Source organism: Peromyscus leucopus, chromosome 6 (genome assembly GCF_004664715.2).
Source record: "Peromyscus leucopus breed LL Stock chromosome 6, UCI_PerLeu_2.1, whole genome shotgun sequence".
NCBI classification, from domain to species: domain Eukaryota; kingdom Metazoa; phylum Chordata; class Mammalia; order Rodentia; family Cricetidae; genus Peromyscus; species Peromyscus leucopus.
In genome coordinates, this window is record NC_051068.1 from 379,930 (window position 1) to 519,896 (window position 139,967).

The following is a 139,967-nucleotide window of genomic DNA, read 5'->3' on the forward strand; positions in this document are numbered from 1 at the left end:
CTTTGTTGTCCAGTGGCTAACTTTTCCACAATGAAAGTTGACTCCATATGCAGTTTCTTCAATGCCCATAGTTTCTCTGAAGTAGATTGGTACTGCCAGGAGCTGACATGTCTCAAAAAAGAAAAATTTTCTAAGTTATTAAAACATTTTAAATGCCATATTCTGTAGATCTCTGAAGGGTTTGAAGATGACCTGTCTAAAACATCTCTGCTCAATTTTTAAAACATATCTAATATGACTACAAGTTCTATTGTAATGTCTAACTATTAACTTTCATTTCTTTATATCATAATAGTTGGTAATAATAACATTCAAGGATCAGAAAATTGCATTACATTGTTAAATGAATGGTATGAATACAATTAGAAATATACATATAGCATTTTCTAACAATATCAGTTTCAAATTTGTATACAATATAAAACAATCCAATCCAATGTAAAGTATTTAAAATTAGTAATTGTCTTTTTCTTTTCTTTCTTTCTTCTTGGGCCACGGTGTCATCAGAGACCTTTCAGGTGGTCTTGGCTGGCCAAACCTGATGTATCTTTTTTTTTTTTTTTTTTTTTTTTGAGACAGGGTTTCTATGTGTAGCTTTGTGCCTTTCCTGGGACTCACTTGGTAGTCCAGGCTGGCCTTGAACTCACAGAGATCCGCCTGGCTCTGCCTCCTGAGTGCTTGGATTAAAGGCGTGTGCCACCACCGCCCAGCAAACCTGATGTATCTTAATCTGGAACAAATCCATAGCCTCTGGCTTTCTGTGGAAACAAAAGCAGAGCCTCTTTTCCAATGCAACATATCCTTATATCCAAATTTTGAAGTCAAGGTACCTTTAAAATACACATTTTGGCATAACTCAACAGCTTTTGCAATCAAATGTTTTACTTCAGTTATGAATATGAAAGAGAACATAATCCAGATTCTCTGTGTGGTAGCCATCTTTACATGGCTTATTTTTTATATTACCTTGAGCCTATTGCTTTAAACTGCAGCCTTCTAAGCCTGAAAAGACACTGTAGCTGCTGGCTCCGCCTACTTCATCTTCCCAACATGGCGGTGGTACTTTTTCCACCAGCTCTGGGAGCTCTTGTGGGTCTATGCTTTTATCCAAGCAGCGTGTAGCCCAGAAACCTCTTTTTTTTTTTTTTTTGTTTTGTACTAGCAAAGGCTAAATCCACCACGCAGCTTAATGTGCCACTTGCAGAGGCCTCATTCCCGCCATATTGTAGGTCAAGCACACATGCCAGAAACCCACCATAGTAGCTCAAACTCACAGGCTGCCACTAACTTGAAAGTTTTTAGCTCCATTTTAGAATCTTTTTACTCAGGTTTTAGGTGGAAACTCTTGCCAACACGTTAGGCACCATTTGTAGCTAGAGTTTTCCTGCCTTGCCCACAGTCAGGACAAATCTTTGTCACCCACCAGTCCCACAGCCACTCAGACCCAACCAAGTAAACACAGAGACTTATATTGCTTACAAACTGTATGGCTGTGGCAGGCTTCTTGCTAACTGTTCTTACAGCTTAAATTAATCCATTTCCATAAATCTATACCTTGCCACGTGGCTCGTGGCTTACCAGTGTCTTCACATGCTTCTTGTCATGGTGGTGGCTGGCAGTGACTCCTTCTGCCTTCCTGTTCTTTCTTTTCTCCTCTCTGTTAGTCCCACCTGTACTTCCTGCCTAGCCACTGGCCAATCAGTGTTTTATTTATTGACTAATCAGAGCAACAGATTTGACATACAGACCATCCCACAGCATCCCACCATAGGCAGTGGGCTCCAGAAAGCCAGTTCATTCACCAGGGATGGATCCTGATCCTATTGCCAGGGGGCCCCTTAAGCAGATCAAGCTATACAAGTGTCTCACTTATGCAGAGGGCCTAGTTCTGTCCCATGGAGGCTCCACAGCTGTTGGTCTAAAGTTCATGAGTTCCCACTAGTTTGGTTTGGTTGTCTCTGAAGATATCCTCATCATGAATTTGATTCCCCTTGCTCATAGAATCCCTCTTTTCTCTCTTTGACCGGACTCTTGGAGCTCAGTCTGGTGCTTGGCTGTGGATCTCTTTATCTGCTTCCATCAAGTAATGGATGAAGGCTCTATGATGACAGTTAGGGTACTCACCGATCTGATTGCTGGGGTAAGCCAGTTCAGGCACCCTCTCCACTATTGCTAGTAGTCTAAGCTGGGGTCATTGTTGTGGATTCCTGGGAACTTCCCTAGCACCCAGTTTCTTCCTATCCCCATGATGTCTCCCTCTATCATGGTATTCCTTTCATTGCTCTCCCACTCTGTCCCTGTTCCAGCTTGACCATCTTATTCCCTTATGTTCTCATCCCCCATCCTCTACTCTCCATTGCCCCCCACCTCATCCCTAGTTTACCCATGGAGATCTCATCTATTACCCTTTCCCAGGATAATCCCTCTTAGGGTCCTCCTTGTTAGCTAGCTTCTCTGGAGCTGTCCTCATATGTTTTTAATGACTTTTTTTTTTTTTTTTTTTTTAAGATAGGGTCTTGTTATATTTCCCAGGCTAGTTTTGAATTGATAGGAAAGTTATCCTCTTAGGTTGGCATCCCCACTGTTTAGACTACAGGATATGTCATTATGTTTGAGTCCAGAATATGTTCAAATATTCTATGGTCTACCAAATAGATGCTAGACAGGACAAAAGGAAATGGTGGTTAAAAAATGAAACAGCAAGAGACATCTTCTGCCAGCATCCAAATATATCCTGAGATCACAGTTCCTATGAATATCTGTGATTCTTCAGATCAGAGGTGACAGTGCCCAGATCTCATACATCCCAAGCAAAGCATCAGAACTCAGTCAAAGAGACTACCTCAGGGACCAGCATGCCTCAGGGATTTTCATTTACATTTGCATCTTAAGACTATCACAATCCAGAAGGAAAAGGAGACAAATTTCTAGGACCACTGGCTTTAAATTGATAATAGGAGTATGAGAGGAACAGAAATCAGCACAGACAGAAGATGCTAACATGTTTGGACTTGAGGGAAGGAGGGCTTGATCTTAAGGGACCAGCCCATGGGAGGACAAGATTGTTCTGGTGGAAGCTCCACTCAGCCCCTATCACCCATATACCCAAGGAGTTTGGAATGTTCTGGTAGACGCCCCACCTCTCTGCCCAGACCCTGCCCCTTAGAAAGTCCCACCAAACACGGCTTTTCCCCTAGAGATGCTTGAGACCACTCCCATGGGGTATTTAAACTGTACCCCAGAAAACAGACACATGGTTTTTCAGTTTCTCTTTCCCAACTCCTCTGGTGTGTGTGTGTGTGTGTGTGTGTGTGTGTGTGTGTGTGTGTGTGTGTTGGAAAATCACTTAGGAACACTTTATCCATTAACCCAGAGCTTTTTCTAATTTAGTCTGATTTGGTCTGATTTAGATTGCTGCATCAGTGGGGAGGCTTATCGGGGTGCAGAAACTTTTCAAATATAAAGAGGGATATTTCCCAGACTATCATGAATTCATTTTCAAAACATAGTAACTCAGTTAATTTCTGGGCTGGATTCACTACAACATTTGATGTTGCTAATATCTCTCTCCAAAATAAATCTGGTGAGTCTTGAGGAACATGGTTGAGAAGGTTATTATTCTTTTAGTATAATAATGCTTCTCATTGTCAAAAACTCAATCTGTGTTTAAAAGCTGTTTAGGAGTTGAGTAGAAGCTCTACCTTGTGGATGGGACTGCCATTGTTAGAAGCTATTCACATCCAAGAGTGACTTGAGGGAATTGCTGAGTTTGGAGATAAAGTCTTTAAAGATACAATCAAGGTTCAATGAGTCCATGGGAGTGGGACCCTAATCTGATAGAACTAGTATTCTCTAAGAGAGTCTCCTTCCCCTCCTCTTATTTTCCTTTCTGTCATTTCCCTCTCTTCCCTTCTCTCCCGTTCTTCTCCTCTATTGTCATCCCACCCCCACCTCCAACTATATAATTCCTCACAGAGGCAACATCTAAGCAACAGCAATTGATTGATCATAAGCCAGGAGCAGTAGCGTTACCAGACACTAACTAGATCAGTGAGAAAATATTTTTTTGTTGCCTATAGCATTTTTTTTCAGCCCAACCATAGGATACTCTGTCTCACTTTGTGTATGCAACTTCTGTGGAGTCTGTTCTGTGAACTTGGAATTGCTAAGAACAGTGAAGATTTTTTTTTCCTACTGGCAGAAACAGATGTTTAAAATAAAGGTCCTGGCATGAGAGATGTACAGTCTGATGTAAAAGGACAGAACTGGCAATGGCTAAGATATAAGGGAGATTACAGCAGTCTTGTTTGTGGGGGAGAGAACTGTTTTTACTTAATATTTTGATCTTATGTATGCAAGTATGAATGAGTGTTTTACCTGCATGCATATGCACCATGTTTGTGCAGTGCTACAGAGGTAAAACTTTCCCTATCTGGCTCTCCAGGAGATTTCTCACAGTGGCTAATGGCTAAATCATAATTACCCTGTCCCCCTTCTCTAGGACAAGACTCCAGTCCCAGGACAATGACTCAGTGGGACAAAGCTAGCTCCCAGATCTGTTTTTGCCATTGAAAACAATTAAAACTGCCTTTCTCCAACCCTCATGCTTCCACTTCAGCCATCATTTCTGGTCTACATGATTCAGCATAGTTATTTTATGGTGAAGACCAAAAGGTAAATCAGACTTTCAGGGCAATGCTTCTCTCTAAGGGTTGGTTCCAAGTCCCCTTCCCTCTCCACCTCAGGAGCTGTGTAGGGCTCTGGCTGGCCCATACTGCACCTATAGCACAACTCCCAGTCATGAGCAACTTCCTCACAAAGTGTAAAACAGCACATAGAAGGACAGGCCCATAGGGTTGAGAAAATTGGCTCAAACCAGTTGCCAAGGCATGCACAATGTACTTCCTTATGAGCCAACCTGGAGTCTGCCTGAGGGCCTACCAACAGGCACTGTCAGAGTTCTTGGTCACTGTCAGAGTTCCCAATTGTGCCCAGCTAATGGGGGATGACTGGGTTGGAGAGATGGCTCAGGGGTTGAGAGCACTGGCTATTCTTCCAGAGATCCTGAGTTCAATTCCCATCAACCACATGGTGGCTCACAACCATATATAGTGGGATCAAATGCCCTCTTCAGGCCTAAGGTCATACATGCAGATAAAGCACTCATATATACAATGAGTGATGACCACACAATGCCACCAGATTGGGACATAGCTTGAAGGCTGGGAGGAGGGTATATAAGGCCATCCTCATTATTGAATAAATGAGCCTGCTGTTTGCCTTTAACTGACTCCTGGTGTCTGTGTCATTGACACTACACCTTCTCACCCCTTCCCCTGAGGGAGCCATTAGGATCCAGCAAGATGGCCATACATCATCTCTGCAATGGAACTCTTATCCCAAATTCCTACTGTTTGCCCAAAGTACAAGCCTTTACTCTAACTTTTGCACCTCACATGATCACATATAATTACTTCACATATTACTTCAGTGTGTTAAAGATGAGAGATATTTGATGATTGAAAATTGTTTTGGTTTTCTCATGTTAACTGATTGAAAGGATTATGCTTGAACAAAATGACTACTTGGGGAAGCTGACAGATTGGAATTTATTTAAAACTGTGTTTTAGTCTGAGCCTTATCTGAATGTCACATGAAGTTATTTATTCTTATAAAATCGATCTGCTTTTCATAATATTTGTAACTACTGTATTCATGTTTCTTCCTGTGAATAAGCACTGTCTTAATTTATGGTTATTTGGGGTGGAAGACTCAGTTTCTTCAGAAATGTAGCCTCTGATAGGCTGGCTGCCCATGCTGCAGTTGGTGGTCCTATACCCATATATATACTCACAGCATGAAGTGGGCTTACTTAGTTTTAAAGTAACACATGAATTTGGGAAGGAAAAGAGGTGGTATGGGGGGTATCTTAGTTAGGGCTTTCTATTGCTATGAAGAGACAACATGACCATGGTAACTCTTATAAGGAAATCATTTAGTTGAATGGCTTCCTTACAGTTTCACAGGTTCAGTCCATTATCATCATGGTGGGGAGCATATCAGCATGCAGGCAGACAAATTGCTAGAGAAGTAGCTGAGAGTCCTATAACCTGCAGGCAACCGGAGGTTGACTGAGACACTAGGTGATATCCTGAGCATAGGAAACCTCAAAGCCTGCCCCCACAGTGACATACTTCCTCTAACAAGGTCATACCTACTCCAACAAAGCCACACTTCCTAATAGTGCCACTACCTGTGAGATTATGGGGGCCAATTTCATCCAAACTACCACATTCCACCTCTTGGCCCCCATAAGCTTACAACAATATCATAATGCAAAATGCATTTATTTAGTCCAACTTCAAAAGTCTCCATAGTCTATCACAGTCTCAACAATGTTTTCAAGTCCAAAGTTCAAAGTCTCTTCTGAGATTCATGCAATCTCTTTACTGTAATCAACTGTGAAAATCAAAATAAAAAAGCTGTTAACATTTAGACATTACCTTGCTGACCCCTTGGGGACCTAGCCAGTAAGCAAGCGGTACCTTGGCCCACTCAGGAACCTGACAACATCATCCTATGTAGCCCATTTATGCATGCATTAAGCCCTATAAGAGGTGGGTCCTGCCCACCCTTTTCTCTTTCTCCCTCTCTCTCCCCATGAGGCTGCATCTGTACCTCCTCTCTTCACCTTTTCCATCTCTCCCCTTTCTCTCTCATTCCTCCTTTCTTCTCAGCCTTTATATCCAGAGGCACATTCTGCAACCCTTCTCTTCCCCAATAAATTCTCCACATGAATTCTGTCCTGTAGTCTGGCTTTCTAGGGTCCCTTGGCTCCAATCCATCAAGGCTGCCTTTCTGCGTTTTTGTAACATTTGGTGTCCTAAAACTTGGCAAGCTCTCCTGGTGGTCCTTATGCTGGGACCCTAAAAGAAGTCTACCTGCAATAGGCTCACCCAATTGCTCAGCACCGCATCCACCAACGACAATTGTGTAAGCTTCTCCTCAGTCGTTCTAAACATTTCCCTGATTTCGAATGACACCCTCAGCTCGGTGCTCTGGGTGAAGGCCGGCTGTGCTCTCAGGCTGCCTGGTGCAGCATTGCCTCAGCCATATGGAGTCACTGAGGGGCAGGCAGCAGGAAGGTCTGCTCACCTGTGCCCCCAGGAACAGTGGTGCATTCCCCACAGGGTCTGCCAGCTTGGAGCAGTGTCGTCCCCTGTCCCATCACCTGAGGGTGAGGAAGTGAAGACTGATTATTTGTCACCCCTCTGGTACTCTTAGAGGCAAAGGTACCTTCAGCCACAGCCCTAAAGGCTATGGCTGGCTCTCTTCATCTGACCCCATCCCACTGCCTTCGGAGCTGCAATCCTGCAGTTTCATTAGGCCCAAATGGGCTTTTGCTACCCCATTCCTGACCTTTTCCTATGGATGAGACCCCTCTTAGAGCTCTGTTTTGTCCTCACCCTATGGCCTCTATGAAAGCCCTGGTACCAGGTGCAGAGTCTCCTCTAGCTTAGCCAGGGTAAGTCTGATCCCTGTGGAGTTGGGTGACTATTGAGAGCCGCTGGTAGTGAAAGTCCATGAGAGTATACAGCAGTGACAACTAGAGTTCAGGTCAACTTATCAGAACTAAGGGTTCTATCAGAGGAAACCATCACACAAGGTGTTATGGAATTACTGTCTTTTGAATGAACTGGCTATCTCTTGTTGTAAACTTCTTGTGTAATAACAGATATGAGTCTCCCCACTTACCATGCATCTCCATGTTATGTGTACATGTAATCTCACGATTGCATCTCAATCTTGGGCACAACTTTCCCTATACATCTGGGGTAATTGGACAACTGTCCCCAGCTGTCTTTATTTTTCTTAACATACATCTGGCGAGGGTCATTCTCCAGACAAAAGAATTTCAGCAAAGATACATTTTTCCAAGGACAAATGCAAAGAAATAAACATTAGCTCATCTCACCCACAGATAGAGAAAAGAACCACTAACAATTAAATCCTCAACCCCTTACTTTCATCCTGGGTTATTTACACAAGACCCTAATTTAGGAGATTTACTGCTCCCATTCCTGGGATGAAGTTTTAGCCATTTGCTAAATACTGAGTTAAGGCAGTTACTTCCCACTGAACCAAGGAGATTGCCTATAAGGCCAGACAGGTGATAGGTGCCAAGCTTCTTTCTTGTGCAAATTAAGTTTTTACTCCTCTTCAGCTAGGTGCTATTCCTAGATTTTCTCCTCAGCAATTACTCTGAGTGAAAGTGCTTTTACTAACCAAATACTACATGCTCTGACATAGGTTGCTTAGCCACCTAACATATGTCCCCCTCCCTATCAGAAAGCAGCTGCAGCTGGGATGAGCGGGAAAAGCAGCACCAAAGACAGTTTACTTTCTTGTGACTTATTGACCCCTAACATTTTATCTAGCCATTTCTAGATTATAGTTTGAGCACATAAATTCCCTAATTGGTCTTAGGCTTTAGTTGACCCTACCAGAGAACTCCCCTTTAGTCACTCCCCTTTTGGGTTGTAATTGGAAGCTGACAATTAATTGCTTTATGTGTGGGTCCTTATCACCTCTCTCTGAGACCCTGAAAACTTCAAGCCTCACATTGCTTTACAAAAGAATTACTATGTGGGTATATATGTTGCTTCTCGGAGAGCACTGGTAGAATAGGATTGATGGAAAAGAACAAAGATGAGGACGGAGATGGAAAGAACTAGGTAGAATGATGAGAGAACAGCAGAAGGGACTGAGAGCAGGAGGGACCAAGAGGAGCTAAGAGAGCAGAAAAGAAACTGTGTAGATGGAATCGCCATAGAAGAATAAAGAGAATGGACTAAAGAACTCAGTGTGCTTAGATTCATTGAATATCCTTCAGATTAGAATCCTCAGCTGGTTGTAGACTCTTCCACGGACCCTGGGAGCAAGCAATATAGGCTGGACCTAATATTGTTTGTGTTAGGTGACCACCCTCTGAAAGCTTAGTCCTTGTTCAGTCTTCCCTTTGTCTTAGGGACACCCATGTCTACAAGCTGCAGTGACTCTTTCATTTTCTCTCTCTCATCTGTGGGAATCATACCTTCTACACCCTCTCATTCTCCCTTGGAATGTCTTTTACAAAACCTCCAGCCTCTACACCTAGTACCCAACCTGAAAGGCCCTTAACTTATTCTCCTTGCAATCAAATTTGGCTTCAGTACTCCTTAGATATCAATCTAAAAGGTCATGTAACAGCCCTCTAGATTCCAATATTTTTCAGGACATTTATGACTACTGTGAGCAACTGGGACCTGCCTGTCCCAAGTCCCTACACTGCCATGTTCTTTTACTCTTCCATTCTTTTGCTTTCCCCCTCCCTCAAACCTCTTGTTTGTTTGCTGGCATGTCTTGACAGGGCCTGTCTGAAGGCAACCCTTCATGCTATAGCCTCACCCACCTGGTCCACTCACAGCAGACCTGCTGTCTTCCTCTTGTAACAAATCTGCTTTCTCTTTCACAGATGGCTTTACCTTCCATTTAGCCAGTCCTTTCAAATCAAGTCTGGCCTCAGTATTCTTCGGACCAGACAGCTGGGGACCTGACAAAGAATTCTGTACTTTATTTATTTTTCTTTACTCCAAAACCCTGCTTATGTCCCTGTCTACTCTCTTTCTCTCTCTTTAAATGTCCTCTCTGTTTGCTACAATGTGCAGGTCAGAGATGGAGAAGTCAGCTTCATCTCACTCAGCACACACTGGTTCTCCCTTTCTTCTTATTTATTCAACTCCTTTTTAATACACATGTGTATGTATATGCATGTGACTTGGATTTAACCCTATATGTATGAATGTAAGCTAGCTCTAATTCTGTGTGTATGTGTATGTAACTTGGATTCAACTCTGTGTATATGGGTATGTAACTGTAGTTTAAAAAAACATGTTTTAAACATCAACCACATGGCTCTCTTCCATCTTGACTGGTAAGCTCATCATGATGCAGGCAGCCACATGGCTGGTGGCTATCCTTTACTAAAGTTAAAGAGTACACTTAGTCCTAGTGGTCTCTCTGTTCATTTTATCTTCTAGACTAAGAAAGCAACAAGCCTCAAATATTTTGGATTGGTATGCTCTGTATAATAATTATTGTCCTAAAAATAAGGTTTATAAAAGATAAAATTTAAAATCTTGCTGGTTTACTGAGATATTAAAGCTGCACCTCTGCATTCATGTACAGGGATGAATCTTGCTGGCAGCCAGATTTTGTAATCTAAGAATAAGCTTATTGATATTGAAACTAAATTGTTTGCAATGTTAAAACTTGATTTAGCCTTATATATCTTAGGACCACAGCTAAACACCAGAGACTGAGATATTCCTATTTAATGATATCTAAACAGTCTGAAAAGGTTCTCTCCTTATCTAAGGTCTATTTAGGCTAACAGAGACCAATTTAGGAATATATGCTTAACCTTCTTGCTTTTACTAACATTGATAAGCTGTAACTAATTGGGAAAACTGTATATCCAGATTTAACTTATATATACTCTCAAAATTAAGCCTAAATAACATTAATATAATTTAGATATACCTAACAGATTTTGTTCCTCCAATCCTCAAACACCTTTAGAGATCTGAGAATATGACATTTAATATATAAGCTTTTTATGATAGAGAGACATACAGTATTCTGTATCTCTTGCAAGAAGATGAATGGCCACAGATGAGTTCCACCTGGAGGCTTGCTTTGGATGTGGCAATGCCAGCCACTGAGCAAAAAAACTGCCTTTCACCCCAGCTGCTCCCTAGTCTTTGCCCAGACTGGAAAACAGGACATTGGGGGATTGATTGCCCATACTGAGAATTTTAGGTGGATCAGTCTTCCCAAATTCCTACTCCACAAAAAAAAAAAAAAAAAAAAAAAAAAAAAAAAAAAAAAAATGTCAGATTTTCTGGGATTAGCAGCTAAAGACAAGTACTGCTTCTCAGACTTGTGGCTCCCCCCCCCCTCTGCATGACCAATGAGAGACTTGGGATTGCCTCAGTAGCTGGAAAACTGTCTCACTACTGCTCATTTACTTATCCTTCTCAGATCTGATGGTGTTTGATGACCACGGTATCAATAGACTTGCCCATTTTACAGCTCTACCCCCAACTCCAAGTCTACACCTTGGAGGCTCATTAGTAAGTTTCCTGTTCAAAGTAAAGACAGGTATACCTCATTTGCAGACTTCATGGTATAGGACAAACTGGTTTTAGGTGTAACTTTGGAAGTTCAAAGTTTTAGCACTGATAAATGCAGTTTTGATAAACTTGTAGAGCACTGACTATAAACAGTTTTTAGGAGTCCTTAAATTTCTAAACTTTTGCTATGACACCAAGATATAAATCTGGTTTAGTTGTTTTATAGATACCTGTAAGTTCCTGCACAGGTCCACCCCTCCCGTCAGACTCATGCCAAGGCTAAACCCACAGGGGTTCTCCAGATACACCAGCTTTAAGGATGCCAACTGGGTGAATACTGGAAGGTTAACTTCACCCACATATGTACTCATAAAATCCCCATTATCTCCTAACTTGTTGATACTTTCACAGGATGGAGAGAGGCATTTCCCACCTCCAGAGAAACAGCAGATGTGATGGCTCAGGTACTCATGGAACACATCATCCCTTGATTTGACATGCCATTCCTCCAAGATCTTGGGACTTCACTGCTCATACCACCTCTCCAAGCTCAAGTGGGCACCTACCTAGCAACTAGAATCTTGTTTTCCAAGATGCCCCAATGAAGGGCATATCTGCTCTTGTGTCTCACCCTTGCCTCTGCTGCACAACCAGGGCACTTTTCTGTTCCATTCTTTCTGGCAGCTATCCCTCTTCCCATGGCTAACCCATTCATGGGGCAGATGACAACAATTTATTTTTCCTCCTAGTAACCTGCCTTCTCAGCTCTCTCAAGGAACAGATACCTGAAGTCTCCAGGATGACAGCTAACTGAATGCTTCTTCATTTACACCTCCCACTGTGCATGACCCTGATTCCCAACTTCCCCCTCCCCACTTTGTCCCAAGTCAGCAGGAAGCTGTCTTGAGAATTTGGCACCCATCATTCCCACCTCACATGCTATTCTGTTGCGGTAATGCCCATGTTACCAATACCAGTTCACCATGTCCGAGTGAGGGGCTGTGGATTAGAAAATAAGAGACAAGAGACAGCAAGTCATTTGCCACAACTGAATGCCAAATGCCAAATGCCGTTTATTGAAAGAGGGAGGAAACCTTAAATACAGGCTTACAGCACAGTGGGAGAATCCCAGAGGGCAGAAGTTCACTGCAGAACGTTCTACATTCTTGCATCTAAGCTGTTAATGCCCAATATGAAGGATACACAAACAAGGAACTTCCCTTAAGCATTCAGAAGGGTGGATACTGGCAGGGAATTATCATAGGGAGGACATCTCTATTCCTTTCTAACACCTCACTTTTTAAAAATAAACAAAAAGGGAGGACTGTTACCATTTAGACCTTACTTTGCCGGCCCCTTAGTGACCTAGCCAGTAAGCAGGCAGTACCTTGGCCCACTCAGGGTCCTGACAATGTCATCCTATGTAGCCCATTTGTGCATGTGCTAAGCCTGCTTTAAGAGCTGGGCTCCATCTACCTTTCTCTCTATCTCTCTCCCCTTTTCTCCCCATGAGGCTTCATCTGCACCTCCTCTCTTCCACCTTTCCATCTCTTCTCTTCCCCTCTCATTCCTCCTCTTTCTTCAGCCTTTATCTCCAGAGGTACACTCTGAATTCCCCCTCCCCCAATAAATGTGAGTTTGGTCATGTAGCCTGGCTTTCTAGAGCCCCTTGGCTCCAACCCGCCAAGGCTGCTTTTCTTCCATTTTATAACAAAAGCAGATCACATACTTCCAACATATAATGGCACAGGATATACATTACCATTCCAAAATGTAGGGGAGGAAAAATAGTGAGGAAATAATGCGCCAAAGCAAGACCAAAATCTAGCTGGGCAAACTCCAAATTCTGCCTCTCCATGTGTGATGTGAAAATACTCTTCAGATTTTCAACTCTATTCAGCTCTGTTGACTGAAACACACTTTCTCTTGGACTGGTTTCACTCCCTGTTAGCAACTTTCCTAGGCTGTTATCTCATGACTCTGTAACATCTCCAAGACAATCTATGCTTCAACTTCACAGCTTCACACAATGACCTCTCTAGGCCTCCACTCAGAGACACCTCTGAGGCATATGCCTGGCCTCAGCAGCTTTATTCTATAAATCCTTTCTTCTGTCCTCAACTCTAAATACTGAACCACATGACTGAAGCTGCCAAGTTCTGCTGCTTGCTTGGGCTGGAATATGTTTAATTACATATTCACCAGCTTTTTGTTTTCCTTCACTGGCTAAGCTTGGCTGTCCTTGAACTTGCTCTGTAGACCAGGCTGGGCTCAAATTTAAATTGGCCTGCCTCTGTCTTCCTAGTGCTGCATTAAAGGTATGCACCACCACAACCAGCTCTAAGCATTTTTTTTTTAGTTCCTTTTTACAAGATGGAAATTTAGCTAGGTGGGATCTTGCCCTGAGGTCACCAGTTCCTTTATTCTATTTCATAATCTGTTTATCTTCTTGAACACAGAATTTAGCTCCATTCCACTTTCTGGTGTTCTTTTTCTCCTCAAATATTTTTTTTTTTTTCATGTTCAGATTGCTCCTTTTCAATATAAATCTTTATCAGAGTTAACACTAATAACTACACAATAGAGTCAATACTAGACTGCTTTGAGATTTCCTCTGCCAATGTAATTAATACAAAATCTTCACTTTAGCCTCAGGCAGACTCTTTCGACAAGGACAGAAAACAGCTACTTTCTTCACCAAAATATTCCAAGAACTATCTCTAGGCTGTTGGTTTTAATGCAGTGGCACAATGTTATTCATTAAGCGACACTGTTACCATTCGAGAAAAGTCATGAGGCACAAAACCCACTATCAGAGTTTTATTAGGAGAAGGGAGGGACAGAAGAGAATGTGATCAGGCCTGTGGAAGACATGTGCATGGAGAGAGGGGAGGAGGAGAAGGAGGGGAGGAGTCTGTGATCTGCTTCTTATGCATTCCCTTGCAAATGCACATATGAGCTTATGGAGCTGCACCACACATACACATAGATTGCATGATCACACTGCGTGCAGATTTTGCAATCACACAGCACACAGATTATATAGAATGTAAGGCCCCTTGCTTGGCTACTGAACTGTGCATGTGCAGTCATGTAGCTGGGGGCATGGTCAGGAATTCCAACATTCTAGACTCTTTGTTTATTATTTAAAAATTGGGTGAACAGGAGTAGGGGTACCCTATCTCCCAAGAACTACTTCCAACTGACTTGGTGGGTGTCAGTTAACTCTTGGGGGGTAGGGAAGGGGGCTTCTGAGGTAGCCAGGCATCCTGGGGTGGTGGATTATCATCTGCTGCTTTGATAGCCATCTATCATCTTTCTCAGCTTGGGACTCTGGCTGCTTGTGTCTGAGAGGGTGCTGGTGAGACAGAGAAAAGCTTAGAAAAAAATTGTATATATTTTTTCTGAAAAGCTTAGAAAAAAAAGAATTATATATATTTTTCCTTTTGGGGGTCCCAGGGTAAGAGAGGGGTCCCAGAACCAGGAAAGTTTGGGTTATACTTATCTGAAGTAGGTCCAACCTGTCCAGATGGATTCAAGCTGGTTTCTGGAGCTTGGAAGAATTTTTAAACATATTAAGAAGCAGCCATGGGAAATTTATTAATTTATTAAAATCTTGAGCTGGTGACCATGACATTGTCATTTACAGTACTTTACTGTATTGGTTAGTGTTAGAGAGAGAGAGAGAGAGAGAGAGAGAGAGAGAGAGAGAGAGAGAGAGATTTGGAACATGTTTTTAATTTTTACCTGAGATAAGCCTTATCTGAGACAGATTATTTTAAGGCATCTGTTTATTAGTTTAGCATCCAGGAGACACAGGTAATCGATTGCTGAGTCCAGACCCTTTTGGTCTGAGGGTGCAAATACTTCTGGACTATTACTGTACCTTACTGCATGGATATATTTATTTGATGACTCTCAGCCTCCAGTCTATGGTGGTCCTGTAACAATTAACTGAGTAGTTAATTAGAAGAGGGTTCTAGGAAGAAAGAGCTTAAGGGGTGAGACATCGTTCTTCTGGAATTGGTGACAAGGCAGTGGATCCCAGTGTCCTCTGGAACTTGAGAGAGAGCAGGGCCCTGTCTGTGTCACTGTGCATGAGGAGGAGAAGAGGCACTGCTGATGGGTCTGGAGTGAGGCATGGGGGCGGGGGATGAAACGAAAGCTCCTACCTTAGTTAGAAAATCTCTTCCCATTAGGTATCCCTTAAATTACAATTAAGTAATCAGGTCTCTTGAGATGGGTAAGGCTGTCCCCCTACCCTGACAATAGGGAAATGAGATGGAGAGGTGGGACCCCCAAACTCCCTCAGGACTGAGTAAGTGGCTTGGTGTCCAAAAGGAAGAAAATGGATCACCCCAATATTACAATGGCTATCCTGGTTCCCTGTGAGCCCATGGACAAGCCTGGGAAATAGTTGGAGGGTGGTCTTGGTTTGATGACCCCATGTCGTGAGGTGTACGGGGGTGGGGGGCAGCCAGCTGAGCAGTGTCCCTCTTGGTGGCACTTCAGACAAGGCTTAATTGATGTCCTATGTGGGACACGACACTTATAAGCACAGTAGCCTTTTCTAGCACACTTAAAACAAGGACCTGGAAGCCTTCAGGCATCCACTCAGATAGCACGTGTCAGCATACTAAACTATACTAAACATACTAAAATTAAAATAATTTGTCTCTTTGCACTCTGATACCATCCTCCCAACCTCCCCATATCTATTCTAGATATTAAAAAAAAAAAAACCACCAAATCCTTCATAATACCTATTTTTGTCATTAACTCTTTACTCTTGATTTCTTTTTCTGTGGATTGTCCAGAGTCCAGGGAAGACTCTATGTCCAGGGTGGGATATCTGAGGGAAAAAAAAATCTGTGTACACTCTGCTCTTATGTCTGTTAATTTTATTCTGCCTAGACAAAATTCTATCTTTACAACTACAGTTCCATCAGCCATTCAGGGCAGCAATAAATCTAGAAACACCAAGCTCTTTATCCATCTACTTTATTTCTCTGTGATGAAATCCTGTCTACATAGCTTCAGTTCCGTCCTGACACTCAGTTCCTCTTTGTCCCCTTTTACTGCCATCTCATAGTTCTGCTCACAACTAAGATTTTATGCTTCCAGCCTCATCTTTGTCCTGTTTCTTCACCCTCCATCTCTACTTGCTCTCTACTCCTGGCTCTGATGAACTCTACAAGAGTTCTGCCTTACCATCTACAAAACCTCTGTGTTCTTCCTTTCTCCCTGGTCATGCCATCCTGTCTGTTTCTATAGAAAACACCTGTTCCTTCTTCCCCTGGCCATGCAGTTCTCTGCCTCTTCAGGAATATTGCTCCACCCTACTGTCTACCTTGATATGGAAAAACCTCTTTTGTTCTCAGTCAGTTGCTTTGGAGAGTCACTAGGCCTCAAGGCAAGGGGATGATCTGAACTTCATTGCACAAGAATGAAACCTATGTATCTCCAGCCAGCATGTCTTTGCCTATGTGAATTTATCCAAGTACTGGCCCCAGCAGGGAAGTTCACACACACACACACACACACACACACACACACACACACACACACACACATTCTATGGGAATTGTGAGCACAAGAAATTCATAATAAGGCACAGCTGAATATTAATCTGTGTAACACCAAATAGTTCATTCTAGATGGCTTCCCACTTGACTGACCCTTGGTCTGGTCAAGGTATAGATTTAATACAGAGCTGGACTCCTTATATTCTTGTGGCTCACCACATTTTTCTCAACAAATTCAATTAAAAATTAATTTTGAAATTCTTCACTGATTTCTTAGGCTATATATGTGGTTATTCCTCAAATTGTTTTGATTCTTGTGTCCATTTGTCCTTCTCTAGTCTACCTCATAAGTCAGTTTATTCAGACTTCTGTCCCAGATGATACAGATATTCCACATGTTCCAGACACACGTAGACAATGTCCTATTAACACATTAATCCAGATACCATTTTCTGATCCAGAGATCAACATCTGACCAACTGCTTGGGGGAAAGAGACCCATCCTAATCTTACTACTTCCTGTCTACTTTGGAGAACCCAGAGACTCAAATCTAGTACCCATTTTCCTTGTCTCTTCTTTTCCTGTGATCATACCTCTGTTTCTTTTTTTTAATAAAAAAAAAACAGCAACAAAGCTGGAATGTTAGCTCATAGTTCTATTTTCTCTCTTAGAAACCAGCCCACATTCCCTGCAGCTCTCTCACTCTTTCAACACAAAGTTTAGAAGTTCTGTTTTATGACCTTGCAGCCCCACAGCTTTTACCACATCCCACAGCTGCAGCAAGAAAAGTTTTTGGTCTTATATACTACCTGACTCTGTATGTGCCAGAAGTCATATATTTTAAATCACATGGTGTGGCATTTCCCACAAGCACCTAAAAACCTTATAAAAGTCAGATATCCCCTTAATTCCTGATATTTTTCTGGTCTCTTTTCTCTTTCTGGTTGATCATTCCATCTTCAAACTGCCTCCCTTAATGAAGACCCTTTCATTGTTCCTCCTAATGCCCTCCCACCTCCAGGCTAGATCATGGTCTCCCATGATTGTTAGGTTCTCTCTCTTAAGAAAGATCATTTTCAAGGATAATTTTGTATCGGTTCCTTTCTGGAATCTGTCACTCTATTTCTTTGTTATAATTGAATGGGAATACTTGATGGGAGAACTTTTATGATTCTGGAGTTTTAAAAGAATCATTGTTAGGTAACTGGAATGAAAGCCTGGAGTGGGAATACTCTGATATAGAAAGCTGGACCACTATGGAGTGAAGAAGTGATTGATAATTAAGAGATGTGTGTGTTAGGGTTCTCTAAAGGAACAGAATCAGTGGAATGAAGACACACACACACACACACACACACACACACACACATTCACACTCACACATAATTTATTAGAGTGGCTTACAGGTTGTCATCTGGTAGTCTAACAATGGCTGACTCCTGACAGAATGTCTAAGGATCTGATAGTTGTTCAGCAAAGAGGACTGGATGTCTCAGCAATCTTAATCTGCCATTGGAGTCCATGTTGAAATCCCAAAGAACCAGTTCTAACACAATCAAAGGCGTTATGAATTATTGCTTAAAGGGACCCCCCCCCAATGGTATCCCACATGTTCAGGGAAACATGCTGGGCAGATGCAGTGGTGGGCTGGGCAGATGTATGCCATGTGGGCATGGTGGCAGTGACAGTGGCAGTGGATAGTAATTTGCGACCCAGATGCTGCATACCCATAGAGAGCTTATTATAATAAAGAGATGAAGAAAAAGATAGGAAAGAGAGAGACAGAGTACAACACAAATCTTAAAAGCATACCCATAGAGAGCTTATTATAATAAAGAGATGAAGAGAAAGATAGGAAAGAGAGAGACAGAGTACAACACAAATCTTAAAAGGTCTTATAATAAAAAACCCAGAGCCAGATATTGGAATGAAAGCTGAAAGATCAGAACAGCCAGCTACTAGCTTACCTCTATGAAATCCTCAGCCTCAAGAGAATGAGTTCCTGTTTCCTCATAGTTTATATACCCTTCTCTGTCCAGACATCGCTTCCTGGGATTGAAGGCATGTATGCTTCCCAGTAGTGGATTTAAAGGTGTGTGCCCCCACTGCCTGGCTCTGTGTCCAGTGTGGCCTTGAACTCACAGAGATCCAGACAGATCTCTGCCTCCCAAATGATAGGTTTAAGGATGTGTGCCACCACTGCCTGACCTCTATGTCTAATCTAGTTGATGGCTCTGTCCTGTGATCCTCAGGTAAGTTTATTAGGGTACACAATATATCACCACATTTCCCCTTTTTTGCCTAAAATAATAAAAGAAGATTATAACTAATATAAGAAAAACTGTATACAACAAACACAATAAATATATACAACATATATAGTCAAGAATTACATTAACAATGTCCAGTCCATTAACATTTGACAAATTCAGAGAAAATACACCATTATTTATTCTATTTTGGTGAGTCCAAAATGTACCTAATTCACTTTCTATCCTAACTTGTATCACCAATCAAAAACTATCTTTTGATGTCTTTCAAACTGATACACTTTACACATCTGTAGTGAGTTTCTTTTCAGAATTAATTAACAAGGAAAACTATAACTATCTAGTCTTCAAGTCCCCCAAAGACCCCAGAAGGAAATAACATTACCCAAGTAAGCAGGAAGTACAAGCAAGTGACTTCCAAAAAAAAAAAAAAAAAAAAAAAAAAAAAAAGTGAGAATTGACAGAAATAGCTGGCTGCCTAGATAGTCATGTAAGGTTTCTCTGCAATGTTGGGTCATTCCTCTTCAGCCTACAGGCCTAGCATATCTTACAGACTTATCTGTGAAGCAGGATTTTTTGAAGGGCCTTCCTATCTTATCTTGGCAAGGTTTGCCAGTACTTTCTTTTGTGTCCTGCTTGTCCATTTTGGACAGCATACTGTCAGCAGTAGAAGCAAGGGCAATTTCTTACCCAGTGGGTAACTTTTTTCCAGAAAGAGAGAAAGTAAACTCCATATGGAGTTTTCATCAATGCTCATCATCTTCTCTGAAGTAGATTGGTGCTGCCAGGAGCAGATATGTCTCATTGTCATAAAAAAAGAATCTATGTTATTGAGACATCTTAAATGCCATATTCTGTAGCTCTCTGAAGTATTCAAAGATGACCTGTATATCTAAAAATATATCTGTCTTTGACCTTAGAAGCATACCTAATATGACTACAAGTTCTATTGTAATAGGTGACTAAATACTAACTTGCATTTCTTTATATCCTAATTAGTTGGTAATAGCAACTTTCAAGGACTAGTAATTTGTATTATATTATTAAATGAACTGTATAGGTATAATACTTTGAACAAGATTAGAAATATATGTACAGTATTTTCTAACAAAATCAATCTCAAATTTATATCTAAATCTATATATATAATTTGTATGCAATATACAAAATTCCAATCTAATGTATTTAAAACTAGTAGTTGCTTTCTAAAAATAGATCCAATAATCTACCTTTTTATTTTATCATATTCATATTCTCTCTTTTTTTGTTTTCAGAGTAGATTCAATAATCTACCTTTTATCTTATATACTCTCTTTTTTTTACCATTCAATTAACAATTACTAACCAAGTATTCCTAAACAATGACAATTATCCACAACCCACTGAATGACCAACCCCCCCCACATCTTGTGAATGTAGACATTGTGTTCTTAAAATTATTTCCTGTTGTCTGGGGGTGAAGGCATCTTTAGGGGATCCTGAAAAGAAAAATTTTGGGTTAATTGTCAAGTCACAGGAGAGGTAGCTGTATCATTTGTTGTCCAGTTTCTGCATAATGGGAAAGTGAAGGACTTGTCTCAAGTCCTTGCTTGAGTAGTTTGTGAGGCTAGATCATCTCAGCTAGGCACCTCAAAATTGTTCTGAACAGTTTGTAGTCCAAAGGTAATCTTTGGGTAGTGTTTGTCAGCTTAGTGGTATCATCATCATCCTGATGGAATTGTTGTTGTGGGGCCCATCATCTTTTTGGAGACTTCAAAATCACTGTTTGGCATGGTCAGGGTTCACTGCAGAAAGTTTTTTCATGAGACATTTTTTTCTGGATGATTTGTATTTTTTGTCCAGTGTTCTTCAAATTCCTTAGCCTTCATTCTCCTGAAAGACAAAAACAATGCCCTTACCCAGCCCTAACTTTGGGGAGTTTCCAAATCTAATCTTCATCAATTTTGATTTATGTTTTTTCCTTAATTTTTTGTTCTCTCTTCTATAGTTGTTCTATCATCCAGAGCAGTATGTTTTTTTTACATTAGGCATTAGATTCTTTAATTGCTCTGAGAAGGAGTTTCTTCTGTAGTGACAGGAAAAGACTGAATGGAATTTGACATGGGGGCCTGCAAGAGGTCCCTCAGGGAGTTTCCCAATGACAAAGGCAAAGGATTACCTTGTCTGTCCCTTGTTGATCTACATTTGTTAGTCCAATGTTTGCCTTTGCCATACCTTCTGCATAATCCAGAGGAGAGGGGCATTCTGTTGCCATTGTTACTTGAAAAAACATTGTTTGTAGGAATGCCCTGTTTACAGTCCCTTTTTAGGTGATCTTGTTTGCCACAATTAAAACACCCGACATTACTATTTTTCTTCAAGCCTCTGGAAATCACCTCTCTTACCAAAGCATTTTTCCAAGGGTGCTGATCTTGTCTTTAACAGCCTTTTGCATAGTGCACTAGAATTTTCGAAAGCCAGGGATTCAATTATTATCTGTCTAACTTCTGAATTTGGTATCATTCTATTTACTGCTGAAGTCAGTCTTTGTAGGAAATCAATGAAGGTTTCTTTTGGGCCCTGTATAACTTTTGTAAATGACCCATTTTTCTTTTCTATTTCTTCAATTCTGTTTCAAGCATTCAAGGCTGCCATTTGGCATAAAATTATGGTGTGGTCATCATATAAAGATTGTCCTTATATGTCAGTATAATTGCCATCTCCAAGAAGTTGATCTTGGCAAATTTCCATATCTCTAGCCCTACATCATTGTTCAATGGTCTTAGCCTCATCTTTCCACCAGGGCCTCCATTGTAACTGGGGACCAGCCTCTAAGACTGCTGTAACTAAATCTTTCCAGTCTTGAGGGATTATTCTATTACAATTTGACCACAAGTTTAACATTTGCTTCACTGACAGAGAATGCATACCATATGACACTATAGCTTCTTTGAATCACCTCCAATCTAACATTTGCACAGTCTACAATCAGCTCATACACAGCCTTGAACATGTTTGGTTACTGGATAGATTAAGGTTGGCTGTTTGAAAGCCTTATGTAGATGTAACTGTCTTATTAAATAAGAAACACAGAGATGAAAGCCAAGAGGTCAGAGCAACAGCTAAGAGCTAAAAACCTTACCCTTCACTGTTGCTGTTGTCTTACCTCTCTGAAAGAGAACTGTTTGTCTGTCTTTTTTATAGAGTTTCTGTTTTGCCTTCTCATTGGTTGTAAACCCAACCACATGACCTCCTAGTCACTGCCTGTCTGTACAGACTTCCAGGTCTTCTAGAGTTGGTATTGAGATTAAAGGCATGTGTCTCCAATGCTGGCTATATCCTTGAACACACAGAGATCTACCTAGATCTGCCTACCAAGTGCTGGGATTAAAGGCATGCACCACCACCGCCCAGCTTTTGCTATGGCTCTAATAGCTCTGACCCCCAGGCAACTTTATTTATTAACATACAAATAAAATCACATTTCAGTACAATTAAAATATCACCATAGCCTTAGGCTGTTTCTCTGTAACCATATAATGCAATGCTGAGATAGGTTCATCTTTAAATTCTTCTCTGTGTGTCTGAAATTCTCTATGATTTGTTTTAACAGGTTTTTTTCTAAAATTTTTATCTTGACACTCATATTAGCCAACTTTTTAAATGATTAAAACAGAAATGGACAAACAAATAGTATTTATAATTGACATTACATTTATCCCATCAGTGTTAATTATTCTCTCATTTAGTTATTCATTTTTCAGACTGCCTAATGTCTTATCAAACAGAGATCAAACACCCTCCATTGTAAAAATGTTTTCCCCATTTTTTTTAATGTGGGAAAAAATTCTCTTTCAACTAATTTCTCCCTTTAAGAAATCTTAATTGACTCACCAACTCTGCTGATTGTGTAGAACAGTAGAAGCCCCAGCAGGTTTCAAGGCAGCTATCTAGTGTGGTAGGAGCCGGAGATGGTGATCCAGGGAGAGCCCACAAGGGAGAAGAAGTGAAAGATCCAGCTGCTTAGAGACTTCAGCCCATGTTGGGTAGAGGCTCTAGCTGCATGCAGCTCAGGACTGAGCTTGGGCCTACAAGGCCACAGGCCAGTAGTTTTTTTAATAAATTTGTGCCACAAACATTGGGGCCAGATACAACATGAATCTTAAAAGGTCTTATAATAAAAGCCCAGAGCCAGATATTGGGATGAAAGCTGAATGATCAGAACAGCCAGCCACTAACCTACCTCTAAGAAATACTCAGCCTCAAGAGAATGAATTCTTGTTTCCTCACACTTTATATAATTTTCTCTGCACAGATATCACTTTTTAGGATTAAAGGTGTGTGTGCTTCCCAGTACTGGGATTAATGATTTGTGCCACCACTGCCTGGCTCTGTGTCCAGTGTGGCCTTGAACTCACAAGAGATCCACACAGATCTCTGCCTCCCAAGTGATAGGATTGAGGGTGTGTGTCACCACTGCCTGACCTCTATGTCTAATCTAGTTGCTGGCTCTGTCCTGTGAGTCTCAGGTAAGTTTATTAGGGTATACAATGTATCACAACAACAGAGAGAGAAGAAGAAGAAGAAGAAGAAGAAGAAGAAGAAGAAGAAGAAGAAGAAGAAGAAGAAGAAGAAGAAAGAGAGAGAGAAAGAGAGAGAGAGAGAGGGAGGGAGGGAGAGAGAGAGAGAGGGAGGGAGGGAGAGAGAGAGAGAGGTTGAAGGTGTACATCTCATGGGAGGAAAAGCAGAAGAGAGAGAAAGGAAGGGAGGAGTTTTTCCTTAGAATGAGGCTTTTATATCAGGATGCAGGGTGATGCCAAGAGGTAGGATTTCAAGGGGTAGATCAGAATACTAATATTTCTCCATTTTGATTATTATAAAAAGACCCAAGTTATGGGAGCAAGTGAGAGAACAAGGGTGCTGAATTATTGAGGCTGCTTCAATATGACAAGGGGTGAAGTGGGGAGGGAGGAACTGGGAATCATGCACGGCAGATCTCAGGAACCTTCCTTGAGGGAGCTGAAGATATATATATAATCTTGGTATTGGGGCTGTTAAACTGATACCCTAATCATCAAATATCATCAGATCTGAGAAGGATAAATTTATGAAGTGAGACAGCTTTCCAGCTACCTAGGCAGCAATTCCAAGTCTCTCCATGGTTGTTGAGGAAACAGAAGCCCCAAAGGCAGCACTTATTCAGCAGATAGGTCCAGAAAATCTGACAGACCTTTTCTGTGGAGTAGAAATTCGGAGACTGACCCACCCTGACTTTGTAGTATGGGGCAATTGGTTCTCTGTTGTTCCACTTATTCACAGTCTGGACAGGATGTCAGATTTTCACTAAGTGGCCAGCCTTGCCATGAGCTTCTGGATGGAAGTCCTTTTGCAGCCATCCGTCTTCTTGGAGGAGATACAGGATGCTGCCAGGAGCTGACATGTCTCTTTATCATAAAAAGGCTTTTATGTTAAATTCTATAATCTCAGATCTCTACAGGTGTTTGAGGACTGGAGGTACAAAATTTTTTAGATGTACTTATAACTTTGAGAGCATATATATGACTTAAATCTGATTATACAGGTTTCCCAGTTAGTTACAGCTTAATGAAATTAGCAAGGACAGAGAAGCTCACATTCTTAAGTCTGACTATACCTTGAGTAAGGAGAGACATTTTTTAAGCTGTTGAGTAAGGAGAGACATTCTTTAAGCTGAATCCATTACCATTTTAAATTCCCTGTGTCTGTAGTTCTGATCTTTGAGCACAGCCAGATTATAATGTCCTGAATGACATAGAAATAATTGTTTCTTAAGATGTCTCCAGAGAAGGCAAAAGAGAGTGACAGGGGAAAGATCCCAAGGTGGAATGAGAACAGGAGAAAGGGGCATGAGCTGCTGGAGCGGAACAAATGGCAGGCTGTGACTGGAACTCCGCCCTGCCCAGATGGCTTGAGCCTGAGAAAGGCAGCTGGGGAATGCCAGGCCAACGCCAGATGACTTTTCCTCGCCCCTATCAAATATGAAGCCTGACCACAGGTTCATGTGGGTTTTGTTTGTTTGTTTGTTTCCCAAAATAAACCAAGCAGATAAGGAACAGATAAACTGAAGCATTTTAAAGTCAGTCAGAAAGAAATATAGATGGCCATATCAATCATAATTTCCATTCGCACAAATAAAATAGACTTTGTGGAGGAAAGATGGAGAGGTAACAGTACAGCCGGGCAGGAGAGAAGGACCACCTCTCTCCTGAACTGCAGGGGAATGAACCCAAGCCATGGGTCAGTGGCAGTGGTAGGGGCAGGGAGCCACAGGCACATTTTCCCACAATGAGGTATAAGACCCATCAGACTGAACTCCATCATCCCAGAGGGTCAGCAAGGGCCAATGATAACAGCACAAGACAGCCAATGGACCATTGTCACAAGGTTATGGGCCATGGAATTGAGAGGGCACAGGCTATTTCCATACGCTGTCACACAGGGACAGGGGCCAAAGTACTATGATCCTGAAAGACACGTGGTACCAGCAAGCAAAATGAAATGAATATGACCTCCAGTGTCCCAGAGAGTCAGCAAGGACTAATGAATGGTACAAGATAGGGACAGGGGCCAAGGGGCTTAGAGCCCAAAAGACATGTGGTACCAATGAGCTAAAGATGAATCCTCACTTGTGGAAAAATGGCTAGAAGGTAAGGGAGGAATTTTACCAATCCAGTAGGGTGAAGAATCCCCAAAGGTACCAGTGCTGGTGGTGCTGAAGCCTGAAAAATGGTGGGTGGTACAGGATCCCAGAGCTCCTCAAATTGCTGGTGGGCAGGAGAAAGCAGTGGGATTTCCTGTAGATGTTGGATGCCAATGTTATGAATTATTGTGTGGGTATCCCACACATGCAGGGAAACATGATGGGCAGATGCAGTAGTGGACTTCGCAGATGCATGCTATGCAGGCATGGCAGTGGCAGTGGCAGCCAGTAATTCACAACCCAGATGCTGCATCCATGTGGAGGGTTTATTATATAATACAGAGATAAAGAGAAAGATAGGAGAGAGAGAGAGAGAGAGAGAGAGAGAGAGAGAGAGAGAGAGAGAGAGAGAGAGAGGTGTACCTCATGGGAGGAAAAGCAGAAGCGAGAGAGAAGGGGAGGACTTTTTCCTTAGAATGAGGCTCTTACATTAGGATTCAGGGCAGCACCAAGGGGTAGGATTTCAAAGGGGAGATCAGAATATTAACAAAATGGATGTCTCAAAAACAGAATAGAGTAACTTGCCAGCAAGAGATAGGGTAAGCAGGCAGAAAGTAAACGATTTCTTCTTCCATGTCTTTATGTGGGCTGTCAGCAGAAGGTAGACAAGATTCAGGGTGGGACTTTTGACCCAACAAAGAAAACTCTTTTCAAAGTGTGTCCAGCTGCTTGGGTTTTAGTTAATTCCAGATGCAATCAAGTTGACAACCATAGTTAGCTATTACAAAAAAGAGTATATAGATAAAGAATGAAGAACCAGAAAACTGCCTTCAGACCAGGCAGGGACAATGATTAATAGATAACTGCTAGCTCCAAATAGCCTCAATGATGTCACTGGTCACATTCTGTTCTGACCTGCAGCAAATGATTGTCCTTAGGGAAAAAAGAAAAACCAAAGCATAATAACATCCTTCCCCAATATCATCTAATCCAACATTCAGGAAGAAAGACGAATTCATCATGAAATTTAAACAGGGCATGTGCACTTCTATGCCAACCAAGCAAGTGAAAATTTTAATTTCTGGGGTAGTTTAATGGCTTAGTATATGATCTTATTAGGTGTAAAGTTACATACTTCAATTCTTGCATCAGAAATAATGATGATAGTATATTAGATAAGAAGCCCATGGTGGCATCCAGATGGGCCTGCTGGACATAAAGTGTGATTTCTAAGTTGAAGAATGTAAGTGCATTTCTAGACTCTACTAGGCAGTGGGTCCAGTTGCCTCAGGGATAATGACTCAGAAGGACTTCCTGTGTCATTAGCCACTATTTCTCAATAGTTCTGTTTGTAACCCAAGGGATTTTAAGTCGAAAAAGCTTTGCCCACAGATTTCCAGCGCATCCACATTGTCCTATTCTCCTCTGATGGAAAATTCCTGTGATACCAAAGGAGCTGGAGGGAAAACATTATCCTATGTCTTGTACCTTCTCCTTACTAATTTCTCCACACATTTACATGTCTTCTGGTTTATCGTCACTCATTCAGCTTTGTTAATGTTTTTGCTGTTATTCTTCCAGAGACTGATGACCTAGGATTTTGAGGGTAATTCTTAAGAATGTATGTTTTAGGATACTTTGCTGGTTAGATTTTTCTTTGTTGGGTCAAAAGTCCCACCCTGAATCTTTTCAACCTTCTGCTGGCAGCCCACATAAAGACATGGAAGAAGAAAACTTTTATTTTCTGCCTGCTTACCCTCTCTCTTGATGGCAAGTTAGTCTTTTCTGTTTTTGAGACAACAGAATAGACTGCTTGTTTTGATACAAACTTGAATTACCTAGGGAGAGGGAATCTTTGCTGAGGAATTGCCTTCAGCAGATTGGTCTCTGGGCATGCCTGTGGGGTGTTTTCTTAATTAATTCTTGATATGAATGGTATCATCCCTGGATAGGTGGTTATGAGTTTATATAAAAAAAGAAAACTGAGGAAGCAAATAAATAACAATTCTCCATGGTATTTGCTTCAGTTCCTGCTTGATTTCCTGCCATGGTATCTCTCAATGATGGACTGAGACATGGCATTGTAAGCCAAATAAACCCTTTCCTCCCCAAGTTGGTTTTGGTCAGTGTTTTATCACAGCAATGAAAGCAAACCAGGTCAGACATTTTGATATAATATGGAATAATTTTATAGACTAAGGTAATTTCAAGGTTTTCCATTTCTTTTTCATAGTTGTTTTATTCACTGTTATATTGCTGTGAATAGATATCATGACCAAGGTAACTCATAAAAAGAAAGCATTTAATTGGGGACTTCCATAAGTTTCAGAGGCTTAGTCCATTATCCTGGTGAAAAGCATGGTGCTGGAGCAGTAGCTGAGATCTACTTCCTGATATGCAGACACACACACACACACACACACACACACACACACACAGACAGAGAGAGAGAGAGAGAGAGAGAGAGAGAGAGAGAGAGAGAGAGAGAGAGAGAGAGAGATGCTGAGTTTGGTATGCGTTTTTTGAAATCTCAAATCCTACCCCCACTACCAGTGATACACTTCCTCCAATAAGGCCATATCTCCTAATCCTTCTAATCCTTCCAAAGAGTTCCACTCCTTCTTGACTAAACATTCAAATATATGACCCTATGGGACCTGTTCTTATTCAAACCATCAAAACTGTTTATCAAAGTTGCTCCACTAGGAGTCACTGTAGTCCCAATGAAACCAGTCTAATTATGTACATAAGTAAAGGGACATCTCTAAACTATTTGGCTACAGAAATATGACTATCAAACACCCCTACCTGCATGTTCCTTAGTTATTTCTGGTGATCCTTATCAGAAATAATAGCCATAAATCAGTTTCTGAAGATCAGTTTCCATCAGAAAGACAATTGTTATGAGACAACTTCAAAGATGTTGGACCTTCTCCTCAGGGTAGGATTCTCATCAGCTCATTGTTGCTCTTTATGACACAAGGAAGGGCTCTGCCTCTTTGAAGAATATATTGAATTGTTTTGTGATTAGCTGTTTACAGCTTCTCACAATGAGGTCTTTTGCTTATTCCAGCTACTACACGCCCACTCTCCCTATGAGTTCCTCTCAGTCAGAGGTAGGTGGAAGATCTATGAATAACTCCCCAACAGGGACTGAAAGAAGGAGGCACTCAGGAATATCCTCAGCCCAGGGATGCTATAGGATACAAGTTTTCATGTACTTGTATCCCAGAACAATAACTCATACACATAGTTAGAAACAGAAAGAGATACAGTTTATTAAGAAGAAGAAAGCTCCTGAGGATGGGAGCTTGATGGTGAGCTGGGTAAAGGTTGGAAAAGGATCCATATGCTCAAGAAGATGCAGGAATTATGGTCCTTTATAGGGCATTTACATACCACCTGGCTCTGCCACATTTATATATCAGATCTTGTTCTTTTCTTTTCCCCTTTGACTTTTTGACACAGGGTTTCTTTGTGTATCCCTGGCTGTCCTGGAACTGGCTTTGTAGACCAGGTTCACCTTTAACTCAGCAACCCTCCTGCCTCTGCTTCCCAAGTGCTGGGATTAAGGTATGTGCCACCTGTCTTGCTTCATGTTTTGTTCTTGATCATACTCCACTTGTCATGTGTAGCTCAGGTGGGAGAAGAGTTCCTTTAGTCTTTCCTCTATCAGTTGTATTACTTGCTGGGATGAGTCATGGCCTTGTTGAATATGTGGCTTCCTTGGGAATCATTAAGGACATTTTTTGTGTTGACTCCCTGGTTTGTAGAATGTATACTAGTTATGTTTCAACATGTGGGTCCTCACAGCTTCTCTGAGCAGGATAATAGGTGACCTACTATAGAATAGTCTTCTATTATCCCCTGAGCTCACTTAACTGGGAGAAAGAGTCTGCAAACTGACCATCCTTTTAACTTTTATATTTTCACTGTATTTTGGCTCCAAGTTTGATTTTGAGCACCATGAAGGTCATTTACACTAACTAGTCTGAAAGAAAAGCTTAGGCAAAAAGCACATCTGATTTCTTTTGCCTTTGATAGAATAGACCCAATTGGAGAATTATATTGAAGCACAAATTGTCAACTATTGGTCATTTATTTTAAAACAATTGACTTCAATTTCTTGGTGGTATTGTACAAGGTCAAGATAACATCATTTTTTAAAAGGTTTTGGCAATTAATTTGTCCCAATTATGGAGAATACATCAGAGAAGAAATCAATATGTATTATTTAAGGTTTATATTGCAACAACTAAACACCATGACCAAAATGCAAGTTGGGGAGGAAAGGGTTTATTCAGCATAAGCATCCACATTGCTTTTCATCACCAAAGGAAGTCAGGACAGGAATCTGGAGCCAGGAACTGATGCAGAAGCCATGGAGAGATGCTGTTTACTGGCTTGCTCCCCATAGCTTGCTCAGCCTGCTTTCTTTTCTTTCTTTTTTAATATATATATATATATTTTTTATTTATTATGTATACAGTATTCTGTCTACAGATATCCCTGTAGGCCAGAAGAGGGCACCAGATCTCATTACAGATAGTTCTCAGCCACCATGTGGTTGCTGGGAATTGAATTCAGGACCTCTGGAAGAATAAGTGTTCTTAACCTCTGAATATCTCTCCAGCCTTCAGCCTGTTTTCTAATAGGACCTAGGACTACCAGCCCAGGATTGATACCACCTAGCATGGGTTGAACCTGACCCCATTTGTCACTAATTAAGAAGACGCCTTACACCTGGATCTCATGGAAGTATTTCCTCAAATAAGGCTTCTCCCTCTCTGATGACTGTAGCTTGTGTCAAGTTGACATAAAACCAACTAGTACACAATAGGATTTAAAGTGAAGAAACAATCCAATCTAGTTGAAATGGTCTACTTTTCCTGATTCTTACAAGCCAGTGTCCTTAAGTTGCCTGGGAATCAACAGTAACACATACTACTAAATCCCACACTTACTATGTTGTTGAAAAGCAAGATTTAAAAGTTTACTGCGAATTGGCTTACCACATTCTCATCAATTCTGTAGATACCTTAGTTAGTGGGAACTAAGTTTCTGAACTAACAAATCTCAGGACCCACAAATTACCTGGATCAAGCTTTACTTAAAAACAAACAAACAAAAAACATTTAACAGATAGGATTCCCTTTCCCAGATATTGCACTGTTTTTCCTCCTGTTAGGATCTGGAGTAATTTTGAGAAATCCCAAGAGTCACTTTTCATGATACCACTGGGGATCATGTTGATGTGAGTGGCCTGTGCAGCCACCTAAGACTATGTTGATGTCTGTGGTCTGGCCCAGGACCAGGTTAGGATCTGTGGTTCTGCTGCAGCTGGGGACTGTGTTGATGTCTGTGGCCTGTGTTACCACTGAAGGTCAGGCATATGTGGTTTGTTATGGATTACCCAGAGTCCAGAGAAGATGTTACATCTGGCATGTGATATCTGAGGGGGAAAAAATCTTTGTACACTGTGCTCTTATGTTTGTTAACTTTATTTCTCTAAGACAAAATTCTATCTTTATAGCTACAGCTCTGTCAAGCATTCAGGGCAGGAATAAATCTAGATTCACCAAGCTCTTTGTCCATCTACTATATCTTCTCAAGGATGAAATCCTGTCTACATAGCTTCAGTTCCATCCTGACACTCAGTTCCTCTTTGTCCCCTCATTTACTGTCCTCTCCTAGTTCTGCTAACAACTAAGCTCTTATGCTTCCAGCCTCATCTTCGTCTTCTGTTTCTTCACCCTCCATCTCTACTTGCTTTCTACTCCTGGCTCTGATGAACTCTACAAGAGTTCTGCCTTACCATCTACAAAAACCTCTGTGTTCTTCTCTTCTCCCTGGACACATTCAGTCTGTCTCTACAGAAGATGCCTGTTCCTTCTTCCCTTGGCCATGCAGTTCTCTGCCTCCTCAGGAATATTGCTCCACCTTGATATGTAAAAACCTCTTTTGTTCTCAGTCAGTTGCTCTGGAGAGCTACTAAGACATAAGGCAAGGTGATGGTCTGAACTTCATTAGCACAAGAAACAAAGCTATGTGCCTCCATTCAGCTTGTCTCCTAGGCTGTGTAGAGTTCAGCTGGTCTGAGGTTCAGGAGGTCTGTTTGTCAAACGGTCTGGGACTATTTGGGCATGCAAGAATTTCCTAGCAGAAGACAGCTGAAATATTAAAAGCTGGATAACACCAAATATTCATAATAAATGGCTTGCCTTTTGACAGACGTTTGGCCGGTCAAAGTATAGCTTTAATACACAGCTGGACTCCTTATCACATATTGTTGTGGCTTGCCACAGTCTGTTCTGCTGCCAAGGGCCATGAGAGTATCCATGGTTCATGCTGTTAGTTATTTAGCGGCACTCTTACTCTGTGAGGAAATGTCATGAAACAGGACAGAATCCACTAACAAGAGTTTTATTAAGATGAGAGAGACAGACGAGTGCTCAGGCAGGCCTGTGGAAGAGACACGTACGTGTGTGGAGAAGAAGAAGAAGGAGAAGAAGAAGAAGAAGAAGAAGAAGAAGAAGAAGAAGAAGAAGAAGAAGAAGAAGAAGAAGAAGAAGAAGAGGAAGAAAGAAGCCGGGAATATGGTGCCAGCTAATAAAGGCTGGGTGGTGCAAGCATACACAGGTTGATGTGGCTACTCTATGCATGTGCAGATCACATAGTCACGTTGTGTGCTCTTAGAGCAACCATGAAAACCCATGGGGTCCTGGTCACGAGAGACACCTTGGCCCGGAAATGGCTATTTTGACCTGGAACTGGCTAGGCGGAAGTGTCTAGGTCCACCGGACATGCACAACTGTGGGGGCGTGTTGTGGGTCTATCACATGCTGCTGCTGAGGGCCATATTGTTGGGCTTGGTCTGACCTGCCATCAGAGAACAAGTTGAGGTCCAAGGTCTGTGCTGTCAAGGGAGACCTGGTGGATGTCTGTGGTCTATAATGTCACCTGAAGCCACATTGATGTCAATGGGCTGGACTGCTGCTGGGGACCATATTGTTGTCTGTGGCTAATGCCATGGATGCCATGTTGATGTCATGAACCTGTGATGCCACTAATAGTAGTGATGATGTCCATGGCCTGTGCTGCAGCAGATGGCTGTATTGATGTCCATGGTCTGTACTGCCAAAGAGACTATGCTGAGATCTGTGGCATCTACTGATGATGGAGGTCTCATGTGGATGTCCATGGTCTGTACTGTCACCAGAAACCATGGGGAAATCCATGATCCATGCTTCACCTGACTGTAAAGGGAAAAGAAGCTACTTTTGCAATGGTATCAATGACTGCAGACTCACAGTTGAGAAAGAGAGTCATAGAAGACTTCTGTGACAACTCTTACCCTCCCCTTGAAAGACCCTAACCCTTCAGGCTTACACCCCCCAACCCCAAGCCCCAGGAAATGAGAAACTAAAAATCTAGTTCCAAGGGCAAGCTGACTCAGTCATTGTTCAACTACCCCTGCCACAATGTAACAATGTAAAAAGATTTCTGTTAAGAGATGTACTCAACTGTGACTGGGATAGTTGCAGGTGTTCCAGGAAGGACCACTGTGACCTTTGTGTAAACTCCACTCCTGCCCTCATTACCCCCCTTGAGATTTCAGGAAGAATATGCATGCAGACGTGACTGTATCCAATCTGTGATCAGACCATGATTTTGTGAAATGAAATTGTATGGGAATTGTAACCTTATGGCTTTTGTGGGTTTTTCCTTTAAAAACCCCCATGTGGCTGCAGTAAGATGCGACTTGCTCTTAGGAGCAGAGTTTGCCCATCTGTACAGATGCTTTAATAAAAAACCTCATGCTGTTATATCAACTGGACTGGAATCTGGGTTCTTGGGGCACCCACTTGAGACCCTAGATTTTGGGGTCCAACACTCTCAACGTAACAGCCCAGACAAAAAGTCATCTAAGAGAACTCTTAAAAATTGTGATAAGATTTTTCTTATCACAGATAAAATTCTTATCGCAGAAAAAAATTCTGCTTGGTGCCAAGTGGCATGAGTGGGTGGGAGGGCACCACCATGATGAATAGGCTATGTGGTAGAGAAATGGGAGAGAAGGAGAAGCAGAGCAGTTCATGTGCTGTAGAGAAAAGTAGAACTGAAGACATGATGGTGGTGAGGAACAGGCTGATATGGGTGGCTTATGGTGCCACCTAGGGCGATTTGATGGCTGGGAATGAGCTGCTGCTGAGGGCCATGTCTGGATCTGTGGCCCTGTAACAGTTGGGATCTGTGTAGATGTTCATGCCATATTACTACCACAGACCATCTGTGGTCTGTGTCCTCACCTGAGGCCATGTTGGTGTCTGGCCACCATCTTGCCACTGGGACCATATAATCTGAGTGTGTGCCATAGTGACATCTGGACCTGAGTTGCAGCCAAGGGTCATGTCCTGGTCAATGGGAGTTTGTGTTTATGTCCATGGCCCATGTTGCCACTGAGGGCCATGGAGAGCTATCCCTGGTGGCCTGGGCACTAGAGGGCTGGTCTTGACCCTCATGAGCCATCTCAGTGGGAGATCTGAACCCTTCTCCTGGGATAACAGTTCCCAGTGTCATGGTCATGGGAGAGCCAGCCCCCAAACCCTTGACATCTCTGGGAAAACTGGCCTCTCCCTTGCCAGCCACTAGAATGGGAGAGTTGTCCTGCACTTGAGACAGCTGGCCTCACCCCTCACCATCCATGCAGGAAAGCTGGCCTCAATGGCATAGGTAAGGATCTGGTCCTGACCCTCACTTGAGTGGAGGCCCGACTGACCAATTCAGTTACCACCCAGGTCCACACCCAGGGCTTTGAGTTGGCTCATTCCAACATCTACTCCATTTATGACTTGCTGGAGCATATAAAGGGGCTGGGTTTCACAGGATCACCATGGCTCAGGACAACAGCAGGATGTCCAAGAGAGATTTCAGTGAGGGTTCAGAATTGATGGTGTACCAGAAGCCAAAGGCCTTGAACCAGACCAATAACTCATTGCAATGAACATTTGTAAGTAAAGCTATTTGGCAAAGGGGTAGAATGGATGATACACCAAATCTCCCAAGGCTACTATTTTTAGGATTCTGTACATGCACAGCTCAGGGTCTTGGCTGGTGCCTTATGTCATCAGCAGGCGACTACATACCACCTTAAAAAGCTGACACAGACCCCCACGCTCTCTCTCTGCACTTTCCTTCTCTTTCTGCTTCCTCTCTGCTTTGCTCCCGCCATCTTTCTGTCTCTCCAGGCCTGGTTTCTTTGTAATAAAGCTCTTTCTAACTCTGGTAGTAATAGCCATGGCTCATAACTTTTCTGCAAGCCCACCTACCCACCAGCGCTGTTCATTCTTTTAACTATGACAAATGAGTATGCAATGGAGAGGTGGGAAAGATGGGAGAATTGAAGTCTCCCTCTTTCTTTCTTTCTTTCTTTCTTTCTTTCTTTCTTTCTTTCTTTCTCTCTCTCTCTCTCTCTCTCTCTCTCTCTCTCTCTCTTCTCTTCCTTCCTTCCTTCCTTCCTTCCTTCCTTTCTCTTTCTTTCTTTCTTTTCATTCTAAAATCATTTTTTTTAAAATTTTCTTTTGTGGGGGCTATAAGGGTAGAAGGTGGACATGGAAGGAATGGGAAAGGAGTGAGATTGGGATACACGATATAAAATTCCCAAAGAATCAATAAAAATTATGTTAATATAAAAACATGTGTTAAAGATGCTGAAGTATAGCTTTCCACAACTGATGACTTCTGGTGGGGGGTGCAGGTAGGGAAAGACTCAATTTTTTTTAAGGGTTGTCCACTGGGACTTTGACCATGCTCTAGGCAGTATATGGGCAACACAAATTGGACTTATGGTTTCTTTTTGTTTTTTTTTTTCATGGGGTAGGTGACAAGGAGAGGGATCTGACCTGGGAGGACTGAGAAGTGAGTGTAATCAGGGTGCATTGTGTGAAATTCCCAAATAATCAATAAAAATATTATGATGGGAAAAATGAACAAACAGGAACATATGAAAGATAGGATTTCCTCTCTCAGATGTTGCCTTATTTTTCCTCCTGTTAGAATTTGGAGTGATTTGGAGAAATCCCAGGAGTCACTTATTGTAGTCACTGATGGCTACAGGAGAATCTGCGGGACCCAGTTGATACATCATATAAAATAACTGGCACAAAACTAGAGGAGCCCACCATGAAAATTTACTACATTCTTATTCTGAAATAGAAAATGCATTGACCTAATTACATGAAAATTCTCTCTCTCACCTATCTTGATAAAGAATTATGAGGGCAGCAGGTGTTCAAATGAGACTCAGCTACAGGATGTTGTTATAGTTTAAGTATCCATCCTTTCTTAAATTTCCCCCTTTCCCCAGCTTGCCCCAAAACTGGGCTTTAAAACATTAGCTTCTTTGTTTTTTCTTTTTTATTGTATTTTTGGTTATTTAAAACATTTTTAAATTTAAGTATGTTTTGACTATATTCCTACCCTCCTCTAAGTCCTTTGATATCCTCTCCCCTTCCTTACCCCCACCAAGTTTAAGTTCTTCTTCAAAAAGCAAACAAAACCTCAATACAACAATAACAACCAAGAAAACAAAAAACACCTCCCAAATAACCCACCAATGTGAACAAATAAGAGTACACACACACATATAACAAACAAAAACTGTAGAGTTCATTACCTGTTGGTCAGCTACTCCTGAACATTAGACCTGTTTTAGAGTGTTTGATATACACAGTGTCACTCTATTGGATAAAATGATTTTTCTTCTCCCAGCAGGTATAAGCTACAGTTCAGTTGTTAACCTTTGCCCTTGTGGCTAGGTATTCATTCATTCATTAATTCATTCACCCATTCACTCATTCATTCATTTTAAAAGAATATGACAAAATAAAATATAATAACACAAAACAAAAAATCATCACATTAAAGTTGGACAAGAAAAACAAACATAAGGAAAAGAGTCCCAGAGAAGGTACAAGAGTCAGAACCTACTGGCTCACAAACTCAGAAATCTTATAAAATATTAAGCTGGAAGCTGTAATATTACATAAGAACTTGATGTAGACTCATGCAGGCCTGTGCATGTTGCTTCAGGCTCTATGAGTTCATATGAACTTTGCTTATGTTGGTTTAGAAGATCTTGTTTTCTTGATGTCTTCTATGCCTTCTGGCTCTTCCATTTTATTTGCCTTTTCTTTTCACGGGGTTCCCTGATCTGTGAGTGGAGGGATTTGACAGTGACATTCCATTTCGGGTTGAGTGTTCTAAGGCCTCTCTCACTCTCTGCATACTGTCTGGCTGTGGGTTTACATGTGTTGCCATCTGCTGCAGGAAGGAGCTTCTCTGATGATAGCTAAGCAAGACATTTATATATGAATATAGCAAAATATTACTAGGTGTTATTTTATCATTACATCCTCTCCACCTTGTTTTAGATCAGTATTAGTTGACTTTGTCCTAGGTTCCTGGCTATCTAGACTCAGAATATTGATCACGCACACTCTGTAGGGTATGGTGTCATCTCATGGTGTGGGCCTTGTTGGTTGGTTACTCTCACAAGCTTTGTACTATCATTGCCCTAATACTGCAGCACTGTAGATAAAGGGTTTGAGGCTGAATTAGTATTTATGGTTCTCCTTTGACAGCATGCAGAGTACTTTCCTGTACAAAAGGAACTAGAACACAAGGGTGACGGCTCTATGTAGGCACCAGATTCAATAAGGTGTGTAGGTGTTGTCTTCACTATCAGAGCCTTGCTGTCAGTTTGTGGCAAGTAAGCTATAGCCTTGGCAATATTCTGCATTGTTTTTGGATTCCCAGGTGGCCCCTTTGGCCAACAACTCAATAATCAGTAACCCAATCTTAGTATTGGAAATTTTGTTTGGTGACAAGAGATGGCCAGTTCAGACTCTGTCTCCCCCATTTTTTGGCAATTTCATTTAGAAAACCTTCATATATGTATGTATTTTAGGAAGTTTCTACCGTATTAGGTTTCAATATTACCCCTCTGTGTGGCAAATGTGTTGCTCTGATTGGTCAGTAAATAAAACACTAATTGGCCAGTGGCTAGGCAGGAAGTATAGGCAGAACTAACAGAGAGGAGAAAAGAAAGAACAGGAAGGCAGAAGGAGTCACTGCTAGCCGCCGCCAGGATAAGCAGCATGTGAAGATGCTGGTAAGCTACAAGCCACGTGACAAGGTATATATTTATGGAAATGGATTAATTTAAGCTATAAGAACAGTTAGTAAGAAGCCTGCCACGGCCATACAGTTTGTAAGCAATATAAGTCTCTGTGTTTACTTGGTTGGGTCTGAGCGGCTGTGGACTGGCGGGTGACAAAGATTTGTCCTGACTGTGGGCAAGGCAGGAAAACTCTAGCTACAAATGTCCTTAATTTTAGATGTGTCTCTCTGTATTCCCTCCCCTAACAGCTCTTCCTTCCCTTCCCCACTTGATGTTCCTATCTCAGGCCCCCATCCATAACTATATATTTTATTTCCGTTCTTAACAAGATATATTTGTTTTCTCTAATCCTTTTCTCTATACCTATTTTGTGGTTCTATGGATTGTAGCTTGACTATCATTGACTTCCAAGCTAATATCCACATATAAGAAAATACATACCATATTTATCTTTCTGAGTCAGGGATACTTCACTCAGGATGTTTTCTTTCTAGTTCCATCCATTTGACTTCAAATTCCTATCACTTTTTAAAATGGCTAAGTAGTATTCCATTATATAAATGTCGCACATTTTTACTTATCCCTTCTCCTAGGGACATCTAGGTTGTTTCCAATTTCTAACTATGATACATAGAGCAGAAAAGAACATGGTTGAGGAAGTGTCTCAGTAGTAGGATGAAGCATCCCTTGGGTATATGTCCAAGAGTGATATAGTTGGATCTTGAGGTAGATTGATTCCCAACTTCCTGAGGCACATACACACTGTTTTCCATAGTGGTTCTATGTGTTTGCACTCTTACCAGAAACTGATGAGTGTTCTCACATTCTTGCCAGCATGAGCTGTCACTTGTTCTATTGATTTCAGCCATTTTGATGGGCATAAGATGAAATCTCAAAGTAGTTTTGATTTGCATTTTCTTGGTGGATCAGGATGTCAAACATATCTTGTGTGTATGTGTATGGGTGTTGAAGAAATAAATTTTATTCACAATATGTACAAACCACACCTGACTAAATGATATTCTTTTCTGTGTTACTTAATATTTAATTGTAACCAAACTACATTGTAGTTTGCAGAGCTCAGTTTCTGATTAGAACTTTATGAAATAGTATATCTTAGGGAGACTATTTCAAAATGTAAAAAATCTCCCTTTGGTCAAACATTTCTTAAAGTATTTGTTGGTCATTGGTGTTTCCTTTATTGAGAATTCTCTGTTTAGATAGGTGTACTGTTTTTTAAATTAGTTTTCTTGATATCTAGTTTCTCAAGTTCTTTATATATTGTGAATATTATTAGTCCTCCATCAGATATGGAGTTTGTAAAAATCTTTTACCATTCTGTAGGTTGCTGCTTTATTCTAACAGTATAGTCCTTTGCCATGCAGAAGCTTCTCAGTTCATGAGCTCCCATTTATTAATTATTGATATGAGTCCCTGTGCTAACTGTATTCTGATCAGAAAGTCCTTTCCTGTGCCAATGAGTTCAAGACTATTTCTCACTGTCTCTTCTATCAAGTTCACCATATCTGGTTTTATGTTGAGATCTTTGATCCATTTGGAGTTGAGTTTTGTACAGGGTGATAAGAACAGATCTATTTGGATTCTTCTACATGTATTTGACTAGTATCATTTGCTGAAAATGCTGAAGATCTCCCCCCTCCAAGTTTGTGTTTCTGGTTTCATTATAAAAAATAAGGTGTATGTAGGTGTGTAGATTTATATCTGGGGCTTCAACTGGATCCCATTGATGAATGTGTCTGTTTTTGTGCCAATACCATGTTTTTTTGTTTTGTTTTTGTTACTATAGCTTTGTAGTACAACTTCAAATTGGGGATGGTGGCACTTTCAGCAGTTCTTTTATTATTCAGTATTGTTTTAAGTGTCTTTGGTTCTGTTTCCATATGAAGCTGAAAATTATTCTTTCAAGATCTGTGAAGAATTGTGTTGGGATTTTGATGGGAATTGCATTGAATTTCTACATTGCTTTTGGTAGCATAGCCATTTTTACTATGTTAATCCTATGGAAGCATGAGCATAGGAGATCTTTCATTTTCTGATATCCTCTTCAATTTCTTTCTTCAAAGATTTGAAGATTTTACCATACAAGTCTTTCACTTGCTTGGTTAGAGTTACCCCAAGATATATTATTTGAGGCTATTGTGAAATGTGTTGTTTCCCTGATTTCTTTCTCAGTCATTTGTATATAGGGGGACTATTAATTTTTTTGAACTAATCTTATATCCTGTCACTTCAATGAAAGTGTTTATCAGCTGTAGGAGTTTCCTTGTGGAATTTTTAGGGTCATTTATATATAATACCATATTATCTGCAGATAAAGATACTTTGATTTCTTCCTTTCTAATTCGTATCCCTTTGATCTTCTTCAGGTGTCTTATTTGCTCTAAGACTTCAAGTACTATATTGAATAGATATGAAGAGAGTGAATGGCTTTGTCTTATTCTTGATTTTAGTGGAATTGCTCTGAGTTTATCTCCATTTAAGTAGATGTTGGCTGTTGGTTTGCTGTAAACTGCCTTTATTGTATTATGGTATATCCTTTGCATCCCTAATTTCTCCAGGACTTTTATCATGAAAGGTTGTTACATTTTGTCAAAGGGTAGGTTATGTTTATTGATTTATGTATGTTGAACCATCTCTGCCTCTCTTGGATAAAACCTACTTGATCATGGTGGATAACCTTTTTGATGTGTTCTTGGGTTCGGTTTGTAAGTATTTTTCAATCTATGGTCATAAGAGAAATCAATATGTAATTCTCTTTCTTTGTGGGGTATTTATGTGTTTCAGGTATCATGGTAACTCTGGCCTTGCAAAATGAATTGTGCAATGTCACTTCTCTTTCTATTTTGTAGAATAATTGAGGAATATTGGGATTAAGTCTTCTTTGAGAGTCAGGTAGAGTTCTGTGCTTAAACCATCTGGCCCTGGCTTTTCTCAGTTTGGAAACTTTTAATGACTGCTCTATTTCACTGGGGGGTTGTAAGTGTTTTTATATTTCTTATTTGTTCTTAATTTAACTTTGTAAGTTGTACATATCAAGAAAATTATCCATTTTCTGTGGCAGGGTACAGATTTTTAAAGCACGTCCTTACGATCCCCTGGATTTCTTTGGTGTCTGTTTTTATATCCACCTTTTTATGTAATTTTGTTGATTTGTATAATTTCTCCCTACCTTTTAGTTTATTTGAAGAAGGGTTTGCCAGTCTTATTAATTTTCTCAAGGAACCAACTCTATTTCATTGCTTCTTTGAATTTTTTTTTTGTCTATTTGTTTCTATTTTATTGATTTCAGACCTGAATTTGATTTTTTTTGTTATCTATTCATTTTGGGTGTGATTTCTTCATTTTTGTTCTAGAACTTTCAGGTTGCTATTAAGTTACTAGTATGGGATCTCTGCACCTTTTTCATGTAGGCACTTAGTGCTGTGAACTCTCGTCCTAGAACCTTTTCATTATGTCTTATAAGTTTGGATACACTGTGTACCCATTTTCATTAAATTCTTAAAAGTGTTTTCTTTCCTTCCTTCCTTTCTTCCTTCCTTCCTTTCTTTCTTTTTTGATCAATTTTTCATTCAGTAGATAGTTGTTCATTTTCTATGAACTTGTAAGCTTTCTGTTATTTATGTTGTTGAAATCCAGCTTTAATCTGTAGTACTCTTATAGGATACAGGGTATTATTTTAATTTTCTTTTATCTGTTGAGACTTACTTTGTATTTGAGCATATGGTCAGTTTTGGAGAATGTTCCATGAGTTACAGAAAAATGTATATTTTTTTGTATACTTGGGTGAAATGTTCTGCAAATATCTGTTAGGACCATTTGGCGTATAGCTCCAGCATTTCTCTGTTTAATTGTTGTCTGGATGATCTGTGTGTGGAAGAGAGTGGAGTATTGAAGTCTCCCACTATCAGTGTGTAAATGTCAATATGTAATTTCAGCTGCAGCAGTGTTTCTTTTCCAAACTTGGGTGCCCTTGTTTTTAGGAAATGGGTGTTCAAATTTTCAATGTCTATTTTTCCTTTGATGAGTTTATAATATCCTTTCCTGATTAGTTTGCAATGAAGTCTATTTTGTTAGATACTAAAATCTCTACACCAGCTTGCTTCTTAAGATCATTTTCTTGGAATACCGTTTTCTGACCCTTTATCCTGAGGTAATATATATTCTTTTTTTTTTTTTTTTTTTTTTTTTTTTTTTGGTTTTTCGAGACAGGGTTTCTCTGTGTAGCTTTGCGCCTTTCCTGGAACTCACTTGGTAGCCCAGGCTGACCTCGAACTCACAGAGATCCGCCTGCCTCTGCCTCCCAAGTGCTGGGATTAAAGGCATGCGCCACCACCGCCCGGCTAATATATATTATTGATGCTAAGTTGTGTTTCTAGGATGTAGCCAATAAAGGTTTTTACACCCATCTTTAATTGGTGAATTGAGACCATTGATGTTAAGAGATATCAATGATCAATGATTATTGATTACTGTTATTTTATTGTGTTAGGGTTGGAGAGAAGCTCCCAAGAAAGAGCATATGCAATTTAGCAAGAGCATTTATTGTTTCTGACAGTTGGGGTGCCAAATAGTGATCCCCAAAGAAGGTCATAAGTTCCTTTTAAGCCAGAGTTAGGGGAATTCCAGGGAGGAGGGATTAATCTGGTGCTGGTTAGTAGAGGAAATTAGTCTGGGGGCTTAGTGGTTAGGGACTGATTGGTAGAGATACGATTAGTCTGGAAGCTGATTGGTGGGAAGCTGCAGTAGTTAGGTGTGATATGGATTCACAACACACCCCTATGGTTGGGCATGGACCTAGTCACTTCCGCCTAGCCATTTCCAGGTCAAAACATCTCTTGTGACCCTGTGGCTTTGCGTGGTTGTGTAAAGCATGCGGCACAACCATGTGATCTACATGCATGCGTGGAATAGCCACATGGGCCTGTGTGCGCAGGTACGGCCCAGCCTTTATAAGCCGGTGCCATGATTCCTGGCTCCATCTGTATTCACATGTCTTTCCACAGGCCTGTGAACCTCTGTCTTCGTACCTTATCTTAATAAAACTCTTGTTAGTGGATTTTGTCATGTTTTGTGACGTTTCCTGACAGGGTAAGAGCGCCGCAAATAACCAACAAGGGGCCTATTGGTGGTGGTGGGGTCTAGTGTCTAGGGGCTTGATGAGAGGGTAGGAAAAGCTATCTTTAGCTATCAGAAGTCTGGGGGCACCTGCTAAGCCAGCAGAAGGGGCTTCGGGGTGCTTGTTGTTTAGTTGCCCCTAAGTGGTGGTTTTCCTGAGAACTGCTTGCTCATCTCCAACACATTCTAGTGAACCAAAACTAAGGCCTGGTCCATGTCAGGGCTGCTAGGGGAGCATGGCCCTGGTTTGGCCACTAGGTCCTCTCAGTTGTTGTTTTTGTTGGTGGTGGTCATGGTTGTAGGGAAATGGGTTCAGCTAAAGAAACCCACCCTGGCCATGAAACCAGAACTAGTGAAAGAAATATACCCCAGATCTGAGACCTGAGCCAGTGAAAGAAACACTTTATCCCTGAACCCAGAACCTAAGAAACATGCCTTGACTCTGAAATCAGTGCCAAAGCAACATACTATAGTCAGAAGATTTCCTGTGACCTGGCCTGCCAGCGATCGGGACAAATCTGTTCCACTTGCTTCCCCCAAGTAAACACACAGAGGCTTATATTATTTACAAACAGTATGGTCATGGCTCAAGCCTTTTGCTAGCTAGCTCTTATATCTTAAATTAGCCCATAACTATTAATCTATGTATTGCCACATGGCTTTACCTGCATCCTATTTTATGTTGCTCCTTGGGCAGCTTGCTGGTGTCTCCTCTCTCCTTCTTCCTGTCTCTCTCTTTGAATTTCCCACTTGCCTCTAAGTTGCCTTTCCATAGGCCAAACAGCTTTATTTATCAACCAGTCAGAGCAACACATATTCACAGCACACAGAAAAACATCCACAGTCATGTTGGGAACCAAATGTAGACGGATTTCTAAGTGGTCTTATTAAATAAAAAACATGGAGCCAAATATAGGGGTGAAAGCCTTAGATCAGGGAAATAGGGAAAACCACCAGCCAACCTTACCTCACCAACTCTACAGCTTCCAAATGTGAGTTACTTCCTATCTACCCATGTCTTTATTGCCTTGCTGTTTTGCTCTCTCATTGGCTATCTTAGCCCAGCTACCTCATTTCCTCTTCCTACACAGTTCTGTCACTTTCTGTCTGTCTGTACAGACCTCTAGGCCTCTATGGTTGGTACTGGGATTAAAGGCATGAGTCATCACGCTTGGCTTTGTTCCCTAGTGTGGCCTTGAACACAGAGACCTGACCTGCTAAGTGATAGGATTAAGGGTGTGTGCTGCCTGATTTCTTGTTTACTTAAAATGGCTGGCCTTTTCACTCTTATCTCCAATCAAGCTTTATTAAAGCACAAATAAAATATCACCACATTTCAACACAAATAAAATATCACTACATTTTCCCATTTTTTTGTTTTATAAAAATAAAAAAATTTAAAGTTATAACTAATATAAGAAAAACTATATATAATAAGTACAATAACTATATACAATATATATAAGCAATAAATACAACAAGAATGTCTAGTCCATTTGCATTGACAAATTCAGAGAAAATATTCCATTATCTATCCTATTTTGGTGAGTCCAAAATGTACCTAATTCACTTTCTATCCTATCTTGTATTACCAACAGAAAACTAGCTTATGATGTCTTTCAAACTTATACACTTCACACATCTTTAGTGAGTTTCTTTTCTGAATTTGTTAACAAGGAACTAAACAATTTCTGAGCAGAACTAACCAATCTCTGAGCAGAAAATCTCCCTGGAGAAGCTCTGCCTCTAAGAAGCCCTATGTAAACCCTGTTCAGTTGTTGGCTGTCTTTTCCCACCCTTGCAGAGGCAGCCATTTTCCTGGACTACTCCTTCCCAAGTAAATCTCTTTCTCAAAAAGAGTCGGGTGAAAATCTTCATTCACAGGCATAGAGCAGAAGAGCTTTGCTGAGACATCCCTTAGGGAACTGAGCAGAAAAAAAGTGACCACTTTTTTGAGATTGCTCTATTTCTGCAGGAGTTTCCCATTTAGCAGAGTGAAACTAAAAAAGCAATATCTTGGGCTGGAGAGAAGAAATGGAGCTCTGCCAGGGAGCCCCCTTAATGGGACATGGAGCAAAGCTCAGTTGTAATGGCTCTCTCCTAGGAGAGGAACAGGATTGCTATATCCTGCTGGGAGACCATTCCACACTGCATCTCAGCTTCAGGTATCACCTGACTTCCCAATAAGTCAAGATACCTTTCCCTCCAGAGCTGAGCTGTAACACTTTCTTACAATGGTCATGGTGTGTGTGTGTGTGTGTGTGTGTGTGTGTGTGTGTGTGTGTGTGTGTATGTGTGCATGTTTCTCTTCTTTTGACTATGCTGGTCTGGGATTAATTTATTTCCTGTGCCTTCTTGTTTGTTGCTAACCTCTTTAGGTTGGAATTTTCCTTCTAGCACATTCTGTAGGACTGGATTTATAGAGAGATATTGCTTAAATGTGGTTTTGTCATGAAAGTTTTAGTATAAGTTTTGCTGGATATGGTAGTCTGGGCTGGCATCTGTTGTCTCTCAGAATCTGAAGCACATCTGTCCAGGCTTTTCTGTCTTTTTGAGTCTCTGGTATAATTCTAATAAGCTTGCCTTTATATGTTTCTTCATATTTTACCCTTTCAGCTTTTAATGTTCTTTCTTTGTTCTCTATATTTAGTGTTTTGATTACTTTGTGCTGAGGGGACTTTCTTTTTTGGTCTGGTCTAATTGTTGCTTTGTATGCTTCTTGTACTGTTTCTGTGCCTTCTTTAGTTTATGGAGAATTTCTTCTATGACTTTATTAATATATATATATTAATATGTAAATACACATATATTTGTATATATAAATATATATACATTGTGTTTATTCTCCTTCCTCTGTTCCTATTATTTTTAGATTTGGTTTTATCACCTGTCCCAGATATCCTGGATATTTTATGCCAGGAATTTTAGACATACTATTTTATATGACCAATGTATACACTTCTTCTAGTATGTCTTCAAAGCCTCAGATTCTCTCTTCCATTTTTTATATTCTGGTGGTGAAGCTTGCCTGTGTGGTTACTGTTTGAATTTCTATATTTTTCACTTCCAGATTTCCCTCAGTTTGAGTTTTTTATTGAGTTTATTTCTACTTTCAATTCTTGAATGGTTTTATTCTTTTATTCATTTCCTTACACTGTTTGTTTGTGTCATCATAGATTTCTTTAAGGGATTTATTCTTTTCTTTTTTAAGGACTTCTATCGTATGTATAAAGGTCATAAGTTTTAATTTTTTTTTACTTGCACTTCAAAAAATGTAATATTCAGCCAGTGTCCTGGCTGTTATCAATCATGGTTTTACTATGGTGTTTAGGCACCTGGGATTGGGAGGATTACAATTCTAGGTGCTTGTCTTTGCTGGGTGGGTGTTTTGTTTTTTGGTTTCTGTTTGCTCTCTGGTTCTTAGGAGAGTGTGGTGACTTTGGTCCCCACAGGAAAATCTGGGATACTGTTAGATATGGGCATTGTGAGGTTCTAGTAAAATATGTTTTGGGGTATTGGTACCTGAGACTTAGGAATGGGAATGGACTAGGGATGGTAGCATTGCTTCACAATGGGAAGGAAAGCAGGGTATTCCACTTCTGTTTAGTTAGTCCCCTTGGAATGGAGGCTGAAAGTGAGAAGAGGCCACAGCAGATACTTTGCAAAAGGAGCTGGGGGTGAGACTGGGTGATTAGATTTAGAAGAATTTAGGGAGAGATGAAAAATCTGCCATTAGCCTACTTGCTTCCAGGCCCAGGTTGGCCTGTGGGTTCCCAGGGAACGCCTGCTGGAGTGGACATGTGTGACAAAGCAACGAGTGAGGAAGTGAGGAGGGAGACCTGTGGAATCTACCTGAGATGAGGTCTGAGGGAGGGTGCTGAAGGTGTTCTGCTACAGAACTGGGGATGAGACTAGGGGATTAACATTGAGGGCTGGAGGAAGAAGTGAATATCTGCAGTTAGCCTACCTGATTCCCTGTTAGAGTGGCCTATGTGCTATCAGGCAGTGTTTAGGTATTAGGAAGTAGGATAAAGCAAGTAGGGAGAGGGAAATTAGTGTTAGATCTGTGGAATCCACTGGAGATGTGGGCAGGGTGAAGCAAGGCCTCAGCAAATAGTCTGCTGAAGAGTTAGGAACAAGACTAAGAAGTTGGGTTTGGAGGAATGCAGGGAGAGATGAAGATCTGGTGTTAGCCTGCCTTTTCCTCTGACAGAGTGGCCTGTGGGTTCCCCAAGAGTGCCTACTGGAGTTTGGGCCTGGGATAAAGCAATGAATAGGGGTAGGGGGTTAGGAAGGAGAGATCTGTGGGATCCACTAAAGTTGAAGTGGATGAGTGTCTTAGTTTGGTTTCCACTTGCTGTGATAAAACACCATGATCAGGCCGGGCGTTGGTGGCGCACGCCTTTAATCCCAGCACTTGGGAGGCAGAGGCAGGCGGATCTCTGTGAGTTCGAGGCCAGCCTGGGCTACCAAGTGAGCTCCAGGAAAGGCGCAAAGCTACACAGAGAAACCCTGTCTCGAAAAAACAAAACAAAACAAAAAAAACCACCATGACCAATTAAGAAATTGATGTGCAAAGGGTTTATTTGGCTTACACTTCCACATCACTGTTCATCATTGAAAGACATCAGGACAGGAACTCAAACAGGGCAGGAACCTAGTGGTAGGAGCTGATGCCGAGGCAATGGAGGGGTGCTGCTTACTGGCTTGTTCCCCATAGCTTGCTCATTCTGTTTTACCACCCACAGTGGGCTGGGCCCTCCAGCATCAATCACTAATTAAGAAAATGTCCTACAGCCTGATCTTATGGAAGCATTTTCTCTGTTAAGTTACCTTTCAGATAACTCTAGCTTATGTCAAGTTGACATAAGGCTGTCCAGCATGGTGACTCTTCTGTAGGTGTTCTGCTGCAGAGCTGGGCATGAACCTGGGGAATGGATGGAGGAATGGAAGGAGAGGTGAAGATCTACAGTTAGCTCAGCTGTTACCCTGGCCTGAGTCAGCTTTTCTTTATGTTCTCAAGATCAGCTTGTTCTGATTCTTGAGGCTGCAGTAGTAGTGTGGAGTAAAGAGACATCCTCAGTGGAGTGACAAGTTTTATGAGAGTAGATATGTATCCCACTGGTCCATTCTTAGACTTCTCAAGAAGATCTGGTGGGTCTATTTCCCATTACTACAACCCAAGCATCCTTAGGAAAATCTTTGAGTATACACAGAAGAATCAGAGACTCTGGTTTCAATCTCCAACTGTCATATTCATTCTTACCCTGGCTGGAGTTTTGACTAATTGCTTACACTTACATTGCCTTTGTTCCAGAGCTAAGAAGGTAGCCCATATTCTGAGCATATTTGGGGTTTTGTCTTTTACTTTAGCATTCTTCTTCACTCTTCTGTAGAAGCTCTTTAAAAATTCTTTTTTTAAAGATTTATTTATTTATTATGTATACAGTGTTCTGTCTGTGTGCCAGATTTCATTACAGATGGTTGTGAGCCACCACAAAAAAATCTGACTTATTTGCATAAACAGCTTTGGTTTTTATTTTATTTAATTTTCTTCGAGTTACCATTTGGGTTAGCAGTGCAAGTGGGTGGAAATTTTTCTTTGGATCTAAAGTTCAAGGCAATGGGTTTTTTATTTGGGATATTATTTCCATAACCTTGAGAATAGGACTGTCTACAGTAAATGTACAAGGAGGAGTTAGAGCAGTTAGAACAGTGATTCTCAAACACCTTAATGTGGTGATCCTGCAATCATAAAATTATTTTTGTTGCTTCATAACTGTAATTTTGCTACTATTATGAATCTTAATGTAAATATCTGATATGTGACCCCTGTGGGGATCTCACCCACAGGTTTAGAATCACTGAGTTAGAGTATAAATGAAGCTGAAGTAAACAATGCACAATGTAAGCCTGTGGGGTGAAGTTAACTAGAAGAAGGTGGATGGCAACATCTGCAACAACAGTGGCACCAGAGCCATGTCTGAGACTTCCTGTTCCCTTCATCCCAGCAGACATCTTGTCCCACTTTTCCCCCAGGATACTCTTGAGGAGAAAGAGCTGATTTACATAGAAATATAGAGGGGAGAGAGACAGAAACACAGGATAGCCTCTGGAGGGCCTGGATCCTTATCCACCAGCCCCCCTCTGTCTCTTCTAAAGGGCTTTTTATGGGAATACCAAGGGGTGGAGCAAAGACTTCCCCTAGCACAGCCAAGTGCAAACCCTTCCAATCACCTAGTAACCACACATGCAGTCAAGCAATCCTTTAATGCAGCCCTGCTGGGTAAAGCAAGCTCCGATCTCACTAGGAAACCTTTGTGGGTCTCCACAATCTTGGAGAATGGAAGAAAAACTGGGGTTGTAAAAATGAATACAGTTGTATGGGAAATTCTAGGGGCGTGGTGGTTTTTCTGGGACCCAGTGGGTTTAGTACCACATGAGCTTCATGATCTAGACTTAGTTGGTGGCCATTGAAGCATAGAACTTTTCACACCAGGGCATATGTTCTCAGAGGTATTTGTGCCTTTCTTAGATACTCTACTGGGTCCCTGTGGATCCATGTAATACTACCAATGCAGGCTTCCTTTGCTCTGGAAGAAATTCACCCAGAGCTCCTAACTGTACAGAGACTGTGCAGGGAGGGAAACAGCCTTTGCAACATGAACTTTGCAACATGAAAGAGAAGACAAGCCAGAAACATAGAAGGGAAGAGGTTTCCTTATTAAAAAGGAAAGTGTCCTATAGCTGTTTCCTCAAAATCAAAGCATTCTCTTCAGGAGGGTGGGGAAGGCTGATGGTCAATAAAAGGTCACATGTCTGGGAAATTTGAAACCTGGAATATTCTGAAAGTCTCATTCTCAGATTTATAGCAAGAAGCAGCTGGGAGAAGAGACTAACCAGCCAAGGAGAGAGTTCTTGGATTTGTTGAGCTATCTCCAGGTTGTGCAGAGAGCTCCCAGGATGTAGCTTTTTGTCAGCTGTTGCCTGTGTTGGCTCACCTGCTTTTGAGACATTCCTGCTCCTATAAGTAATTCTTCACTAATACTCCAGCTAATAATGCTGATAAAAACTCATTGGCTCACTAACATGGACTTCAGTTCAGTTGTTAACTTTAGTCTGTCACTGGTTCCTTATCTAGGGTGAGTAAATTGTGTGTGTGTGTGTGTGTGTGTGTGTGTGTGTGTGTGTGTGTGTGTGTGTGTGATCTCCCTAGGAAAAGTCTGTCACACAATAGGGATAAGTATAAAAGTTTGTGTCTACTTCCTGGCCAGCTTACTGACCTGTATAGATGCAGATCTGAGTTTGGAGGGCACTCACTAAAGTTTCCAGGTTCTGTGTCCCAGGACAGTGAATTTCACTGGGCTAGTTTTTCCTGTAAACTTTGCACAGTTGAGAAAAGAAACCTCAATTGAAAAAATGTCTTCATCAGATTAGACTATAGGGGTCTGTAGGGGTATTTTCTTCATTAATGATTGATGTGTGTGGTCCGATTTTTCTCTTTCTGTCTCTGTCTCTCTCAGTCTCCCCTCTTTCCCCCATCCTCTCCTTCTCTCCATATCATTATTCTGCCACAAAAGAGGCTACATTTAAGACACAGGGCAGACAGGGCATTGGCAATAGCAGTGGTACAATGCAAGTAGAATAGCTGTGAGCACGTCCATGGTTTCAGAATGGGGGATTATCTAGATTGCTTGTAAGTATTGGCCAACTTGGTTTTCTCTTACAGTACTTTTTGGACTAAAGATGAAAGTGCAGTTTGAGTTTATAGATAGCAACAGATATGAGCAATTTGATTAAAAAAGATTAAGATTCTGATTAAACATTAAATTTATTCAAATTTTAGTTTTATTTTTTCCTCCAAATATAGAATATTTATTTTCTGTTTAAAAAAATGGAGCACTGGTGAATATTTGAATAACTTTCCTGTTTTAGAGGCAGCCTCAACTCCATCTCTTCCTATTTTCTTCAGTGCAATTCGAGGAATGTGTTAGTATTATGTTATTCCCTGACCCTCAAGCTCTACCTTCCCAAATCCATTACTTTTGAATTTTAATTAAAATCTTAGGACTTTAGAAGCTGTCACATTCATCAAACTCAAGCTTCATAAACAGACCATGTATCAGAATATCATGGTAGCTTTTTTTTTTTTTTTTTTTTTTTTTTTTTTTGCACTGTACAGTCTTGGGTGTACCCACAGGCAAAATGTCTGGAGAAATACTGAGCTTGTTGATAAAGAAGCCCACATTAAGTATATAATGACAGGTTAGATCATGATACATATTCTGAAGAAATGTAGCAGATTGAAGGGGATAAACTGACAGAAGGAAACATTAGTTTAAGAGTCATTTGAGAAACCCAGCCTGTGAAAGAAAGGCACATTAAGTCTCAAGCACTCATGAAAAGTTACATCAAGTTTTGAAAAGGAAGGCGGGAATGATGTTTCATCTGTGGGAACATCAGGCACAAAGACGCTGAGAAAAGTGTGTGGAGGAGCTACAAATCTTGGATCTTCCTTGGGAATCACATGACCATGGAGCTGGTATGGACATACACTCTGATTTATCTACTTTTTCTTTTTTTTGCCTACACCCCACCAAACAATGAAAAGAGGTAACAGGTAAAGTATAACCCAATGGACTGACTTTATTCCAGTCACTCTGAAGACATATTCAGTGCTACAAGGAGACTGAGAGGGACTGAAGTGCTTAGTAGTGAAGGAGTAGCAGCTGATTTTATTGGTTAATCCAAATTAAACAAATTTGTTTGCCTCACTGTCTATAATTTGTTTCAATTTATGACTTAGCTGAAATTTTTATTTAAAATCATTATAGGGAAACACTATGTTTTTACTATGCTTACTTAAATACTATCCTGAAATTTTCAGATTTTTCCTCACATTGAACCACCATGTTATCTTTCCTTCCTACCATCAGGGCTATACCTCAAGTGGTTGCTAGTCTTTTTCATGAAAACAATATGTATTAAATCCAAAATAGAATGGCATATCCTTAAAGTTTAACCTATCATGGCAATGAGTCTTAAACTCATGAGTTAGTTCATCATACTGAATATGGTTGTATTAGATAGTATTAGCCTTAATTTGTTTTCCATATTCTCAACTTGATTATTTTAACAGTAATATGGAAAGTAAAATAATGTGCCATAATTGGCCCTTGCATATGGAGGATGAGAAATTCTTGCATATGGTGGATGAGAAATCCTACCCCAGCTCAGAGAGATGTAATTAAGTTTATTTGTCACAGCAGGCATGTTCAAAGGGTCCTCACTCTGGTTGAAGCACACAGGCAAGGTGTGATGGCTATTCTTAGTTGTAACTTGACTGCCTCTGGAATTAACTAACACCAAAAAATGGAGGGCGTACCTGTGGGGATTTTTGCTTAATTTGAAGTAGGAAGATCTACTTCTAATGCAAATCTATGATTGTGGGGTGCTGGTGTGTTGCAGGTCTGGAGTCCAATTATCCTGTGCTGTCTTTAATCATCAAATGGCTGCTTATTGCCCACCTCTGTGTTTGACCTCATTTCTAAGTGATCATTAGATAAAACCCTTTTTGGATTTGAGCTTTCATCAACCTAGAGGCTAAGAACATCCTAAGTTATTATATGAAGCCTACAACATGCTCTGCTCTGGCCTGCCAGCTTGAGTCCTACACACACTTTAAAAAAAACCACCAGAATTCGTGACTTTCTTTCTTCTGTTTCTAGAAAAATCTTATTAAATTTTTACCATATTGGAACATTGTATTTGGAGAAAAAGCCAGAATTTGTGTTCTTTGTCCATGGTCACTAACATTTGACTCCTGAATAAACTTTGTCTTATTCTTTTCGAATTCAGCATTGTGGTTTTATATCAACACAACCTAAGGGTGCCTTCTGTCTCTGTCTCTATCTCTCTGTGTATGTGTCTATTTGTCTGTCTCTCTCCCTCTAGTCCTTCCCTTGGGCAACACGACTTTTGGTCACCAACTTTTACTGTATTGACTGGTCTCTTTGTATGCACTGAGAGGGCAAACTCTATCAGTTGTATTGTATAATTGCTGAGTGGTATTGTGGAAGAATGTTTCCTATGAATGCTGTGGATTCGAGTAAGCTATTTTAAATTTAATGGGAACTAGATTGCTTTTAAATCTCTGAGAGTCATCTCTCCATGAATTATTTAATTCCTTCCATTGTCCTTTGCTATTTTGAAGATATAAACAATGTTCACTTCTATCAGAAAAATACGTTTGAAAGGCAAATTACATATTTGAAAATTGAAGATACAGTTTCCTGTCATCAGATTGAAGAACCATTAATATCTGTATTTGTTAGACTATTAAGGCTAACGAATAACAATACTATTGTCAGACTATTAAGGCTAATTGAGAAATGCTGAGAACATGGTATATTAAAAACAGAGGATATTTTATAAAGCATCAGAATACAATCCATTTATTTTTTATTTTGGGCATTACAACACAACATTTTCATTTCTTTCAGAAATATCACTTCATAGTATTCAAATTCTGCTTTCTATGAGGCTAAAATTTTACTTACAAGGAAGAACTGTAGTTAAATGGATTTACTCAAAGTTATATCGTTATGGTGCTATTGGGAGTAAATAAAAACAAGAAGAAAGCAACGCAGGACTTCATGAGCAAGAAAAGGAAGGATTCAGGTGATGCAGAAGGTTGACTTTCCAGGGAAAGGCTCCCCCAAAGGATTAATTGGTATATTCCAAACCAAGGGCAATTCATTAGGAAGTATGCTTGAGGATATACTTAGCAATAAATTTGACAGAAAGCATGGTTTCTTTACAAGTTGGTTTTATCCGCGATTCTGGAAGAAGGAAACCAAATTTGCCTTTATCACGGAGCTCAAAGGCAAATGTGTGTTTGATGCCCAGGTCATAAGCCCAGTCTAAAGAAGAACCTGATGTCAGGTCTGCAAAACAGAATCAGTAAATATTTCATTAGATGTGGTATTGTGTTCCCCAAAATATTGTGCATGCTAATAAACTTATCTGGGGTCAGAGACAGAACAGCCACAATATTAAACATAGAGGATAGGCAGTGGTAGCCCATGCCTTTAATCCTAGCATTCCAGAGGCAGAAATCCATGTGTTCAAGGATACAGCCAAGCATGGTGACTCATGCCTTTAAACCCAGGGAGTGGTGGTAGAAAGTAGAAAGATATATAAGGCATGGAGACCAGAAACTAGCAGCATTTGGCCTAGTTAAGCATTCAGGCTTTTGAGCAGCAATTCAGCTGAAACCCATTCTGGATGAAGACTCAGAGGCCTCCAGTCTGAGGAAGCAAGACCAGCTGAGGATCCGGCAAGGTGAGGTAGCTGTGGCTTGTTCTGTCTCTCTGATCTTCCAGTGTTCACCCCAATAACTGGTCTCAGGTTTGATCTTATTAATAAGAACTTTTAAGATTCATGGTACAATTAGAGGCAAGTACTGAGGCTTTTTTCTTTTTAAGACATGGGAATTGCTGGGGCAGAGAAGATGGCTCAGTGGGTAAAGCATTTGAAAGGCAAAGATGAAATCCTGAGCTTGGATTTTCAGTACTCATCAAAAAGCCAGACATGGTGGCTCTTGCCTATAATGCCAGTTTTGATAGGATCCCTAGGGTTTGTTGGCCATCCAGTTTAGACACTGGTGAGTTTCAGTTTTCATGGATGACCTTGTCTCAAAAAAATGGAGTATAAAACAATAGAGAAAGAACGCAATGTTGGCCTCTGGCCTCTAAACTCAACACACACACACTCAAAATTGCGTGTGTAAAATTAACAATAACAGTAATTATTTGTATAGTTGATTGCTGTAGTGATAAAGTAGTATAAATGGTACAGAAAGCATTTGTAATCTACCATATATTTTAAATATGTACTGCATTAAAATTTTTTAATTTTTTCTTTCTTTTTATTATTTTTTAAAATTAATATACAAAGTAATTTCATTATATTTTAATATGTATCTATTGTTATACTTTTTTTACACTTTTGATCTCCTGTCATTTATGCTGTCAGAGAAAATTGTTTATAGTTATAAGACCAAGAAAGTTCAAATTAACTATTTTAAGGATATATTTAATACTCAAATCCAAACTTTATATCAATTTCTGTGAAACTTTACTAAAGATGCCATTATTTAGTAAAAAAATGTTTAAAAATATAAACATCTATAGAGAGGCTTCTCTTTTTGTGTATGTATTCTATGTATTTACACTGTGTGTGAAAATACATGCTAAATATATGATTTCATATACCTACTATACAATATACTTATACAACATACAATAAATACATGTATATGTTTTCCTTTATGTAATGGAATAGCACTTTTGTGTGTAAAATCATCGATATTTTAGGATATGCTTAATTGATACCAATATCTTAAGTTTAAAAAATAAGAATTTAAAGCTTTTATGAAGAAAGAAGGGATATTTGGGTGGGAAGAGACAGACCAATTATTCAACAGCTACTTATGAAATCTCTAACATGTCCAATAGACTTTACATGGGCTGAGCACAGTAATGGATCCATGTAGTCCCAATAATATATGAGGCTAGTGTGGGCTATGTTGTGAGACCTTATCTCAAACAAAAATAAACAAACCCCAAAATAAACATAAACCAACACAATATCTACCCAAAACAAGCCCCAGAACAATGTATTTATTTGGTCCCAGAAAGAGCAGGCAATACAAAGTTACAAAGATGAGTTGTGCTTTCAGGATCTTGCAGTTTAGAGGAGAGGCAAAGGTGAAGAAATTTTTAGTGCCATACACAGCTGTAAAGACCACAGGGACCACTTGATAAAGTTTTTTAAAGAGAAGCAATATTGTGCTTGCTGAGCAGGGCTCATACTCAAACTTGTCAAATTCACTTTCATGATGCAGAGCATATTAGAGGGCTAAGAAGGAGAAATATACATTTTTTTTTTTCCAGGTGGAGGTAGAGAAAGGCATTCTGGCAAGCGAATTCTAACCGTGAAAAAACCAGGGGGGACCTGTGAGGTCTGTTAAATAAGCAGTGGTTTGTAAACCTTGTAAATCAGACGCATTCAGACTTTTTTGAGAAGCAATAGGCAGTTTCATACTTTATAGAGTATGGGAGGCAGGGGTGGGAGGAAGCTTAGATTATAAAGCCTAGGTTAGAAAGTCTAGACACTAAATGTTAGGCACTGTGAAGTGAATGGCAGAGCTAAGATAGAGACAACATATAAGGTATGATAATGGGGTGGTAGATGACATAATTTGATAAAAAATGACTAAAATTTCAGTCTGAGTAGTGGGAAAAATCTGCATTGTTAACAAATTTGGGTGAAGTAGGGAAATGAGAGGTTCAAAGAGGAGAAAGGGGGTGATATTTGGCCTTACTAAGAAGACATTCAGGAAGGAAGCTGGGGAAATCAAGCTGTTACTGACAAGGCATTATGAGTGGAGGTGATGCACATATGCTTGGGATTATTTCCTTGTTGGTGGATGGATATACTTCATATTACTAATGTTTCTTATGTTATGCTCTGAAATTTTTTTATCTGATATTTAACATAACTTCTTTCTTCTTTTTTCTTAGTTTGTACTGTTTTTTATTTCAACCTATCTGTGTAGTTAGAGTAGAAATAAGTTTCTTATAGATGGCACACTGATGAATAACAATGAGTTATCTTGAGTCTATACACATTGAATGTCAGATAAAATAGTATTTTTTATTCAATCATGAGGACAGGTTATTATTATTATATTACGTATGAAGGTATGCATATATCTCTATCATCTACAAACCCATCTTTTTCTCTCTATTCCTAGTCCACTATTCTTCCTTTCTGCACTTCTCAGCCTTCTTTTGTTATTATTTCCTTTGTATTTGGAAAGATTCCTTTAGCAATTATTTAAAGGAAGAACTGAAGGTAATAAGTTCTCTTTGTCTTGTGTCTATTCCCCCTTTGCTTATGTTTAGAACTTAAGTTGCTAGTTCTTTCTTTTCAGCATCTGAAATTATAGTGTTCTTTTTGATCTCCATGGTTCCAAAAGGATTACAATCAAATGTTTTGGATAAGTCAGGACATACATTTCATTGAAGAAGTTTATAGGAATCAATTCTACTCTTGTTTCATGTTCTGCATTGTGGTAAGTATTAGGGATTCTGAGAGGCTGACTAACTTATATTAACATAACTATAACTGTTTTTATTTTTTTCCTTTTATTGAAGACAGATTTTTTTCACATAATATATCTTGATTACATTTTCCCCTTCTCTCTGTTCTTCCCTGTTCCTCCCCAACTCCCCTCCCATTTGGATCCACTCCCTTTCTGTCTCTCATTAGAAAAAAAAAACAGGCCTTGGGGGGAGATTGATTCCCAATTTTCTAAGAAAGCGCCATATTGATTTCCAAAGTGGCTGTACAAGCTTGCATTCCCATCAACAGTGGAGGAGAGTTCCCCTTGCTCCACATCCTCTCCAGCATAAGCTGTCTTCAGTGTTTTTGATCTTAGCCATTCTGACATGTGTAAGGTGGTATCTCAGAGTTGTTTTGATTTACATTTCCCTGATGATTAGGGATGTTGAGCAATTCCTTAAATGTCTTTCAGCCATTTGAGCTTCCTCTGTTGAGAATTCTCTGTTTAGCTCTATAGTCCATTACTTAATTGGACTGTTGGGCATTTTGATGTCTAATTTCTTGAGTTCTTTATGTATTCTGGATATCAGCCCTTTGTTAGATGTGGGGTTGGTGAAGATCTTTTAGAATTCTGGGGCTGTCGCTTTGTCTTGTTGACTGTGTCCTTTGCTCTACAAAAGCTTCTCAGTTTCAAGAGGTCCCATTGATTGATTGTTTCTCTCAGTGTCTGTGCTACTGGTGTTATATTTAGGAAGTGATCTCCTGTGCCAATGCATTCAAGACTACTTCCTACTTTCTCTTCTACCAGATTCAGAGTAACTGGATTTATGTTTAGGTCTTTGATCCACTTGGACTTAAGTTTTGTGCACGGTGACAGATATGGATCTATTTGCAGCCTTCTATACGTTGACATCCAGTTATGCCAGCACCATTTGTTGAAGATGATTTCTTTTTTTTCATTGTACAGTTTTGGCTTCTTTGTCAAAAATTATATGTTCATAGGTGTGCAGATTAATGTCATGGTCTTCAATTCGATTCCATTGGTCCACATGTCAGGTTTTTATGCCAGTACCAAGCTCTTTGTATTACTGTAGCTCTATAGTAGAGCTTGAGGTCAGGGACTGTGATGCCTCCAGAGGCTGTTTTTATTGTACAGGATTCTTTTGACTATCCTGGGTTTTTTTCCACATGAAGTTGAGTATTGTTCTTTCCAGGTCAATGAAGAATTGTGGTTGGTATTTTGATGGGGATTGCATTGAATCTGTAGATTGCTTTTGGTGAGATTGCCATTTTTACTATGTTAATCCTTCCTATCCATGAGCATGGGAGATCTTTCCATTTTCTGACATCTTTTTCAATTTCTTTTTTCAGGGACTTAAAGTTCTTGTCATATAGGTCCTTCACTTGCTTAGTTAGAGTTACCCCAAGGTATTTTATATCATTTGTGGCTATACCACTCTTGGGCATATTCCCAAGGAATGCTCAATCATACCACAAGGGCACATGCTCAGCTATGTTCATAGCAGCATTAATTGTAATAGCCAGAACCTGGAAACAACCTAGATGCCCTTCAACTGAAGAATGGATAAATAAAATGTGGTACATATACACAATGGAGTACTATTCAGCAGAGAAAAACAATGACATCATGAGGTTTGCAGGCAAATGGATGGATCTAGAAAAAAATCATCCTGAGTGAGGTAACCCAGACTCAGAAAGACAAAAATGGTATGTACTCACTCGTAGGTAGATACTAGATGTAAAACCAAGGATGACTAGACTGCTACTCACAACTCCAGAGAGGCTACCTAGTAAAGAGGACCCTAAGAAAGACACAGGGATGGCCCAATGACAGAGAAATGGATGAGATCTACATAAGCAAACTGGATGTGTGTGTGTGTGTGTGGGGGGGGGTAATGAAGGGCAAGGGTCGAGGGAAAGAGCTTAGGGGAGCGGGGGATCCTAGCAGAGAGGGAGAACAAGGAAAAAGAGACCATGATAAATGAAGACCCCATGGGAATAGGAAGAAGCAAAGTGCTAAAGAGCTCCCCAGAAATCCACAAAGATACCTCCACAATAGACTACTGGCAATGGTCGAGAGAAAGCCCGAACTGACCTACTCTGGTGATCAGATGGCCAAACACCCTAACTGTCATGATAGAACTTTCATCCAATGACTAATGGAAGCAGATGCAGAGATCCATGGCCAGGCCCCAGGTGGAGCTCCAGGAGTCCAATCAGCAAAAGAGAGAGAGAGGAGGGATTATATGAGCAAGAGGTATTGAGACCAAGATTGGAAAAAGCACAGTGACAAATATCCAAACTAGTGGAAACACATGAACTGTGAACCAATGGCTGAGGAGCCCCCATGGAACTGGATCAGGCCCTCATGATAAGTGAGACAGTTGGTTAGCAGATCTATTTAGGAAGCCCCCAGGAAGTAGGACTGGGACCTGTTATTAGTACATGAGCTGGCTGTTTGGAGCCTAGGGCCTATACAGGGATACTCTGCTCAGCCTGGGTGAAAGAAGGAGGGAACTGGACCTGCCTGGACTGAATCTACCAGGCTGAGCAGAATCCCCAGGGGATTCCTTGCCCTGGAGGAGATGGGAATGGAGGGTGGGCTGGGGGGAGGGGGAGAGCAGGGAAGACAGGGGAATCTGTGGCTGATGTGTAAAATTAAATTAAATTATAAAATAAAAAAGTTAAAAAAGCCACAAATTATGTCTCATTAAATCTGTATAAATAATGCCAGAGTGTTCTGTTCCATACTTGTTAACTAATTCTGTAATAATAAAATCAATTTCTGTTGTAAAAAAACAAAACAAAGCAAACAAACAAACAAACAAACAAAAGAAAACAAACAGCCTTCTAAGGGATAATAAGAAATGAAACAAGATAAAGCAAAAATTAACATATTGGAGTTGGGCCAGACAAACGGAGTGGGAAAAGCCCAAGAGAAGGCACAAGACTCAGAGTTCACACACTCAGTAATTCTATAAAATCACTAAGCTGGAAACCATAACATATGCACAAAAACCTGGTGAAGACCCATGCAGGTCCTGGTCATGCTGCCTTGGTCTCCGTGAGTTCATATAAGCTATGCTTATGTTGTTTTAGAGGGTCTTGCTTTGTTTATGTCCTCCATCCCTTCTGGCTCTTAAATTCTTTCTGCCCTCTCTTCCAGAGGGTTCCCTGAGTCCTGAGGGGAGAAGTTTGATGGAGACATCCTGATAACTATAACTCTTGCCAGAAGAGAAGAAGTTATCTTAATCCACAGAGTCTGGTCTTCGGGAAAAATCAAAGCATGTTTTTATTATTGTTGATTTTATTTCTTGAAAATAAAAAACACTGATAAATCACAAAAACCAAACAACAAAAGTCATATGCCTAGAAGTGAGGACTTTGGTTTTGTTTATAACTTTATTTTGTAATTCGTTTGCCAGTCCTTGTAACTTAGAAGTTGTATTTGATCATAGTTTGGGGTCTTTTTGTGAGGATTAATTTAGATCATGTGAATCAAGTGCTGAACCCAGTGACCAGCTTATGAGTCAACTAACAACTACAGATGATACTTAGAACAGAGTCTGAAACTTGGCAAATTGTTTCTTCTTGTTTTTGAGAATGGGGGTTTATGTGAACATAGTCATGCTCATTTTTAACTTATTGTCTGTGGCTGCTTTTAAATTATAATGCCCCAATTGAGTAGTCACAACAGAGGCTATTCTGGCATTAAAGTCAAACCAAATAGTTGACCCTGTAGAAAGTTTGCTGATTCCATGTAAAAAGAATAAGAGATATGAAAGTTCCTTAAGACTAAGCAAACTAAGTAAAAACCCAACAACAATGAAAGTCTATAATACTGAAGGATTAAAAATTGGGGTGAGAAAATAAACAAAAGAAGAGAACTCAAATCTTATCATCTCCTTTTCTACACTACCACACATATTCATTTGCCTGTAACAGGAAGAACAGATCAGAGGGACAAGAGAATACGAGTCAACACATCCACCCACCATAGATTAACGAGAAGATACTACTAGAATGGAGATAAGACCAAAGAAGAGACGATTCAATTCAAGTTTAGTAGATGAAACAAGATGTGGCCTCTGCCCCAACTAATTCTTCTTCTGTTGAAGATGAAACATTGGTTTTGGGGAACAGAAAGGTAGATAAAGTAAGCTATAAATTTCTATTGATTTAATAATTTATCTTAATTTTATAGCCTTGTAAAAGTTCATATTAATTTGTTTCAAAAACTGCCCTGTCTCAGGAGACAGGCACATCCTATCTTTTAGGTTCACATGTAATGTAGAATCTCTTGTAACAGCTGGAGTTTATAATCTACAAATTTGGTATATATATATATATATATATATATATATATATATATATATATATATATATACACAAAGAAATAGTCATAGTAAATGACAGGAAGAACTTACAAATTGTTGATGCTATTGGACCGTAGATGTAACGGGTTTCATATCTAGTTGAAAGAACATCAGTGGCAATCCTTGCAACCTTAAACTAGAGAGGAAAGTGAGAGAGGGTTAAAGAATGCTATATGAATACATTTTTAGGAGTTAAAAACTAATTTTACATGTTATTTAGCATTTGAAAATCAAAATAAGGTAAATGGCTAGGTAAAAACATTGTCAAAGTACAATCAATCAATTATATGGAATTTTGTGTTTTCTATCTCTCCCTGTATCCTTTTTTAAAAGGTTTGAAGATTTATTTATGTAAGTATATGAATGTTAAAATGTTTTTTCCCATGTGTATGTATGGGCATCACATGGGTGCCCATGGAGGTCAGAAGAGGGTAATAGATTCCCTGTAACTAAAATTATAGATGGTTGTGAGCCACCCTATGGGTGCTGGGACTCAAACCCTGGTCCTCTGCAAGAACAAGTGCTCTATATAGATAAGCTATCTTTCTAGCCTGGTGTGTCCTGTCTTTCAGACTCTTTTTTGGCTTCAGATATTGACCCTTTCAAAATCATTTTCTCCCATCCCTTTCTCTGTAATAAGTCCACTATTGATACAGAACTTTTACTTGTGCTAATAGAAGAGAGGTAGTTGATTCATTTTTGCTTTAATCTTCATTGACTGAACTCGTGTGTGTGTGTGTGTGTGTGTGTGTGTGTGTGTTTGTGTGTGTGTGAGTGCGCGTGCACATGCGTGTGCATATAAACACTACTTGGGATCTAACACAGGACACTGCATTCTAGCCAAACACTTGACCACTGAACTACATCTCCAGTATAGCTTACTCATCTTTAAATTGGTCCTTTTATATTAGGGTTTCTTTTCTGGCATGGCATTTCATCATATACTCAATTGTTTGTGGTAGGGGAGTAATTGTTAGGATGGACATTAATGGATATAGTCTCCAAATGAATGTTTTTTCATCATTATGTATAAGTGTATATAATTAAGAAATATATTTTATTTAATATATAAATAAAGTAGCTGTTCTATAAAACCTTTCAGTTTACTTAGAAAGGCTTGCTGTGTATATCTGTGTGCATTTTCAGCCCCTCAAAGTATGCAACTGCCTTGTTGTATTTGCACAAATTAATCATGAGTTCAGATTCTTAGCTAGATTGGATCTTAAGCTACAGTGTGATCACAGAATACTTTTGTATTTTCTTAATGTATAGATGGAATTAATGGCTGCTTGAAATCTCAGATTTAGTTAATATTAAGTGTCACTGTGATGAATACAATTGAGTGAGTTCAAGATTAAAAATCATGTCCCAGTTTTTTCTTAAGTTGATTTGAAGTTTCTGAGACACAACAGTGACTGGATGCACTGTGTCAGCTAGCTACTGTTTGATTTGGGATACCAGACCCTGTATACTGCCCATATTATCTTCTATGGTAATTCAAGATAGTTACCTATGTGTGCAGGTTAACTATGTGTACATGGTGTTCTTTCTAAAACTTATGTGATTAAATCAGTTTTCATAGAAAGAAAAATCATGTTCAGTGGATCACAGATTTGAAATGATATCATATTCTTACTGACAGAGCACTATAATATTCATAGTGTTCTTTAGATAGTGGAAGAATTAATATTTTAAGATTACTAATAGAGGAAAATATATCATGGATCTCCTTTAGTCTGGTGTCCAGAGGTTAGAACTATCTACTATCTCTGCTGCTCAATTAGGCATTTGCCCTGCATGGTTTTATTGTAAGACCCAAAGAAAGTATTAAACAGTACTTTCTAAAACGACTTTGTATATTAGAATCCTATATCTAGGCCATCTAATATTAGAATTCTATTCTTGATGGTCTAGACATTTCTTCCTTATAAAATTTTCTTAGAATCACATTTAAATATTTTGTGTTTACAATTATTAAATAAAAAAATCTAAAGATAATTATTTTAACCACAGAGTAAACTTCATTACTCCTTTTTCTGGTATTTGAAATGTGAGGCCTTGGTGTGGTAGCAAAATTGTATTTCTTGGATTTGGGAAGTTGAGGTAGGGTGGATGGTGAGTGTATGGTGAGGTTGAGTCACATAGTGAATTCAAAGACAACCTGAATTACATACCATGTCTCAAAACAACCAACCAACCAAAGTGAAACCATTTCAGCATATATCAAAGTTGATGATGATGTAAATGTATACATATACATATACATATACATATACATGTACATATATATGTTTTACATACCAGATCATTGTGGTTGGGTGGCAGTTTGGATGTGTAGCCATAAGGAAACAATAGCATTTGGGAGTAGGAATGGAAGGTGATATAAGCCTTGATTGAGTTCAGATGGCTTCGAATGAAGTTGGTGACAGCTTTTGTCTCTTTCTCAGACTCTGGTGCAGGGCCCCTGTAGACGTCCTGGCATGGGTTTTTGGTATTCGGAGAAGCTACAGAAGAAATGTGGATGAGATCACAATGTGCTGGTTACTAGCACCACCCTTGCCTCTTATGATATGGGTTTACCCAATGCTTAAAACTTTGGACATCTCTTGTTACATGGTCACTAGAGGTTTTATGTACACATGTCCAACAAACTGTGGAAATATTGTTAGCCTTTTGCCCTCCTTTTATAGGTCATAGTAAAAAACACAAGCATCCCAAGGCTTAGAACCCTGATCCATTTCCATTCAGCCTCAGCTCTGACTCTTGGAGAACTGGTATAAATCATCTGTCTTGAGTCCAAATTTTTTCAGTTTCTTTCAGGAGAATTCTCTAGATTAGGGATAGCTGCTGCTATTTCAATATGCATTATGGTAGAATAGAGTTAAAAGTTGTGGTGACTTTTAAAAAAAAGTGTGGTAGTTTAAAAAACAAACAAACAAACAAACTAGGCAAAGAGGAAATGCCCAAATTGGGACAGAGGTATGGTCTTCCTAAAGCCTGTAATGATAAAGATGTGGTTGTATAGAAATGAATGCATCATCTGAAGTAGTGGGTTTAACTGGGCATTGTATTCCTATTATACTTTTTAACTGCCCCCGTCTCAGATGGTTCTTTGTTAAGCACCTGGAAAATCATTACTTGTATGTTGGTTTTAACCACTGGTATTTCTCAACTTCTATCAGGTTAGGAAGTGGTAGGGCTCAAGATCACCCAAGATTACCTGACTTTTGTACATCTGGTGTGTGTGTGTGTGTGTGTGTGTGTGTGTGTGTGTGTGTGTGTGTGTGTGTTTTATGTTCATTAAGAGGTGGCTCAATAGATACTTAACATCTTTTCCCACTTTCTCCCATTCTTCCATAGAAAACCTTCAAAATATCCCCATGGTATTGATGATTTTCTTCCATTTAACAGATAGGGAAGTCAGCACTCACTCAGGGATCTATATTATTGCTGAAATAAGTAGGTGGTTTATTTGAACTCAAGGTCTACATGCAAAAACATTTTCTTGACAACAAATCTGCAACTCACAGTCCCATGAGACATCGAAGTTTCTGTTGAGGTCAGTGCCAATGCAAGTGGAATTCTGGTTCTTGGAACGGTTTTTTCTCCACATTCGGTTCTGCCAGAAGGGACATCAAAGCGTGTAAACCTGGTCAGCTGAACTTTTCTTTTTCTTTTTTTGTTTGAGACAGGGTTTCTCTGTGTAGCTTTGCGCCTTTCCTGGAACTCACTTTGTAGACCAGGTTGGCCTCAAACTCAGAGAGATCCGCCTGGCTCTGCCTCCCGAGTGCTGGAATTAAAGGCGTGCCACCACCGCCTGGCAAGCTGAACTTTTCAATGTGCCCATCTCAGATTCTCTCTGTAGGTGTCTTGTAGGTGACATCAAGAGCTTTATTTGAAATCTCTATAGTTAACTTGAGCTCCTTTATTATAAAGAAATGTTGTTTTCTTGCAATTTCTAATATTTTCAGATACATAATTTTTAAACTTAATGTTTTAAGCATTGATGAAAAATTGCCATAAGTTTGAAAATGGTTGATTAGTTTTCTGTATTAGAAAATGACCATTACCTGTCTGAGAAAGCAGCAAAATGTTTGTATTATTTTAATAATACCCGAGCAACCAGACCATCACAATTGATCAATGGACAGAACATAAGAAACTTGGACATGCTCAGCCCTAAATGGCACTCCCTAAATGGGATATCTGTATCACACCTTTCTCTTCAAGACTGAGAGACCTCTGGGGAAGAGGGATTGGAAAGATTGTGAAGAGCCAGAACTGGTAGATGACGTCAAGGAAACTGTTTTGTAGACACAACAGGACAGATACACACATGAACTCATAGTGACATGACAGCATGCGCAGGATCTACAGTAGCTCAAGCCAGACAAAATTTCAGCATGGAGTTGGGGAGGTGGGCAGGAAGTCCTACCCTAGCTGAGGAGTTATGGATATTTGATTGCTGCTAGGAGAGAGAGTCAGTTTTCTTTAATGATACTAGGTATATCAAGCACTTCAGGGCAAGCCCCATGCTCCAGAGTAGTCCGCTAACACAAACTGGACTTCGTGTGTGTGTGTGTGTGTGTGTGTGTGTGTGTGTGTGTGTGTGTGTTAAAGAGAGACAGAAAATATGAAGTTGGGTGAGTAGGGAGGTGAGAGTGCATGTGAGAAGAGGTGAGAGATGGTAATAAGTAAGATAAAAGTACATTGTATGAAATTCTCAAAGATTAAATAAAAACATTACTTAAAAAAATTTAAAAATAAGTCCGGGCAACGGTGGTGCACACCTTTAATTCCAGCACTTGGGAGTCAGAACCAGGAGGATCTCTGTGAGTTTGAAGCCAACCTGGTCTACAGAGCGAGTTCCAGGACAAGCACCAAAACCCTGTCTCAAAAAAAAAAAATTAACAATATACCTCTCTAAACTGGAATCAAATAGTTACCCAGACCTTAAAATAAGAAGCAACAATAAATATACATTAAAACCAGTGACTAATACATTACATAAATGCAACAAACAAGCATATATACACCAGTACCTGTGTCCATGACCAAATATATCCATCTACATTGAATACAGGCAGAATATAAAAGGTCATCCGGTCCAAGAGTTTGGTCATGATTCTATTTTTCCCATAACTCTTAGTTGCCTAGAGGGGGTAGAAAGTTAGGTTGCTATTGAGAAAGCTAGATTCTATTAGCCATAGCTACTTACCACTCTTTGAGTTGTTTTCCAAGGCTAGATGGTTTTAAACATTTTAAAAAGTAGATAAAGATAAATGAACCACATAGGTTATAGGAAAAAACACTTTTTAAATGCAAAGACATGAACTAAAATGAACATTCTTTAAAGGTTGACTTAATTATTCACACTGGAAGCTGCCAGATATAGCCTGTATAACCACAGAAGAAATATAGCTAAGTGAAAGTTAATAGCACCAGGTACCTGATAAGGTCATTCTCTTATGTCCCTTAAATAAATATAGATCAAGTCTGTGAACACAGGGAGATAGGAACATTGGAGAAGTTTCATAAATATTTGTAAATATGACTGAAGAAAAAGCTGTGGATTCAACCTACATTATTGTGCACATCAAGCATGTGTTCTACCCACCAAAGAAATTCACATGTATATGTGTGTGGTGTACCTATGCACCTGTGAGTGAAGGTCCAAGCTTGACAACAGGTTCAGATGACTGCCTTAATTTCTCTCTATTCTCACTGAAGTCAGAGCTTGACAATTTATCTAGAGTGGCTGACAGAAGGTCCCAAAGATCCTTTGTCTCTGCCCCCCATCAAAGTCCCCTCCCCCAGTGCTAGGACTGTAGGCATTAACTTTGCCCATCATTGTTACATGAATTATGGACCTCATGCTTGTGCGACTAGCACTTTACTGACTCAGCCATTTCTCTGGCCTCAGAAAATTAATAAAATTAATATAAGTATCTGGCAATGATATATGCTTCCTAGAAATCACAAAATACTAGGTTCAATTTCTAACAATAATGATAAAATAAAAATTTAAATGTCATGAATTTAGAGGTTGACCTGTCAGTGTTTCTATTTTCTGGCACAAATTCTTCCAGTTATCTGAGCTTTCGTTGCTATCAAAATTCTCAAAACCAAAACCAAATAAAAACTCTCTCCATTCTTGGAAAATTCCTCTCAAGACGTGTGTGTGTGTGTGTGTGTGTGTGTGTGTGTGTGTGTGTGAGAGAGAGAGAGAGAGAGAGAGAGAGAGAGAGAGAGAGAGAGAGAGAGAGAGAGAGAGAGAGAGAGAGAGAGATAGATTTCACTACATAACCTAGAACGGCCTCAATCTAGTCCTCCTGCCCCAGCTGTCCCAGTGCTGAGTTTACCAGTATACAGGAGATTCCTTGCACTCATAATGCTTTGTGCTCTTTTGTAGGTTAAGAGGAGCTGTTGTCCTTTAGTTGGGAGGATCAAAATAACCAAAGTTATAGGTCAATCTATGCAACAGCTTTTCTAGTAAACATATCTGTGGCCCAACAACCATTGCTGTGGGTATTCCAAAGTGCTATGTGAAACAGTTGGTGGAGAAAGTTAAAGATAGGATGTGTCAGAATATATTTTCAGTAGATAATCAGAAACATAAAACTAGATCTATTTTTATAAAACAAGCTATTTCTCAATTGAAAGGAAATTAAATAGGAAAACTCCAAGTTCTTGTATGACCAATGAAAAATGTAAAGCAAAACTAAAAGTTTATGTTATGAGTTTTTATCAAAGAAAATTAAATTTTTAGTTTATAACATAAAATTGGTATTAGATTTATACATAACTGCAGGATAAAATCAGTATTATAGCTAAAAGAAGTTACTTTCACTATCATAAACTTTCAGGTGAAGTTTAAGGAGTTTGAAGGAGGATATGATTCTATAAAAACTGCAATGATGAATAAAACTCAGGCCTTATATGTGCAGGCAGAGGCAAATGTAGATTTCTCTAATTAGGTGGAGCACCAGACTTTTGGAAAGGAATGTTGTCATTTAGTAAAGTATTGGAGACCAGTCAGAGATTGATTGTGATTGGTTTACTTGCCTGATAGACAAACCACTGACAGAACGCTGGGGAGACCCATTCTCGTGCATGAATGCCACAGTCCATGAAGATAGCCTTTCTTGCTCCATCTTTTTTCCCAATCTGTTGAAATGAGGGATTATTTTGCATTAGCTCTCATATTAGTCCCTTGTCATTTCAGTAGTTCATTTTCTCAAACATTATTTTCCTTGCCTATTGTTGAACATGAACCATGATTATGCATACTGTCCCCAGGGAAAATGATGGCTGCTATTCTGACTATACATAATTCATCATCTGTTACAGGATAATTTTTTTCAATAAAAGTTTTTCCAAGGTTCAGAGCTACTTTTAGGGTTCTTAAAAAGCAAACAAAACAAAAAACAACTCAGTCAGGTGCTAGAGAGATAGCTCAGCAGTTAAGTACTTGTGCTCTCACAGGGCCTGAGTTCTGTTCCCAGCATTCATACCTAGTGGCTCACAACTGCTCCAGCTCCAGGGCAACTGACTTCCTCCTTTTGCCCTCTTGGATACCCATACTCACATGTCCATATTCATATGCAGACATCCAAACAAATACATCCTTAATAAATAAAACACATCTTTAGAAAATGAAATTTAGTGTAAGTGAGAAGACTCAGAGGATAAAGGCACTTGTTGCTAAGCCTGATGACCTGAGTTCAGTCTTTAGGGCCCATATAGTGAAAGGAAAGAACTGACTCCAAAGGTTGTTCTCTGTCATCCACATGTGTCATGATATACATGCAACTACACACACACACACACACACACACACACACACACACACACACACACACAATAAAAAGTTAAACCACAACCTTTTCTTGGACAGGATGCCACATGCATACCTGCAATCCCACCACTCCTGATTTTCAGGTGAGCCTGGGGTATGCAGCAAACTAAATCTTGTGTCAAAAAATATCCTTGTTCCCTCAAAAATAAAGTGTCAACCACACCATATATTGTTTTTCTTACTCCATTGTTAATGTTCTGTGCTGAGATAAGGACTGTAAAAGCTAGTTTGTAAACTGGATTGAGGTCTGGTACTGTATATGTAGAGTGGGGTACAGGAACAGTACCTGATATTTGAAGGACTTCGGTTTAAATGGAGTTCAGACTTGGTTTGGATGGTTGGTGGCATTGAATAAATGGAGGTATAGGTTGTAAATGCCTTCTCAGTTATTAATGAGCTGCTCAAGCAGCAGAATCTTTGGGTCTACAGAGTCTGGCAGTAGTTGAGTAGCAGTTCCTGCCTTGTCCCTTAGCTCTGATGCTTTAACTACTATTCTGGTATTACACATGCAGGATATTTAACATTTTCATCATGGCATTCATTCACAAGTTTCGTTCCATTTTAATGGACTGGGAAGGAGTTGTAGACAATGACCCTGCAAGACATTGTAACAGAGTTTTCCTATGAAATATTTCTTGCTTTGCTCATTATGTGATCTCTAGCAGGTGCACACTCCTGGGTTTTTTTTTTTTTGTTTTTGTTTTTTTTTGATTGCATGGAAGATTGTAATACAAGTTCTTGAATTGACAGTTTGAATATTCAAAAAATGACATGTTTTCCAATTTCAAATTTAGCTCAGCTGCCCCAAAGTGACTTTTGTGTCCATGTTTTAAAATAACAAACTAATTAATGGGTCTTGAATTATTTTTACCTTGAGAACATATAATGGGTTATCTTCAACAGTTGATCCGATTTTAATTCTTGAGACTATTTCAGGATGTTTCTCTAACATTTTTTCAGTCCAAGAAACAATCTTAAGAACAAAATCAAATTTGAAGAATTAAAATAAAGGAAAATTGCATAACAACAAAAGAAGACATTTATTTAAAAAGATCGTAATAGGTATTGTACACTATACCTTGTCCCAGTCGTTGTACTTTGCATAACTATGCCTGCCTGAGACTTCATCTTTCACATCAAACTGTTTCTCTATCTCTTCTTGAAGATCATGTATCAGAATTCTGTTAGTCAGAGAATGATAAGACACAGTTATCACATGAACACTTTTATCATAGGAAAGGGAACGTTTTATCTTTCGTTTGCAGGAAAATGCCTCTTCCTCTCCTCTATCTAGAATAGAGCCCACTTCCTCCTTGCTCTGCTGTAGCCATCTCCTTTGAGTAAGCCGTTGCATGGCTGAGGATCCCCCATCTATCTGAGCTATGCTGACATTTGTAACAGTTCTGGACTCATGTTGCTATCCAGAACTTAAAACAGCCTTGCCCAGAAGTAGAGATTGTAGTAAATATATATTATGCCTGACATTTTGAAGAATTTTTATGTAAAAAATTTCACTAATAAGTTTGATATTGCTTATGTGCTTAAATAATATTTGGCATATATTTAGTTAAATAAAATTAATTATATCTATTTTTTCCCTTACAATAAAATACTGGCATGTTTGAAATTGTATACCTGATTCATACTGTGACATCATAATGCTCCTAGCCTTCAAAGTGTGCAGACACACGTCTATACCACACAGGCAATAGTGGGTATTTTCATGCACAAATCTCCAGAACAGATTTTATTGATTTAGCTTTTGAAATTTGGGGAAAAACTTGAATAACAATGATGGTAATAAAACTGGGGACTTAGCACTTAGCACAAGCTAAGTATTTCTCTAAACTTTTATGTTCATTAAGTCACTTCATCTTCACAGGGGATTTTAAAATTCATTTTACTGATAAAAAAAATCTAAGGCACAATGTGTTCAAATACATTATCTAATGATAGAGCTACAATATGGGTGGCTAGTTTGCTTTTCAGGGGGCAAAAAAGGTCAGAAAATGTCATTGAGAGGGGTGACACTGTTGGGGTCAAAAGGTTTACGCCTCCACTTTCAATTTCCATCTTTTTTTGCATTGACACATCTCACTATTCCAAGATCTTATAGATTGGAGAAATACTGGCCACTCAAGGTCTGCCTGTATTTAATTTTCAGCTCTGACTTCCATCCTGAACTTCTTCTAAAAGCATCAAACTACCTACCCTTAATTTTTCTCTTGTACTCTATCCTAAATGTGTTTAACATGGACCAGATTCCACTTTACATACATTATTTGATCCTGTCAATATTATCACTATTTAAATAATCAGGAAATTATTGCTCAGAAATATTATATGCTTATAATTTGTAACTTTATACACATTAGTTTATTTATTGAATGTATGTGTGCACACTCATGTGTGTGTGTGTGTGTGTGTGTGTGTGTGTGTGTGTGTAGTTCAAAGACAACTCAGAGGAGTCAGTTCTCTCTTCCCATGTGGGTATCTGAAACCAAACCCAGACACACTAACTCCTTTCCTCACCTAAGCACATCACCAGTCCTGTAGTTAAAATGTCTATGTATTCAGAGTTGGGAATTAGAATCCAAAATACTTCAGCTTTGTTTCAAAAGTTCTGTTTTCATTGTACACACAAATATTTTAATGTATTTTTGTTTGTGGATTTACTATCAAGGTTTATGAACTTGTTTTTGAACTCATGTAGTAGGAAATTATATGCATAATAAAATCTAATGCCGAGTAAAGTACCTCTTTATTCTTATCTTCAAAAAATCTTTTGCTGGAATAATTTTTTATTTTAAAAATTTATTTATTTTTATTTTTATTTTTTTTGTTTTTTTGAAGCAGGGTTTCTCTGTGTAACAGTGCTGGCTGTCCTAGAACTCACTCTATAGATCAAGCTGGTCTCAAACTCACAGAGATATGCTGCCTCTGTCTCCTGAGTGCTGGGATTAAAGGTGTGCACCACCACTGCCCTGCTTTGTTAGAATAATTTTAGAAAATAAAATCATCAGAAAAGTGGTTTCTTGATAAAAATCTTGATATTATGGATAAGTGTGAGAAGAATTTGGCTAAAATTGGACTTTTGGATATTTCAGCAAAATGTTGTATATTTTGATTATCTTTTGTATATTTTCAAACTAGTCTTATAAGTGGCATTTTCTCCAGTAAACTTTTAAATTGGTTATTATTAAGATTAAAATACATTTGTTTTGATTACACTTATGTATTGCCTATTTTATTGGTTTCAAACTTATTGGCCTTCCACTTTTAAATTATAGTTATGTACTAAGGGTTTTCTATGCAATTACTTCCTCTGTGACAAATTGTGTTTTCTTCTTTTACTTTTCCCATTACTATTTCTTTGCTTTATTGTGTTGGTTAAAACATAGAAAAATAATACAACTGCAAGAGGGCATTGTTTTCTTTTTTTTTTTTAAATTCTGCTTTTGATTGGAAAAAGTCTATCTATCATTCCCCATTAAGTATGATGTTGAATGCCACTTGTGATTAATATTTTAGGGTATACTTAGATTATCTTTGTATTATATCTCGTTAAGACAAAGTTGCATTGATATCTATTATTGCTTCCTGAGTGTGTTAAATACTGTGTTATAGCTGCAGAAGATTTACAAACATCCTTTTTGCTTCTTTTACATACAGTTTTAAAATTTGTGTTTAACCTAGAAGGAACAGATAAAGTGAGTCTCTGGAAAAACGACTTGCTTAAAAACAAGCCATATCAGAGGACACAGAAAAGTAAAGGTACCTGACAATATGACACAATGAGCATAGAGGATCCTTGATATTGGTCCAAATGGTCCAACGCCTCTGGGTAGCTCCTGTACCTTCTAAGGATGTCACTCTTATAGTATGACACTCATGATTATAATGACAGTCTTTTACTTAACACAAAACTATAATCAATATATTCTATTCTGAGGCACAGAAAGCTATGGATTAAAATAGAAATATTTTTTAAATATTTAAAAGAAATAATTGAAAATTTGTGATGAAGCTCTGTGTCTGAATTATGTAACTTCTTATTGACTCTATACAAAGTAGTGTCCTGCTTTTGCTCATGAGATGACATTTTCTGTTTGTTAGCAGCAAATCCTGAGCTTAAGAAGGTGCTATCTATCCTCTAATGTGCTCATTAGTCATTTAGACATACACTCAAGTCATTCAATAAGTGCAGCAGCTTAGGTTCAAATGCTTTTGATTTTAAAACTCAGTTCTACTCTTGATGCTAGATCTTGAGCAGATTAAATATTTCTCTGACCTTCGTTTTTTCCCTTTTCTAATGAGACCAGATATATCACCCAGGGTTATGAAGAAGAGGGCTGAATAGGTGATGAGTTGTGCTCAGCATTCATTAGGCATTGAGTGAACCTAAGAACAGCGAGGTTGTTTCACAGTTGGCAACCACTGTACAGAGTTAACAACCTTTAACTATATTTGACTAATGTGATTCATTGACAACTTCCTTCCCCAATTTCTTACGTTGAGTTAAAACACTGCAAAGGTCCTCTACTTGGTTTCTTTTTGAGAGTTGGCTTATAGATCTGGCTCTGATGCTGAACACAAGAGTGGTGTACTCCTAATTAGAATTTATTTAGCACATAGTAGCAAACCACCTACAAATGTGGATTCTTGTTAGGAGCACTGACAGAATTATTATGCACACATATTTAACTCACTGTCTGCTTCACATTTTCCTTATAAATTTTGGATTTCTGAGGATTTAAAGATTTAAGAGCAATTTTGGATTTGGGCATGTTGCACTAAATTTCTCAGGAAGCTTGAAGGGCTTGAAAATGTGTTTTGCAGAGTTGCTACAGATACAGTTAATTGCTTCAATCTCTAAAGAAATCACATAACTTTTGTTTCACTTGCGTTAATAAAAGTAGGCTAATCAACAAAAGTAACATTTTGGGATCCCAGAAGCTGATTCACAATTCAAGATCATATTAATCAGTCACAGTAACCTTATATCAAATAATATTTTTTAGATTTAACACTGGTCAATTCAGCTCTCATAAATACAGCAAAAAGGGAGATCCATGTAAGTGGAAATATAATCTTTCCACAATACAGCTGCATGAGGACACCAGACTATTGCTGATATAGACTACAAGTTATACTTAAGGCTGGGAATTATGACCCAGGGCCAGATGTCATTTTTTATAAACCCTTCCACTAACCAGAAGCCAGCTTTAACAGAGGGAATCAAATTACTTTCTTTCAAATGTTATTTCCTAGATTTATTTACTTTGTTTGAAAAAAGTTCCAATTCTAAATGCAGGAGAAGTGATAAAGAATTATCACTGGGGATGTAATAATACAAACAGGTGATGTTTATCAAATCTTCATTTTGTGTCAGGTACTGTGCTCAGATTTTTACCTGTATTTTATCACGTCAACATTGTCAGCAATGGTGGTTGTATATTATCACTCCATTTTACAGAGGAAGCTACAATGTCCAACTCTGTTGACACTGTCAGAACTAGTACACAGCAGTACTTTCTTTTCTAGGGTGAGAGCTCTGGGCACAGCTACCAAGTCATAGTCTTTTTGGTCTTCAGAAATTCTTGTAAGGTTTTCCAGTCTCCCTGTTCTCATGGGGGACTTGACTCAGTCCCAGTCTTTCAAAGTGAATGAGCCCCCACTTGGTTCAGAGAAGTGCCCAGATGGATCCTACTTTCTCAATTTCAAGGCTAATTTTAGAGGGTATCAAAAAAAAAAAAATGAGATAACTGTGGGTCAGTCTCTAACTGCCGTGTGTGTGTGTGTGTGTGTGTGTGTGTGTGTGTGTGTGTGTGTGTGTGTGAGAGAGAGAGAGAGAGAGAGAGAGAGAGAGAGAGAGAGAGAGGAAGAGAGATTTTTAGGTGGTTCTCTACAACTGGTCTGGGCTCCCTTTGATGTCCATTTTATAGCAGGGCTATTTAAAAATATATATATTGGGGCTGGAGAGATGGCTCAGAGGTTAAGAACACTGGCTGTTCTTCCAGAGGTCCTGAGTTCAATTCCCAGCACCCACATGGTGGCTGAAAACCATCTGTAATGAGATCTGGCTCCCTTTTCTGACCTACAGGGATACATACAAACAGAACACTGTATATATAATAAATAAATAAATCTTTAAATATATATATATTTAGGTTCTATAAAATTGAATTTGGTGACTTCCTAATTGGGTTACCATGTGCATTAAGCTCAGAACTTGCTGACATGGACTTTTTAATGTCTGAGGCATATCATGTGTTGAAAAAATAAACTCTATGGTATTGACTTGTTTTCTAGAGAAAGGGAGAACATCTGATAGGAGCCTTCAGTTCTCTGTTGCATTGAATGTGTCTGTATGTGTGTGTGTGTGTGTGTGTGTGTGTGTGTGTGTGTGTGTGTGAGCTCACATACACATGCATATAAATGGCCTTTCCTTCTCCTGAGCTAATAGAAGGAACCAGCCATATAGAATCAGTCCCTCTTTATGAATCTGTGAAGTAGCTGCTTTTAATGCCCCCATTTTAAATAATGTCAAATATCTGACTTGGATAAGCCTGGATGCAGGCAGTTTTGCTTCAGAATATTTTTTCCCTTATCTACCACTCTCCTGTTTTTATTTGTTTGTTTGTTTGCCATGATCTTAAGCTTTTGCAGCCAAGCTTACAAGCCTGCTATATGCTTGAGCAAATAATATGTAGAAGATCAGAGCAGGAAGAAAAATGAATGGAACAGCATACTAAGTAAGTCACTAGCTTTATCTAATTGAGACAATTATTTAACAGGGTGGATTTATGTTTGAAGCACGAATTTGTATCTGGATGAATATTATTAGGTAATTAATTATTGATGTAGAGTGTTGAATATCACTGTGTAAGTCTGTATATTTCTACGTTGCATTTCTGTGTAATCTTGTATAGTTCTTATCACAATTTTATTCTGTTGTCATTTGAGTTTTATTGTATTAACAGCTGGTTTCTGAAATTAACTTATATGAACAACTTTATTTTCTAATTTTAACATTTTATCAAAGAAAAGACAATGCTAGAGATTATCTCAATGTGTAAAATCCATAAAAACATTTAGAGTTTTAACTGCAGGTTGAAATATGGTATCTGCCTTCTGACAACTAGTCCAGTATATGCATTTATCATTAAACATGCATTCGCCAGTCTGCTTGGGCTTCTTAGTATATACTGGTTAGTTGCACTTTGTATTTGGCCTTTTATGACTTTGTAAAAATATAAATAAAAAGGAACTAAGCATTCTATTTTAAAATCAAATCTGTTTTAGTAGCTGAATTTTCTGAAAACTAAAAAAAGTATCATTCATAAGTGCTTTAAACTGAAAAATCATTTGTGTGCACTGCTTAATGAAGAGTGTCTAAGTGAATCATGTGTCCAACCAGTTTCTGTGGTCCAGTCAGCCTGGCATTTTGTTCTTAGAACTCTCCTCTGTTATTGACTGACACATAGTAATGCACATAATTCATATGCAAATAAAATTATGGATTTGAATACAGAATTTGAAATGTTTTTTGTTTTTAAAGATCACTTTCCACATTTACATTTATGAGGGAGATATTTAATTACATGTCTTTCCCATGTGTGAAGCTAAATTGAGAAATTCTAGAAACCCTGTTGTAGAATGATAAGTCTAATTTTAGCAAATAGTTTAACATTTTGCTTTTTGATGTAGGAAGCAAGAAACTATCTGGGTCAGAGATTAAATGACACTTATTGTGAGGATCTTATTTACACTTTACAGGATCAGGGCCATTTCAGGACCAAAGAGGGAAAGGACGAGTATTTGATTAGATGCATGGTGTCAACCTCTGCCTCAGTCTTCCAGTGATTCACTTAACCATCTATAGTCATGTCAAAAATTTGCACATTTTGTCTGCATTAGAAGAGCAATAAAGAAAACAGAACTCTTCATTTTTTGATCCTGCTCTTCAAGCCAGAATATATAGAATTTGGCTGAGCACTACTGTAGTCTAGTTTGAGCTGGAACTTTGCGAAATCAAGTAATACTAGGAATTGATATCAGATCTCTATTAATTACTTAAAGTGAAGGGTGTAGACCTCTGGAGCACAAATCACAAGTGAGAAGTCAGGTTTTGGAGTGAATCTATGTAGAGGATGTGAGGTCCTTGTGCTCACAGAGCACTATAGAAAGCTTGCAGGCTTTTCTCTTTAACAGAAGAGATTTATACCTGTTTTCTGCCCAGAAAGTTGGGACTGGATGTAGTTAACAATCTGGGGATTTTTTTTTATCTATAGGGTCAGGCCTCATTCAAATACCCAGAGATTGCTGAGCATTGTTTCTCAGTCAGTAAAACCCATTCTTAAGAAAGAGTCCCATGCACTTTGCAAAGGAGTCTACTATTCTGCTTGTTCCAGACCCTTCCTTCCTAGACTCTTATTCTGGCCGTTGTTTCTTAGTCAATAGAACCTATTCTTATGGAGGAAGTTTCAGGTACTTTGCAAAAGAGTTTTGATGCAACCATGCCTTAAGTTTAATTGTGATAATTGTTATGAGGAAACTTTTTTCCAAAGTTGTACTATACTTAAATATGCCAAATATAATCTTTTCAGGGTCAGACTCTATAAGTTTGAACTCAGGTAACTACATCATGTTGAACCGGATTTCCTTCCAGCCTCACACAGCTCATTTCTCTGCTGGCTATAGTGTTTGAAGGTACACCCACAAATCTAGAGACCAGTATTATTTAGGGTGGAGGAGTTGTTTCTTTCAGATGAAAAGATCAAGATGCAACCAAATTTAGTGTAATATGACAGAATGTCCCAGGGGTTTCTGCAATCTGAAATCTCTGCAAGGTACCTGTTTCTAATTTTAATGGTTCTATTTATGAAAATTTAGAAGAATATATACAAACATGTTAATCAAAAAGTTTGAATGCTCAAGTTTCTATATTTGCATCACAGTCTTCTTGAAGCAATAGCAAAAACAAAATCAGTGATCAATAATTAATTCAATAATTTCTACTATTTTAAAAACTAGAATCAAGAGTGTTTTTATATTTGCTTTTATTTTAAGCAATAACATGCTTATGATACTATAAAATATCATAAATACGGTTCAGCTGTGGTGGGTCACAGCACACCTTACTATGTAATACAATATTATAGACATCAATATCTTTACTTTATTAGAAGCAAAAAGGCCTTTTGAATAAAGTATTAACTTCTACAGTGAAATAGGCTGTAGCAAGTTCAAAAGGAAAGAGGTAACATTTATTGATGTTTGACATGATGATAGTTCATGGTGAGGTTAAAAACGCATCCCTCAATATCATCTGAGTGTTTGAAGGTATAAAAACACAGTTTATTTTCTAAATTGTGAATTGGTTTGTGATATTCATCACAAGGATATTTTCTTGTTTGTATCAATGGTCCCAGGACTCAGACTGGTACATGACCCATGGTTGCTGTTCAATTATAATTTCCTTTTACTGTTCCAGAGGGCAGAATGATTTACTCCTTAACTGGTTATTTAAAATTCTCTCTTCTGTAGTTTAAGTCTTATTCTATTACTTTGCTTTTGTTGAGGTCAATTTTCTCTCCTAAAGAATATAATTAACTTATTGATTATTTTCTCTCTCTCTCTCTCTCTCTCTCTCTCTCTCTCTCTCTCTCTCTCTCTCCCTCCCCTCTCTCCCTTTCTCTCTCCCTCTCCCTCTCTCTCTCTTGGTGTGTGTGTGAATAATAAATTTCCTTTTATATGTCAGGATGATTAAAAAAAGAAGACAGTGTTAGTCATTACCCATAGCTCACGAACCCTGGGCTGACTACTAATCAGTTATGATGATGTGCCCTTGTTTAGGCTGTCCTGCTTGTTCATATCTGAGCTCTCTCCTTATGGAACTAGAAGATGTAGGCTACTGTCATTTATTTAGATCAGAGCAAATGTAAGATGGGGAGTAAACTGCCAATAACCCTATCACCTCTACAAATATACTCCAATAGTCTGAAAGAAATTGTAAATTTTATCTTCTATACACAGCACTTAAATGTTTGTCGGGCCCAATTTTAAAATAGTTCCATTGTATGGATGTAACTGTAAAATATTTTACTGAATGAAGTAATCCAGACCCAGGAAGACAAATGCCAAATGCCATATGTTCTCTCCTATTTGTGGAATCTAGCTCCAACTCTTTAGATGTAAGTAGATAACCTGGAATAAATGCAGAAACCAGCAAAGTAGAAAGGGAGAAGAACTTAACTTGAGGAGGGTACAGGGAGAAAGCAGAGGAAAATAACACTAAGAATATTTGAAAAAGCTGTAGAAAAACATTTTGTTTTATAAATGTACTTAAACACACCCAAGGAGTTAATGTAGAGTTAATAGAGTTCTGCCACATGAGGTGATAAAGGTCCTCCTATGGAGCCACAGACTAAAAAACCCCCCAGTTCCAGTCAAGGCTAGCCTCCCTTCATGCTGTTGGTCAGGGGTCCAAGGCACACCCCCCAGAAACAATATAGGTGATTGCCGTTGCCCTTGGTTGTCTCCCAGACCTTGAAGGTAAGACCTATATTTGAAGACACTACACATTTCAGACACAGAACTTGCTGGAACAGATCTGGAAACCTTCTCCCTGAGGATTAGCTTTTACCATATCAGAAGGTGTATGCAAGCTGCCAAGGGAGAGAAGCAATTAACAGTCCTACCTGCTTGAAAAACCTATGAACCATTACAATGACCATCTGGCAAGGCAAGATATCCCCTAGTGACACTTTTATTCTTCCTTCCTTTCTTTTTTCTTTTTGTGCTTTTTGTTTTGTTTTGTTTTGTTTTTGAGACAGGGTCTCTCTATGTAGACCAGATTGTCCCTGAACTCACAGAAATCCTCCTGCTTCTTCTTCCACAGTGCTGGGATTAAAAGCATGTGCCACCACGCTAGATTACTGGCACTTTTATATTAAGAGTAAATAATAGCTGTCTAGTTGGACTTAAGGCTCATTCAGTAGGAAGGAATTCATAGCTGGAGAGGTCATAGAGCTAGAGCAGTGGTTCTCAACCTTCTTAATGCTGTGATCCTTTAATACAGTTCTTCATATTGTAGTGACCCCAAACATAAAAATATTTTCATTGCTAATTCATAACTGTAATTTTACTACTGCTATGCATAATAATGTAAATAATTTTTGCCCAAAGGATCATGACCCACAGGTTGGAAACCACTGCCCTAGAGAAAAACCTATTACTGCCATTTCCCTAAGTCAATATAGTTTCTACCTACATTCTAAGCACTTATCCATATACCCATAGACTTAACTCTAACCTTTCACCAAAGAAGCTTCATTTTGCAAGAGATGGGATCTTGCAGAGATCCACAGCTGGTCAACATCACAAAGAATAAGTGACTGTGGGATGCCAAGCCCTAGTTTGTACATCTAGGATACAATCTTTCCACCTAAGTTGAGGAAAACCTTGGAAGAGAGGGCAGAAAGATGGTAAAAACCAGAAGATCAGGATTTCTGAAAGATAGTGACTTCTAGACATAACAGATTTGCTTTGCCTGTGAAATCCCAACAATATAGTTGCCTACACAAGATCTGCATAATGATCACAGCAGTCAATATGCCAACATGAATGGGACAAATTTGACAAGACCCACTACTAGGTGAAGAGCTACAAGAAGTCTATAACTGCTGAAGGAGGGATAATCAGTTTTCTTCAGGGATGAGACTCATGATATGTTATATAGTCCCATGTGGTCAGCCCTAAACACATGTACTTATGAAAAACACTAAGTGGTCTCAGTAAGTGTGTGTGTGTGTGTGTGTGTGTGTATGTGTGTGTGTGTGTATGTGTGTGTATCAATAATTATAGAAGATGAGATTATGAATTCCAGAGGGTGCAGATGGAAGGACACAGGAAGAGATGGAGGATGGAGAGAGAGGATTGGAAATGATGGAAATACAGTGTATTCAGGCATAAAATCCACCCCCCTAAACCTCAAAGATTTATAAAACATCCTAAAGATTTCAAAGTTACTCAAACTCTATGAAACATAAATAGGGACTTACTCATAGTTCATTTTATGTTGTTCCAAGGTAGACTGGATAGTTTGAGATTCCTTCTCACTAACTCGGAAATCCACTGTCATATTAGCAGCAACATCATGGATAGCATCTGGATACCAGAAATCAAGCTGCAGAGACAAGCTCGTTGTTAGCTGTAGCTTGTTTGTTTACCAAACATGTATACAGTTAAAAAGCTGAGCGTGGCCATGCATACCTATAACTTCAGAACTATGGGGATAAAAACACGACAATTTCTGGGGCTTGCTGGTTACTGGGTTCAGGGAGAAATCCTTTCTCAAAGGAAAAAGGCAAAGTGATAAAGGTATTTGAACATTTCTCCAGGCCTCGATTTTCAAATGGTATCATATAGGTTATCCAGAAACAAGAGAGCCTGTGTTATAGCACACACAGATACCACACACACATTGACCATGTTTTATGCATCATAAAATGGTGTAGAGATCTCTGTAACTAATAAGCTAATGAAAAATGTTTTGACAAATGTATTTAAGAACTGTTGAATATCAAGGAGTAGGAAATAAATTAATTTATACTAACTAGCATTTTAGGACAATGCGCTTGTCAAAGCCAATAGAAGAGACAACTTCTTTGGTTAATCTCCCTTCACTTCTATCATTTTGGATGTGAATAGGATTATTTCATAATTGATTTAACCACAGCTGTCTATAATCTGGCTTTTAGAACTTTTTGGTTCCTCCCATGGATTTCTCTGTGAATTCTGGAATTCCTGGGAGGTTTGTATTTGTCAAAAAGGTGTACTTTATTAATTTTATTATTTTAATAATACATCCTTGATCAAGTCATTGGAACTGATTATTTTTCAGTGTTCCTTAATGAAAAAAAAAACATGGCCAATAGGACTCCCTGGTGAGTACTCTGGATATAGTGAGGTGAATATGTATCCTTAGACATTCTGAGATTTCATAAGTGATGATTTCCTCTTTGCTATGTTCCCATAGCTAATTTCAGAAATTTGATTAATAAGCCCACAAGGACAAAATTCTGGTTAAAATAGAGAAGATTTCATTTCTTGGGTTTCTTTAAAATTACAGTTACTTTTGGAGCCAAGTGAAGTATAAATTCTCAGTCTAGGGGATGGGAGAGAGAAGCCCTGTGTCTGCCTAAGAGAAGCAAAGGAGATGCTCAGTCTCCACCATCACACCCGACCTGGGAGATGCAAAGGAGAAGCCCAATCTCCAGCATCACATCCCACCTGGAAGATGTGAAGGAGATGCTCAGTCTCTACCATCACAACAAGATTGAGGCATGTCCGAGTTACCTTTGACGTCTCTTAGTTACATCACACGTTAACTCTTGGGCCATCTATTATAGGAGAACATGAGGTTTTTATGAACCAACCAACATGTCTGTTTACTTTGAAACATCATAGTATAAGTTGGACACATCAGGGGTTAGTTTATGGGCTAGATATCAGCATTACACAATAGCAATATCTGTGTTAAAGAAAGAAAACATGGAGAAAGAATTGCAAGCTCAAAGAACTGTTGTGAACATTTACTGAGTAGCAAGCACAGAGGTGGATGCCACAGAAGTGTCTTACAGGGAAATTGTAAGAGGAGGTTTTATGTAGCATATAATGCTGAGTACACATATTTCTATTATGTTAGCCAGCAGCAGAGGAAGGGGCAGGATGATCTCACATAGAAAGAGCAAGGCAACTTCCTGCAGGATATATTGGCCCATCTGAGTCTTATAGAAACCAGAAAGACTTAGTCAGATGAAAAATTAGAAAATAGCATTCCTCATGAGAAAATGGATACAAGATTAGTGAAATTGTGATGTCAGTGGCTCTCTAGGGGCAGGAAACAGAGAAGAGGGGCTTAGGACTAAAGAGTGTAGCCATATGGCAAATCACAGAGGACACTGGCCACACCAAAACCCACAGAAAATGCTTTAAAATTTTTTTTAAACAAAACCAGAAGCCTGTGGTATCATTTGCTGCTGCTGCTGCTGCTGCTGCTGCTGCTGCTGCTGCTGGAAAATGGGAGATAATCAGCTGCATGTTACAGAAGAAGAGGTGGATGCCCTGTGAGCATCTGTAACTTGCCTAAGTCCACAAAGCCAATCTGGCTCTAAAGAGCATGCCATCCTCATAGATATTTTCAAATTAGGAGGCACAGCTGTCAAGTTTTAAGATTGCAGTGAACAGTTGGCTTTGTGGGAGGCAGGACTAATTTAATACCCTGGATGTGCTAGGAAACAGACATTGGAAATGCTCCAGTAAGAGGCAGTGTGGACTTGCCATTGGCATCAGAGGAGGTGGTGGTGTGGATGTGAGGAATACTTACTGTTTTGACTGAAGAGATGAGTGTGACTAGAAAGAAAGACAGGCTTGGTTCTGGGTTTAAATGTGATGTATAATCTCGCCCTTTTACTTACTATCTTTCTACTTCAGGTTCTGTGTTTTAAAGGTGTTATATTGTAAATCTGCTGGTAAATATGAAACAGAAGGAAGGTAACTGGGACAAAGTGCCTTGTATAAAAGGGGTGGCTAAACCAATGATAGAGAATGTCCCTTTTTCTGTTGAGTTTAAGGAACTCTTTACAGTTAAGAATTTCCTTTGAAAGTGTACCCATTCTTAGCAAAGCTAGCGTCAGCCAGTACTTTACTCTCATTAGTTTGTACTTGAACAGAAGTCCCCGGGAGAAATTGGAGTGGATGTCGGGGGTAGGTTCATGCAGAATACAGACAGGAGAGAAAGGGGGCAATGAGAAAGGTTCCAAGAATGTCCCTTGTTTTACATATTTATTTAGAAGCTGTTGGTTGTGAAGCTGGAAGGAAAAGCAGTCAACTATGGAAACAAAACTGAGGTGTTGGCTACTGATGAGTTATCTCAATGGTTCCTGTCATCTCTAGTTGTTTGTCAGCTTTGGTAGCCCTGTGGGCATTGAAGATAAAATGAGAAAGAATATCTCTTAGACAATAAAAGAGAAAGATATAACACCCCTTTGAATGCTTTACCTCAATGGTTTTGGTCAAGTCCTTTAAGACACTTGCTTGCTTTTCATCCTGGGGCTTCACACGGAATACCTTCTCCCTTCAAGTAGTCAAAAGACAAAAATTAAAGAAGTAAAAAACCCAATCCAAAACAAAACAAAACAAAACAAAAACTCTATGAATTATAAAGACATGTTCCTTCATTTTCTTCTCACCCAGAGACTGGACCAAAGGAAGGGAAATTTACCTGTCAAAGCGGACAGAAGCAGTAGCAAGGGTGGTAGAGACAACAAGCATAAGCCAAAAGAACTTCATGGTTCTTCTCTACTTGACTGGCCCCCTTTACTGGTTTTATACCTCAGCTTTTATCTCAATGAGCAGCTGATTTCCTTTGGGGTTTCGAGGGATGAACTATCTTCCCTCCTCATATTTTTACAGTTGAGGGGTAGACAGGCACGTGAATATCCAGGCTTCTTACTACTTTCTTAATAATAAGAAATACAAACTTCTCAGAAAAAGAATGAGAAGAAAATTACTTTAGCAGGTAACTTGCCCAAAGTGATAGGATGGAGCTAGTCACAGAGCTGGGACAGGGACTTAGTTCTGTTTGTTCTAAAATACTAGCCTCTCAGTAAGCTTGAATTGAACAGCAGATGAAATTTATATGTCTAAAACACAAAAGTTATTGATATAGTTACTTTTTGTGTATGCTTATATGTGTGGAGTGGAATTTGTGCACGACATGATGTATGTGTGGACTAAAGGACAACCTACATAGAGAATAGATTCTATCCTTCCATCATGTGGTTCTCTGGGGATTGGACTTGGTGGAAAGTGCCTTTATTCATTGAGCCATTGAACTGGCCTCTATCTTCATCTTAAAATTTACAATTATAACCTCGAATGGATTTGAGTAACTGCCAGAGAACTTTGATGCATAGTCTTAAGTAATGAAACTGTATAGAGTTATGGTTGTTTTTCTTTTCTTTTCTTCCCTTCCTCCCTTCCTCCCTTCCTCTCTTCTCTCTCTCTCTCTCTCTCTCTCTCTCTCTCTCTCTCTCTCTCTTTCTTCTTTGTTTCTTAGGGGTGTAGGGACAAGGTATTGCTATGTAGCCCAGTTTGGCCTTAAACTCAGAAACTTCTTGCCTCAGTCTTATCAGCTCTAGGATTACAAGTGTGTGCTACCATATCAAGCTTGGTTACATATTATAATTATCAAAATAATATTGTTGGAGGATGTCCTTATTACTGAGGAGGAGTGGATACTCCATTCAAAAGATCTTCATGTGTTCTCCCAAGAATCTTGTCTAAACGCTGAGGATAAGAAGGAGGAAATTTTTTTTTTTATATAAATGCCTTATGTCTTCATTGGTCAAGGTTGCCAACGATAGAAACTCTCAGAGGAAAGGCTTGCACTGCTGCTTTTTCCCAAAGATGTGTTGGACAAGGGCAAAAAGAAAAGAAAAGCTTCTGTTTAGATTTAGACAAACTTAAAATGGCTCCTAAACCTCTGCTGTACCAAAGTGTACAGTGTCTTGCCTTGGTTCCTTATCTGTAAAGTAAGGATGCTAAGAAGATGCTGATGAATAATGGTGGGGGTTACCTGTGATAGTGTATGCAAGTGAGTTGGCATCTGGTAAAGGGCTATGAAGCATAAGCTCACCTTCAGGTGCTATGAAGAGACATTTGGTCACTGTCAGGGCAGAGCTGATTGGTATTAGTATGTATCATGTGGCAGATTTAAGTAGAGACAGTATTAAGATTTAGGGATGAAACCTCTGCATTTATGTTGATGTCTCCTACTTCAAGAAACAGAACTAGGTTTCTAGGTACTTTTATCTTCAGATTTAAAAACCTGTAATTGGCCACTGAAAATTACTTTACAAATTGTAAGAAAGTGAAAAAAAACAAAACAAAACAAAAAACCAAACACACAAACAAAAACTCCCTTAATTCTGGCAGTCTAAGGCATTTTTATGAAGTTTTTTTGTGTTTTGTTTGTTTGTTTTTAATTAATCTTAAAACTCTGCCACTGAGCCTGAGACCTGAGCTGGATCTCTGGGAACTACATGGCAGAAGGAGAAAACCAACTCACCTGGGCTGTCCTGAATGTCTGCATTTTCCTTGTATAAAGTTGGGAATAGGCTTGATTTTCCTAGGGATCTCGATTTGAGGACAGTGGTAACCTCATGATAGTACTGTACTGATAAACTAAGTGCATCTTTAGACTTGTAATATCTATTATCTGTTGATGACCCTGTGTTTATGGTAATATTTTGACCTACCATACATTCAGTATCACTGTGCCCCACAATCCATTTACCCTTTAAGCAATGGGCAATAGATTTTAGGAATATTCAGGAAACTTTTACTCAGAATGTGTTATTCCTTGGCAGACAGTTTAATGTAGCCTCCTATCACCATATCAAAGTTTATAAAAAGGCTTGTCCTATATGGAAAGCAGAATAAATAGTTATGAGACGTCATGCCATCTCAGGATGGACTATGTCAGCTTGTGGTATTTCACAGGATAAACAAGTCTCTTCAAATTAGAAGCTTAATACTTCACACAGCAATAAGCTTCTATCTTTTGGAGCCCCAGGCTCTCAGAACTTTTATGACCAAGCTAATCTAAGCACATGTTGAGATATTGCTTCATTTTTAGCTCTATCTTTCCACTCTAACATTATTACCATCAAAGGAATGTCATAGAAAATGGAAGTGAAAGTTTCTTGTGAGTTAGTATGATCTTTTTAATGATTTTTCTTCTTAAAATTCAATCTAATGAACTGCTAGAATATCTTTAGATATCCCACTAAAGAGTGCACTGAGAGGAAATGCTGCAGGCTGCAGAAATATAAAGTAGAAATTCAGCTAACTATGGCAAAGCTATTACCTGGAAGAATCAAGAAATTTTTCCAGAGGAAGCCAAGGCTCAAGGAGTATTTGGTGTTGTTTTGTAGCCAAAAGTTTTCCTGTGTCCTGCCTGGTCCATAGCTGCTCAGACCCAAGTAAACACACAGAGGCTTATATTAATTAAAACTGCTTGGCCATTAGCTCAGGCTAACTACTGACTAGGTCTTACACTTAAACTCAGCCCATTTCTGTTAATCCATATGTCACCACATATTTCATGGCTTTACCTGTGTGCCATTACATACTGCTCCCTGGATAGCGGGCTAGCATCTCCTGACTCAGCCTTCCTCTTCTCAGAATTCTCCTTGTCTGCTTATCTTACCTGTACTTCCTTCCTGGCTACTGGCCAATCAGTGTTTTATTAAACTAGTGTACAAAAGCATTATTCCACAGCATTGTTTGGCTTCTAATATATCAGTTGTTTTCTGTTATGAATTTCATGTGCACTTTCATAGCTTCCCCAATTGACTCTTTTCCTAAGAACTTCTAAACAGTGTGGAGTGATCATCCCTTAGGCATATACAACTAAGGTATTTGGATACAGACATGCAGGCAAGGCTTCCTGCTTCCAGGTTTTCTCCTTCTTGTTAGTATTAGAATTCAGATGTTTGACTTCCACAATTATCTCCTTCAGTAATCACACAAAACCAGGGCCAGCTCTGGAAATAGCATCCAAGGACAAATGGCAAACAGAATAAGCTCTCCAGACCATCTGCTAGGTAAATATCCTTATGGAGACATAGCCTAGGCCAAGTTTAAGTTAGTTACATAGCTTTGCTTCTTGTGCAAATTAAGCTCAGATCCCCTTTCTCTCACAGCCCAAGTGGCACCTTGGAGCAACTTACATAGAACAAAAGAGCTTTTTTCATACCAGGTGCTTCAAGCTGTGACACAAGTTACCTACCTATTGAGTACTCTTCCCCTACCCTGCCAGAAAACAGTGACAGAAAAGAAGGACAGTTTTATTTTAGTGACTCATAAACTCTTTTACCTGTTTCTAAGATTGTAGTTTGAGCACATTTATGATAAACTCATAGTGTTTCACCTAACCACTTCTGAGAATATATTTTGAGCACATAAATTCCGTTTCTGATTTATTAACAGCTTCCAGCCCTTATTTGACCCCACCTCCTTTACTCACTCCCCTTTTTGGTTGCAAGTGAAGCTGATTATCAATGCTCTTATGGGGACCTTGAAAGCCTCTCATTATACTGTAAAAGAGTTACTGCTTGTAAGATATGGAGACTGGTTCCCTGGGAGGACTGGCAAATTTTGTCTCAGAAGAATAAAGTAAATGGTCTAAAGAGCTAGGTGTACTTAGATTCATTCCCTCAGATTATTTCTTGTCATTCATAGCATCTCTTCAGGAAGCCCTGGGGAAAGACTACTGGACCCTAATATCCTTTGTTAAGGGGAAAAAGTGCTGGATTTAGTGGTAGATTGAATTTATCATTTTTTTTTCCCTATGGTGCTGGGAGTTAAACCAAGGTATTGGATTCTGTAATTTAAAAAATAACATTGATTGGTTGATTGTGTGTATACATGAATGCCGTGTGTGGTGGTCAGAGTATAACTTTGTGGATTTGGTTCTCTCCTTCCACTATGTGGGTTCCAGGGTTTTGTAGCAAGTGTTCTTACCTGCTAAGACATCTCAATGGTCCATAATGGGTTGGCTTCTTAAAATCAAAGCAAAGTACTTTATAAATGCTATAGAGAAATTTGTCTTCATTAGTTTCAGACAAAGGCAGCATTTTTCTAAACAAATATGTAAGTGTGATGCAGGAGTGACTACCTGCTCCAATGAAACAGCTTATCAAAATTCCATGTGGCCCCCAAATTAACTTGATAATTTTTCATGGTTTTTGACCTGAAAAATGTGTCTTTGATCAATTCATATGGATCATTTACAAAAACAGAAGACTATATAGCACTGGGTGTTAGATATGCAGAGGTTACATAAGTGTAACCAGAAAATGTCCTGCTAACTTTTAACTAAACCAAGACAGGCACACTTCAGCACAGTCAATAATGGTTGTTATGGGAGTTTGGAGCTTCAGGAAGGGCTCTGGGGTGGAACTGGGCTCACAAAGTGGAAGAAGAAGCTTTCTCATGAGCTAAGAGTGGGTGCTCTCACATAGGCAAGGATGAGAAGGGGTAGGTCAGCTGGGCAGGTGCTCACTGGAACAATGTATTGGAAAGGAGTGAATCAGACTTCTGCTTTTTTTTTCTTGATATATCTTAAATGCACAGAACTCTTACCCAACTACCTGTTATTTTTAATAATATAGAAAATTATAGAAAAAATGGCCCAAGTGTTGAAAATCTCAAATACTCAGACTCCTGATAGTATTTGCCTGTTTGCTTTCCTATTCCTTACTATCCTTAAATTATCTTTCCAAATTTTAGAAAAGTCCACATGTATTCCTTGACATTTCAAAAAGCATTCAGTTTACGACTTTGGAGTGTCTTATTTATCCCTACGATTTGCATAGTTTGTTTGCTGCATTCCTTAGTTAGGCATGGGTATTACTGGCCAGAGGCAAGGTGAGACAGTGGCCCATGGAACAGGAATTACATACCATTTCATCAGAATTTCACTTTTTTTTTTTTTTTTGGTTTTTCGAGACAGGGTTTCTCTATGTAGCTTTGCACCTTTCCTGGAACTCACTTGGTAGCCCAGGCTGGCCTCGAACTCACAGAGATCTGCCTGCCTCTGCCTCCCAAGTGCTGGGATTAAAGGCATTTGCCACTACTGCCCGGCAGAATTTCACTTTTAGCAACAGTTGAATTAGCTCTGCAATTTATAGCAGCAAGCTGTAACTGAAAAAGATGGGCAAGAGCTACATATACGCATCCATGGGAACATATATAACATATATATAAATATATTCACGGGAATTTATTTTTGCACTTGAGGATCTCTCAATTCAAATGATGGATTCCTAACTGCTTTGATGACTGATGAGTTGTAGCAGCTGTATTGCTGCCATCTTGTGGGAAATCAGGGCATTAGTCAGTCTTTGGCTTGACAGCTTCTCCCCGACCCCAGATGGCTGTGACTTTTAAATGATTTTTGTATTAGAACATTGATAATTTTTAATGTATTATGTTAATATTATATTGAATATGGAAGCATATTTTCTTGACACTACATGTTTTTCTATAAGACATGCCCAAATTATAAATTAGGTACATATTTTTCTACTTTAAAAATTGAACTTGGCATGATATATTAGCTCACTTTCTCCTAATTCCAGAATATGTCAATTCATGTGTGATATGTAAATCACAGAGGGGCTTTTGACTCTTTTATTGGTACAGCTGGTCTGGCCACCATCTTTTGTCTTGTTTTCAATCTGCTGGCCACAGCCAGCTGTTCTAAGAAGGCTGTAGCAATGTCATTCAAAACCTCTTCCATGGTTTCCCATGGTTCTAAGACCAATGCCTCAAGTTTAAACACGGGTCTTGACTCTGTGTGATGTTCTTCTCTTCCTTCCCAAACCTACCTTTGCCTTCTCCATCAACTCTCTCAATTCCTTACTCACTAACTTTCTTCCATTACCTTTAGAATGAACACAGGAAGTTGTTTGTCACTTTGTACAGCTTATTGTGACTCATTTACCCATATTATAACATGTCTTCAAAGCCTTTTACCCACAGCAGGATGTACACATCTTATGTTCATTTTGAGCAGTCTAGACTTACGTATTTGGTATATCAAATAACTAATTATCTTTATTAGTTTTTATTTTATCAATTAAAATAACTAATTATTTTAGTTTATTACTTGTTCAATGTCTGTCTTATCTAATGGCCCAGATATATAGAATAGGAAGATGTGTAATCATTCTCTTTCATTGTTTCATTTTCAATTGCTTAGTAAAACTCATGGCATGCTATAGGTATTTCATTATGTCACTTGAATGAGCTGAGATAAAACTTAAGCCAAGATGTCACCTTTCCAACTGTACTAAGTTTCACAATCTCCCACTTTCCTCTGTATTTCTTCTTTTTTTTTTTTTTTAAGATTTATTTATTTATTATGTATACTGCATGTATGACTGCAGGCCAGAAGAGGGCACCAGATCCCATTTCAGATGGTTGTGAGCCACCATGTGGTTGCTGGGAATTGAACTCAGAACCTCTGGAAGAGCAGCAGTCAGTGCTCTTAACCTCTGAGCCATCTCTCCAGCCCCCTCTGTATTTCTTCTTAATCATAAGTTTTCCATTATAACCCAGGTTCTCTGCTAGTGTAGGCAGCTCCTCAAGGACTAGCTTCTCCATAGCTGATCACGCCAGGACCGACACACAGCTGGCTTGCTCATTGTTCAATCACCCTCCATCTCAAACAGGCAATCCTCTGTTTTCCAGTAAAATGATTTTATTAGGATGAGTTTTGGAGCTCCAAGTATGTCAATACACGCAGAAAATTAAAGAACGATTGGAATCTGCAAAGCCTCCAAACAAAAGTCAAGACAGACAAGAAATGAACAGTGAGCATTTTGAAATAAGGTGCATTGTGATCTTCACTAATAGAGATGTTCTAGGACATAATTGGCTATGTACTTGACTGCAAGCATTGTCTCCTCACAGGTTTGGCGGATCTGGGACTCAGGAAGGAGAAAGCCATAGATGCCTGTATCCCGGAGTTCAAAAGTGAAGGAATATTTGATTCCTTGGTCATAAGCCCAGTCATCTGAGCCCCCAGCAGCAGGATCTGAAATGAGAAAACAGTAGGGGAAAAGAAATCAGCTTCTCTCTTTAACTACAAATTCTTCACTGTGAAAAATATTATGGATAGGCTAACCATCTACTCAACAGAAAAACAAAGTATTTCAAAAAATCAATACAATTTTGCCCTAGAATTATTTTGTGAGAATGATCTCAGAAAGTATTTTTAGTGATATGAAATTCTCAGTGCAATTACATGTGGTTGGAGAGTGCACTATGAATAACTCATTAAAGAATGGATGTCTCCCAGGAAAGCTGAGTAGTAGGAGGACAGCATCCAAGCTGGTAGAAACCTCAGAATCATGAAACCTGACAACATGAGGGAAAGGGTGCCCCTCTTCTCTTTCACTGCTAGAGATTGAACCGGGGGCCTTTTTCATGTTAGGCAAGGCCTTTAACCCTGAGCCATGCTACTTCTACCCCTAGGTTTTTGCTTTTTATCTTTGGTGTCTGACAACTGGCCTGGCACAATTATTCATTTAGTTAATTCACTAAATTATAATTTTGTTGTCACTAGTATATTTGTTTATTATTGTTCATTGATTTAAATCAAGAACTAAGTATCTCTCACTGAGCTGCAAGGCCATGTGCTCATCTTTAGAGATGCTGGGACAAAGGAGAGACATTGTCCCTACCTCTTATTGGCTTGTACATAGTGGCAAGATAAAGCTAATTTAACTCATCTGAATAAAGCCATGATTAAAAACAGGTGCACAAGTGAGTCATTTCTGTCAGAACCACCTTAAAAAAACACCTTACAAAGTAAGGCCACAGAAAGCTCTATTCCATCCTGAGCTCAACAAACTCAACAGCTCAGGCTGGAGCCTCCTCAGCTGCAGTGGAGGTTTTTTGATAACAAGACTGAGTCTTTTTTCCTTGTGTCTATTTCGAATCCTTTCAGAACTTGGGCAAAAAGAAATCATTGGAGGGTAGAGGAAAGTAGAAATAGAAACTGAAAACTGGTTCTGCAGAATGTGCCTTTTAAGATAATTTCAAACTCTGCAGTGACCACAATGCTGCGTTCCAGCTCAACCCACCCAGCTCTTTCTGTTTTGTTTTTCTTCTGTTTTGGTGTGTGTGTGTGTGTGTGTGTGTGTGTGTGTGTGTGTGTGTGTGTGTGTGCAGAAGATGGTATTGAATCTCTTGGAACTAGAATTATAGGGCATTGTGACTCAACCATGTGAGTACTGGGAAGTGAACCTGGGTTTTTTGTACGAGCAGTTTCATTCTCATATCATATGTGTTCTATTCCCTCCTTTCTTCTCCCCTTTAAGACCTCTTCCCTACCTCACCCTCTTGTCCCCTTCTCTAGTTTTCTGAAATTCATATACACTGGTTCTGGAACAAATACACACATATATAAAGCTAAGATCTGCATACGAGTGAGAACATGTGGCCTTTGTCTTTCTAGTCTGGGTGAGCCTACTTCATATAACATTTTCTAGTCTCAACCATTTTTTTCTTCGAAATTGATTTAGTTTTTCTTTATGGTTAAATAAAATTTCACTGTATTCATCTCTCTCTCTCTCTCTCTCTCTCTCTCTCTCTCTCTCTCTCTCTCTCTCTTACTGATTTGCACACATAAAGGAATTGGGTTCCTCTGAAGAGTGGCTTATTCCTTAAGAAATCCCCCTTCCTACCCACAATTACTCCATAACTGTGTTTTCATCCTGTAAAGATTCTTCAGCTAAACATCTTAGATCTTATTCCTAAGGTGGTAGAATAAGATCTTTAGCATGCTGGGCACTTAGGTTGGGTGTGTTCTTACTTTGTAATCCTAATCTAGCACCTCTTAGCACCTGTGTCTTTCCATGCTTGCTATGGTGACTTCCTCAAAGATTTCTTTGGTCTACCTATTCCCTCTTATCTTTCCTGCTTCCCTCCTCTGAATCCTTCCTTTGTTTTTATTTTAGCACCTACTGAAAGCTTGGCACACAGTAGATGCCCAAGAGATGTATGCAGAAAGCAGATGTTACTGTTGTTTGGAAAGAATAATTTTTTCTCCATATATCTATTTAGTAGAAAAATATATATTTCATTTAAAAAATCACTGTGAGGTAAAGTTATACATTTTAAATGGTGAGAAAAGAAAGGTAGTGGGAAACATGTGGTTTCTTTGCATAGTTCTAAAGCCAAGACTCACAGATTGTTGTTGCTCCTGGGCCGTACGTGTACTTGGTGCCATGCAGAGTGGCAAGCTCCTTGGCTGCACCTTTCACCAGCGCATTCTGAAGAAGAATCATCATGAAATCAATAAATGAAAGTAACCATGCCAAATAAACACAACCCCTGTACCCTTGTTTAAAAAAAAAGACATTTATGCCACATTTGGGTTAATATTTTATACTTTTTCAATGACTGTTTCAATTTTTCCAGCTTAGTAATACTGGAATTCATAAATAAGTCTTGTGAAAGGATGTTTTCCCCAATGTAAAGCAAAGGCTAGGAAGTCTTTATGCTATGACAAAGGTTATTGATGTCATTGCATAGGAACAAAACATACCCAAAAAGGCAAACAAAACAACCCTGACTTGACATGTGGTAGGTAGAAAGCCAACATTGAGTCATTACAGGATGGTATGAATTAGGGCTGGAGTATTTTCAGCTGAACACACAATGATTGCTTAGAAAATGTGACTTTGGAGTCAATTCCTCTGTCTGAGACTGACATTAGCTTCAAAGGGCTGTCCTTTTATTGTTATCACCATTAAAGGAACATTCAGTTTGTGCCTCAGCCTCTGCTGTCCCTGTCCTCAGCTGCTCTCTCATATGGACGTTTATCTCCTGGTAACCACTTTTAGGTTTACCACAACTTGTGTCTTCAGTGGCTTCAACTTCTTCTTTTGGCAAAAAGGCTCATTGTGACCCCATCCCAGAGGTCTGTCTCAAATCTCATCTCATGTTCTTTCTGAGGTAGGATTTCCTAAATGGCCCCTGCACCCTTCCACTTCCTCACTTTACACTGACTTTAGGTATTCTTCTTCCTTCACTGGAATGCTCTTCCCCCTCTTTGCTTAATCAAAGAATTTCTATCATCTCTCAGGTTTACTTTTATGTGATCTTCTTTGTGAATTTGCCCTCCATTGTCTTTAATTGCAGTGGTCTCTCTTTTGCAGCAGCCCCCATCTGTAAGAGCTCTTTCAGCCTAGTGAAATCAGTTGTTCTGGCATCTATTATTAGTTCTCTGCAGGATTTGTGGCTAGTCTTTTTTTTTTTTCTTTTTAATTTTTGTTCTTTGTTCTTTTTCTATATAGCTCAGGTTGACTTTGAACTTAAACTGTTATATCCTGATTAGGATATTCATCTCTATCCTCAGCAGGCCGCCACTCAGTAAAGATTGGGTGAGTGAATCCTGTGCTGGGGTTCAGAGTCATTACAAATGGGCCAGATCTGGATAGGGTACATAGTACCGAGCTTTTCAAGTTGGCTTGTGACCTCCTGAGCAGAGATTAAGTATGGTATGGGAGTGGGCAGTAATATTGTGTATTTATGGTTGATGGGCTGTCATATTTAGATACTGACATTTACCACAAAGGAAGAAGTCTATGAAACCTTTCTCTGATCCTATTTAAAGCCAAGAGATAGAAAAAAGTCAGAATAGACATTAATCAGCTAAAATATTGTATTTTAAATCCCCCTTATCAAAATTCTCTGCACTCAGTACAGGTATTTCCTTTTGGAAAGTCCAAATAATTTCACCAATATTACTCTTTATCTTCCCAGTATCACCCGTTCACATTATACCACCACACAATTTTTCAGCAGAATGGAATGCCATGTATAGCAGTACACTCAGTGGGAATGTTGCAAACGAGCTGAACAACTAGTGCCTGCTGAGAGCTTTGGATGGAAGTGTCATTCTAGCATTTGCCACAGTGTCAGGTAACGCCTTGCCGTGTGTGTGTGTGTGTGTGTGTGTGTGTGTGTGTGTGTGTGTGTGTGTGTGTATGTATGTATGCCCCTGCACATGACTCTCACTCCAATCCCCTGCATACTGCCAGAGTTAGGCTAATAGTCCAGAGTCCCTTATTACAGTGTAGAATAACAAGAGCCTCCAACCAAGCCTGAGGTATGAAGTAATTCTAAGAAATTTAACTTGACCAGAGTTTAACTGTCCTTTTCGGTAAACATGTGATAACAAGAACCTCAAATTATCTCTAACTTTGGTTTCCTTCCTTCTGTCCTGTGATAATCTTAACTTATACCAAGGGACCAATAGGAAATGATACTTTTATAATTTTGGTGCCCAATGAGATCTTAAGCTTCCAGCAGGCACCAAGGAGAAAGCATTTGGAACTAGGAAATTCCTGATTCTGAGGAACAGAAGGATCCTGATAGCAGTGAAGACAGGAGGCAGGGAAACAACTGGTGTAGGAAAGCTGGCCTGCTGCCTCCCCAGATCTCAGGAGCAATGTGGAATAGAGGAATGAATGCTGTCATTGACATGAAGCAATGTTGTCCTTCATTTGACCTGCTTCCTATTCCTCACTCTTTGATGTTCAAGGAAAACACAAAGTGTGAGTCAGTTGAATTTGCAGTTCAGAGAGTTCTTGTTTTGAGAGACATGGTGTTTCTCCCAAATACATTTTAAAAATAAATACTCTGTAACACAGGAAAGGGGCAACTTTTGCCAATTGAAATTTGCAGAACACCATATATTATTTTTGAGGAAGATAAAAAATTGATGAGAGCCAAAAGCCTTTGGACAGAAATGTGACTCTGCTCTTACCTTTGTTTAGAGCAGTTTCTCAACCTCTGCTCTTCTGGTATTCGGCTGGATCACTGTGTGTGTGGGGCGTGGGTGGGTGGGAGGGCAGGTAGGTTTCCTGGTACACTGTAATATGTTTATCAGCATTGTCTGTCCTCTACCACGAGATGTCAGCAAACTCCCATAGTATGTCAATCAAAATGTCTCACAAACATTACCAAATGTCTTCTCTGGGTAGGAATGGGTTGCAAAATAAGTTCAAAATGATGTAAAAGATACAGTTATAGCTGATGAGAGTTTAGGAGAAAAGTTAAAAAGGAAGCCATAGATTTTGTTTTGAAAGTGTCTCTGCTGATGACATTACAGCTATGCCTTCAGCATCTTGGCTCCCAAAAATATCATCTTGACAGCAGGACTGATAGATTTAGCAAAAATATAGACTCCCAGTTAAATGTAAATTTCAAATAAACTATGGACATTGCTCCAGTATGAGTCTACCTCATGTAGGATTTGAGACACGATTATAGTAAAAATTAGTGGTTTTATAGAAATCCAAAATAAATGGGGAGTCATGTACCACATCTCTATCTCCAGGGCTCACTGTGATGCAGGCTTCTATTTTGATATCCAGTGTCTTTCACAAGATGCCCAACTTCACCATCCAGCTTTTTCTCTCAAGAAGACTCCTTAATCCTGTTTTTTAATCTGACTGTTGTTGGTTTTATTCTATGCTTTCAATGCTCCATTCTTTCCTTGCCCATCTGAATCATGTTCATTCTTTAACTCTCAGAATAAATATCATATCTCCCTCTTCCTTCTCTTCTTCCTCCTTCTCCCCATCCTTCTTCTTCCTTTTTGAAGAGGAATTTTCTACTCATCCCTGGCTGTCTTAGTACTCACTATGTAGATCAGGCTGGCTTTGAATTCACAGAAATCAGCCTGCCTCTACTGCCTTAGTGCTAGGATTAAAGGTATTTGCCACTGCTACACCTCCTTTCTTATCGGCCTATTACACTTGTTCCTATTTCTCTCTCATGAATCCCTACAAGGGCGCACAATTAAACTCCTGGTTACATACTTTATGGTTTCATACCTCTGAATTTCAGTAAGACTCTAAGTTCTCAAATGTCAGGGGCCTTAATTTATGGAAACTTAGTGTACATCCAATGCAATTTCTGTTAAGTCATATACTATTGGCACAGGAGGAGAATTTTATCAAGCCAAGAAGTTCCCTGAACTTTGTAATAGTAGATCAGTAACAAGCTTCTTTGTTAAAAGACATTTTATGGTTTCATTTAAAACTTTTTGGGTAGTTTTTAGTTTATTTGTTTTTGAAATAGATTCTGAGAAAATACCTTAAATAGATACTTTCTGCCCTCCTCTATCCACCTTAGTTGTCAGTGACCTCTTGACTGTGGGATTATGGCTTTGTAGTCATTAGGCCAGGACACGGTGTCAGCAGTGATGGGCATGAGCATAGCACTGCAGTTGTCTACCTTCTAATTAATATTTATTCCCTTTGAACCTTTACCATTTATCTATAAATGTGACCTTACATTGTCCTCACATGCTTAAGTAAGGTGACAGTATCTTTTTATTAATTAATTAATTTACTTACCTACTTATTTTGAGACAAAGTCTCATTATGTAGAACTGGTTGTTCTGAAACTTGCTATGTAGACCAGGGTGGCCTTGAACTCATATGGATCTGTTGGCTTCTGCCTCCTGAGTACTGGGATTAAAGGTGTATGCTACCACATTCAGCTTGACAGGATTCTACCTTTGTAGCTCATTAATTAAAAATTTAATGAATAAGCAGTGAGTGACATGCCACTGAATGAAAGATGTTTTTTAATTTGTGGTCACATTTAATAGTTTTTTATAGGATTGCTATTTTTTCTAGTTATTGTCATATTTCTCCTCTTGGATAATGAATATATGCTCATCAAAAGAATGGTTCAGGATCCAAGATTGTACCCTGAGAAGTAAGTGCTATCAGGCAATCTAAGTAAATACTTTGTAATAGCCATGGTCAGAGGTAACTGCAGGTGGGATGCAAAACTTTTCTCATGGATTTACTCAAAAAAGTTGATGGGATATCATAATAGAGTGCATAGAAATATGTGGGTCTTAAATTGGTCAGTGGAATTTAATTGAAGACCCAGATATAAATCCATGAACACCCAGTTGTTGTTGTTCTTTTTAATAAAGAATCCAGAAATACACACGGGAAAAGGATAACATCTTCAATAAATGGTGCTTGTCAAACAGGATGGGTGCATGTAGACAAATACAAATAAATCTATACTTATCACCCTGCACAAAACTCAACTCCAAATGAATCAAAGACCTCAACATAAAACCAGACACATAGAACTCCATAGAAGAAAAAGTTGAGACTAGCCTTGAACACATTGGCACAGGAAAAGACTCCCTGAACGGAAGGCAGCTAGCACAACTGGCAAATGCAGCCATATGGCTAGGACTGGAGGGATTTTCCACTATGCATCACAGTTCTTCATTTTCTCTGACCATAAATATCTCCTAGTTTCATACTTCCTTGTCCTTCAGAATTTTGAAAATTCAAGTATAATTTTATGAGTTTTAAAACTCCATTTGATGATAAATAGCATTATTAGGAAGTCTACACTGAAGGACTGGATGTTTTATGAAGCCAGTGGAAATTTATTACTACATTATGTTCTTCCTTTAAATTATATTGAATGACTAAACACAAATTACACTCCACATATTCTTATTATTCATGCATTTTTAATGTTTTGCTGAAGATGTATTTTTGGGAGGATTTTATAATCTATAGAGATACTTTTGTTTTAATTTGTGTGTGTGTGTGTGTGTGTGTGTGTGTGTGTTTGTCCAATTCAAATGCTCTAAATCCTATCTTGTTCTTTTGGGACATTGGTCTCAATTTCTGATAGCTAGAAACTTAAAAATATGTATTTTTGAAGGATTCAAACATGTCTTTAAAATTATTGATGTGTGATACTTATTAATGTGACTTCTATGAACTCATAATAGTTAATTGCTCATGTGATTATATCTTGATCACTGAGCAATACTGCTAATATTAGAGTCAAAGATATTTAAACTTTTAAAAATTGTTGCCTATATTTAGAAAGCCTAAATCACACTATTTGATTACTGAATGATTTATTACTGTTTTATCTGATCAAACAATGAAACAAATAATTTAGGACCTCATAGATCAAGCCGTTATCTACTAAATGTTACAACTTTGTAATACCATTTGCCATATTCTGTTTGTGTCAAATCTAGATCAAGCAACTTGGCAAAATAGACACTGACAAAAATGAGATGTGCCATCAAGGACTTTGTTGATTATCTCCAATACAACTAAAATAATCCTTTCATCAGTGCTGTGCTTTGAAAATGAAACGTCCTGCATATGCTCATGTGTTTGAACACTCAGTCTCCAGCTGGTGGCACTGTTTGATCTTTAGGAGTTAAGAGTCTTACTGGGTGAAACATCTCACTAGGGACAGGGTGTGTAGTTGTGTAACTTGGCCTTACTTCTGTTCTTTTCTCTGCTTTCCATGTGTGGACGAAACATGACCTCTCTGCTTCCTGATTGCCAGACGGGCCTTATGCTCTGTCCAGCCTTCCCTGCCATGACAGACTTTATATCCTCTGAAACCATAGGTCAAAATAAGTCTCTTTTCCCTTAGCTTGTTTTTTGTCCGGGTAGATTATCACAACAACAGAAAAGGATAATACAATCACTATTGTGGTAAAGCTAAAGGGAACGAATATTGTTTTGAATATTAGTAAATAAATCACATTCAAGGGAGATTGTTCCCTGTATCAAAATTCCATTTCTTTCATTCAGTTTATTCAGACAACTAAATTCCTTAACATATAAGACACATACATACTACACACACACACACACACACACACACACACACACACACACACACAATTTTTACTCCTGAAACTAGTAAGAGAATTTCCAGAAATTGTTCTGATAACTTTTTCAGAATCAGAATAAAAAGTTTCAACACTGAAATGGTCTCCCTCCCATTGCACCCACTCACCAATTCCTCATAGTTCTCAGGCAGCTTATAGTCATAGGAGTAAGGGTAGAGCATCATCTGGGAGTAGGAGTGAATTGTGAAATAGGCCTTGATAGAGGAGAGGTTGTTGCGGATGAAATCTGCCAGGGCCTTTGTCTCCTTTTCAGACTCTGCAGCTGGTCCACAGTATGTGTCAGAGCAGGGACTTCGAGAAGCTCCCACTTCTGTAGGAATGTATGTTCCTATTAGTGGTCAATGATCACCTACTGAAGTTCTCATAGGAGATGTTATATGTTTCCGGTTTTCAAATTAGGAAGCTAAATAATATAAGGCATTTTCTCAGGAGTCCTTACAATAATTCTTCATGGTTTCTAGGAGTCCTTACAATAATTCTTCATGGTTTCTCATCTGTTTGCCATCTATCTGTCTATCTATCGTCTATCTATCTGTCTGTCTGTCTGTCTATGCATATATTAGGATGAAATGTTTTTAAGATGATATAATAAGAAATTACATATGAAATCACTAATATCTTTCTGCTATAGGCCTTTTTTAAACATAAATATTTATGAAGACAAATAGTATCCCTATGTTCTGACTATACTTTGGTCTATATTGTATATTTGTATACACAGGGAAATCAAGACAGCATTAATTAATATTAATTAATTATTTTAATCAATAAATTAATTAAATAAAATTAATAAAGTGGGATAGTTATTAATAATATTCATGAAAAATCCTGTTACTATGATCACTTAATTGCATCACAATTTTCTTTAAATGATTATTTTTAATACTGATGTCTAAATGATCCTCAGATTAGATTCTGTAAATACATTTCACACATTGTCAGACAATTGTGCACTTCCAGAATTTAACATAGCTGGAAATACAACACAGAACTTGGCTTCACACATTTTAATCAAATGAATTAATAAACTATATTCTGTGCATTGAGAAAGTTGAAATTCGATAACATAAAACTTTGTAGTTTTTCTTGTTTTGAAGATTGACCTATTGTTTTCTTATGCTGCTTCACCTCTTACGCTTTTTACTGCTGTCTACAATACTCACCACACCAACCAGCATTAAAATTTCTGTTAGGGTCCACACCCACACAGGAACTTCCAGTCGTAGTAGAGCGGGTCTTTCTCCACATTCGGCTCTGAAATTAGATTCTATAGTTACATCAAATACCATAGGAAGTAGCTGGTGTGAATTTCACACATCCTTCAGAGTTCATGTACCTTAGTCCAGGTGTAGACATAACCGTCAATGTTGACCACAGGCAGAACATAAAAGTCCAACTCATCAAGAAGCCGTGTCATGTGGATCTCTTGTCCATATGTACGGACAGCCTGTATGTAAATAACAATATAGGATCTCATGGGATGGAAGAGATGATGCTGTCAAAATTTACATGACCTAGGTGCATGTTAACTTTGGTAATAGAAGCAGGGTTCTCTGCCTAGTTGCCAGCCTACATTTAAATTCAACCTTTCTCTGGGCTTTCTTGGATAAGTCATTGCAAATTAATTTAGAAGTCCTTTGAACAAAAGAAATTAGGTTTTACATAATAAATTCTTATATTTTAAAATCATATCAATGTAAGATTTTAGATTTAGAGAAGAGCTGTAAAAGTAGTGCAGGGAGTCCCCACACATTGTCTAGATTTCCCTAATGTAACTCCCTACAGTTTTATGCACTAATTTTTGTACCCTTCAGAGGGTTTACTGAAATCAATATTATTATGATATTCTAAAAGTAATTTTGTTCATTATTTGTGCATATATTGGTTGGAATTCTCTTGTAATAAATGGTTATTTCTTTTTTGTTTATGAAGTATCTATTTGTTGTACCAATATGAATGAATGGACATTTGAAAACTTCAACATTTTAGCTTATGGTCAGGTTGGTGATTTATCCATACTGATCAATTTTTTAAGGACAAATCACTGTTTTAGCTGTAAGCCAGTCCACCAAAGGCAGTTGAAAAAGTATAATTTAGTGAAATTGAAATAACCCCCTTTTTCTAACTTAAAAATGTGTACCTTACAAAGGTCTGTTGACACGTTAAAACTAATTTTCCTCAATAGGAACCAGGAATTTTGGCATTTGTGTGTTTTTATATATATTTTACTTTCTCATGTTATTAGGTTATAAAGGAATTAATTGAAATTATTATTTTCTATTTCTTCTGTCAAAAATCATTCTGTGGACCTACCTCTCTTACAAACCACTGACAGAATGCAGGAGAAATCCACTCTCTTGCATGGAAACCACAATCAATGAAGATGGCAGGCTTATTTGGTTTAGCTTTGCCAACCTATTGTGAATGAAAAGAAATGGAGAAATGTGATTCACCACATGGCACTTAGGAGTTAACAACCACTCCCTTTGGACTCAATAGGTAAATCCTAACACTGAAAGTGTTCTTGTCTCTGAACTATCACCATGTTTAAGCTGAAAGCTTTCATTATTACTAGGCTTATCAAGCCTACATTGCCACAAGAAGCTTGATTACTCTGCTCAACTATGTTCCTGTAACACTTATTCTCAGATACTCTTATTAGATGATGTGACTATGACAACCAGATGACTAATTATAAGTAGTTATAATTGGTGCTAATTTTGTGAAAAATTTTCTTCTCTCTACTTATTTCTCATCTTTTCATTTTGCCACTAGAATTCCAGAACAAAAGTAACATTGAAGATGATGGAAACAAGTTGTTGAATGATGTTCATCGTAATGTGGTCTGATAAATGAGAATAGCCTGACAGATGATTTCCAGCAATGGCTTGCAATTCACAAACAAATTTGGAAACCACTTCTGGGAGAGGAGAATTTCATCAGTTAGATTTCGTACAGGGATGTGGTAAAATTTATAAGACTTCTCTTATTTTACTAGATTTTCGTTTTTAATCAATCAAAAGTAATTATGTAAAAATGTGCATAGAATAAAAGAATCCAGTGAATCTGAGCTATAGAAAACTCTATAGAGTTTTCTTTCTTTCCTTCCTTCTTTCTTTTGTTTTCTTTCTTTCTTTCTTTCTTTCTTTCTTTCTTTCTTTCTTTCTTTCTTTCTTTCTCTCTCTCTCTCTTTCTTTCTTTCTTCCTTCTTTCCTTTCTTTATTTTTTCTTTTAGATAAGCATGTCTATGAAATAGATGCCAGTGAATCAGAATTCATTGATTTAAGCTACTCAGGTTATGTTTAAAAATTGTTACCTTGAGGAGATACATGTTACGTCCTTCAAATGTGGTTCCAATGATGCTCTGAGAGATGAGGTCTGGATTATCAGTGGCAACTTGTTTAATCCAGGACTCTATCTACCAAAAGGAATAATTCTTGGATCAATGTGACATTGTTGGTTCAACCCCCAAGCCCCCGAAAAATGATCAGAATCAGGGATGCCCCATACCTTTTCCCATTTGTTGTACTTGGTGTAACTATGTTCACTTGTACGGGTGTGGCTATCAAACTGGGCTTCCAGAACATTTTTCACGTTGCTTATCAATACCCTGTATGAGTCAAAGTGGGTGTTTCTCAATATAAGTATATTCTTTCCAGGGAACACACATGAAGATGAGAGCCACAGTTTTAGTAGAAGCTGCAGTGCCTCCCACTGGCTCACACAATTGCCTTCTGACTTTTATTGAGGCTCTTCAAGCTGAGCTACCTAAGGGAGATTCTGTTATCAATCACAAGACGTGAGACATCAAGGACCCTGAGGAGCAGGAGTATAATGGAATCTTACAGGAGCTATATTTCACATACTTTAGGGACCCTAAACACAGACATGGTTTTTCTTTGATATCCAAACATTTGCCTCAGGGTCGTGGGCATCCACACAACAGTACATTTCTGAGTTTTATTTTATTTTTTAAACCTCAAGTATTTTCCTGATTTTAGCACTGAAAGTCTCAGAAACCTACTCAGTACCACCAATGTAATGTGAGAGTTGGCTGCTGAGGGCCAATCTGCAGGATTTTAGGAAAACAATTTACTGGTTGACAATTCAAAAATATTAACAGCACTAAATATTTATTAGGTAAAAAGAAACTGGCTTTAAAGAACTAGAATTGGTTGAGTTGGGGGAGGGACAGAGAGGGAGAGCAAGGAAAGAGATATCATAATAGAGGTAGCAATTATGGGGATAGGGAAATTCCCAGGAATCCACAAGGATGACCCCAACTAAGATTCCTAGCAAGAGTAGAGAGGGTGCCTGAACTGGCCTATCCTTGTAATCATTAATAACTACCCTAATTGTCATCATAGAACCTTCACCCAGTAACCAATGGAAGCAGAGATGGAGAGATCCACAGCTAAACACTGGGCTGAGCTTTTGGAGGCCAGTCAAAGAGAGGGAGGAGAGATTATATGAGCAAGGGGCTTCAAGATCATGATGGAGAAGCCCACAGAGATAGCTGACCTGAGCTAGTGGGAGCTCACAGACTTTGAATGGACAGCTGGGGAATCTACATAGAACCGAACTAGGCCCTCTGAATGTGGATGAAAGTTTGTGGTGACCCTGGCAGTGGGACCAGGATTTATCATAGTGTGTGAACTGGCTTTTAGAGTGTATTCCTTATGGAGGGATACCTTGCTCAGCCTTGATACAGGGAGAGGGGCTTAGCCTTACCTTAACTTGTTATGCCAGGCTTTGTTGACTCCCCATGAGGAGCCTTACTCTCCCTGAGAGTGGCTGGGAGGTGGAATGGGGGGAGGTGGGAGGGAGCCGGAGAAAGGGGAACTGTAGTGGGTATGTAAAATGAAAAAAATTAAAAAAAAAAAAAGAACTAGTGTTTTCTTTGCTGTTTGGCTGACCTGATAATCTAATAACAGTTCTATAGCAAGGCAATACTAAAACTGGAGAGGCAGAACCCTAGAGGCCTGTCTATTCCTATAAATTCAGTTGAAAATTCCTATATTAGGGTCACATGTATGTGGTATAAGTGTATGCATGTGTATTTATCTGTATTTTTCATTATTACTTTGAGTGGAAAGATGCTTGGAAGGGAAAAAAATATCTGAGCATCGATGTCCTTGATCTCTGAATATTTCAGAATAAGATCAGTTTGCAAAACTTCTGTCATTCACAGTTAAATTTTCCAGTGGTTTTATCTAACATTAGAGAATTGCAGACACACATCAAAACTCTTCTTTTAGTCCCTTGGACCTATCAGTGACACCCTCTGAACCTCCCATGTAGTCCCACTCCGTTTGGTGAATTCGGATATGAGTGTGTGTCTGTTTGTAGAAAATGCAATAAATTAATGCTAAATGACTTGAGTTCTTGGTAAATTCTTTCTTACAGCCTAACTCTCTTAATACTTAAAAGAGGTAAAGGAGCAAATCTTAGAGTTTATCTCAGCAAAGAATTTTTCCTTGGAATAGTCATCAAAACTTCCTTAGTGAGTTAGTATTCTGTGGTTCATCCCAAACTAGCTTAAAGCGTCATAGGTCTATCAATGTATAATTATGGAGTTCAACAGTCCCACATGGATCTCACTGGGCTGAGAGAAAGATATCAATGTGGGTATGTTCTTGTCTGGAACTCCTAGGAAAGAACTGATCCCTCTGAGCCTTTTGCAGTTCCTGGAGGCTGCCTAAATTCCTTGGCTGTGGTTGCCTCCTCCATCTCCAAAGCTAGCTATGGCAAATTGACTCCTTGCTTTCCATCATTTGGGGATGAGCATGAAGATATTTGAGGGATTACAATTATAAGTGCTTTCTTCGTATTCAACATCTTAACTAGAAGGGCAAAAATTTGAGGGGACAGTAGAAGAAATCATGAGTTGGGAATAAAAAGGTCAATGTAATGGTTTGGCTCAATTTATGTATTGGCTGCAGAAAAATCACGCCCTCCCTGGGCTTAATTTTATGATTTGAGAATGGGGCTTTTGATAAGAGGACTCTCAATATCCTTTTCAATTCTGAGATGAAATGAAACCCATTTTTTCTTGCCTTCAAAAGTAAAAACTTTATTTACAACCTTTATAAACTAAGAAAACAGAAATACTAAACCTTTGGCTATAAAAGGATTGGGAAAATGATCTTCAGCGATAATTGAGAGTGAAAAAGTAGTCAAACCCAAACAAAAAAAATGAAAAACAAAAATCTGAAAACCAAAAACAATCGACTGACAGAAAACTTTCAGAAAACAATTCTATTTCAGTATCATCCAATAGAAAGAACAAATCTTGCCGAATACAGAAGAAATTTTTGGAATGGAAAAAGTATCCAGTAGAGATGGCAGGTGAGATATACTTTAACTTTTTATTTCCTTAATGCTTGGGCCTAACTAAGCACAGGGCCTTGCATGTACAGGGTGAGCGTACAGTTGAGCTTTATCCCTAATTCTTTATATTCTAAGATGTGCTACAAAATATGTTAGTTACATGGCTTCTTACTGGGTATCCAGGGAAAATATATCCTAAGTTAATTGTTCCTCTGCACTCCATCACTTTAAGACTTTCAGTAGACATCTCTTATTTAGAGCCATAATCATTGCCATTGCTGATAATCAGCAATCAGTGTTGGGTGGAGGAAATAGCAGTAAAGTTGACAAGACATGTAGCTATCCTTTTAACACAGCCCACCCAAGTTCAAATGACTGAGAGAATACTTAGCAACTATGAGAGGCTGCTGCTTTTGTTTTGTTGCAGAAAGAGACATTCTTTTAGTATTCTCACCATGCTAGTCAACATTTTTATGAATAATCCAGATAATAAAATATAAAAATGTTTAAATTAAAGATGATACTCAATAACAAAAATATCCCTTTGCACATTGGGAAAGAGCATCAGAAGATGTTTATCATTTAGCAATTTTAGTCAAATCTTGAATTATCATGGAGCAAATTTTAAGTCTGTGAACAAAGAAAGGTAAATTATAGTTTTATATCCAAGGCTTTGTTCTTAAATTGGGAATTGAATATTGATCAGATTGAAATATAATGCTGACTGCTTGAAGCCTGGGGCTCACTTCAAATGACCCTTTGCAGCCTTGTAGTTTCCTTCCTTCCTTCCTTCCTTCCTTCCTTCCTTCCTTCCTTCCTTCCTTCCTTCCTTCCTTCCTTCCTTCCTTTCTTTCCTTCTTTCTTGGCTTTATAAGATTTAAAACAAAGAACTACTTTAGCTGTATCACAAAATATTGTTATAAATAATTAGCTACTATTGTAAAAGCTTAAAACAATACCTCTTAATATAGTAAGGGATTCATTGTGGTTCTAAAATACATAGACATATACACTATATACTTTCATATACTTTTTATGATAGTGCCATTCAATTTTCTTTTAATTTTTTAAAACATGCAAGTAAATTATATCACTGTAACTCTCAATAAATATTATAGCTAGAAAGGAAAGGGAGACATGGTGTAGTCTTATTCCTCCCACCTCTGGCAGATTCTGGAAAGTGGACTATTGAGTCCACTATATGTGGCCATTGTTATTCAAAGATACTTGCCTACACAGTTCTTTTTTTTTTAATTTTGTGTGTATGAGTGTCTTGTCTGCATGTATATCTACGCACATGTGCATGTAATGCCTGTGAAGGACAGAAAAGGGCACTGTATTTTTTGGAACTGGAGTTAGAGATGGTTGTGAGTCACCATCTAGGAGCTCAGAATCAAATGCTCAGTTTTCTGCAAGAACAGACAGTGATTTTAACTCCTGAGCCATCTTTCCAGCCCTATAAAAAATTTAAATATATAGAAAAAAATGATAGTACAGGCAGTTAGCAACATTCAATCTCTCTTTCACACATGTAATTTTAAAATAAATAAGTCAATAAAAAGGCAAGACATTCATACATACAAATTTTCCTTCTTTGTAAACAGTAAACCAGCAGAACTTGCAATAGTAGTAAGATTATAAGTGTGAATTAATAGCATGTTGTTCATTTATCACTGTCATATTTCCTCATTACATCCTCATCCTGTGGGTTAGGAAACTAAGGCTTGGGAAACTTAAGCAGATCTAAAGGTCTCATGCCAGGAAGTTGCAGAGGCAATGATAGGTTCTGGTTTGGTTTCCCCTAAAGCATTCCCTTGTTGTCTATACCACTTCTGATGATGGCACAAATTGTACAGTTGACTTCTCACATGTTCCTTGACATGGATACTATTTCTTACATTTTTAAGATGCAAAAAACCCAAAAAAGTAATTTTTTTTTTTTTTTTGGTTTTTTTGAGACAGGGTTTCTCTGTGCAGTTTTGCGCCTTTCCTGGAACTCACTTGGTAGACCAGATTGGCCTTGAACTCACAGAGATCCACCTGCCTCTGCCTCCCGAGTGCTGGGACTAAAGGCGTGCGCCACCACCGCCCGGCAACAAAGTAATTTTTGATGCTAAAATAGTCTACATCATATTTTCTCAAACCATAATGCAGATTTGCATTTGTAATCAGGGATTTCTGGATAGATATTTGAGCATCCTAGACTGGGACTCAAGGAGTTCTTTTTGTTCTTCCTTAGCCACCCCTGGAGGAAGTGCTCTGTGTTGTCCCAGGATCATTTATTCTCTTCTCTTCTGCAGATGCCACTGAGTTAGCATGTTCTTTCTTAACTTAAAGCATGTCATCTGTTCTCTACCTAGATTATGACTTTTCCATGTTGTTGTCTGGCTGACCCCTACTTACTCTTCAGTTCTCAACCAAAGCCTCATTTCATTGGTCATCCTTCCTTGAGCCATACATTTCATTCATTCTGCTCAATCCCCAGTGCTCTATTCTAATAACTATTTTACACCACTGTAATCCTTCCCTTGAAGTTTATCTTCTCCCAATGGATGTAAAGTCCTAGTCACCCTTTTCTGTATTTAATAACCCAGACACTTAATGTCTATTTTGGACTGTCAATCAATGGACACCATTCTTTTCTTTGATGGGCATTCTGGAATGATGTACACATACCAATGTAATATTTGGGGAGAGTATCTAACAGTTTATCCAACTCCACTCTTGTTATTTAGAGTTTATGTTCCTTTCTTTTTGACCCTTCTTCACTTCTCCTGATACAAGTCGTAGGATCTTCAAAAAGGATATATTATCTCTAGACTTAATATATAGGAATGTGAAGAGCCCCCACAACATGAAGAGCCCTCACTGCCCAAAAGAGGTGTGGTTGGCCATTCAGAGAGAGGAATTGAGGATAAAACTATGCCCAGATGATAACAGTGTCCTTGGCTTGGCCTTTACTCTCTATATCATTTTAAAACCAGTAGTAGGTCATATATTTGTCTAGTTTGAAACTGAAAAACATTTTCATTAGAGCAATAACTGAACACAAAAGCCATTAAATCTTAATCTATGGGGTCTGGTGCTAGCTCTGCCATTACCTCTTTGTGTAGGAAAAACATAACTTTCTCCTCATTTTAGAGGAGCTTCCCTGGGTTAATAAAAGGGGAGAGAATTCCGATAGCTATAAAGCATAAACTTACTCATAGTGAAATTCATTCTGCTCCAGAAAGTTCTCCACCATGGCAACATCTTCTGCTCTAACATGAAAGTCAACTGTAGTGAGAGGTTTCACTTGTGTAGCAGAATCTGGTTTCCAAAAATCAATCTGAATAAATAGGGATATGAAAAAAGCATCTATAGTTCAATGACAAGTTAGGATCTAAGATCACATTAATGCTTTACTCCATACAATCATTTTAAAACAAATAATTCAGGGAATCTCTTATAAATATCTCCTTTGAATTAGTAAGAACCAACCAGTTATACGTCAATTAAAAATGTCTACAAGGCTGGGGAGATGGTTTCATGTGTAAGAGTGCTTGCTGAATAAGCATGAGTTCAAATGTCCAGAACACATGCTACAAAAACAAGCTGAGTGTGGTTGCATGTGCCAACACCCCTTTAGTGAGGGGCAGAGAGGAGCAAAGACAGGAAGATCACTTGCTGGCTACCAGCTTCTCTCCAGGTTCAGTGTAAAATTCTGTCTCAAGGGAATAAGTTAGAGAATGACAGATGAGATATCTGACATCCTCATTTGGCTTCTGTGTGCACAGATGAATATATATATACAATATTATATATATATATTATATATATATATATAATAGCAAGCATAGGTGCACATATATCTTAACAAACAGTGCGTTATCATAAACACATACACATGCAAAATATATACAGATATATAAAAAATTAAAACATTGATTAGCAAGAAGCATGAAGAACATAATTGTTTCTCATAATACTAGTTTATTACAGTATTCTCTGGCTGTCCTTTTCTGTTTTTCAATTTTATGGGGCACTTGCTTATTATATTATGATAGCCATCTCTGTGGTAATGGATAAAGCTCATGAGTGATAATGAATCCACTACAGAACAAAAAGGTAGTAGAAAGAAATTGTGCCTCCCTTTTCTTAAGGAGACTTATTTTCATAGTCTTGGAACTGATTTCTGTGAAAGTCACAGTAATGCAAGCCCAAGAATATCTTCCTGATCTGTTCTCCAGTGTGGCCAGAAACAAAATACACTTGGGTGTCCAGTAGTATATTGAGATTCTCATCTTATTCATTAACTGTTAATTGGGCTTATTACATAAAGGGCTTCAGGTTGGTGACATAATAATGGGTGAATCGAATATGGCCTTTGTCTTCTTGAGGGAAACTTTAGAGAAAGTTAAGTAGGAAATAATAGTGTAACTAACACATTTGATTATTCTAATGCTTTTATTTATACATACATCACCACAAATATCCATTTTCATGGAAAAATGTCAAATAGGTTCTACTGCTTCTTTTACATATGTTTTTCTATTTCTTCTTTACATTGAAGTCTAGAAGTCTGAGATAAATCAGACATTTGGTCTTGCTTTGCTACTGTGTCTCACTCAATACATATCTAGACATTTATGAGCTAGGCTCAGGGTACAAATGTGTACTGGTAATAATTGTGACCATTTCTGGGAAATTTGTAAGGAAAACTGGGCAGATTTTGAGATTGTACACCAGAAACTGAGGAGGCAAGGTTTTAAGGTAACCAAGTTTCTGGTGCACTTGCGTGGAATCTAGTAACTGTAGCTGGCCCTGCTGAACTTGAAACCACTGTACCAGTCCAGTGGATGCTGAGGCATTGTGGGGGCTATAATGGATGCCAGGTCAGCAGAAGGACATGTGATTCCAACAAGAGGGGTCCCAGAAGAAGGTGTGGTTATGGATATAATAGACAGTTGACAGGATACTATATCAGAGGGTAGGAAAGGATTGGTTAGACAGTGTAACACTGAGAGTTGAAGTAAGGAGGATACAGACTGGAGCTAAAATGATAATGGTGACAGTATAAAGGTAGACCCCAACAAACACAGAGAAAGCTGGGTGTAGTAACAAAGCCAGAACTATAAAGAGAAAAGGAATGAGGATAGAAGGGAAAGTCCACTTTTGAACATTATGTTTAAATTAGTGTTCCTGACCTTCCAATGTTATCTCAGCTGCAGATACAGGCATTTAACACTGGAGTCCTCAAAGTGTCTATAGCCAACATTGACAGTGCCCATCTCCCTCATAATTACTGGGACCTTTCAGTGGCTCAGGACCCCTCTTTCAAGAGCTGTGCCTCTTCCCTTGAGGCTTTTTTCCCAGAACCAGCAAAAGCCAAGTATATGCTCCAGGTGGACTTGGGATGCTTCAGAAATAACTCGGGGAACTTACTGAACATATGACCCTAGGAAACAACTGTCTAGGTTTCCAACTCATTAATCTAATGGGTAGGATAATTTTGAAATGTGTGGTTTGTACCATTTCCTGGAGATTCCCCGTGGGTTACGCTCCAGTTATCCTTTGTGACAGTGGTTTAATAACACTGCATTGACTGTGTGATATCACCCCTCCCTTGTGTTTTCATGGTGCTTACTGCACTTTCAAATGAACTATTTTTTTTTTTCAGTCTTGAATCAGGGTCTCTTCTAGAAGAGTATTTATCAAGATGCTAACTTTCCACTCAGAGCAACAAATGCCTGCATAATATGTTTGAGAATGGTTCTGACATAACCTCTCTTTCTGTTATGAACCTGTGAATTACCTTCCCTGACTTCCTCACTTCTTACTCATTTTCCTAGCTTTGCCATATATTGGAAGACTAGATGTGTCTGTATAACTTTTCTTGAACTTCTGCTGTAAGAATGATGGATTCTTTAAGAGGTATGGTGATATATTGTGTACCCTAATAAAATTTGCCTGAAGATCAGAGAACAGAACAAGCCACTAGATTAAACATAGATGCCAGGCAATGGTGGCTTTTTAATCCCAATACTTGGGAGTCACATGCCTTTAATCCTAGCACTTGGGATCTCATGCCTCTACTACCAGTATTTGGGAAGCACATATGACTTATATTCCTTTCTCCGCCCAGCCATATTACTTCCTTTCTAGTGATGGGATTAAAAAGAGGGGTTATTATAATGTTTGACAAAACTTGAAGGCCTAATTTGAGGCTGTTCAACATTTTCAATTTCATGGGCTAAACATACAGCAAAGTGTTAGAGTGCTTGTCTGCTACAGGGAAAGCTCCGGACTTGATTTTATACCTAGCCCTGCAAAACAAAACAAAACACCAGAACAAAACATTCCCTTTGACATAGAGAAGATTGGTGTGGTTAATATCCACCCATGTGGAGCTCTGTAAGTGTGATGTAGAGCTGCAATCCTGGAGACAGACCCATTGCTTCCCAGGAACCAGGAAAATAGGAGGAACACTGCATTCCCACAGCAGTTACAAATCACCAAGTGGTTACAAATGAGAACCTCAAATAATAACATAAGGAGAGAGAGAATGAATTTCAGGAATTAGAATGACTTGTAAGTGAGAAATAGGGAAGTGAGGTGAAATGTATGATACAAAATGTGAGAAACTGAGCTATAAGGGCCAGTGTTATAAAACTAAAATTATAACATTATATTATAGAGCACTGAGTGACAGAGATCCACATAGAACATTTGGTGGATTATAAGGGACCATCTTTAAGAGGTAATCTTGTGAAATAGTCAGCCAGATGGTATGTAACTTGAGTCCTTATTAAAATATGGTACTGTACCAACACAAAGACAAGATAAACTAATGTATCAATCTGAAATTCAAGTTGGGTATGTTGCTCAGTTGGTACAGTGTTTGCCTAGGCACAAGGCTCAGGATCTGGTCTCTAGCACTGCATGAAGCCATACATGACTGAAAATGCCTGTAATTTTAGTACTTGGAAGGTGAAAGTAGGAAAATAAGAAGTCCAAAGCCACCCTGTGCTGCATAGCATATTCAAGGTGAGCCTGGGCTACATGAGTTCCTGTCTTTCATGTCAAAGATTCTTTGGAAAGTAAATTTGGCAGATAAAAGCAAAAGTTTTCACAAATTTGAGTTTGCACAAATGTGTACAGATTTGTTTCACACTGTGAGTTATTGGGAGTCAAACACCTAGTAGGTCTCTCATTTATCTTGAGGACTTTTTTTCTTGTTTGAAAGTAAAGCAACTTCTACTCTAGGTCTAATTCAGAGAGCAGAAAGGAACTTTCTTATATGTCAACAATAAAAGAGATAATAATAATTTTACATTAGACATAGGAAAATATACTTAAAACTCCAGAAAAAATAACCCAAGAAAACCCAGAGGACTGACAGTTAGTGTCACTATAAATGTATCAATTGAGGAGGCCAATTAGGATGTGAGTGAAGGGGTAAAATAAAACCCCCACTCTGCAATTACAGATGACAAGAGAGAAAGTGCTGAAGCACAGTGGGGCTCTGATCCTTCAATATATCCAGCTCTTAAAAGGACACGTTCAAAAGCTGGGAGGAAGGACACACTGGCCAAGGATAAATAAAAAGACTAGATGCCCCTTTGATGATCTTATCAGGAAGGCTACAACCCAGAATACACTGCACCAGCATGATCACTAAAGAGGATTTAAACCTTTTGAAAATTTATGTTAGAAATAAAGAAAAACATAAGGAAGAAGCATGCATCTTCCTGTGTTAGCTACAGTGTGCTGCCACAGCTGCAGGAGAGCTGGCCTATTTACTTCTCCTTTGTCCTCCACTTTTTCCAAGATTTTTCAACTTCCAAAGAGAACACTGAAGTTCAAGGTAGATGAGAGAAGTAATTATATTGTCATGGAAATTGTATTCAAATGCTCAATCTGATGATAACAGTCACCAAGTAGTTACATGGTTCCTCCTAATTTTTTTCAAGTGGTATGCTTATATTTCTATTTGAACTCTTACAACAGCCCTCTAGGGAGATACTATTACTACCATCACAAATGAGGATGGTGAGGTGCAGAGAGAGCACAAGACCAGCTTCAAGTGGTATGTCCAGAAACTAAGCCTGGTGAATCTTAGACCAGCCCCTCTGCTTGACCACAATAAAATGGGAGAATTGAGATGATTAAAACAATATGGCAGATAGCATTGCCATATTGAGGAAGAAAAATGTTCCAGGGGTTCACTGGGGAGTGGAGGAGTTCCTTGGGAAATAGATGAAGCAAGAGGTATCTTCTGGAACCTGGCATTGATTCCAATAAACTACAGAGCCAATTTGAAGCAGATGGGCCATGAATGATCAGAAAAAGAAGAGTGATCCCTGGGAAACAACATGGTTTGAAGGCCCAGTTAATCTGATAATTTGGAAGATGCAACTACTAGCCTGGTAGAATCTTGATCTTGGAAGCATTTGATGAAGTATCTGTCCTGATATGCCTTTTTATAAGTCAGAAAGCTACACAGTGTTGTCTCTAAATAACACCCCCTTACATAAGGTCATTGAGCAAACTTATCCTATGGACAGCAAGCTGCTGAATCACTTACGTTTTTAAATGCCCTACATGGTACATTGGAGACTAATAATAAATATGTATTTACTGAATGATAATGAAGGCCTCTTGGTGTGGACACCTTACTTACTCAACATTTTCTTTACCCGTGAAAAACACAAATCAAGAAGACATGTTTGGGGTGCTGGAGAGGTGACTCAGAGGTGAAGAGAACTGGATGCTCTTTCAGAGGACCTGGGTCTCATTCCTAGCACCCACATGGTAGTTCACAACCATCTGTAACTCCAGTTGTAGAGGATCTAATCTTTTTCAAACATTTGTATGAGGAAAAAAAAAAACAATGATTCATATTGTACCCAAGTTTAATAGAAGTGGAGTGTGTTCTAATATCCCGAAGGTGTGAAAAAGTGGGTCTGTTATGCAGCAAAGGCAAGTAATAGCTCTGTAGCATATATATCCATCAGGGTGCTCCTGGAGGCCCACTGTCAATTCTGAAAGATACATTTTCAAGAAGAAATGTGAAGACTGAACTGTCTCCAGATGTGACCAGAATGCTCCAAACTCTGTAAGCTAATAAAAGGAGAGACAATAGAATGGCACAGAAGACAAATGTTAGAGCTAAGTAGTATTTGACTCATTTGCTTCTAATGGGTCAAAGTTAGAAGAAAGGTACCTTCCATCTTGGTGTATTACAGAAAATCAACAGGGTGGTTTCTAAAGTGTTTCCATTGTCCCTAGAAGCAATTGCCAAACAAAGCTAGCAAGCAGGGATGCTACTTCCTAGAAGGCAATTCCAGATTTGAAAGAAAGTCTAGAGTAGATGACTTTCTATTTTCTTTCAATGCAAACTTCACATTTTATGATTATGACACTTTTTGCCTTTTACATCATTTCTCCAGGCCTACCTTAAGAGCTAAAATAGAAATACACGAAGATGGTAGTTAGAAAAAGAATTAGAAGAATGGATGGATGGATAGATACATGGATGGATGGGTGGGTGGGTAGATGGATGGATGGATAGATGGATAGATGGATGGGCAGACCGACACCTAAGAGATAGGAGACTGTTGTAGCTCATATACTCAATTGACCCAGGTGGTGCTATTTGTACTCAGAAGTAGATCGTTACCATATTATGCATATAATCAAAAAAATGTAGATTCTAACCCCATGGATATTTTTTGAGTAGTAACATTATTTTTAAGCAAAAGAATAGTATGGAAATCACTGGTGCACTTTGCCTTCCTTTTCTCCCTCAAGTCATACCATTAAGGCAACTAGAATCAAGGTCAGGAAAACTCAAATTCTGTGATTAGGAATGAAAAGAAAATCAAAGGGAAAGATGACACATGGGTTACGGAAATGAATTTGAAGTTGGACAAAAGCCTATTTTTTTCAGTCATTTCCAAATTGGTTGTTTTTCTCCTTTGTCTTGGAAGGGAAGTGACTTGCATGTTAAATGTTCTATGACCTTCAAGACAGATTCAGCTCATCTAACTGTCACTGTCAGCTCTTCTAAAAGGTTGTGTGGATTTATAATACTACAGGGCTTGCTACAATCTAATTTAAGCAGCAAAAGAAAGCATTGTGGCATTAAATAATTTCCAAGTTTTATTCCTAAATCCTGCAGGGAATATTTTATGTCATTGCTTTTTGGTAGAATCAGACTAGTTCAGGCTTTAGAGTTAGTATAAAGTAGAGAACTGTCACTTTACCGGCTTGGTGTTGGCCAGCTCCTGAATTAAGTTGATGTGATCTTCATCAGGTACACTGACACGGAACACCCGATTACTAAGTGGTGAAAATAATGAATAGAAACTTAAATTTCAACAATTTGTCCAAAAGCTAGCAAACTTGCTTTGTAAGGAATTATGGACTTACCCATTAAAGTCCTCCTCAAAAGGATGAGCCAAAGCCACACTCACCAGAGCGAGTAGCAGCAACATTGTGCCTGATTAGGACTACTGGACAACTGGGTCCTACCTGCTTTTATAATCCAGAGTGTTCTTTCTGTTTTTCTCCAGATTAAAAAAAAGACACTATCAGATCTTGATTAATAATTTTCCTGGCACAGTTACCTCAGCAGGCATATAAAGTCTAAGCAGTTATCTTTCTCAACACCTGTAGAAAGAGCAAATGATCTCACGTTCATTTACACATTAAATCTAGAATCATAGGGGGGTGGTTTAAATAAGATCTATGTTGCAGTCTTTTAATTTTAATTTTGAATTGAGATCTACATACAGTAAGTCAGATAGATGTAAGTACGCTTGATGGGCAATTAACCTCCTCTCCAAAGGCAGAAGACATTTCCTAGCTTAAGAAGTTCCCTTAGCACTTTCTCTTGTATATTTTAAAACTTCCTTCAAGCAATTATTATTGAAGATTTTAGCTTTATACTAATTTTGCCTGTTCAAGCTTCATGTAAATGAGACTGTATTTACCATATACATTCCTTTGTATAACAACTTCTTTTGTTTTTGAGGTTAATCATCTTTTGTTTATAATATTCATGTCTTTCTATTCACAAGCACGATTTCACTATATGAGCATACTCCAATTTTTCTAGCTGCTTTCTTGTTAATGAATGTATCATTTGCAACTTTGTGCTACTATAAATAAAGCTTGGACAAACATTTTGCACAAGTCTTTTTGTTGACATTTACTTCCATTTGGTGGAATTGGTGAATAATAATTTGGATGTAGGGTTAACATGATCCTACCAAGCATTTCCCACACTGTTTACATTACTTTAAGCTTTGAGTAGTTGCTCTGAATTTTCTACATTTGTCAGCTTTCATTTTGCTAATTTTAGTAACTGTGAAGTGACTTTAAAATGATTGTAGTTTGCATCTTCCCAATGATTGAAAATGCTCAATACCCTTTCATGTGTTTAATGATAATTTATAAATCTAGTTTTGTGAAGTATCTACTGAATTCTTTTGAAAAGAAATTCATTGCTCGTTTTTTTCTCTTCATTTTTTGCAGGACTTCTTTACATATCTTAAATACATGTACATTTAAGAATTTTCTTATTTGTGTGTCTCTCTGTGTGTGTGTGTGTGTGTGTGTGTGTGTGTGTGTGTGTGTGTGTTTAGGACTTCTTTATATATCTTGAATGCATGTTCTTTTAAATTTTTATTTGTGTATGTGTATGTGTGTGCATATATCTGATCATGACATAATGTACATGAGGTCAGGGAATACCTTTCGAGTCTGTCCTTTCCTTCTACTGTGTGTTATGAGGATAAAGGTCAGGTCAATTAGGCTTTAACAGTAGGTGGTTTTTTTATCTTCTGAGCCAACTAATGGTTCCTGAAAACAGATTGGCTGTTAGAAATCTATGTTGTAAATATTTCTTCCTAGTACATAGTTCATATTTTCATTAATGTTTACTTTAGAGGAATAGAAATTTTATGTTTATGTTTACAGTTTCTTTTTTTTTCAAATTTTTATAATTTGAGTCTGTATATGTTTTCCTGAGAGAGATTGTTGTCTATCCTAGGATCTCAAACACATTCCCCTATTTTCTCATAAAAGCTTTGCAATTTTAGTGGTTTTTTTTTTTTTATTTTGGTACGATGTTATATAATTTTTAAATATTTGGATATCAAGTAGATCCAGTTTTCTTTCCTTGCTGAATTAAGTACTTTGGATTCTTGGTCAAAATGTATTCACTATGTGTGCATGAGGCCATGTCTGGACTTCCTGTTATGTTCCATGTACCTTTTGGTCTAATGTGAGTAACCAGTGTCTTGGTTACTATTTTTTAAAGTGTGCCTTAAGATCAGACAATAGAGCTTGCATTTTTTTTTTTTTTTTTTTTTTGAGACACGTCTCTGCGTAACAGCACTGGCTGTTCTGGAACTTTCTTTGAGACCAGGTTGGCCTCAAATTCACAGAGATCGCTTGCCTCTGCCTCCTGAGTGCTGGGATTAAAGGTGTGCACCACCACACCCAGCCAAATTTGTTCTTTTATAATATTGTTTTAGTTATGGTAAATACTTTACATTTACACATATATTTTAATTTTCATGTAAAACCTTACTTTCACTGGGATTTGCATCAAATTACAGGCAAGTTTGAGAATGAATTATATCTGTTATACTGGGTCTTTTATTTCATAAGAGTAATACTTGCCTGCATTAGTTCAGTCTTTGTTGAAACATTTGATTTTTTTTCTGTCCACAAGATAGTCAGTTATCCTGGCTAGTCCCAAGAATGTTGGCAAAGGACATGAAACTCAAGTCAGAAGCAAAGGAGTTCATTGCTCATGACACAGCATGAAGCACAAGAGTTGAATTTTTATCAGTTCTGTTTTTTTCTTGGTGGGATGGAACCAGTTCAAGTAGATTCTGTGTACATAGGCTTGTATCACATGGGAAGCACACTGAGTTTAAAAAAAAAAAATCTAATGGGGGCGTGTTGGGGGGATGCTTGCAAATTCAAGCAAGCTTTATTCCAAAAGAGACAGCAGTTTTATTATCCTGGTATCAAATAGGCCTTTCCTTTGTGTTGCAGTAAGGGTGAAGAAAGGACATAATATCTCCATCTTCTGCTGTTCAAAATACAGGGACAACACTGAATAAAGCTGTCCTAAAGATGGGGAAAGAGCATGACTCATAGTGGCTCTCAACAATTTTTACCTTCTTTAATGAACCTTCCATTAATATACCACTTGCTTAAACACTCCAATTATTCTGCCTGATGAGAACTGGAACTAAATCCATTCACTCTGTCTAACATGACACCAATTAGGCCTGATTTCTATAGGACTCCATGTGATGTAATGAAGCTTGTATATAGTACCGACATCAGCGCTTCCTGTCCAAGGCGTTGGGCCCAATGGGTGGAACAATTTGCCATCAAAACTTGACAGCTTTCTCAAGCTTCAGTATTAACTGCTTACTTCTCATTCATTCTGAGTACAAAATGATCTATTAAGGTACAACAAACTCCATTACAACCCATAAGAGGGAATTCTAGGTCACTTCTGTGGTTTACAACAGTTTTGGCCAGTGAGTAAGAACTGATCTTATTGTCTTCCAGGGCCAAGATGTTCAATACACTGTATGCATAAATGATTTAGAACCCAATCAAGGGTAGCATTTGATTGTTGTTTCTCTCTTCAGACTACTTTAATGTAGACTAAAATGTCACCATTTATCTTTAATGTCATTGACATTTTTAAAGAGTACAAGTCAGTTGTCCTTTGATTTGTCTCTTTACTTCTCATGATTTTATTAAGAATTAAAAAACAATTAGTCTCAATTACATGGCATCCTGAATATGAAGCTATAAGGGATTCATACACCTTTACTTTACAGATAAAACTAAGTAGTAAGTTGAAAATTTAGGCTGCTTTAATTTTGACAAGCTGGCTTTTTTTGAGATATCATTCCCTTCTCTATGCTATCATTTAATGTTTTGCTTTTATCTCTGCATGTTAGTTATTTCATTTTGGATCTTGGTAGAATATTTCTGAATCTTTTTCTCGCATTAGGATTGCAGGCTCTCTGACAGATTAAACTGGGTCTCATTAAATTGGATCTTATTCAGTTTTTTTTATGACTTTATTTCTTATTACATCTATATATTTAGTGTGTGTGTGTGTGTGTGTGTGTGTGTGTGTGTGTGTGCGCGCATGTGCACATGTACATGCTACAGTGTCTTTGTTAGGGTTACTATTGTTATGACAAAACACCATGACCAAAGCAACTTGGGGGGGGGGAGAGTTTATCTGACTTATACTTCTACATTGTAGTCTATCTTTGAATAAAGACAGGACACGAATTCAAACAAGGCAGGAACCTGGAGGCAGGAGATATTTCTGAGCCTATGGAGGGACACTGCTTACTGGCTTTCCATGACTTACTTAGTCTGCTTTCTTATACAAGCCAGGACCACCTGGCCAGCCATGGCACCACCCACCATGGGCTGGGCCTTCCCCCATCAATCACTAATTAAGGAAATTCAGGAAATGCTAAGGCTTTCCTGCAGCCTGATCTTATGGAGGCACTTTCTCAACTGAGGCTTCCTCATTTCAGATGACTTTAGCTTGTGTCAAGTTGAGATAAAACCAGCTAGGACTTGTGTGTAGATGGCAAAAGACACATTGAGGGAATTGGTTCTCTTCTTCCAACATATGGGTCTCACAGGCTCCAGATTTTATTAATTTTAATTTATATTGTAGTAAGTACAGAGTTCTTTGTTAAGTAGAAATGAAAAGAAATAATAACAATCTGACATATTCACAAAATACCAATTACTTTGGTACTGTTCAATAACCCATTATAGGGAGACTACTATTAAGACAGGTAGGCCTTTTATAGGAAATTCAAATATTCTTCCTTTTGTTTGATAGGAATGATCCCTTCCAGAATTCCCTGTAATTTTTAAAACTATGTGAAAAGTCATATGAAAGAAAAATTAGAAACATTTCAAATCATAATCCTGTTTCTACTATGTCTACACTCTTAGGGTTGTCAGTTTCCATTGAAAGATTCTTCTTAGAACCCCTCCACCTCTCTGTGTCTCTACCTCTCTCTTTGTCTCTCTTTATATATTTCTGTCTCTCTCATTCCTTCTTTCTATCTCTTTCCTCTCCCCATCTCTCCTTCTATTTCTTCTTCCTTTTTAGACATGGTCCACTATTTACCCAGTCTAGCCTCAAGTTCCCTCACAGCAATCCTCCTGTCTCAGCCTCTAGAGGGCTCTGTTTACAGGTGTAGGCCATCTTCATACAGAACTTATAAGATGTCTTTTTGATTACCACACCCATATCACACACTGTGCTCTGGCTCCTACATAAATGGTAAATGGCACATTTTATTCATTATTCATGAATTTATTTTGAATTATCCTAACCCAACATGCCATGCACATGCATTTTATCCTACTGCAGAATTTTCCAGATTCTGATTTCACCCAGTTCCATTCAGATCTTGAGAAGTCCTCTCTGGGTGTCACTATTTCCCAAGTGAAAGTTAAACTCATAGGTTGATGCCTTTACTACAGGGAAGGCTAGGAGAGTTAAAATCTACTTTCAACTTTGCTAGTGAGAGGATTTCATGCTTCTTATGGGTAACTTATCTGGAGAATTCTCTAAATTAAGATAATGAGTTCAGATCCAGATGGCTGAGAATCATAAACATCTACTCAGGAAGGACATGATCTGCCTGACTTGTATTTTGTACTGTGAAAATACTTAAGAGTTTATCTCAAATTAGTGATTTGTAATCTAAGTAGAGGGAAATTAGGTTCCATAGTTTTTCATAGATATTGACATTAATATTTCCAGTCTCATGTTTATACTTTAAATTACCCTGTTGTATGTATAGTTTTGGTGATTAATAAAGCAGGAGGCACCTTGTGTTTGTCTGTGTTTTGTGTAATTGTATGAGATTTTAGAGTGTCTATAAACTGCTCCATGGTGTTATAATCATCCTATATATAATCTTTAAATATTTGAAAATTTTTTTTCCATAAACACATTTCATAATATTAAGTACAAAAGGGCTCTGAGGTCAAATATGTTTGCTTTAAGCTAAAGTAAACAAGCTTCCTTTTGAGTGATTTCTCAGGGCCTGTAATATGTGCTGTAAATTACCGAGAGTGGAATTTGGCATGTAATGTTTCCGGAACATATCTCCCAGATGTGGCTGGGGCTGAGTAGAGCTAAAACAAGGACTTAAACCCAATCTTCTTTTGTTTTTTTTCTTTATTATGAAATTTTCTACTCACTCCACATGCTATCCACAGATCCCCTCCCTCCTCCCACCTCCCAACCCTCTTTCCCAAGCCACTCTGCACCCCCACATCCCCCAAATCAAGGTCTCCCATGGGGAGTCATCAGAGCCCAGCACACTGAGCCTAGGCAGGTTCCAAGCCCCTTCCCTCTGCACCAAGGCTATGCAAGGTGTCCAACCACAGGCACCGGATTCCAGAAGCCTGCCCATAGACCAGGGACAGATCCCGATTCCCCTGCCTGGGTGCCCCCTAAACAGTTCGAGCCAAACAACCGTCTTGCATGTCCAGAGGGCCTAGTTCGGTCCCATTGGGGCTCCATAGCCATCAGTCCACAGTTCATGGGCTTCCACTAGTGTGGCCCATCATCTCTGCACGTCCTCCCACCATGATCTTGACGTCCCTCACCTGCAGTATCTCTCTTCTCTCTCATCAATTGGATTCCTGGAACTCAGCCTGGTACCTGGCCGTGGATCTCTGTATCTGCTTCCATCTATCACTAGACAAAGGCTCTATGATGACAGCTAAGTTATTTGCTAGACTTTTAACCCAATCTTACATTCCCATGCATCTGGCTATGGATCGGTTTCAGTGCTTTGGACATAGTTTGGAAATATCTGGACTGACTTCATGAGTAGAATTAGAATTACCTTAGCTTAAGGTTTGGCACTGTGAATTTCTGATTTATTTTTATTTGGCAACTTCATAAACACATATATAATGTATTCTGATTACTCTTTACTGTTATGGGATGGTTTTTTGATATCCTGTGAATATGTGCTACTACCACTGGTTAATAAATAAAGATGCTTTGGCCTATGGTAAGGCATGATAAGAGCCAGGTGGGACATCCAAGCAAAGACACAGGGATAAGAAAGGCAGAGTAAGAGGTAACACTGTGAGCCGCTGGGGTGCAAGATGTAATAGAACACAGGTAAAGCCATGAGACACAAGGCGATACATAGATTAATAGAAATGCATTGATTTAAGATGTTAGAGCTAGCTATCAATAAGCCTGAGCCATAGACCAAACAGTTTGGTAATTAATATTAAGCCTCTGAATGATTATTTTAGAAGCTGCTGTGAGGTCAGGTGGGACACAGAAAATCTTCCAGTTACACTTTACCCCTATGCTTTCTTGTCTACCACCTACCCTCCCAGTTCTTTGCTCAGACTCTTCATTTTGGGTTTTGGTTTCTGAGAGATTTACTTTAACCAGGAGCATCTGTATGACCCTTAAATTGGAAATAACTCTTGGAACCTGGTGAGATCAGTTGGTACATAACTCAAGGAAATGAGTCCCACTTGCCCTGAATCTGTTAGTAAAACTATCTCTCTGAATCGATCAGCAAGTATGGCTCCTGATCACACCTCCAGCCATTTCTGACCATCGATGGTGCTTCCTTGTGCAGAGCCAGTGTAGGCAATCACAGCTGCTTTAAGTTCACAGTTGTGTCTTTTGTTTCCCATCCTTTCTTCCTATTGCCTGGCTATTGCATTCTTTCTACCTCTTCCTCTAAACCTTAAAGGGGATGTTATAAATGTCTTATTTAGCTTTGAGCACTCACCTGTCACTTGTTAGTGTCGCTTGCAGACATGTATCTTCATTCACTACTATTCACTGAACACTACATCAGAACACCTGCTGCAACCTCACCAGCCCCTCATCTCTAGTACATCCCTTCTATCCTCCCTCTGCCACTCATGGCTTTACCCAAGCCCCCAACTCCAGAAGACACTCCTTCGGAACCTATTTGCCATTCTGGCCAGGGAAACAGATAGGCTAATTGCAGATCTTGACCTCTTTATCCATTCCTCCAGTTCACATTCCCCAGTCCTGTCCTCAGTTCTGCAGCAGACTATCTGCTGTAGACTCCTACCCCCTCTGCCCTCATCTCCAATAAATCACACAGATCTTCCCTTCCAAATATTCTTCCCCTCACCCATAGTATTATCCCAGACCACAACTCCAGCAGAAACTCTCTGAGAACCCACAGGCTAGTCTGACCAGGGAAGCAACTGGACTAACTGAAGATCTTCACCTCTCTTTCGACTCCCAGCTCTGTAGCAGATCTGCTGCAGCCTTTCTTCACTCTTTGCACCCGTTCTCTGGGACTGCCTAAGCAGATTGGGGGGACACCCTGCTTTCCTCTCTCTAGGGAACCTTCTTCATGCCCCAACCAATCCCCATTCCTAAGTGTCTGCTCCCAATATCCAGAAACAGATTTTACCTGGAATCCCCAGTAGCCACACCTATCAGAATCCCCCCCCAATTCCTACAATATTACACATAGCCACCACATTCTTCTAAGAACAAGAAAGGAAGCAGAAACCAAGGAACAGAGCACCCCACCAACAAAGACAAAACCAGATATCAGCACTTAGAATAATAATCTTCTCAGTCCCAGATGCCCAGATATTGGCATAAAACTGCAATAATTAACAGCCAGGACAATGTGTCTCCCCCAGAGCCCAGCAGCCCTACCACAGCAGGCTCTGAATATTCCAACATAGCTGAGGTACGAGAAAAAGGCCTTTTAACAGCCTTTATGAATATTATAGAGGTTCTTAAAGAGCACACGAACAAATACCTTATAGGAATCTATAAAAACACAAACAGTGAAAGGAAATGAAGAAGACCATTTAAAACCTAAAAGTGGAAATAGAATCAAAAAAGAAAACCCAAACGGAGGGAAATCTGGAAATGAAAAAATTCAGAACTCAAAAAGGAACCTCAGAGACAACCTTCACCAACAGAATACAGAGAATTGCGGACATTTAGGACACCACAGAAGAAATGAATACTCTGGTCAAATAAAGTGTTAAATCTAAAAACCCCTGGTATAAAATATCCAGAAAATTGGGGACATTATGAAAAGAAAAACTAAGAATAATAGGAATAGAGGAAGGAGGAAAAAAACACAGGTCAAGGCACAGAAAATATTTTCAAGAAAATCATAGAAGAAAAATTTTTAACATGAAGAAGGAAGTGCCTATCAAAGTATAAGAAAGCACACAGAACACCAAATAGACTAGACCAGAAAAGAAAGTCCTCTTACCACAAAATAATCAAAACACTAAATATATAGAATAAAGAAGGAATATTAAAGTCTGCAAGGGAAGAAGACCAGGTAATATATAAAGACAGAACTACTAGGATTACACCTGACTTTTCAATGGAGACTCTAAAAATCAGAAGGGCCTGGGCAGATGTGCTGCAGACTCTAAAAACACAGATACCAGCCCAGACTATTAAATTCAACAAAACTTACAATCAACACAGATGGAGAAAATAAGACATTTCATGACAAAACCACATTTAAGCAACATCTCTACAAATCCAGTCCCATAGAAGGTGCTGAAAAGAAAACTCCAGCCTAGAGGTTAACTACAAACAAGAAAATTCAGGGAATAAATAAAAGAAGGCACACACACCACACACACCACACACACACCACCACCACCACCACAAATAACAACAAAAAAATAACATGAATCAACAATCATTGGTCACTGATAAGTTCACATCAATGATCTCAATTTCCAAATTAAAGATGGATGTGAAAACAGGATCCATTTTTTTTCCTGCTGCATCCAAAAATCACACCTTAACATCAAGAATAGATATCACCATAGGATAAAGGACTGGAAAAAGTTATTCCAAGCAAATGGATCTAGGAAGCAAGTGGAAGTAGTCATTTTAATGCCTGACAAAATAGGTGTCAAACCAAAACTAACAGAAGAGATAGGGAAGGGCACTACATAGTCATCAAAGGAAAATACACCAAGAAGACAATGCAATTCTTACCATCTATGACCCAAACGCAAGGATGCCCAGATTTGTAAAAGAAACGCTGACACAGCTCACCCCGAAAGAGTCATGCCACTATTGCACTAATGTGCACATTTTGACATTTAGGGTCCAGCATGGTTAATGTCGTTTCTTCTATAGCAGTTTGCAAAGTACCCCATGGAACTATGAAAGAAAACTAGTCAGCAGATAGGAAGTTTCCTGTTCAGTCAAAGTTGATTTCTCTGAGTCCTGCAGCTAAACTGTGTTGTCTTAAAAAATAGGACCTTCTTGTCTAGTTAAGGCAGGCAACCAAAAATCAATGACAATAGCCTGAGTAGTTATGGATGGGGGCACTGAAGCTTCCTGACTACTAACTCATGGGGATGTATGATGTTTGGCAGGGAAATTTTTATTTGATTACCCACATCTTCTGGGAACAGCATTGTCCATTCATGCACATTACTTTCATTCAAAGTTCTATTTTTCAAGTTACATATTTTTTAAATTAGCTACAAATCAGCAGGTTTCTATAAGGTCACTTCATAATCCTGGTTTTAGTTAGTTTATCCCCTACCCATTCCTCTCCCTCATCCCCCACTTAAACATAAAATATTTTGTAATAATTTGTATATGTGCATATATATACACATACACAATATGGTATTTGGATGGCTATTCTTGGTTGTCAGCTTGACTATATCTGGAATTTAACTACAATCCAGAAATGAAGAGCATACCTGTGAGGCAGGAAGACAGAGACTTTTGATCTGGATCTTGAGCTGGGGGATGACACACTCCTTTAAGGCAGATTTTGAGGCCTGAAGGCACACCTTTAAGCTAGGCCACACCTTCTGCTGGAAAGTCTATATAAGGAAGAACAATGGAAGAAAGAAATTTCCTTCTTCTTTGCCTGTTTGCCCTCACCTTGCCAGCACATCTATCCCTTCATTGGCATGGAGTCTACCTTTTCGGGATTCCAGGATAAACAGAAGACCAGCTGAGACACCCAGCCTCGTGAGACTGAGCAACTACTAGATTCATGGACTTTCCGCTCACAGCTAGCTGTTGTTGGATTAGTTGGACTGTAGCCCATAAGTCATTCCATATATGTGTGTGTGTGTGTGTGTGTGTATGGAGAGAGAGAAAGATTCATTCCATAAGTTTTATAAGTTCCACAATTCTGGAAAATCCTAATACAAAATGCAATGCGGTGTTTTGATGTACATTATGGGATGGTTAAGTTCTATAACATTTGAATTATTTCATGGAGCATTTTATTTTGCTGTGGTGTGAAAGGAGAGTAAGTCCTAGAGAAAGCTACACCAAGATGACTAAAGGGAGATGAGCCTCACAGCCCAGCACTTTGGGAGCAGATTTTTTTCTTGCTCACTAGCCAACTCCTGTTCTCAGGAAGTCTTTTTTTTCTTTTCTTTAATTTTTTTTTTTTTGTATTTTTGAGACTATCATATAATTACATCATTTCTCTCTTACTTTTTCTCTCTTCAAACCTTCCACATACCCCTCCTTGTTCTCTTTAAAATTCATGGCCTCTTTTTTCATAAATATAACCCTCTCAGTTCATATAATGTTACTTTGTATGTATGTTTTCAGGGCTGACCATTTGGTATTGGATAACCAATTGCTGTGCTCTTCCCTGGAGAAGATGATTTCTCCCATTCTCAGATTTGCTTAGTCACCTGTTGTTCTTTGTATAGGCTTGAGGCCTTATGGACTTTGGCCCATCCACTTTGACTTGTCTACTGGTGTTGTCCTTATTGAACTCTCATTTATGCAGTTGTATTGGTGAGACCATGGATGCATCTTCTGACATTCTAAAAGACACAATCTCACAGCAGACTCCATGATCTTCTGTCTCTTACAATTTTTCCACCCTCTCTTCTGCAAAGTTCTGTGAAACTTAGGTGTGGGAGTGTTTTGTAGATGTATCTATTGGGAATGGGTGCCACATTGCTGAATAAATTATCTCTATTTTTATTTCTAGCCATGTGTCCCTGATGTGATTGATTGTCTTGGTACACAAGAATTTGGGGACTTCAGGATGTGGACTCCAATCCCAAATCCATGCCCCAAACAAGAACTCTTAAAATACATTCCTTTAACAATATTCAGGTGTGTAATATAGTGATATGAACTTATTTGTTTATTGCCACCATTATTTATAGCAAAGCAAATGAACTATTTTTTTCCTGTATAACTAAAGTATTGTGTTCTTTGGTAAACTTTTTTTCCATAACAAATAAGGATAAACAGAATAAAAAATTTTCTCAGTCTGCTTTCACAATCTGCATTTTATACTGTCTTTATTCTTTGAGGGACAATAGATATATTTCCACTGAACAAATTAGTGCAAACTGAGTGTACAAACATGGAGATATATATTGGTGTTCTCATGTGTGAGTAATTTACCATTCTTTGTTGATTCCAGGCATCTTTTGTAACATTTTGGAGACACAGTGGTTTGTATTTCTGTAGACTTTTAGCTAATGCCCTAGAATAAATGCAGCAGGGGACTCTTTCTATAGAGGACAGTTGAAATTGACACAAAGATGTTTCTATAAGGCTCTCACTAAATTAATAGGAGATAATTTTTGTACACAATTTATTTCAGAGTATAACGTATTGGGAAGAATAGCTACTTGAACTTCAGTGACACAAAACTTGCAGTTTTTGAAAGTTTTGTTTGATTGAAAATGTAACTGACAAAGTAGTAAGCTTCTCAAAGTCAATACAGGACTAAGTCACAAATATTGGACAGTGGTAGGGCTTCAGAGACACACTGAAAGATATAGCACAAGCATTTACCTGGATCATTTTTGACAGAGATATTAGTAAAAATGTTTCTCTGTCTTTGTACAATCTTCCGTTTTTTCCATGACTTCATTCCAATATTATACCCATTAAAATATAACTTGTTTTCTCATGTTTCCTCTTAGCACTTTGTCTAACAAATGGTCATAAAGAAAAATATTCTCCAAAATGACTGCTGCAGTGTGGGAATAAGATCTAAAATATGCTGTCTATTCCAGCTACATAAGCCAAGTGTATGACAAAGATATACTGAGGTGTGGGAGGAACTACATATATTGTCTTTGCTTGTGGTAAAGGGACAGTCAATGTCACACTTAAAAGATTTTAAGGAGTATGAAAATGGCTCAGATACAACTTCACTAGTAGAATATATGAAGAGAATCTGTCAGGACTTCGCGTTGTTTCTTGTACTTGTGGAATGAATTATAGCACAAATCTTAAATGGTCTTATTAATAAAATCAAATCTGAAGCCAGGTATTGGGGTGAATGTTGGAAGATCAGAGAAGCAGAACAAGCCACAGTCACCTCACCTTGCCAATTCCTCAGCTGATTCCTGTTTCCTCAGACTGGAAGCCTCTGAGTCCTCATCCAGTATGGATCTTAGCTGAATTGTTTGTTGCTCAAGGGCCTAAAAGCTTACTCAGGCTCTAGTTCCTGGTTTTCAAGCCTTATATACCTTTCTGCTTTCTGCCATTACTTCCTGGGATTAAAGGTGTGAGTCACCATGTTTCCAGTATGGCTTTGAACTCACAGAGATCTGGATGGATCTCTGCTTCCAGAAGGCTAGGATTAAAGGTGTGAGTGCCACCATTTTCTGGCCTCTATGTCTGTCTAGTGGCTGTTCTGTTCTCTGACCCCAGATAAGTTTATTGGGGTGCATGATATATTGGGAAACACAATATCACCACAATGAATTGTTAATATTTTGTGTATTCAATAGCTTACATGCATCAGAGGGATATAAAATGAATCAACAATGTCTTGGAATGTATCATTGTATCTTATACTGGCAAACTCTGTAGTTTGAGTGTCTATGTGGAAGCTCATATTCAAGTTTTCTTACTGATAGAAAATTGATGTCAAGAACTACAACCCTATACACTAAGAATATATGACAAGTGAGAAATGAGACTGTAACAATGAAATTATTAACGTTTTGTTAGACTGGTTCAGGGTTTCTCCACATTAGCACTGATGACAATTTGGGCTAGACAATTCTTTGTGTGTCTCTGCCCTGTCACTGATAATGGTAAACAGTCCCTTTGTCCTTACCTTGCACCTCCCACCTCAAATTGTGATATTCAATGGCATCTTTAGACATTGCAAGATATTTCTCTGGGATTAAATACGCCCTGATGAGAACCGGTGGTCCACTGATACAGTTGTCTTGCTTCTAAATCAAGATCTGGCTTACATGAGCATGGGCATATGCATTAAGGGAAAGACGTTTATGTATGTACAGTGACCATAGACATTGTCCATGGATTTTTGAGTGGTTGCATCACCATTCCTAGGAACCAGTTAAAGCATTAAATGGCAACACAGCCTTAGAGACAACAGCCTTTTGAATGCCAGCATGAAGTTGATGCCTACTGCAGTAGAATCTTGAGGCACAGAGAGTTTTGTGACCTTGGAAGATGTGATGGCCAGTGACATAAAGTGGAACAAAACTTCACCCAGGACTACTGAAGTTCTGAACAGAGCCCAAGGAGGCAAACTGACATGCAGCTGGAAAGCAGCAGCAGTGTTTTGTTTGCTTTTTTTTGTGGCCCTCAAAGAGGGCAGACATCACTGATTTTTCCCTAATGGAGGGAACTTTACTTTTTCAAAGTTCTTTGAGACTTACTTCCTGTGAGCATCTGCAAGTGCTGACAGTGTCGCAGGATAAGGGAGTTCCCTGAACAGGACAGCTGGGCTTGGAAGCCAGGAGTTTTGTTACTGTTCCTCAGCTCCCCAGGGGTCAATTTCTCCCTTTGTACAGGGATGACAAGTGGGGCAAGGAAATGAACTACTGTGTACTTCTTTGTTTCCTTCCTGTTTTAGTTATGATTCTGTGTCCCCAGAGTGTAGTAAAGATGAGGGGTTCATTAAATAGTTCTTCTCTCTCTGGAATTCAGTTAAATGTTTTTGTTTGTTTTGCTAGCTTTTATGTGTTTGCCCATGGACCTTAGCACATTTTGTACTGTTGTCTGCCTAATACTATCAATAAAAAAAAGAAAACATCTGTACAAGCAGTAAACACTCTTCTTTTGTTATTTTACCTTTAATATTAATATTCTTAAAGAAAATAGAATTCTTTTTTTTTAATTTATTTATTATGCATACAATGTTCTGTCTGCATGTTTGACTGCAGGCCAGAAGAGGGCACCAGATCTCATTACAGATGGTTGTAAGCCACCATGTGGTTGCTGGGAATTGAACTCAGGACCTTTGGAAGAGCAGTCAGTGTTCTTAACCTCTGAGCCATCTCTCGAGCCCAGAATTCTTGAATCAATGTAATTTTGCTAATTTCTGAGTTACAGAATTCTATGTGTTTTCTTGCCCTCTTTCCCTCTCTTTCTTCCATCCTCCCCTCCCCTCCCCTCCCTTGCCCTCCTCTTCTCTTCTCTTCACTTCTCTTCCCTTTGCTTTTCTTCCCCATTTCTGTCTGTCTCTTTCTTTTTAAAGCCAAGACGTCGTGCAGCCCCAGCTGGCACTCAGCTTGCTATATAGCCAAGAAAGCCTTGAACTTCTGATCCTCTTGCCTTTATCTCACAAGTTCCAAGAATACAGGCCTATGTCACTATGTCCAGTTTATGTGGTGCTGGGAATCAAACCCAGGGCTTCATGTGTACTAGGCAAGCATTCTGCCAACTGAGGTATGCTGTGGGATGTATGTCAAATGCGTTGCTCTGATTGGTTAATGAATAAAACACTGATTGGCCAGTAGCCAGGCAGGAAGTATAGGTGGGACTAACAGAGAGGAGAATTGAGAGAACAGGAAGGCAGAGAGAGAGAGAGAGAGAGAGAGAGAGAGAGAGTGCCAGCTGCCGCCATGACAAGGAAGATGTAAGGTACTGGTAAGCTGCGAGCCATGTGGCAAAATATAGATTAATAGAAATGGGTTAATTTAAAATATAAGAACAATTAACAAGAAGCCTGAGCCATTAGGCCAAACAGTTTAAATAATATAAGCATCTGTGTGTTTATTTTATAAGTGGGCTGTTGGACTGCCCTGGTTTGGTGGGACCTGGAGAGAAAACTCTTTAGCTACAGAGGTACATTCTGGAGCCCCCAGAATTCTTGAGAATGTGTGTTTTAGGTGATTTAAAGTGAGTGTCTTTAAGCCTGAGGTGAATGCATGTTTTTCTTATAAAGAGAGGGTACTTTAGTTGAAGCATGAATGTGGAGGCCAAGGTAAAAAACAGAGGGAGGTTTTTGATGATCTTTGTGTTGGGCACCAGAATATGTGACTTTAAAATATAGTGTTGAACTGAGGACAATTTGAGCAAGCAGATACAGAAGAGTGTCTCCAATTTTCTCTGCTTGAAAACAGAAATAGATTTATATTAAAAAGCTATATTTAAATTTTTTTTATTTTGTATTTTATATTTTCCCATTTTACCAAAGAGAATAAAGATTCATGACTGAGCACTGCTTTTGGCTCTTACTGATTTGCCATTGAAAGACTCCCTACTGTTAATTATCCTGTCACTACACTTCTTGCTCCTATAACCTTCAAGTCATATATTTTGTACTTCTTTGAAAATTAACTGTTGTTTGGTAAGGGTGCTACATATATGAACTTAAATTGTAAGTTGGGGTTGGGGATAAAGCTCAGTGACAGAGCACTTACCTAGAAAGCACCAGGTTCTGCCTTCAACCTCTAGAATAATCAAATAAAAATAATAATAGTAATAATAATAATAATAATAATAATAATAATAATAATAATAAAGCCAGCTAAACTCAGGGTGTTCTTCCCTAGGTGTGTCCTATACACATATGAAAGATACAAGTTAGTAAATATCTCTTGCCTCTGTTACCTTATCTTTTGTAATGTCTGTTCCAGTGTATTCCAAGAACTATTTGTATTATCTTTCTTCTGACATTCTACTTTTTCTAGATTCTGCAAATGGGATCCTCAAAATACTGACAATAGTCAGCCTAAGAGTAGACATTGTACTAAAGTCTAATCTTCTACATCTTTTTCTGTAATGCCCAGTGTTAAAAGGAAAACAAATATGTCTCTTTGACCATTCTTTTCTGAATTCATATGAATTACCAAGAGAAAAACATCTATGAGAATTAGTTTGAACTGTGACTCTTGTTTTGGGGTACCCATTTGTTATAAGTCAATGGGTAGCTATTTTTTCCTGTTTGTTTGGTCTAGATTCTGAGAACCTGGCTTTGTGACCAGTTAAGGTTTTCTCTGGTCTTTACCAACTGTTCTATCAGACAGGTGACTGTAATAGGCTAGAAACCTGAGATATGAAGTTCTCTTCTTCCATACCACCTGGAAATTGAGGTTGAAGGTCCATAGGGGTTTTGTCATTTCAACATTTCCTGCTTTTGGTTGGTACTGGTAAGAAACACTCTCATTCTGACAATGAAAATCCTATGACATGAATTATCAGGAATATGAGTGGAAACATCCCACATTTTATGGAAGACCATTCACATAAATATTAGTTCTTGATGGCTTGTGTCAACAAAGGTTTTTACTTTCCCAGCTGTCTCTGGAAATGGACTTTTAGATCATAGGGGTTAGATTCCTCTACCCTTTCAAAATACCTTGGGCATCATGGTCAGTCTATAAATAGGCTTTTCACTGGTGTCTTGCACCAGATTGCTAGTGTTACAGGAATGGATCTGAGTTCAGAGGGCACCACTGAATTTTCCAGATTTTTGTATCCTAGAACAAAGAATTATACCACGGACATACAGTAAGGTAATAGAAATAGAGATAACTTTTAAAGAAGAGGTAGTTTGTGAAGAAAGAGAAAAAAACACTTCTAAGAATCAGAGTGGGCTAGGGAGCTCAGAAAAATAACATGCTTAAAAGTACGCACTAGACCATGAGGCTCCTCGTTTATACAGCATAGCTTTTCCTGCCTGTATATCAGGGACTTTTCTTATGCCTGTTCTATTTGTTACATATAGTCCAGGTGGATAAGGGTATCAGTCTTTTTTGTCAACTGGCTTCTTTTTTCTGCCACAGCTCCTTGATCAAATTTTTTTTAAAGAACTATTTTATTATTATTGGTATCATCATCATCATCATCATCATCATTGTATAGAGGAGGACATAACAAACATGTATAGGACAGAGGAAAACTATGTAGAGTTGGTTATCTCTTCCCACTTTTAGTGCGTTTTGGAGATGAACTGGTACGGAAAGCTCCTTTCTTTACTCTCCAAACCATCTCCCCAGCACCATGAACCAATCTCTTTATAATTATTTTCATGCTGATGATAGGCATACTCACTGCCTAGTTTTGTGCCTACCACATTTATTGGGTTTCCTAACTTAGGAATTGACTAAAATCCCCGTATCATAAGGTGTTGAGCATGAAATTGTCAAATATCCTAGAAGACACAAATTTTTACAAGTTTAAAATACAGTTACATGATTATGCCAATCAATAACCCCAGAAAAAAAATGAGAACCAGGAAAGCCTTTCTTGGATATCTTGTTCTTGGAGGTGTGATCACTTGAACTATTAAAAAAATATTGATAGTTACACATTGAAAATGTGACAAAAAATTTAAAAAGGAATCCAGTAGTATAATGAGCTAAAAGAAAAATAGTGGAGAATATAACCAATGGCTTCCAGTAGAAAAGTAAAAAGAAAAATGTGGTAGTATTCTAATTGTACTGAAATGTGATTTTGATTGTATGTTAATAAATAAAGTTGCCCGGGGGTCAGAGCTATTAGAGCCATAGATAGAGTGTGGCGGTGGTGGCACACGCCTTTAATCCCATAGATCTCTGTGTGTTCAGGGATACAGCCAGCATTGGAGACATATGCCTTTAAGACCTAGGGGGCTGTACATCAGACAATGATGAGGCAGTCACGTGTTTGGGTTTACAACCAATGAGAAGGCAGAATGACTGGAAAATCGACTTACACACAGGAAATAGCTCTCTCTTTCGGGAAGCTGGGACAGCAGGAGGAAGGGTGAGATTTTAGCTCTGAGCTCTGACCTCTCGGCTTTCTCTTTTACATTGTTTCTGTGTTTCTTATTTAATAAGACGGTTGGTTACATCTACATCTGGCGCCCAACATGACAAGAATCCATTAAAAAACGCTTGGCTTGGCGGCAGGTACGCTTTCCCCGCAAGGGCGGCAGGCTGTGGCAGGCGGCAGTCGGCTTCTTAGTTCGAGCAGCGGCTTCTTAGCCTGGGACTAGGTTTGCTTGACCTCAGGCTGGACTATCGGTGAGCTGCTTGCTTAAATCCTGCTTGCTTAAAGCCCGTGTTACAGGTGTTACAAACAACTCAGACCTACCCTGCTGAACAAGGCCCTGCCTGTAAAGCCGACGCATGTGGTCGGAGCTTAAGGAAGCCAGACCCAAGCCTTGACTTGGCACAAGAGGGAACACGTGGCTGGATTTAAGCTTTAGCCGGCTACGATTTCTTGTGCGTTCTCTCTCTCTCTCTCTCTCTCTCTCTCTCTCTCTCTCTCTCTCTCTCTCCTCTCTCTCTCTCTCTCTCTCTCTCTCTCTCTCTCTCTCTCTGGATTTACACCTGGGACACTAGGTGGCTGTCTTGAAAATCCCCTCGGATTTCTACTGTTCTACGCAGATTTGGTAAGTCATAACATATCAGATATTTTAAAGGAAACTATCTAAAAGAGAATTTTTTCCACATTAAAAAAAATGGATTTTATGTGTACATTGGAAGAAAATTGGTTTTTGTTTGAAATTTTAGGCAGTCTGACAATGGAACAACTATATAATATTAGTATTGGTGGAATTATGCAGTTTATCACTATGCTAATCCTCATTTTAATATTTAAAAAGATAGTCAATTTAAGTGCCAGGATAACAGCTTTAGAAGAACTTGTTAAACCTGTAAAAATTCAAACAGAAGAAATTAACAGTGAAGTTGTTTCAAGTCTGGATCATAAGGTTACAGAAAGAAAGCCTGTTTTCACACAGTCACCCTTAATTTATCCTGTAAACGTACAGCAGATGCCTGATCAAATGGCTACACAAAATATTTGGGCTCCAATTGAAATGTTGGATTTAAAAAGGTTTAAGGAGGCAATAGTATCTTATGGCATGCATTCCCCATATGTAAAGCAAATGTTAAACTCTTGGTCAACATATAATAGGATTGTACTACAGGACTGGCGGGACCTTGCACAAGGTGTTCTGGAACCCAGCCAGAGACTTCAATTTCTGACCTGGTTTAAGGAGGAGGCTAAAAACATAGAAAAACAATGGAAGGATAAAGGAATACAAGTTTGCCAGGATCAGCTTACTGGAGAAGGCCAATATGCTTCAGTACAAACACAATGTTTATATGATGTCCAAACTGCAATTTTATGTCGAACGGCAGCCTTGAATGCATGAGTTGAGGAACCAGGAAAAAAATCTGAGTCATTTACAAAGGTGATGCAAGGCCCAAAAGAGTCTTTCACAGATTTTTTACAAAGACTGGCTTCAGCAGTAAAGAGAATGGTCTCGAATTCAGAAGCTGGTAAGGCAATAATGGAATCTTTGGCCTTTGAGAATGCGAATGCAGCATGCAAAAGAATAATCAGGCCATTCAGGGCAAGATCTGCACCTATGGAAGATTGGATTAGAGAAATAATTAATGTTGAGGCTAATGAGCATGATGATACATGGGTAGGAGAAGTAATTTCAAAAGGTTTGAGGAGTGTTAGAAGTTTTGGATGTGGAAAGCAAGGACATTTGAAAAGGGACTGTAGACAGGTCATTCCGAGAAACAATGTTTCTTCAAGGAACAATGGCAACAGAATGCCCCCTTCCTTCTGGAGTATGCAGAAGGTGTGGTAAGGGAAAACACTGGACCAACGAATGTAGATCAACAAAGGACAGACAGGGTAATCCTTTGCCTCAGTTTTCGGGAAACTCCCAGAGGGGCCTCGCACAGGCCCCCATTGCAAAGCCAGTTTAAACCTTTCCTGCAGCCATAGAGGAAATCTCTGCTCTGAGCGATTAAATAACCGAATGCCTATTGGAATAAATCATGCTGGTCAGGATGATGAAACAGAGAGAATAGAAAATTCAGGAGAAAACATAAAGAAAAATTTTTGGCAAACTTTTATTAATGAACAAAGACCAAAATTAACAATAAAAATAAATGGTGTTTTGTTGTCTTGTCTGGTAGACACAGGTGCGGACGTTACCATAATTGCACCAGAATTTTGTCATCCAACTTGGCCTCTTCAGGGGGTAAATGTTCAACTGTTAGGAATTGTGACATTATCTCAGGTGAAACAGAGTGCAAGATGGCTCAAATTTATAGGTCCAGAAGGACAGAGAGGAAAATTAAAACCATATGTGGCTAACATAACTATGAACCTGTGGGGTCGAGACTTGTTGCAACAATGGAATACTCAGATTAACATCCCTCCAATCTCAGAAACAAATCATAAACTAGCGCATGTTACTGAGAGAAATATTAGAAGATATTGTTCTAATGAGTGGTCACCAGCCATCCATATTATACAAGAACAGGGCACAACAACTGATGATCTTCCAAAGACACCAACAGCTCTACCTTTAAAATGGTTAACAGACAAGCCTGTATGGGTCCAACAATGGCCTTTAACAACAGAGAAACTCCAGGCTTTAGAAGAGCTGGTAGAAGAACAGTTAAATGCTCATCATATTGAAGAATCAACCAGCCCTTGGAATTCTCCTGTATTTGTTATTAAAAAGAAATCTGGTAAATGGAGAATGGTAACAGACCTTAGAACAAATAACAAGGTAATTCAGCCAATGTGCTCTCAACAATCTGGGATGCCTTTGCCTACTCTGTTACCAAAAGGATAGCCTCTCATGGTTATTGATTTAAAAGACTTTTTTTTTTTCAATACCCTTACAAGAAAAAGACAGAGAAAGATTTGCTTTTATAGTACCTACTTATAATAATTCTCAACCGGTTAAAGGATTTCAATGGAGGGTCCTCCCACAGGGAATGTTGAATAGCCCAACTCTGTGCCAATACTTTGTACAACAGCCATTGGAAGTGATATGTAAAAAATTTCCTAAATCTATAATTTATCATTATATGGACGATATTTTAGTAGCTGAGTCAAATGCAGATACTTTAGAAATAATATTTGAAGAAGTAAAGAAAATTTTGCCTTGTTGGGGATTACAAATTGCTCCTGAAAAGATACAAAGAGGAGATTCTATTAATTATTTAGGATATAAAATAGAGCTACAAAAAATTAGACCCCAAAAGGTGCAAAGTCGGAGAGATAGACTACAGACTCTTAATGACTTTCAAAGATTATTTGGAGATATTTCTCATCTACGAACTATTGTTGGGGTAAAAAATGATGAACTGACTAATTTGTTCAAAACCTTAGAAGGTGACAAGGACTTAAATAGTCAAAGGGAATTATCACCTGAAGCTGAGAAAGAATTGGCCTTGGCAGAAAAAAAAGTGCATGAAGGACACGTGGATCATATTGATCCAAAGCTGGATTGCATTTTGGTTATTTTACCTTCTAGGCATTCTCCTACTGGAATATTAATGCAGAGGGAAGATATTATATTAGAATGGATATTTTTACCAAATAAACCAAATAAAAAATTAAAAACTTATGTGGAAAAAATCTCTGACTTGACTTACAAAGGAAAATTGAGACTTCATCAATTAACAGGCATAGACCCGGCAGAAATTGTTGTACCATTAACTAAGGAGGACATTGAAAAATTATGGACAGAAAGTGAACCTTGGCAAAGAGCTTGCAGTAATTTTTTGGGAGAAATTAACAGCAAATATCCCAAAAGCAATAGAATTGATCTTATCAAGAGAGCTGATTGGATCTTGCCTCGAATTGTACGGCAAAAAC

At 38.8% G+C, this 139,967-nt stretch overlaps 2 protein-coding genes across 3 annotated transcripts; both read right to left on the reverse strand.

Moving 5' to 3' along the window:
* Positions 1–53,383: 53,383 nt before the first annotated feature.
* On the reverse strand, positions 53,384–84,724 carry Cpa3 (carboxypeptidase A3). 2 transcript variants are annotated; one of them, XM_028860904.2, is made up of 11 exons: positions 84,620–84,724; positions 84,397–84,472; positions 81,396–81,520; positions 70,409–70,511; positions 70,202–70,303; positions 68,538–68,639; positions 66,515–66,625; positions 65,001–65,091; positions 63,774–63,976; positions 61,524–61,608; positions 53,384–53,891 (listed from the first exon to the last, which is right to left on the reverse strand). In XM_028860904.2, exons 1-11 carry the CDS (start codon positions 84,685–84,687, stop codon positions 53,704–53,706), a joined length of 1,254 nt encoding a protein of 417 aa, XP_028716737.1. In that variant the 5' UTR covers positions 84,688–84,724; the 3' UTR covers positions 53,384–53,703. The 2 variants fall into 2 exon arrangements, with proteins under 2 accessions (XP_028716737.1, XP_037062396.1); XM_037206501.1 differs by lacking the exon at positions 66,515–66,625.
* Positions 84,725–91,647: 6,923 nt separating this feature from the next.
* Cpb1 (carboxypeptidase B1) lies at positions 91,648–117,581 on the reverse strand. The gene is made up of 11 exons (XM_028860903.2): positions 117,440–117,581; positions 117,274–117,349; positions 110,230–110,354; positions 104,207–104,306; positions 104,013–104,114; positions 103,010–103,111; positions 102,033–102,143; positions 101,860–101,950; positions 100,804–101,006; positions 94,163–94,247; positions 91,648–92,005 (listed from the first exon to the last, which is right to left on the reverse strand). Exons 1-11 carry the CDS (start codon positions 117,502–117,504, stop codon positions 91,818–91,820), a joined length of 1,248 nt encoding a protein of 415 aa, XP_028716736.1. The 5' UTR covers positions 117,505–117,581; the 3' UTR covers positions 91,648–91,817.
* Positions 117,582–139,967: the final 22,386 nt, after the last annotated feature.

What these genes read in the sequence shown, in the direction of transcription:
- Cpa3 (XM_028860904.2), bottom strand. Translation starts at nt 84,687, where the DNA reads ATGAAGTTCTTTTGGCTTATGCTTGTTGTCTCTACCACCCTTGCTACT. An exon ending in ACTTGACCAAAACCATTGAG is followed by an intron (nt 81,521 to 84,396) that starts GTAAAGCATTCA and finishes TTGTCTCTGCAG; the next exon opens with CTTGATTTCTGGTATCCAGA. An exon ending in CTTCGATGTCTCATGGGACT is followed by an intron (nt 63,977 to 65,000) that starts GTGAGTTGCAGA and finishes TTTCTTCTGTAG; the next exon opens with CTTCTCCGAATACCAAAAAC.
- Cpb1 (XM_028860903.2), bottom strand. Translation starts at nt 117,504, where the DNA reads ATGTTGCTGCTACTCGCTCTGGTGAGTGTGGCTTTGGCTCATCCTTTT. An exon ending in TTTGAGGAGGACTTTAATGG is followed by an intron (nt 117,350 to 117,439) that starts GTAAGTCCATAA and finishes TTCACCACTTAG; the next exon opens with TAATCGGGTGTTCCGTGTCA. An exon ending in GTCAGTGGTTTGTAAGAGAG is followed by an intron (nt 102,144 to 103,009) that starts GTAGGTCCACAG and finishes ATTTACATACAG; the next exon opens with GCTGTCCGTACATATGGACA.